The sequence below is a fragment of the Melopsittacus undulatus genome, chromosome 4 (genome assembly GCF_012275295.1).
Source record: "Melopsittacus undulatus isolate bMelUnd1 chromosome 4, bMelUnd1.mat.Z, whole genome shotgun sequence".
NCBI classification, from domain to species: domain Eukaryota; kingdom Metazoa; phylum Chordata; class Aves; order Psittaciformes; family Psittaculidae; genus Melopsittacus; species Melopsittacus undulatus.
The window spans coordinates 15,383,683-15,489,172 of NC_047530.1; the positions used below are offsets into that span (position 1 = coordinate 15,383,683).

A 105,490-nucleotide genomic window follows, 5' to 3' on the forward strand; every position below is an offset into this window, starting at 1 on the left:
CAGGTAGAATGGGATGAGGCAAGTGTCTGCCCTGCTGGCAGGAACAAGAGCAGTGTCAGAAAACAGGATTTCATTATGAGCCCCACACAGCTGGTCTGCTGCCAGTCAGTGCCCAAGGGCAGCCTTCTCCTCACTTAGGTCAAGTGGAGACAGCTCTGCCTCACTACCTATCTGTGGGGCTGCATCCAGGAGCTGTGTTACAGCCTCAATCCTGCAGCAAGGGCTGGGATCCATCTACCTTTCTGCTCTTCCAGGTCTGTTACAGCACATTTGGCCTCTTTCTGGCTCTGCTCCTCTGGTGCTAGTAGCTGGGCAGGGCTAAAAAGGGAAAGGACATCCCACAAGGGGCTCTGCTCCTCAAAGGTAGTACAGAGCTGCTCCATGGCTGAGATGGAGTTTTGCCACTCCAAGGACAAGCAGCTGGGGCAGTAGGACAGAGCTGCAGGATGGGACAGCCTGGCCTTGCTGCCAGCAGGTCCCGCAGGGAGAGCACAGCCCTGATTACACCATTCATCTGCACAAAAGGGGCAAAGGCTGGGTTCACACAACCAGAGACCAGACACCCCCAGCCTGGCCCCATCCAGCAAGGGGGGGGCAGCAGCCTCACTGCTGCTTTGCACCCCAAAACACACTGTGAGAGCATGCAGGGAGAGGCAGCATGTTTTCCAGCTGAGCCACTGCTATTTGTGGTGAGCTAAAGGCCACACACATAAACCTGTGCAAGGAAATCAGGGATGCAGCAAGGTATGGAGCTGGGGGTTACAGCTCAGGGCAGCCAGGACCAGCCCAGAGAACCATCATAAGATGAAGCACCCTATAAGGGTAGGGGGAAAGGAGAGCAGTTCTGCTCTTAGCAGCCTCAAAAAAACACAGCCACAAAGGGAAGCTGCAGTCCCCCCAGAAAACCACCTCTGGGTACTCTGCACCCAACCAGATTCATACCCAGAGGGCAGTTTGTGGAGATGCTGCAGTCACACCAGAGCAAAGTATGGGCTGGCCAGGACCAAGCTATGCTGCATCCCACTGAGCCCATCAAGCAGCAGCCTTACCAAGTCTTGCCCCTGTCCTTTTCCCCCATGTCTCAGCAGCACAAGCAGTGGGCTGGGGGCCCGTGCTGGCATGGCCAACAAGGCCCCATCCAGGCCAAGGGGGACAGCAGGGCCACAGGGAGCGCTAAATGTGTGCAGGGCTCTGGCAACCCAGTATAGAGTCTTTTGTTTTATTTCAACATAGTAGTGCTTGGTTACAGTTTAGTGAAGAACAAATAGGTACATTCATTGGCCACAGCTTCCTGTTGCAGCTAGTTGCTGCCTGACTGCAAAGCCAAAACACTGTTAAACCATACCAAAAAAAAAAGTTTAATGAAAGGCAACTATGCATTAAAAAAGTCATTGTACTTCTCAGCTATAAATTACTTCAGTAAAACATAGGACTGGCCCCAGGAGGAGCAGTCAGAGTTTTGAAATTAACGGCCATCCGTACAAATCAGTAAAACCAAACCACTTTGCCAGTCACTCATGAATACATTAGCAACGCGACTCACTGCCCTCCTAACACCAGAAGATCGTAGTGTTGTTGTGTGCTTCAGTGCAATATGAACAATGAGCCTGTAGCCCTTTAGTTTTTTAGTTTATTTTTTTTTTGCACTACACTCCTTTCCCTCCAAGGAAAAACTTAAAGTGCTCCTAGTGCTTTGGAATTTAAGCAAGAACTGGGGCCACTAGCGTCACTTACTGTCTTTGGTGACTTACGGGAGAAGAAAGAAGGGCAATGCGCCAAGTCCAGGTCCTTCATCACCTCTGCCATAAGTCAAGCAGTGATCAAGAGGAAGCAGCCTGGTTGGAGGCAAGGGGACAAGTCCCTCAAGCCACATACAGTGAAGCAGCCAGGGGAGCCGCAGATGGTTTAATTACTAGAGCAAGAGGGAGGTGGTGGAAGTTGTCACCTGAGAGCCTTCTTCAGAAAGCAGCAGGGGCTGCCCCTTTATGTGGGCCAGCAAGAGTGAAGCAGGTTAGCAGGGAGAGGCCCACCAGCCAGCACAAACCACACAGAGAGACAGGGTGTTCTCAGTGGGACAAGTGACATCTACCTGGGGACAAGCAAGGTGGGTGATCAGTAACCATGCCCTACTAGTGAGCACATGGCAGGTGAAATGTGAGGGGAGGCCAGGGCTGCCCTGGTGCTTGGGGTTTCTCTCACACACAGCTGAAGACACAGAGGCTGCCTTGGAGTTCCTCCAGCAGCAGACCCCAGCGCCTCAGAGCCAGCACCACTCCACATACAGCCAAGTCCTTCACCCAGCCAGCCCCTCAGCGTCAGACTAGGGTTTGAAGAGCTGGAGCAGCTCCAGCAGGTTAAAAGCAGTTCCAGTTTGAGTTGTCACCAGAGGGCAGCGCAACTGCCCTCCCTGGGCCAGTGCTTCCATTTGGGTGTGACCAAAGCTCTTTCGCTCATCCCTACACCAGGCTGAGGGACAGGCCAGGAACAACATCAATAACATCAAGGTGAGAAGTGAGGGGAGGCAGGGGCTGCCCTGGTGCCCTCATCTCCAAGAGTCTGATGGAGCTACAACCCAGGTCAAACTTTGGCTATTTTAGTTAGAAACAGAAAATCCTCCACACAGACTGACCCAGCACACTCCAACCCTGTGCACACCACTAAGTGTTGCTGACACAGCTACTCCAGCAGTGGGAGGATTCAAGACCTCATAGAAGAGAGAGCAAAGAGCCCTGGGATCAGAGCTCTGCAGCATCTGCCACCTCCCTCTGCAAGCCTGTAGATAGACACCTCCTGCACCTCATGGAGACCTCACCGGTTCACATTCACTTCTGGTTAAAACTCCTGGTTATCTGTGAAATGCAATTTAATACTGAGCAGGAGGAAAAGGGGAGCCCCACTGTGGGTGGGGAAGAGGGGGAGCAGAACTGCTCCCACTATCCAGGAGTCCAAGCAGCCCTGGTTTTCTATGTGCTTTGGGCCACATGTCTTTTAGGCCACACACTCTTGCTGAGCCAGCTCTAAGCTTTCCCTGTGAAGGCAGCAGCCTATAACGTTTTGCCCCCTCACTTGACAGCAGCTACCATCCAGGCCAGCCCTCTTCCTTTGCCATAAGCTAGTGGGTTGATTAGCAACATGGTGATCATAATGCCACTAGGAACACTAGACCTCATCCTCACAGGCCTCCACTAGGATGTGCTTTGAGCTCAGCTTTGAATCCACAGTCCTAGGTAGGACAGTTCAGCAATCAGGTGAAACTAGGACCAGCAGTGGGAGGCAAGACCCCACTGGGCCTGGTCACACCAGCCCTGGCCAGGTGTGAATATGGCACAGTATGCTTCAACACTCACCGCAGGAGGCTCTGCCCACAACACGCTCAGTAAACAGAGCTTCATGCTCCCAAGTGAGTCAGGATGCAGAGTACTTCACAGAACACGTCTTTGCAGGAAGACAGTGCCTCTCCCAGCTATGGATGTGCAATTAAAAGAGTAACTAGAACAGTCTCAGACCAAGCAGTCTGAGCAAGATTCGTTCCTTCCAAGTGTGCAGATAAAAGTGCAAATATGCATTTGATGTTTCTTTTCTAGTGAGGAAGCTCTGGTGCATTTAGCTGCCAACATCTTGAAGACCAGACCAAGAAAAAGCTTCCAGAAAGTTCAGCTTCACTTTGCTACATGGTACCTTAAAGTCACAGTTCTCTTGCTTACTGCGTGCAGCCATAGGCTCAGTCCTGCTCACAGCTGCAGCAGGTAGTGGAATGTTTGTGTCAATGAATTATATGCTTCAGGAAGAAGGAAAGAGAAAAACCAGGTTACAATCCTATACATGAATGCCACTTCTGGGAAGAGAGGGATCTCGCAGCCTCTTCACTTCCGTGGTGCAGAGTATGTGCTATGGTGATTATTCATCTCCGAGCCGCCTGCAGCAACGAGCAAGGGGGCACTGTCTGTAGCAGTCCCAGTGAGCTGTGGACCCACCATGTAGCTGTCATTCCCAGCCAGGGATCCATAGCAGCCTGAGCACTGAGGGGTGGCCAAGCTAGGAGGAAAGACAGAAAAACCAGACAGGGACTCTTAGAGGTGAATTATTTGGCTGTGGTAGTCTCCACTGCTAGGAAAAACTGCTGCACAGATCAGGGTATCCAAGCCTGCAGATTCAGGCTATGCTGTGTGGGTCAGGTATCTGTTGCATGAAAGCCAGTTCCAAAAGCAATACCAGCCCTACAACACTGGTCAAGAGGAGCCAGAACCTCTGAACCCCTCACTACATCCCTGCACAGGTAGAGTTCAGGGCCCTGAGCAGCAAGTGGAGGACAGGGCTGTCAGCTTTTCCACAAGAGTTTTACTGTGGATACCTGACCATTCTCCTCCACACCAGGAGTCTTGTCCCACGTGGCTTCCAGAGACCATGTCCCGCCCAGGACTTCACTATCTTTTACTTCCCAGTGGAGAAACTCCTCTGGAGGTCCTTCAAGAGCCCTCTGCCCCCACAGCTGAGGAAGGATCCAAGCAAGACCAGCTCTCCTGTCTGTTGCTACTGCATATTTCTACCTGTGAGCACCCACTGCAATATCCACCTCTCAGAGCTGGTCACTTCTATTACAGCTGGCTCCTTGTGAGCTGCAGAAGGGAACAAAAGCTCAGTTGAAAGACTTCTTGCTCTGTCCACCTCACCCAGGCTGCCTATTACACCAAGTCTTTTTTGCCATCAAAAGCAGAAGCCAATCCATCTGTTGCTTCCACACAGGGCAGCAAACAGCACAATGCTTACCCTCCTTCTCTGGCCCCAAGCCGCGACAAGTCGTCATCACTGTCATAGCGCCTTGGATTGTCAAAGAAGTAGGCTCTGGAGCTGTAACTATGACTATTGACCATCCCCGCTGAAGTCTGTTGAAGACAAAGGAATTACGCCAGAATAGAGATGTTTCTGACAGTCTACCTAAAGGTCAGCCCCACAACCCAGGCACACTAAGGCTCCTCAAACTGCAGCAGCTTGTTCAGGCTTACCAAGTTCTGACTGAGTCTCTGAGCCCGGAAGAACAGCACCACAAAAGTTGTTGGCATCAGCTCCCAGAGGAAGAGGACCACTCCAAAAACCACATACTCTTCACTGCTCACTTCTGCATGCACCTGTGAATGGAAGTTAGAGGTCTCTCTAACCACAGCCATTAGCAGAGCTACACAGTTCCCAAAGCTGGGCACAGCACACAGCTGAGAACTAGGGATACAAAGAAACTCTTATGAGAGCAGCAGTCCTTAAACCCTAATAGGGATTCTTACTTGACTGCTGCTACTGGTTTTAGTGAGAGAGTTCTCTAACAGCGTGTTACCATGGCATTGTTAGTTCTCTCCCCAGACCAGTGACTCCCATGCACAGAGCCATGCCTGATTAAGCATTACTCTTCTGCTCTAGTTGACTTGTTCCTCCTCTCCCCAGAAGAAGAGTTGGCAGGCTAAAACTGAAGATCTCAACAGAGAATCCATCCTGAAGTAGCAGGCAGATAGAGGAAGACTGAGGCTTGCTCTGGCAGAGAGAGCAAGCAGGGCTTCTGAAGTCAGAAAGCCAGCTCATCTGGGGATGCAGCTAAAGAGATACCCCCAGAGCTCCATTTTCACCTACACATGCCCTCACAGGATGGAGTAACTGCCTTTCACTTTACTCTGGATAGCTCTGGATAGGAGGTCACACTTACCTTGTCTGAAAGGTTGTCCCAGCCATAGTTAAAAGGACCAGGAACATTGTCTGGAGATATGGCCACAGCTACCAGGTTATAGCAAGCCCTTGAGGAATACAGAAGAGAGACTACAGATCCCACAAGAATAGCCTGGCAGACAGATGTTCCCTAGAACAGGAAGGAAAAAAAAAGCCAAACCAGTTTTAATACACACCTTCCTACAGAACTGCAATTTCCTCCCTTTTCCCCTTAAAAGCACAAGGGGCTGTGCAGGCAAGAATGACCTAGAATACTTGTATGTTACTGCTAAAATATTCAGAGCTGGTTAAGAGCTATCTTGTGCTATGAGTTCATGGCAGTAGCAAAACTCCATACCCAGTGTCACCTGGGAGCAGGGAAGACTTGAGGCACAGGAGTATCACCACCAGCTTCAAACTGGTGATCCAGAGAGATGCTATCCCACACACTGTGATAGTCTCCAGAAGGCCAACCAACAACCATTAAGAAAATCAAGCTGCTGCTTCTAAATCCCGGTCAGATTCTACAGCAGCAATGTCTACCTGGCTCATTCACTCCCCAGCAGTTTGGTACCCCTGACATTCCTAGACAAACACTGCACTCAAAGCTGCCCAAATATCTGGGGTAGGCAATTCTGAGAACAAGCAGAAGGACCCAGCACCTGAACTCCAGCACTGTTGTGGGACAAAACAGGCTTCGCTGCACACAGAACAATGTGTAAAGGGTAGCTAGCTGTCCTGTGCCAGTGAAAGTTTTCCTCCACAGCATTTGAGATGCAGTGTTCTCAGACGACACCTGAAGAGCAACCTGAATGTCACAGTACCTATCATTCCTCGACAGCTAGCTATAGGAGAGGAAGCCAACTGATCTGCAAGTAGCTCAAATTTCTTTGCTAAATACATCCCTGAAGTCTTTTAATAGCCCGCTGGCAGCCACCAAGTTACTAAGCAGGCAAACACATTGCAACAGCTGGCTCACCTTTGTATTTAAGCAGTTTGCTCAGGAAGCTCATCTCATTGACCTGATCCACATCCAAGCTCTGGGTATAAGAGCTCTATTTTCCTAGCTTTAGAGCACTCACTCAAGGTAGGATCTTTGAAGAGTCAGCATGAAAGTGCTGTTAACAGACGAGTCCTTGTGACACCACTGAAGCACAAGAACACAGCCTGCTCTGGCTGGCACTGTTAGCTGGGCCCTTGGTGTTCAGGCCAGCAGAATAAGAGTCAAAAGGCTAGGGATGCAGGTCTCCAGCTGACAGGGACCACAGTATAGAAGCCGGCTGCTCCTGCTTAAATGAGAAACAGCTTCAACCTTCTACCTTTAATGGTGGAAGAAGCAGCCTCATCTGGCCCCTCCAGCCTTGGTGTATTGCTTTGAGTCAGCAGGTTCACAGCTGGAGTTCAGGAGGAAGGACAACCTCTTCAGGCATTTGTGTAACCTTTCTGCTCATTCCTACCCTATTTTTGCAGCTCCACAACAAAAGTCAGGAGATGCCTCCAAGGCAGGGAAGGGATAGAGCATTTAAATGTAAGAGACCTTTACCAGTCAGGTTGGGTATTCAACAGGAGAGCAAGCTTCTCTGGAGTATGTTGTACAAGAGCACAGCCCGCAGGCAGCCTCAGGCACATAAATAGAGAAAGTTGCTGCATTCGTAAACTACTGCTGGGTGAACTTGGTAAGTGTCCAGAGCTGGATACCTGGCTCATACAAGCAGGGATATGTGCAGGTTCTCAGCTTAGTCATGGCTCCTGTCTTACTTCAGGTCACCTGGCTGCAATCTGAAGACTCTGCAGGCAGCTTCCAGAGAGCCATTTAAGAAGCCCATCTCAGCCACTTACTGTCTGGCTAACCACCAGTACTCTTTGCTGCTTAAGAGGCCCAGACTTCTACAGAAAGCCTCAGTTCAACCCTGAGAGCACAGCTCTGGCTGCCCTTTCATGAAGCCAGTGGACTGCAGCACTTTGAGCAGCCATGCTAAGGAGCAAGGAGATGTCTCCAGCCAATGCAAGGCAGGTGTCTGGATCCAGAATGTCTTCGCGGCAGTGTCTGCTGCAAGGCAGCTTGTACCCAGTTCTCCTGAAGCAGAACACAGCTAGCCAATAGGCATGACAGTATTTTAAGCCGTTATTCATTCCTGACTGAGGGCACACTGGAAAAAGTCTTTGCAGGAGGCCACAGCCCCACGGGAGAGAAGGGATTCAGAGCACAAAGACTGATGAGCTGTACTAGTGGGGAAAGACAATAGCTCAGAAGCAGTAGAGGCAGACAGCTGGCTTCCCTGAACCTGACTATGCTCAGCTGCTCAAATTCTTCCTACAGATGTTTCCAGGATCACCAGGAGACTCCTGTCTGCCCTTCTCAACAGGTCAGGTCCCTATGCCAGAATAACTGCCTTTGATAGGAGCAATATGGCTTCCCAGAGGAAGAGGAGGCAGCTCAACTTCACACTTAATTGCAGCCTACTGCCACGATAAGACTGCTGGTGGCTTACTCACTTTCCTATCTGCTTGAGAAGAGCTGTGCATGTTCAGACCCTCACCTGCCTTGGGGCAGGACCTACAGCAACTTCTCTTCCCCCTCTAAGATGTTCATCTGGCCAAGACAGGGTAGCACTGCCCCTGGCTCAAGTAATCAGGCAGCTAAAGCTGGACTGCTGGGGGATCCCCTTTTCAGAGAATTGTACATCTGCCAGATACAACCTGCTGCAGACCTTCCTGGCCTTGGTGCCAATATACTGCATCTGCCATTCTTAGAGAACCCTCTCTTCCAGTCAAACCCTAAATTAAGACCTCTAAACCTGAAAAGCATAAGCAGCTAGGTCTTCTGTCACACCAGCAAAGCTGTGGACAGTGTATCCCTCTAAGGCATGCAGGGTACTTCATTCCTACAGCAGGAGCATACACTTTCTGTGGGAGGGAGGAGTTTAAGAGCCACCACCTCCAAGCTGGAAGGAGAATTTGAGCAAGAGTAGCTCAAGTGTCATGAGGCCAGCATTGCTCTGAGTAAGCACACACAGATACAGTTGAGGTTCCAGTTGATGACTGTGCAGTTCAAGTGTAGTTTACAAGGTATTTACCTACCTTAGACTCGAGGTAGACATTTGCTGAAGACATCTTCCCTAGTTTGCACATGCAGCAAGCCAGCGAGATGGCACAGAAGATGAATAGGCTGTCGTTGACTAGGGCGCGGGCAAGGACTATCCACCTCAGCTGGTTCTCTGGGACCTCACCATGGATTAACATTGCACAAGTTAAGTTCACAACTAAGAAGAAGAGGCTGGTAAATATGGAGCCCAGATACAATAGGACCCTGGAGAGATGGTGGGGGCAGAAAAAAGAAATGGAGCTTGAGTCAGATAATTCTGGACTCATTCTGCACCACCCTCCTGTTTCATCAGGAAAGAGAGCCTCCCAGCATGCCCAGTGCTCTACTCGCTATGAAGATCAGACATTCCAGCAAGTTTCAGTGGTTGTACTGACAGGCAGTCTGCAGAGTACTTGAGCTGCTCTCATAATGCATGAGCACTGTAAGTAGTCATGAGTTACAAGACTCATCTTCTGACAGTCAGGTTCTTATCTTGCAGATTTTAAGTGTAGCTCTAGCTCTGCATTAACTCCAGTCAATAAGCTGTGAGTCATCACAACCACTGCAATTTCTTTATTGAAAGCCATTGGAGCTCACATTTTCCATTGTGGGTTTCCCTGGAAATGGCCAGTAAACACTTAGACTGCACAAGCACAGGTGTCACCTATTGCTCAGGCCTCATCCTGCTGATCTTTTCTGGGGTGGGACAGCTCAGAGTGACCTAAAGAGTCCACCTAGTTTACTAGCAGCAACAGTACTTGGAGACTGATGACATGTATGGAGGCATGCAGCATATGCTTTAGCTTCTGTAGTACCCTTGAAGCTCCCAGCCCTGTTCCAAGGCACACCACTACCACTAATCCTTTGACAGAGCAAAGCAAGGTGTGGCATTAGCTCTCTTCAGTCTTTGAGGTCTGAAGCTTCCATTCCTGGCACTGCAGCATGAGTTCACCTTAAGCCAGCTTTAAAGGTAACATTAGAAAAGTATCACTTACTTGTACTTGTTGAATTCAGCTGCACATTTCACTTTGAATATGACCTAGGGGAAAGATTTGCACAGCATTACCCCATGTGACCTATGGTTCTCCTTTAAACTTAGTAAAGACACGTACAATAGGGGAGCCAGTATCCACTTGGACATTTTGAAGGACTCTAGATTATCTGCTAGCACCAAGTCTTGCACTGGACCCATCTGCACAGAAGACTGGTAGCCTTTTTCTTGGAAGGGCTAAGCCCAGATATAGGCATCCAACAGGCATAAATGTTTAAATAACCCATACATGACAAGGACTTTTAACACCACTCCCAAGGACTTCAAGAAAAGCAGGGAGTTTAGGACTCAGTAGTCACCAAGATAATTCAAAAATACATCTACTTTGTCCAGTGTTCTGTGCTGCATATTTTAGGGCCTCAATCATGCTTGATTCCCATGTTTGAGATGGCCTCTTCAGCTGCTGCACTTTAACAAGACAAATAGCTCATCTAAAATAGCCCTTTGGTATTGGATTATGACTTGTAGGCTCTAACAAGCATTTGGAGCTCACAGCTCCTCCACCCTTAAGAGATCTGTAGCCCAAATACACCTGGAAAAGTAACTCTTAAATGGTGGAAAGTCCTCCAGAGGTGGAAGGTCCAGCCTGCAAAGTTGCACAGCACACTTGGCAGAAAAGTGTTTTAGATGATAGCTATTTGCATACTCTCTCACTTTCCAAAGCAACACTCACTCTGTCCAAGAGTGGATCTGGGTTCTGTGAATCTTCTCACCACACAAGGGATTAGGAGACTCAAGCTCAAAGTTGCACAAGAAGGACCAGTGCTTCAAAGCAAAGGTTCTCTGTCTTCTCTTCAGGCTGCAGGGGCCTGAACGCATGTCTGCACCCTCAGCTGTTTGTGTGTGGAAGGCTGGAAGAGATTGATCAGATCATATTCAGGCAGCCCTACAGCACTCTTCCCACTATGGCAAACTTCCATGCCCCTTTGAGCTGGAGTGGGCTTCCTGCTGAAGCACACAGGGGCAGACTTCTAGCCTAAGGAAGTATGGCCAGTTTAGGAAGGAGCAGACAGTACAAAGTCACAGCTGAGATGTGAGCACCATGGTCCTACTGCAAGGGAACAGCTAACCAGTGCTCACACATGGCCAGGAGGAACAGCAGGACAGCAGCATGCTGGCAGGGCTGCATAGAGCTTGCCTGTCACACACTGATAACAGCACAGCTATGGCAAAACTGGCCTTCATTCTGTGAAAAGTGCAGATCCTCATACAGACCCCACAGGGAAGAATCCTAGAGCTGAGGTCACATTCAGTATCAGACAAAGCCCATGTCCTGACCAGAGACTGCAGGAACTTGGGAAGAGGTAGACAGCCATCTAGCTAGATCCAGCAGCCACATGCTGTGGTCAGCAAGAGACCACTGTGGGACCACTGCATGCTGTAAGGGTTTAGTTACATTGTTTCTGCAATAAGTCCTTCCTGCCCCGGCTCCAGTGAGGGATCACTCATCTCATAAAGCACCCTTAGCCAGCCTGTTTTTCTGATGGGACTTCTTGGCTCCTGCCTTCCAGTCAGCACCAAGGTAGAAATGGCACTCTGAAGCTTTAGAAATCAGGCTCCTGCCAACAGGATTTCCAGTGACATTTAAGGATTCAAGGGTTGTCTGATCCATTGTGGTAGTTTCAAGCATTTGAAAGCCCTCCTACAGGATATCAGACAGCTTCAGCAAGCCTGTGGAGAGCCAGTTTCACTGTCTGCATCATCTTCCCCAGTCTGAGGGTGGACCACCTCAAGAAGTGCTTTGTGGGGAATAAGACGGCACCTCAGCAGAGGGAGGTATCCAGCCCCCGCAGCTGAGGGGCTCAGTACTATAGGCAATCACTTAAGTCCTCTTTGCTGTTGCCCCAGTTTACACCAGCCCAGAGAAGTACAGAAGTCTGCCGTAATTCACTGAGCCTCAAAGTTCATCTGAGTTTCAGAAACCTTGAAGGACCACATGGTGACTTCAAAACAGAAAAATCCCCAACTCCTCTGTCCTCAGTTTGGCTGTGGGCTATATTCAGGTACTTAGGGAGTGTCAAAACAGACATCAAGGACATCCAGCTGGAAAGCCTCATGGTTCAGCACCCATTCACACAGCACAGAAATCCATCCAAGATATCTGTACTTCTGCTCTGACTCCCAGAACAGCAACTTAACTGCAGCCTCTAAGCAGCGGTACAGACAGTCCATGCCTTGTATTCCTGCTGATCACCCTGGGTGAGAACAGCCCCTCAGCTGAGCAGGAAAATAGCACTAGCTAGCAGAAGGAAGATGCTGGCTTCTGCAGCAGCCCTGTCTCCCAAGACCCTCCCCTACAGCCCAGGGACTAAGGCACACAAAGCTGTCTTAGGGTTAAGAGTGCAATGGCAACCTGAGACTCACACTTGGACTGCTGCCATGAAAAGCAGAGGAAGACCACTGCACCAGCTTTATACTTTTATTAGCCCCCAGCTACTTAGTCCTGTAATTTAAGGAAGAGAACAGGCATCTCTGTTTACATTGGTTTTAGTTATTAAGACATGATACTCATCTGATGGTTGCTTTTTCTTTACAGGGACTGGGTCAGTAGGTGACACCAGTAACACTCAACACGTCTTTGGATTCTTACTCTTGAGACAATCTTGGAAACCTTTCAGCACTGGACTAGCTCTGCTGCGTTCAAAACCCAAAGACAGCTGATGTTGAGGGTTCTACTGTGAAGAAGCCAGTGCAGAGAGCTCAGGAGTAGTCCAATTCTTCATAAAAATAGGAAATACAGACCCTTGCCCTCAAACAGGTGCATTATACCAAGTTGCTAGTAGCAACCCTTGCAAAATGAACAGTTCCTGCAGTTTGTAGCTGAGACCAGCCCCAGAAGTCATGCAGTTGCCTGCTGAAAATAAGGAGCAGAGACGTCTCTGCTAGCAGAGAACAGCAGAGCTGAGAACATTTACTCCTAAGCCAGCCTTTTATAACACTTAGGCAATACTGTTGTCTTTCCAGAGCCACAAATACTTTGAGCACTTCACATCAGCCACAGGCTTGATAAGAAGGCAACGCTGGGAAGAGCTAGACCTCAAAGTCCCCCGTGATGCTGGTGGTTTTTGTGATGAGTGGATATATTTCACAAAACTGAATGCCTTGCTCACTTCACTGAGCCCAGAAAGTGAACTTGCTAAGGGTATGTTTTCAGAGCATTGTTTAAGAAACACTCATCCTTAGGTGTACTGGAGATGTCAGTTGCTAAGAGCAGTGAGACATATCCCACAGATGGCTCTAAGGGTCACTTTCAGTGCCTGTACAAGCCAGAACCTCAGGCCTAACACTGAGCCCTAGATAGCACTTCAGCTTGGTTTTGGTACAGCCATTCACAACAGATCCAAGAGGTCCATGAGAGTCAGAACTTTGGCATTCTCTGCCTGATGAAATCAAAATCTCCTTTGCTCCATAAAGAAATAATGAGTTTGGTGATACAACAAGTTGTATCACTTGATAAAAGTTCAGGTCCAAACGCACAACATAACCGTGCCCTGCCTTGACATGACCACAGCCCTCACTCAGTTGCAAGAACATCCACAGATTCCTTCTTGCCCCACACTCATTCAGCAGCAAGCATCAGAGCACAGCACAGACTATTTTGGGACTGCATCCCATAACAAGTGTTCAAGCCCCCACCCACCGCTCAGACACAAAGCTGGAACTATGTGTAAGGAGGATCTCTCACCATCCCCACCGAGTTCATCCTATTCCATCACGAACACAACAGTACAACTTGCATGTACCATGATTTCCTGGAATAGCTGGTTGCTGGCATGGCCACCTGTTCGTTCAGGAACCGCAGGGCCCATGGGAATCATCAGCTATGGGATAGAGCAGTTTTGAGTTTAAGTGACCCCTCTGAGGCAGAGTGCACATGCTAGGTGCACTTCTGTATGCTAGAAAAGGTGGAAGAACGGAAGAATGGGTGACTGCTTTTCCAGTGTTCCATCTGAGAAAGCAGGAAGATACAGGACAGCAAGGACAAACAGCTCCCAGGATGGATGCTCTTTCCATGCATGTCTGCTCCAGTGCAATTAGAGCAGCAAGGGATGAAAGAGGCTGATGTCATCTAATCAGATGGAGCACTTAAGGAAACCCAGACAGGTTAAGGGTTATGGCCACACCAGTCTGGCAGAGCCTCACCACTCCCGCTGAAGGCCTTACTCATTGTTGCACACAGTTGCTGACTCCCAAGTGAGACAAAGATGCCAAGTACTCATGAAGGTCTTTGGTAGGGTCAAGATGGAGGTTGTTTTGGCTACATTTCCATGTACTGTGCTCCTGACAATGACCTGGGGCAAAGCACAAATTAGCAGACTCTTAGGAAAGGTGGCATTACTCAAGCCGATGACCAGCTGACAGAAGAGGAGCTATTCCAGAAGCAAGGAAGACATCCTGGGTTGGATGTCTAAGCCATTGTTCTGCCAGTTTTAGGCAAGATGGGGAGCAGATCTGAGTAATTCTGACCTGATGTATCGTGAAACTCCAGATTTCCTGGAAATAGACTCTAACAGCTGAAGCAGAAAGGGAGACACTCACAAGCAAAAGGCATTCTACCTTTTCCAGGTGGAAATTCCAGGCAGTGACAAAAAAAAACCCCTGCAACTTCCAATTAAGCATCCTATACACGTTTTGTCAGGCCTCTGCATTTCCCCAGGCACCATGAGGGCTAAGAGGGGACAGGAAGAGCATAGCCTCTCCCTACAGAAAGGGGTACACCACACAGTTTCTTCAGTTTGAACTTCAGCCCTAGAACACAAAATAATGCTAACTCTCCATTGGCTCCACTTACGGAGCAAAGGAAGATCCTGGAGATCTTCCCTTATCCAGCACCATTTCATCCCCAGCTTGTACACAGCCTGAGGAGCTCTCTAAGTCAAGCAAGATTAGTTCAAATACCACAGCACAGGCCACATTTCTTCCACTGCTTATACAGATGCCATTTATCCAGCATCTCCACAAAGAAGGCACTGTGTACAAAGACAATCAACCAAGCCTTTAGCACAGAAGCAGCCTATGCTTTTATCTGAGGACATCTCAGAGCAGGACACCACCCACAGAACAGCAGAAGCCTAGTGCCCTTCTAGGGGTTGCTACCAACTAGCCCTTAAGCACTGGGAATGGTCAGGCCCTCCACAGCAGGTTTTGCTTGAGGTCACACTAGTAAACACACCAGTCATTTCTAGCTCTTGAGCCACTTCAGCTAAACTACTGTGGTTCCACTGTAGTTTCTCTCCGCCAGGTAGTGAGGAATTTTGTTTAACAATACCCTAAGCCCTCTCACCACAACTCCTCCTGTGCTCCAAGAGTAAGATGACAGAACGCAGCCAAGCCAGGCAAATCTCCACTACCAGCACCCTTCTGTCTAGAAAAGAATGGGCTAGTTTTATCAGCCTGTTGCCCAAACAGAGGCTAAATATCACCAATAAGCATAATTTCATTAAAATGGAAACCAGAAAGGCACCAAAGGCTTTCAGTCCATCTAGCTGCACTTCTTCTCCAAACCTCTGGAGCTGCAGTCTTCTCTACCTGCCACCACTGGGAGACCACCCAACCACATCACACAGTACTGGACACCCACTCTTGTGACAGCCAAGGGTCAGATCCTCTCTGTAATTAAGCATGCATACCCATCTTAAGTCATTTTATCCTTCCCCACTATAGATTCGGAGCTCTTATTTCCTCAGACAAGATTTCCCTTGGCTCTAGGTTTTCAAGGAGAAAGAAATGGGGTATATTTAACCAGAGACCACTGAAAAACAGATGCCAAGGAAAGAAGCGAAGACTGAGAACCTATTTGAATTTACTTTGCCATTCTTTAAAGAAGCCTTTTAACAAGCATGTAAAGTGGTAAATCTGTTGTCAAGTCCAGTGACTGAGGAAAACTGAAATCCAGCCACTTTATGGTTCCAGAACATGGGATCCCTCCCTCAGCTTCTTTCAAGGGACAAACAAACACCTGCTGGTTGGTAGGTCAGGCTGCCTTTAACAGCCAAGATGGATTATGCACACTATGCACCATTTGTTATTTTGCTGCCACTTGGTCAGCAGCATATCTAGCACCAAAGCTTTTGCAACAGGCAGTTTACCCCAGATTCCAGATGTTTGTGTCAGAGGAGAAAGAACAAAAACAGCCCAACAACACAACCACTTGAAGTCATACATTATCATGTGAATGTTGATGTCCTCAGGAAAATGAAATCATAACTCCCATCAGTGACACACTGGAGCGATGGAGTGATTTCAGTGAGTGCTAGCAATTCCTTTGTGAGGCTGGCAAACAGCTGAGAGCTGCAGAGCAAAGAATCTGAACAACAACAACAACAAAGCTGGAAGGAAAGTACAGCCTATTTATGAAACAAGCCACCAAACTGGAAGACAGGCAAGCAGAGGGCTGCTTACAAGAAACTGGAGCAGAAACAAAATATTCAGAGGAGGAAGGGGAGGGGAGAGCCAAGGCTTTAAAAAGATAGACAAGTGAAAGGAATAGAGAATATAGAATAAAAAAAAATATCAGAAAAGCAAGTGATGGGAAATCCAGAAACAGAGGAATACAGCCCAGCAACAATAACAAACAGCTCTGCACCGTCCCAGTAGCGATCACTGCACTAGGAAGGGGCCCACCTCTCCAGCCCCAGGCTGTTGTCTGGGGAAGCAGAGGGACCTCAGGGTTTTTGTCTGACAACAAGCTGCAGAGCAACAAGCTCAATTCACAGTGGAGTGGAGAGACGGGGAGAAGGAGGGAGCGCAGCAACAATAGCAGAAGAGGCTCTAGCTGGTGACGTAATGGTTGGCATCACTCCAGGCCAGAGCAGCCCCTGCTGCTGCCACTTTCTGGTCCTCTTTAGAGAAGGAGAATCAATTAAAAGAAGATGCAAAACAATCCCTCAAGAGACCCCCATGGCGCTGCCACCCCTTGTAGGGGTGCCAAGGGGAAAGCCGCACCCGGGAGCAGGGCATATCTCTGCACCCCCCAACCCCAGAGTCAGAGCACATACCTGCCCCCTCCATGCCACCCCACAGGGCCTGCATTCAAAGCACAACCCTGCACCCCACACCACCCTGACGCCAGGATTCAGGGCATACTTTTCGCTCACCCCCTCCATCCCACCCCCCCAAGCCTGAATTGAGGACATAACCTCTGTGCCTCCCTCCAAGCCTGGATCCAGGGCACAGCCCTGCATCTCCCCATGCTGCCCCAAAACTTACATTGAGGGCAGATCTCTCCCACTGAGCCTGGTCGAGGCACACCTCCACCCCCTCTGCACCCCCACCCCTTGGCTTCAGGGCACACTTCTGTGCACCTCCAAGTTTAGGGGGGTGGCTAAAGAGGGGGATTTAAGCCCCAGCGTCCTGCAGGGTGGGGGTGTTCGGTGTGTCCCTGCCCCCCACCACGGGAAAAACTTACCTCAGCGAAATAGAGGTTGAGGAGGCAAAGGCTGGAGAAGAGCAGGCAGCCGGGCAGGCAGTAAAGAAGCCAGTGGGCGAAAGGCTGCTGGAGGCGGAGGGCCTGCAGGGAGTTCTGCAGGTAGAATGAGAAGAGGGTGGTCCTGAGGGCTGCCCAGAGCAGGCAAAGAAAGAGGCAGAGCGTGTGGTAGCTCAGCCGCCGCTCCCGGTAGTAGAGGAGCAGCCAGAGCTGCAGGTAGGCGAAGAGGAAGAGGGCGGCGTAGAGCGCCGTGTGGAGCACTGTCAGCCCCAGCTCCACGGCGTGGGGCACGGCAGCCCCCTCAGCCGGGGCCGCCCCCTCGGCGAGGGCCGCCGCCGCCGTCGTCGCGCTCATGGGGTAGCGGGAGGCAGCGGAGAGGCAACGGCCCGCCAACGGTCGCCGCGCGCGCCCGCCCCGCCCCTCAGCCCCGGCTGGACACCCCCATGCAACAAAGGGGAGAGCGCCCCCCCCCCCCCCCCCTCCCCACTACCCCAACTCCTCCTCCACTCTCGCCCGCCCTCCCGGCTGCGCCGCGCGCCCGCCCGCCGCCAAACAACTCTCAGCCGGGGACAATCAGCTGAGCCCGATTATTTGAGGCGCTCGCTCCTGACAGCGCGCGCTCCCCATTGGCTGCCCGCAGGCCCGCCCCCGCCGCGCCCATCCGCAGCGCTGACTGGTGGCCGCTGCCTGTCCGTCATCCGCGGCCTCCCCCGCGCCTCGCCTCTTCTTTCTTTGGGTTGCCGCCGCCGCCCGCCTCCCCCTTACCCGCTCTCCCGCCCCGCCTCCCCCGGAGCGGCGGGCGGGCGGAGCCACCACCTCATAGGGCCTCCTGCCCGCCCGGGGGAGGGGGTGTGTTGCTGCAGCACCGTGGGGGGAAGCTCCAGGGTGCCCGGAGGAAGAGGAGCTGTTTCCCAAAGGGAGTCCGTGGAGCTGTCGGGGGAGTCAGGGTATCCCCGCCGCGGTGAATGCAGGCTGGGCCTCTGGGGGTGCGAGGGATGTGCGAGTGTAGGTCAGAGACCGCCTTTTCCTGGGGGAAGCCATCCCTGTGGCTCTAGGAGGTCGGAGGTCGTAGCAGCAAGGCGGGCAAGTTGGAGACTCCTGCTATAACACATCTGGGCCGAGGTCTCGGACATCTCACCACCGGACTCACACACACATCGGCTTTGTTTTTGGCATCGCAGATTCTCCAGCCAAACAACCAGGACAACACCGAGAGGGCTCCGAGACCTCGGTGCGGGGTGCTTTGCTAGCAGCCGTGGTGGAGGGACGAGGACGTCAGCCCCAGTGCTCAGGACACCCAGGTAGGTGACATCCCTAAGCCATCTTGGACGGAGATCAGCAGTGTCTATCCAGTGCCAGCTGCTTTCCAGGGATGTTGTGGCTCTAGTCCCTTGTCCCCAGGGACATGCTAAACTAGGGCAGTGGCAGTAGGTGATGCTGTGGGCTGTCTGCTGCACATGGGCATCAGCGCACTTGTCTCCTGGTCCGGGCAGGGAAGGGCTGCAGCATGTCCCACCTGCAGCCTTGGCTAGGAGGTAAGGCACAGCAGGGCTTCCGGATGCTGGGAAGTGGGACCTGAAAGTGAAAATGAAAGTGAAACTCCCCGAGAAGTGGCAAGAGACAGGGCAGTGTGAGAGCATCACTGCCAAAAAACCCAGGCAGCAAGGTCTGGGCAAGAAGCTGGGACGCACTTTGACATCAGTGTATTTCCCATCTCTGCTGGTCCTTAAGAAGCATCTCTGCACTGCAAGATGCTCCTCCTGCAGCTCACCACAGCCATCCTTGTAGCCATCCCCGTCCCCTGGCTGCAGGCCTGTATCTTGGATTTGCACTGAAAAATCTGGCATGTCTGGTGCAGTGGGTCAGAGGCTGGGGTGAGGCCGTGGCGCAGAGAAGAGCTCCGTTATCATCTGGCATGCTGTGCCAGATGTGCCTCCGGTGTCAGAGCTGCCCTGGAGCGGATTTGCGCTGCAGGCTGATTATGCAGCAATCTGCAATGTACTTAAAATGCTGCTGGTTGGAAAGTGTGCCTGCCTGTGCACAAAAGGCCTAGCAGTGCTCCGGCTTGAAACAGTGTTTCTGGTTATATGAAGGATAGATGCCTTTGCCATACTGGTTTTTGGCTGGAAGCAGTGCATGTGCCTGCTGTGGGACCTGGCACCGCAGCCTGGTTGGGAAGAATGTTGAGGTGTCCCATGCGGGTGGAAACATCTTCCTGCAGCTGCAGGGTTATGGCCACCACAGGATGTGATGCAGGGGTATGGCTGTAGGGGCCTCACAGTTGCAGGTTGCAACCCCTGGCTTCTCTGCAGGCTACTGGGTAGAGGGGTAGGTGGGAAGGGCCAGCAGGTATTTAATATTTCAATCTCAGGATTGCAGGCCCATCCTGAAGCAGCAGAGAACCATCTTGGTGCTGTTCCAGCTCCAGACACTGGGTAACTGCAGCTTTTTTTGACCTTATTCAAGTCAGCTGGGTCAAAGAACCTGCCTTCGGAAAATTGGAAAGGAGCTGGGTTGAGTTCTGTTCCAGCAAAACTGGGTAGTGATAATGAGCCTGGCTTGTCTACTGGTTAAGAAAAGGCTGGTTCTGGCCACTTTTCCAAAGATCAGTAGGGAAGGGGAGTGTGTAGTGAAAAATGCACAAGCTAATGCAATATGTGGTAAGGAAGTGAGGCTATTCCTGGGCAGCCATAGTATTCCCTAAAACTAACACATACGCTCACACAGGAAAAAAAAGATTTAAATATTGCTTGACTTAATGCAATATTTCAACAGTTGTCAGCAGAATATGTCAACAGTTGTTAGGCATGGGACGTGGGGCTGGTCTTTTGATGAATTAAAAACCTGCAGGATAAACCTCAGGCAGTGAAATGGCTATAGGTGACAGTTTCATGTAGTGGGTTTACACTGGAGAGCTGCTGTCATCCACATATGCTTCAGTGGGATCCCAAGGATGGTTTCTGTGTCCCTGAAGAGCCAATTTATCACTTACTTCAGGAGAAAAGAGATCTGCAGATAATACAGCTGTTGGGACAGCTTCCATCTTCAGACAAGCTAGCTGCAAGCAAGTTGGGTGAGTTTGGGAAAGATTTGCTGGTCAGACCATGACAAGCAGTTGGTGAGATTCATGTGGATTTGAGAGTGGAGGGCTGGAACAGAGAGCTTTTCAGGGAGTTTGTCTGGATCCCCTAAAGGAAACCTGTGTGCAGGGTCCAACATGCAAGAAGTTCTGTCAGTGTTATGTTTTTTCTTGCATTTTTCATCAGCAACAGGAGGTATATTTGTGCTGGGGCATGCAGCCATGCTGAGGAGAGTGCATCAGCCTGCTGTAGCTAAGGGTGTGCATCAGCCCCAAGTTGATTTGGGGTCTGTTATGTTTCCTCTCTGCCAGCAAGTCTGGGAGAGCAGCACACTGGTTAACTGCTGCTGGAAGGGCATGAAAAACATATGAGCATGTTGCCAAAAAGCTGTCCTGCTGCAACAAAAGGCCTGATCTGTGTCAGTCATCACAGAACAGGTAGAAGTGACTCCATTTAGGAATATCCTTAATGCTCCTGCTTTAGGAGCATCTACCTAGGGAGTTTAAACTTGACAACTCAGGGCTCTGCAGGCTGGAAGATACTGATATAATGAGATTAAATGAAGGGGAAGCAGCTGGGTAACGTACTTGCTGATATGTTACCCAGTGCCATTTTTTTACAAGAAGGTAATTGATCACTGGGAGCAAAATACCCTGCTGAGTGGTGTTGGGGGGGAATTTCACATCACCGGCAAATGCCAAGTCGAGGTTGGCTTCCAGGTGTTCTCCTGAGTTCAGGGAGGCACATGGATGATGGAGATGGTACCCGGCTGGCTGTGCAGTCTGTGATTTCAGTAGGACAGTGTTTCTTACTTATCTTGAGAGCCTTAAAACCCACCCCACATCACCCTCCATTGAATGAAATGTGGCTGCAGCTTCCTTGGTGATAAATATTGGCATCTGGGGGCTTTTGAGACAAGGTGTCAGGGAAAGCAGCTGGGATCACAGTGATGATGGAAGGATCGAGCTCTTGGTTACTGCTACAGGATTCCCAAGTATAACTGATGTGGCATAAGCAATTTATACCACCACAAGATTTCATGGTGGCCATCTCCGGTGTATTTGGTTTCATTTTAGTTCATCTGCACTGGCTTCAACCATCTTGCCTGGCTCTGTCTTCGAGGTATGACAGTGAAAACATGAACCAAGTCTTACACACCATCTGTGCTATGCTGGGTTGCCCCATGATCCATGGATTTAAGGGTTTCCCAGCAGTGACACAGGGCTGGTTCACATTTCCTTGGTATTTTAACACATCTCTGGTAATCCTGCAAGTGGCTGCAGTAAAGGGTTCTTTCTGTTACCAGCCCAATGGTGTTAATTTTCCCTTTATGGAAATGAGGTGACAGAGGAAGTGACCTAAAAGCTGAATATTGGAGCGTGTATTGTTGGGGCACAGCGGGAAGCTGCTGGGCAGGATGGAGTAATGAGAGGTGAGAGAACATGAGCAGGGAAGGGATGAGTACACATTTTTGTGTGAAAGGTGAGCAAAGCATGGGGAGGAGCGGGGCTGAGTGTGGTGGAACAGAGTGAGGAGTCCTGGTGGGTAGACAATGCTGACTGTGGGAGAGGTGCAAAGAGAGGAGTGACAATGTCACAGCATTTGGATACAGGAGAAAGTGGGGCTTTGCTTCTCCAGCCTCTCCCCAGGCAGATCAGGTAAAATTCCCCATATAATTCCATGAAGTCTTTGAGGCATTGGGGGCTGCTTCTCTTGTTTCATTGACAGTAACCTTTCCCATTTGACTCGGGCTGGTTCCCGCATACCAGCATTGAATTTATTTTTCCATCCATGCTGTAGCCAAGTTTAATAAATTATTAGTCATTTATTAGCCATTTAATAAACAGCCCCCCCACGCCCTAGTCTTTGTCCCCGCTGTAAGCCAGAGGAAAAGATGGGAGGGCAAAGGACCAGAAATGCCCGGTACTTCCCAAAGCTGGAAAGGAGAGAATGAAGATGAGATGAAAAGAAAAAAATAAATCATGGCTTTCTCAGCTCTGTCTTTGCTCCTTTGTGCTGTTCAGATCTGATCCAAACATCTCACCTACATGAGGGGGAGCCTGTGAAGGCTGAGCATGCCTGGTTGTCATTGACACAAGCAGCAAGGCAAGAGGGATTTTGCCTGCTTGTTTTTTAGCATTTGAGTTTGGGCTCATCACAGAGCAGTGATAGTAAGCTGACAGCATCTGACAGGGTGTTGGATGAAATGACAATCCATGGACACAGGGGTGTTTGTTAACAGAAAGAGCTGCAGCTCATGATGCAAAGCAAACCACTTATACATGGCTTCAATTCCGCCTTTGTTGACCAGGGACCAGCCATGCTGCAGCACACCCAGCAGCAAAGACCAATAGCTGAAGAGCAGGCTGCAAAGGAGCAAGGGAAATGAAGTGAGAAGAAGATGCACTACTCATCCCATAGTGGTTGTCCACATGAAGCTTTCCTGAGTTCCTTAATCTGAGCAAAAAAGTTAAACAGTCATGGCAGGGAGGGCTGCTGGTGAACCCCAGCAGCAGACTTAGACACTTGGTCTTTCCTTGGCTCACAAATTTCCTTGGCTTTTTTCCTAACAAGCTCCAGGTGGAAAACCAGCATGGAAGGGACTGCCCTGCAGCCCTGTATGGGTTATGAGGTTCGCTCCCATGTCAGAATAACAAAAGGCTGGACGGAGCAAGGTATGACAAGCTGTCATGTTAAGGAGATCTTTACTCCAGTAAGGGGGAAAATTTCACCCCCTCATCTGTAAGTGACAGGTTTGTTACTGTTCCAGAAAAGATGAGACCCTGGAGCTGGCTTAACCTGTCAGAGTCCTCTGCAGGTGCTCCACTGGCCAGCACACTATATTGGAGGGTGATTCAACATTCCTAGTGGGGATTTACAGTAAGAGATTCACCCACTGAGTTAAGACTTTTAAGTCAATTTTAAAGACAATTTTTAAGTTTCTGGAAACACACAGAAAATACATGAGAATTTTTGTTATAATTTTATGAGGGCTTAAGGTTTGAAGATTGCATTGACATTATAACATACTAACTGTGAGAATAAGCATGAAAATGTATATAAACGTATATAAAGCCAATTAAAAAGCAGTCATTAAATGCGCAAGTATAGCTCTTACCCAGTAGGTAACCCTGTGGGGGGAGAAGACAGGTTCAGCCCGCTGACCAATCCCACCAGTTACAATGGAGTCTTGCCTAATTTTTCTCCTCTTAATTTTGTGTATTTGTATGATTTAATTCAAATTAGTAACTTCCTGCAATCCTTCCACCATTTACTAATTGATGAGGTAGTTTGCATAAGGCTCCATAACCAATTGCCTCACTATACACACTCAGGGAAGTGTTGGGGGTCTTTTGACCTGTGGGCGTGATTTTTAGTATTATAATGAGAGTATAATGAGGATAGTTCATCAAAAGGACACCTTAATCATGTTTTGCTGACTCCTGAAACCACATTTTGACAATTGTCCAGGTTGTAGCAGACTTCCAAGGACAGTCTTTCCTGATTAGAGGTTTGTTAGTCTTGTTTTTCTCAGTCCTGTTTTCTTCAGTTCTGTTTTTCTTAGTCCACCTACACAAGGCCAAAGCTTCTCTGGCTTCAGTTCTCATCATAAACCATTCTTATTTCTTGGGTCTCCTGACCCTTTAAGAGACCCTTATGTCTGTCCAAGCTTTTTCATAGTAATGCAAGTTTCAATTTCTCAACTGTATACCTATGGAGCTTTAACTAAATGTGGCTATGGCCTTTTAACCTTATATTGCTATGGAGTTTTGAGTATGTACCTATGGAGCTGGAGTGGGTCTAGTTATACATGCTTTGTTAATAATTGGTATGAAATTCTCTTGCTTTACAATAGAAGTATAGCTTCCTTGTTGGTCAGCTGCAAGGTGGTTTATCAGTACATGGTGTCTTTAATTCCCACACCTGCAAGGGAGTATAGCAGAGCCTGGCCACGGGGCCTTCCCTCCTCTCCACTCTCCATTAAGTTTTTTTCAGCATATGCCAAGGTCGCATGGTTGCCTGGGCAACTGTCACTGGGTAGATTCTGTGCATATCGACTGCATTCCATCCTGGAAATAGCAGCTGCATTTTACCCTAAAATTGCCTTAATATCATAACATAACTTTGAGGATCTGTGGGTGGAGGGATGGTCTTTAATTTCTCACATAATTTCACACAAGCCCAAGGAGTTTGCACAAATCCCTCTCCCATTTGATGTAGCTGAAACCTCAAGCAGCAGAGAGCTGGGGCAGGCACTGGGGAAGGCTCTTCCATCTCCCCACATCATTTGGCATCATTTGAAGTGAGCAGTGTGACCTGTCCTTTTGTGAACACCTCTTTCAGTTGCATTTAGAATGCCAGTGGCATCCTCAAAGCTTTTTAGCAAGAATTGAGACTGTTTGGGTGGGGTTTCTTTCATGTGATGCTGTCACTGTTTTCTGCCTGTACATGTAATTTCTGTTTGATTCAAAAGAAGAAAAAATGAGGGAAGAAAACCAGCCCTAAACTGAAATCACTGAGGGTCCGTGCACTTACAAATGCCATTCAGAGGAAAAAGAATGGCCTCTGCTGTCATCTTTACAGTTTGGATCACCTGCTGTTCTAGTCACTAATTCATTATATCCTTGAGATGATTGTGTCACATCTAGAAATTCCAGTCACGCTGCACTTAACTGAACAGACAGATGCTCATATATGTTTGTGTCCATATGTAGAATAGATATGGTTTTGTGTGTGTATATACATAATATTTGTTTGTTTGTTTATTTCTTTTTCTCAGTTATCACTCTCCCGTGCCTGTAGCTGATGACAGCCATGTCAGCTCAAAAGGACAGATTGGTTTCTTCCTTCTCTTTCCTGCTCTTTTGTGCTTCGTCTATCCCAATGCATGGAAGTGCGAGGGTGCTGCAGGAGCTGAGCCCCCAGCGGTATTTCAGTACCTTGCAAGCCGGCAGAGCATCCCTAGCTTATTTCAGCCATAATGGTATGTATTTAACAGTATACATTTATATCAGCCTGGGTTTCCAGCAAAGGCCTTTGTGAGGGTGTGTGAGTGGAACAGTGAAGAGACAATTCTTGAGATTTTTAAACCTGAAGTGATTTTGAAGAGCTCATCAAGCTCAGCTGGCAAACCTGTGTTTGCACAGCTCCAAGTGCTCCTGACAGGCAGAGACCTCTTGGGGTGGGATCTTTCCTGGATATGTCCCCAGGCACTCTCTTTCAAACCCCTTCATGACTTTTCTGGAGGTACCTTGGAAGAGAAACCCAGCCTTCTAAGGAGTTGTCCCCTGAAAGGGAACAGGTTTCTCTTCCATGGTACCTCCCAGGGAAAGGAGGATTCCATGCATGCAGGGAAACAAGTGCTGTCAAGAATTAGAAGATCCTTGGCCTTGCCTTTCTTTTCCTGCTCCTTTATGACCTCCGGATATGGTTTCCCAGAGACATCATTGTGGGCTGAAACACTGACACAGCTCCTATGCCAGCGCTGAGAGACTGCAGGTATTCATGTTGTTATCTGTAATTAGTTTTGTTTCAATAAATACCTAGAGCAGGACCATGTTGAGTCAAGCAGTGTCTCAGTGCACGGCAGGAGGATGTTATTGAGTCTGAGGACTTGAAGCCCAGCACAATACTCGTCTGACAGAACCATTCCCAGTCCCTCTGTCTCTCCCAGCCATACCCCTGCAGACATCTCTGCTGGAAGGGTGCCACAGCTCCCTGTTTGCTCTGCTCAGGTCTGCTCTGATGTCCCAGGGATTTTTGTATGGGGACCTTAGCATGCTGTTACCATGACAAAGCACAGACAGTGCTTGCCCTGAAGGTACTCTCATCTGTCCCACCTGTAAGGGGAGATTGAAAATGGAGTTTTTTTGTGTTTCAGTTTCACCTGGTGCTGGGCCCTTCTTGGAGCAGATTGAGAACTCAGCAGAGGCTCTCCAGGACTATGGCATTTCAGTGGTGAAGGTAAATGGAGATGAGGGGAAGGACAGGCAATTTCTGGAGATTATTTCTGCAGGGCTTCCTGTGGGGTGGACAGAGCCACCTTCAGGGCTGACTCCACAAGAAAGCAGACCAGGGCATCCCATTTTGTCACTCACCTTGGCCTAACCTCAGCTGCTTGTGAGCTGCATCGCACCTTCTGCCTGCTGGCCATAGGCAGGTTCCTGTGTCCCAGAGAGGCTTGATGTTGTGCCTGTGTCTCTAAAGCCCGCAAAGCAGGGGACTGTCAGTGCTGTAGGTCAGGCAGGGGCAGTCCTGTGCTGCTCCCAGCCTCCCAGTTCAGTCTCAGTAGATGAACCTGTGGACTTTGAATTGCATTCCTGGCTTTAGGGGCCATTTTTCCTGCAGATTGGTGTTTTTTTCATGGCCACCCCACATAACAGGCTTAGCTGGCTGGAATAATCTGGCCTCTCAGCAGCTGCATGGGGCATATGGAATTGCCTGGTCATTGCTGTGTACCCATGGGCATGGCACAAGGAAGAGTATGATCCCCAGTGTGCTGCATAGGAGAACATCAGCCTGCTTGTCTCACTCTGTTGGGACTTGCCCAATTCCTTCCAAAGCTCCCTCCTGCCAGCTCAAACTGCAGCGAATGATGGAATGCCCATGGTATGGGGGGGGTGGAACTAGATGATCTTAAGGTCTTTGCCAACCCTAACTATTCTATGATTCTATGGATGGGGCAGTTCACTTCTTTTCAATTCAGTGCAATATATGTTTCATATAAAGGGTTTTTTATCTGAAGCTTTGTGCAGATTTAGGTGAGGGAATTACAAATTCAGGCAAGTGTAATTAGATTATAAGAAGTGCATATATGTATATGTGAGCAATCTGTCATTTCGAGTATATTGGGCAGATCATAATATCTCCTGATCCTGTGTGACCCAAATCAAGGCAGGCTGAGCTGGAGAACTGAAATGCAAACTCCAATACCTGTCTCTGAACTCAATTTTATTGTATTTTCTCTCCTAGTAGGTTTGGAAAGGCTGTATTTACCCTCCTGAGTGGAAAAAAAAAAACTGTAGTGCTGTGTGTTTGTCGTCATTTGTGGAGCTGAGTGTCTAATTACATGCTTTCAATTTCTAGGTTAATTGTCCCAAAGAGGATGTCTCAAGATACTGTGGAAAGGAAAATACATTAAGGAATGCTTACCTGTTCAGGTGAGGGGGCTTCCCGGGCACCACAGTGTGACTGCTTTCCAGTGCAAGTGTTTGAAGGAAATACTCTTGATTATCAGAGATGTCTGTAGAGGAGGAGAGGAGCCATAAAGACAGCGGTGACATCAACTTTCTGGTGGCCTCCAACCACGAGGTCCTCCACAGTTACACTCAAGCCGCTAGGTTTTGAGTCTAGTCCTGGAAAGAAACACTCCTTGTTGCTCTTTCTGTCTGTATAGTTAGCTCGTCTGCCCTCAGTGTGAAGGGTTAGCTCTTGGTTTCCATGGGTTGTCAGCTGGACACTTCATAAATCAGCTCAGTTCTCACTGACCATTGTACATGACCCACAGGGACTTTTCCTCTGCTGGTGGGGGTCTGCGGGGTGGTGCTTGGTATACAGAGACCTTCTGTCAGTCTGTGCTTCTCATCAAGAGGCCCCAGAAGCTGAGTGAAACAGCAGTGACAGAGGTGACAGCTAAACCAGCCTAATCCTACTAAATCCTCAAATTCAACCCTGACGTTTTCTTTCCAGCCACCCCTGCCAGCAAACACCTGAAAGCATTCAGTAGAGTGAAAATCATATTAGTACATGTAGCTGATCTTTCATAGTTGCTTTGGTGATGCTCCTTTTTTCCCCTCCATAGAGGTAACATGCTGATCAGAGAGTTCCCCATGGATTCCTTGTTTGACGTGGACTCCATTGTTGCTAACGTTTTGTTGTAAGTACAGGCCAGATGCATCCCTATGAAGTCTTTTACTTTACATTTTCACTTGTTGATAAGAAGTTTTGCATAAATACAAGCCCCATGTATTTCAGAGGTGGCTCTCAGCCAAGCAGAAAGCTGCTTGTCCCTTTGGTATGGTTTGACCTTGTTAAAACTTTGCCCTTGAGATGACTCACCAGCACACATCTGGGCAACTATATTTGGCTGTGAATCTTCAGTCTGCCAGCAAGAAGCTGGAATTTTACCTTGTTTTCCCCATCACAGTTACTTGGCTGCAAATTTGCTCTTAAAATAGTTGCTAATGAGTTTTTTCTGATTCCTCAGTGCCCTGCTCTTTAATGAAGTTAAATACGTTGAAACACTGGCAGATCTTCAGAATTTTGAAAATGCCTTGAAAGGGAAGGCAAATATGGTCTTTGCCTATGTACCAGCTACTGGGACAGCAGGTATTAACACTGATTTTTTTGCCTTTACTCTCCTTACAGAGTATTTTTTACTAAGGTGTAAGGGAGCTGGGTTTCTGAACCAAAATCCTGAAAATAGAGCATCAAGGAAACCTGAAAGGGCCACCCAGACACAAGTTCTCCACCTCTGTATGTCTTGCTGTGTTTCCAAAGAGATCAGTTGCACCAGGAAGGTTTTGCTGGGAGCATAAGCTTTCAGATATGGGCTTGAGAGGAAAAGGCAGCCAGCAGTTGCTGTCTTGAAAAATAAATAAACCCATAGGCAGATTCACGTACACCATCTGTGTTTGCTGGGGATCAGCAACTGGGTCCAGCTCCAGTTACTCAGTTACCTGTATACTGTGTCTTCAGACAGCTATGGCTTTTTATGGAGTTTCTGAAAGCCTGGGCATTGGTACTTACAAGTGGGAAGGATGGAGATGGAGATCTGGAGGGAGCTGAGATGAGATCATCTTGCCTTTGTCTTTCCAGAGCACAGAGCCGTGATGGAGGCAGCTTTTGTCTATGGGACTGTCCACCAGTTTGTTCTGACAACTGAGGCAACACTGTTGAAAGACAGTAGGTATGTCCAGACACACCCTTCAGGTAGAGCTGCTCTACTCTTAGTTTCTCAGATTCCCAGGTCAAATCTGGTTACTGGGATGTTATTCTGGGGGTGTGCAGTCAGATCTGTTTTGCTTTTCCAAAACCAGCTGCTGCCTGTGTTCCTTTATTTGGACTAGCCATGCCATTTGTGACTGTCCATTGAATGGGATTTTATAGAAGAGCCAACTCTCTCCTTTCCATGGTCAAACCTCATGTTTTTCGGGAGGGCTGATACATATAGCCTTCTGCTTTGATGATCAAATCTGGCCAGCTGAGAAGGGTAAAAACTGATGCAGTGGGTTGGAGCAAAGCCCCCCCAGTTCTATACTTTGCCTCTGCGGTGGCCATGGGTGTTTTGCAAGGCATATAAGGAAATCACAGAATCAATAAATGGATTGTGTTGGAAGGGGTCTTAAAGCTCATCCAGTTCCAACCCCACTGCCACAGGCAGGGACACCTTCCACCAAACCAGGTTGCTCAAAGCCCTGTCCAACCTGGCCTTGAACACTGCCAGGGATGGAGCAGCCACAGCTTCTTTGCGCAACCTGTGCCAGAGCTTCACTACCCTCAAAGCAGAGTTTCTTGCTAATATCTAATCTAAGTCTGCCCTCTTTCATTGTGGATGAAATGGATGAGTATTGTCTACAGCCTCCCATGTTCTGTCACTGAGGTTTCAGGACTCTTAGAGATGGGAGCCGAACCTGTATTATGGTGTTAACAGCCACCAGAGTTTTTTAAACACATTTTTACTTTTTATCTCAGCAACTTTTGGCAGCAGAGAGTTCTGCAGCTGCATGAGACACTGCTCATGTATTCAGGAATTCCCACCTGATGTCTTCACTGGATCTAGCCAGCTTGGGCCATCCACTTCCCATGTGGGACCTGCATTGAAAGGGCAGATCCTTCAATGCAGTGTGCTTCTGATGTGACATACTGCAGTCAGGAAACTGAGAGGGAGGAAGGTGGAAATATCACATAGCGTGTGATATCTTCAGCAAAGCATTTATATAGCAATTTGCCTGCTCTCATAGGTGACACCAAGGCAGGCACCGAAGCGGTCCTCCCCTGCGCTGCTATCCTGTCCTTGCAGGATCATCAGGGACAGCATTTTGTAGCTGCCACTAGATGGCACGCTTGTCATTTGGACAGGAATTCATTTAATTCTTGAAGCAAAGAGGACACCAGCAGGCCATCTCTGCTGATGACATGGTGGTAGCTTCACCAGTCTGAATAGCTTTCAGACAACCGGGGCAGCAGGCTTTGAGATCTTAATACGGCAGTTTGCTCTTCCATAGGAAGACCAAAAATCCCTTTATGAAGAAGCTGATCCTAGTTTTAGAGGTGGGGAATGTGTGCCGTAGGAAAAGGAATGTGACTTCCTAAAGTTAACCCACAGACCAACACCAGAATATTCCCTATGTGTCATTAGTGAGGAAAAGGACATGAGAAAAATGTGTAGATTTCAGTTGTACTACTCCTGCCAGGGCCTCCCTTGCAGTGGCATGAGAAAAGCTTGATTTGTGTCTGTCTCAAGCTGAGCCAACTGTTCTGGGATTGGGATCATTTACACCTGATGAGCCAGGGTCTTCAGTAGATGTTCATCACAGTTATGAAAGGCATCTGGACACAGTTGTACCTGTCAGTAGTAGGGCTCTTGAAGAGGTCCCACAAGCCTGCCAAACCCTAACTTGAGGATCATCTGCCCTCTAAAACATGGCAGCAAACATGGTCATTCTGTCAGAGGATTTTAAAACCCTGTGGTTGGATGCCTAGCTCAGCATTGATTTTGCTTTTTCTCTCACAGCACGGATGAGCCTGATGTGTCATCAGCCTCGCTGGTGTTCTGCCACTGCCAGCAGGCAACAGACCTGGTGCAGCCCTGCAGGAGGACAGCCATGGAGCAAGCTCTGACAATGCTCAACATCCACAGGCACCTCAAGCTCATGGGGGCTCCTCTGGTGGTATGACTGGGAAAGAGGAGCCACTTGGGCTGTGGGCATGAGGGAAGACGTGAAGATGAGGGAGCTGTGAGCAGAGGGCAAGGCTGAGCATGAGAATCTGCCAATTTTCCATGAAGTTAGTTGCAAAGCTCCCATGTTGGGTTAAAGCAAGGAGCATGGGGCTGGCTAGGGCCAACACTCCATTACACTGCTCAGCTTGCTTGGATCTTTCCAGAGAGCCCTGGCACCAATGTGTGCTCCTCTAGTTGTCTGTAAGCACCATGAGTGGGAATGGGGTGGAGGTGCCTTGGGCTCTGCTGGAATGGCATGGAACAGAACAGAATAAAATAGAATATTTCAGTTGGAAGGGACCTAAAATGATGATCTAGTACCACTGCCTCACCACTTCAGCATGTTGTTTAGGGTATTGTGCAGATGTCTCTTAAATACTGACAGTCTTGGTGCATTGACCACTTCTCTAGGAAGTTTGTTCCAGTTTTTGACCACCCTCTTGGTAAAGAAATGCTTTTAATGTCCACTCTAAACCACCCTGGGTGCAGCTTTGAACTCTTCCCACATGTTCTGTCTCTGGATACAAGAAAGAAGAGATCAGCACCTCCCTCTTCACATCCCCTTCTCAGGAAGCTGTAGAGAGCAATGAGGTCACCCCTCAGCCTCCTTCTCTCCAAACTAGACAAGCCCAAAGTCCTTAGTCACTCTTCTAGGCTCCCCACAGGATGCTCAGCACCCTGGGGAGTTCTATATCAGTCACTCATGCTTTGCTCAGCACAAGAGCTGTCTCCTATTTCCGTTGGGCAGTGAACTTCAGCAGGCCTTCAGTTCCCACTGTGACATCTTTGCCAAAACATCCAAAAGGAAGGATAGGTGAGCTGGGAAGTGCCTTTTTTTAGGCAGCCTCCTGGCTAGGCCCAAGGAGAGAAGGTACTTCATGAAGCAGCATGTCCAAGGCAGGAAGGGAGAGGGTGCCAACTCTTGCATGTTGTGGCTGGGGTTTTCAGACTGCCTCAGGGAATGGATGCCAGGTAAATAAAAAATAATGGAGGTTTGACATCTGGAATTGCTAAGTCACAAAGAACATGCATAATAAAACCCAGGTTTTTAACAGGGAGGGTCATGACAAGTTGTAACAGTTTAACCAGGGTTGTGTGGGTTCTGCTGTGATGGATATTCTAGAATCAGGGTTGAAGGCATTTTCTCAAGAGTCTGATTTCTGTGGTTGGGGAACATATGGTGGCTTGGGCTTCGCAGAAGAAGAGCTAAGGTGCCTTCATTGGTGTGGAGATGTGCTGCAGTGTAACCATATCTATTCTCCAGACAGAGACTGCTGAGGACCCAGAGAAGGTTTCTACCGTTCACTTACAGCTTGGGCTACCACTTGTGTTCATTCTCAGCCAGAAAGAGACCTACGAGGCTGACAGGAGGACAGCAGAGTTTGTGGCCTGGCAGCTCCTGGGGAAAGCAGGAGTTGCCCTTTTGTCCAGGTATTTGCTCTCAGGTGTTTTGGGGATCTCCTTGCTTATTGTGGTGTTTCAGAGCTTGGTTACCCCACTACCAGGGTGATAGTCAGTTATTCACATTTGGATGAGAGGCAGTAAAACTAGATGTACTGAGTTTGCATGATTTGTGATAGAGTTGCTTGGTGGGCATCTGGTCCCCAGGCGTGGTCAGCCCACCACACTAGGCTATATGCTGCAAGAAAATGTCACGTTTAAGGAGTGGTCCAGAGTCAGATTAATTTGGTTTCAGACTGGCTTGAAGCGTAAAAACGTTTGAGTCTCTTGCTGATTTAGAAGTGGAGAACAATCAGACTAAGAGAGATTTTGGAAAAGAAACTTAGCAGTGATGGAAGGCTTCTATTTTGCCCTCAAATTAAGTGCAAAAGGAGATCCAGTAAAGAAGGTGGACTGTGAGTGCTGGGTGCTGGGATGCAATGAGTGTCTCCACTCAGCGATGCCTCCTCAGTCAATAAGGGCTGTCAGAGTTGAACCAGTACATGTATATTTCCTGTCCTTCTGGGGAGTAAGCTTGTGGCTAGCCTTGGGGCAGCAGTGCTGTGCGGGGCTGGGTTCCTCTGTGGTTGGTCACCAGTTACTTATTTCTGCTCCGTGGGCTCAGGAGCAGCCTGCACACACAAGATTAGCTTGTCTGCAAATGCTTCCATGGTGTCTTGCCAAAGGAAGCATGCAGTCCCTGAAGGCATGGTTGCACAGCCTTTGGATCTGTCTCCTGGCAGCTGTGCAAATGGGAAGAGATGGAGGAAGGATGGGTGTGGGCTCTCTTATTGCAGCTTTCTCCCACAGTGGTACCCTCCCTGTATGGAGGCATTTCTTGGCTGCATTTATGCATGAGCTGATGTCCACCAGCAGAGCATCTGCACCAGGATGTGGTCACCAGTTTGTGAGCAAAGACCCAAATCACAGAAAGGGAATCCAAGCTCCTTGTGAAATAGGCATGTTATGCAGCACAGTCCCACCAGAAGATCACTTGGAGTCTGTTTCTCCACCACTGACATTGATTCTGGGTTCCTGCAAGTTCTTGGGGCAGCCTGAAAGCATGACTCTGTGAGGATGTGATGCCGCTGAGGAAGGTGGGCTTGCCAGCAAGGCAGGCTGAGCGGAGGGGGTGACCTTGCATGTCACACCATCTAATATTCACTTTGTACTTTGGAAGGGACCTTTTAGGTTTGAATGTTCTGCGCCGGTCAAACATTGCGCTCAAGATGCCAGATAAGGTCAGATGCTGGATTTCTTTACTGTACAGCTCCTATTTCCCTGTTTGGGAATGGTGCTTTTGGGAGGTGCTGGGGTGTTGCTCAGCTCCGTTGTTACTCGACAGCCTTCCCAGAAGCTTAAGGGGAAGTGTCTTTCCCTAGATGCACACATGTACTTGGAATAGCCTGAGTCTGGTACTGCAGAGCAGTTGTGCCTGCTGGTAAGGATAAAATACTGAGTTTACTTTGGTCTCAAAACATAGGGTGACATCTCCATTACACCTTAAGGCAACACAAGTTTGTGAACTACCTAATATAGTAGTCCAAGTGCAAATTCCTTTAGACTTCTAAAGGGTCTTGCCCCTTTAGCAAAGGCATTCAAGAGATGGGAGAGGAAATGCATGAAACTGAGTGCAAACAACCAGACATCTGTGCTGAACTGATGTAACTGAATGCCCCTGGCAGTGATCTGGGAAAAGGGCAGGGTGTAAGCTAAATGAGGTTGATCAAGATGAGCTAAAGTCTGGAGGGACCTGACCCAGCTTGTGAGGCGAGATGGAATTTGGTGCTGACAAATGCCAGGGAGCACACATTGCCCCAGATTACCTGAACTGTCACACATGTGATTGCAAAGATACAGGATCAGACCTGAACCTGAGCATTCCCCGAGGGCTTCCCATGCCCTGGTGAGAGATGTGCATGTTGTGTTTCTTCTCTTAGAGCCAATGGGAGGTGCCAGCAGTTTGTCATTTCTCTCAGTTCAGTACAAAATTGATTTTCTCTGAAGTGCCTTTTGCTGAGACTGTGCCAGAACTGATTTTAAGCTGACAAGGTCTCATTTCTGAGAAATACATTTTGCTGTTTTCTTGCCATGGTTGTCAGCCCTTGTACACTTGGGAGCACTCTTCTTTGTTTTGCTCCATGAGATAAAGGATTTTTTGTGCCAGTTTTCCAGGCTGTGATGGGCTGCTCTGACCCAGCCTGACTCCTCTAGAGTGGGGACAGCTGAGTGGGCCCTGTATGTCCCTGCTCTCCTTCACTGTTTGGCCCCTGGGCTTTTTCTTGCAGAAGTAGACATAAGTTTGGAGGTGGAGTGAGTGTTCACTTTCACCTCTTCAGGCACAGGATCCCACATAGCCACGAGCACTTCCTTGCAAGGAAACATCAGTCTAGAGTGAGAAAAACTCATGCACAGGTGAAATTGGGCAAAAGAATCACACCCCAGGTCCATCCCTGCTTGGCAGCTTTAGGAATCTGTAAATACCCTCAAAAAAGGAGTTGGGTGATGGTGCCCACCAGCCTTGAGTTTGTTATGTGGACAGATTAGGCAGAGGGTGATGTTTTGCTCCCACTGATTTATTCTATTTTCCTTAGGGAGTGCCGATCAAATACTTGCTCTTGGAAGACACTGATGAAGTTATAACCCTGGTGAAAGATAAGAACAAGGTCAAACAAATCCAGGAGGATGAGGGGGAAGAGGAAGATGAGGATGAAAAAGAGAGTAACAATCAAGGTGTGCACCAAACAATGAAAAGCTGATTGTCATCAGATAGGACATGCATCAGCATCTGCTACAGATGTGCAAGAATATGTTAAAGCATTAGAGAACACTTTTGCAAATCTATGGCAAACCATCACAGTCACATCATGGTTGTACAAGTGGCTCTTTCATTCTCTGCAGATGACTGGACTTTTGTGGCAGACAGGCATAATTTTTAGAGGAAACACCAGGGAGGAAAATCAGCAGTTGTTAGAGGAACAGTTGCAGAAGTGCTGCATGAGGGGACAGGGGTGCTTCTGCTTGAATACATTCAGCTTTAGAGGCGTGAGGGGTTTAAAGTGCACCCAGCACTGTCTTCTTTCCAAGCATCAGAAGAGCCTCAGAATTATCAGTCCCTTTAGAAAGGTTTGAGACATGTTTTTTGTAAGCTGTTCCAGGCTTGCCTTCCCAGGGAGAAAACATTGGCCCCTGCAGCATGTCCTTGAAAATGCATTGTTTTCCATTGAAAAATAGTTTTGTTCTAGAAAAAAAAGTGGCACAGGATGCTAGAGGAGCCAACATGCTGGAAGAATAGTATTCAAATCACAAGGCATAACTGGTGTGAGATGGCATGAGTATCTTTTGATGAGTTTGTACTTGTGTTGTGCTTCCACTCCCCCATATGAGACAGTTACTTACCCCTGCCGACAGTCACCATGTCACTGCTGAAAAGGGCTGGCTTAGGAAAACACGGGGCTTGGGTGGCACCGGGGGCTGTAGTTACCTCTGCCTTGCACATGTACCTGTGTTCATGTACAGCTGTGGGTCCCTTGCAGACATTCAGGATGATGAGGTGGTGGAAGCAGTTTCCAGGGACAAGAAGCGAGAGCTGCCCCTGGAGCAGATTCGTGTCCTGACAGAGGAAACCTTCCGTTCTGCTCTCTTGGAGACTGCCCTGACAGTGGTGCTGTTTTATGCCAGCTGTGAGTATGAGGTGTGGTCTGGTGTCCTTTCTCTGAGCTTGCACTGCTCACTGTGCTTTCCATACTGGTAATTCTGTAGGCAAGTTTAAATGATAAGTGCTGCATCCAGCCCCATAGGCCTCCTGTTGAGCAATCAGATTAAATCAGTCTTCTCACTGACTGATAATGTGTGAAGACAGTATCTCTCAGTATAGAAGTTACCAATGTTCATAGGTTTTTAACCTTCATTTTACAGGGACCAAATGTAGGACAAGAGGGGATATTGTGGTATCATGGGATAGCCTAAATAACCTGCTTGCTGTGTGCTGTGCAGAAGCATAAAATCCAATTTTCCTTATTTCTCTGAAGTCTTTCAGAGCTTGAAGCACCTTGAGATGCAGAGAATTGTAATGTGACATTGTCAGAGAGCAAGGGGCTGGTCTGTCACCTGTATGTACTTCTGAGCTGTGTCTCCTGTGTTTCAGGGGAGTCAGTGTCCCTGGCAGTGCTGAGGTCTTACACAGAGGTGGCTGCTCACCTGGAAGGTAAGGTGCCACAGGTCTGAGTGCTTTACAGCCTACTACCCTAGTAGTAGGAACCAGAAGACTGAAAGGATATTGATGATATCTCTGTCCCTCACCCAGAATATACTAATTTTTTCCTCTCAGACTCTTAAAGAAGGCATATCCACATCAGGTTGCTTTAGAAGAGTCCTTTTCTTACTTAGAAATCTTTGTGGTTCATTGTGCCTCTAGAAAGTCATGGGACTGGGAATGCAGCCTTCTGCAGTCACCTTATATTGTTGGTGTGAACTGGTACACACTAGCTGCCCAGCTGCCTTGCAGCTGAGATGGTGATCTTGGTGGGCACAGTGACAGCGTGATGGCTGATGGTAGTGGTGGTGATGATAATGATGTTGCTGGGCACAGTGACAGTGTGATGAAGGATGGTGATGCTGATGTGTCACCTGTGTGATGAATGCCGGAGCATGGGGAGGAACAGGGCAGAGCACCTGTGGCCTGTACAAGGGAAGAGACTACATGGTGCACAGTAAATCAGTGTGCTGGGTGGCAGATCAGACCTTCTGTCCTTGGAAGTACTTGATCTGAAAAGGAGCAGTAACTGGCCCCAGTTTTGGTGGAAAGTGTGACAGACTGGTGTGTACAGGCCCAGATCCACTGAGGCAGGATGGTGTCAGAGGAAGAATTTATAATGATGGTGCCTTCAGGGCATGGAAACTGCCTTATTTACATGGCAATTCTCATAGGCAGCCACAGAACTCCATAAATAACACGTAATGGTGAGAATCAGCAACACTTAAAGACAGCACACATCAAGTAGCCTGGTAGTAAAGCCAGGAGGGAGTGATCCTTCAGGAGCCTCTGGGCAGTTTCTGAGCAGTGTAAGTCTCAGTTCAGCTTCATTCAAGTTTTCAGCCCCATCCCTCTCTATGGTTAATGGGGTGAGGTGGGTTCTTCTGCTCATTCATTGTCCTTACATGGGCTAAAATCTCTTCCAGAGGTGCCTCTTTTTTCCCCTGGCTCCAGGGGACATTGAGGTGGCTTCATCCCAGACTCATTGCAGCACAGTGGGGAAGTCATATGGATCTGGGTGAGAGCTGTTTAGGCACCCCTGTAGGTGGCTGGTGATTTCTATTTGTTTATCTTCATTAAACTCATTTCTCCTAGTGATGGCACTCCCTGGGAACCTGGCACCATGTCCTGCAGGGTTCAGGCAGGGCTGGGGCTGAGCTCTCAGCAGTGGGGACATGTATAGAGCCTGCAGAGGACCCAGACAGCTTTCTGGGAAGCAGATGCAATAGGAGTTGTTTGCAAGAATCCATCCTGGAAACACTGCAGCCAGTGCTGTGATTTGGATGAAAGTGGTTCTGCATTCATAGTTCTGCATGAAGGGAAGGTCACCAGGAGCTTTGATCTGGACTGAAATCCAAGGAATAAACAGGAAAGCTTGGGGAGGGTGATTGTTGTTAGAGATGTGACAATTGTTGATGGTTTGCGGTTTCTTTTAGACTCTTCAGCAATCAGACCAGCTAGAGGAGCAACCTGGGAGAGTCAGTAAATGAAACCCTGTTTCTTCCTGAGCAAGTGGTCAAACCTCAGCTGATTCTGCACAGCCAGTCTTTCACCATGTGTTTTTTTTAATAATTTGATAACAATCTCAGTGCATGGAAGCAGCCACAGGCAGATTCTCAACAGAGATTATGAACTGATTGGGGTCAGGGCTTTCCCTCTGTCGTCAGTACCCACAGAAGAATCCCAGGCCAGATGTGACCTGTAGAATGACTCCAGTCTGCTTTCTGGACTGTGGCCTTGGACAGGGTGGAGAACAACTGCATTGGTGGGTCTGGAGATCCTTAGTCTCTGCTGCTGAGGGAGCCTGAGTTGCAGGCTGGTTTCCAGGGAAACTAGAAGAACTAAAAGGCTGGGGGTCCCTGGGCTCTCAGTTAGGGCAAGGATGAAGGAAGTTAGGGCACTGCAAGGTCCAGAAGGAAGATCTTGAGCTATGCAGGACTGAGAATAAAACATGGGATCTGACTGGAATCTCAGCTCCCCTAGAAGTGCTTGTATTCCTCTCTGCTCTCTGGAGTGGAGTATTCTTCCTAAGGGGCTGAGAAGCCAAGACCAACTATCTGAGGCATGGATCACCCATTCTAGAGGCACATTTTGAGTTGCAGAACCAGGTGCCACTTTTGATGCCAATTCTGCATGCAAAGTGGCACTGAGGATAAGCCGTATGAGATCAAGCGCAATAGAACAGAGGAGGTTGAAGACTGGAATGACTCCATGACTCATCCAGGAACAGATGTTAAACAGATCATCACAAAATTAAGTTTATAGCCCAAGTTTTTCCTTTTGTTGAGAGATTCAGTGTAGCAAGAGAAAAAGCATCTCTGTCTTGCTGAACTGAGCCATTCTCTGCTCTTGCTGCAAGAGCATGCTGTCCTCAGTGCTGCTGGGGCTAACTGCTGCAGCTATTGTTTTCTCTTACAAGATGTGAATTTTTGGAAGCAGCAACCCTGTGACAAGAAAGCAGGATGTGAAGGTGAGACAGTGCTGAGCATTTCTTAGCATTCATTTTTGCAAAAGAGAGGAAACCAATATCTGAGAAAAAGCAGTAATGATGAAAGCCAGCTCTGCTTCCCTCTCCTGTGCTTGTGGAGTCTTTCTGACCAATGGCTTCCAAAGACTGGGGTCTGAAGCTGTAGTTCACAGGCATGAAAATGTGTGATTTAGCAATGCGTATTCATGGAAGCTAAATTTGAAGTAAGGATTTAGGAGTCCATTGTATGGTGCTCTCTGAGTAGTTGTTTCCCATTCCATATTGGATTCCTGCTCTTGAAGTGCAGCATTTCATACTTATTTCTCTTTCATGCTGTAGCCTTTGGACCAGCTCCTTAAGAGAGCTGTTTTTAAAGTCAGCCCTGCCCTCAAAAGGATTAGAAGTTTAAGGGTTTCTTGTCTTTTCTTGTTCCCTCTAGCACTGATGATTTGTCTTGTTCTGGGTTCATAAGCCCCTAGGACAGAGGTTTTCACCGTTGGTGGTTTTAGTAGCACCTGAATGTACAGAGCAGTAGGATTTTGTGTTCCTCTTTCACCTTTCTTCCCATCCAATAATGACCCCAGGGCTGAACAGTCTGTTGCTGAGTAACTCAACTGCTGAAACTGCTGCTCATTCAGTAATTAATAATATGGTGCAGACTGGGATGGAGAGCCATCGTCTTGTACAAAGTGTTCCTCAGGCCAGATGGGGCTCCTTTGGAACACTTTTGGTACATAATCCCCTGAGGTTGTATACAAATACTGACACTCATATTTGAGGGGCCTTAGAGCAGCCTTGCAACTCAATTTTAACTGGACATCAAAGCCATATTTCCATGTGTCGTGGTTTAAACCAAGTCCACACACAGCCATGTCATTATTTTTCAGAGTTGGGCAGCACACAAGATTATATGTTAAGAAATGAGGAGAACCAGCTATACTGGATCAGTGGTGTGAAATAAATCCAGGGGCTTTCAATTTGAGATGTTATTTCAGAGCCTGGAGAATGAAACAAACCATTTCTGCTCTCATGGAGTGTTTTGACAGCTCCTGACTGAGTGGAATTGCAGACCCTTAACTCCATGCTGCTGCTTGCTTTGTCTGTACATGAGTTTGACACAAGGCAGAACAGCAGCAAACTCCTCACGTGAACTGCAAAGCAGAGCTTAAAATGAGGGTTGCAGAAAATGGTCCAGTGGGATGACAAGGACATACAGATAGGGGATAGGAACACATGCCAAGCTCATCTCTGCCTTCATTCTTCTCTGTGGAGATGCGCTGCCCATCCCTGGCAGGCATGTTTCTTACCTGTGATTTAAACCCTTCCACAGCTTCTCTGCCAAAAAGCCTGAGCTGTGCTTAGTTCTCAGGAGCTTGTTTCAGTCTCAGGGCAAAACTCCCTGCCTGGGAATGGGTTGTTGCTTGTCCTTGCCCAGCTGGCAACAGTGAGTCAGTCATCTTAGTGTCACTTCCAGAGCAGACTTTACATATTGATAGATTTTATTGTTTCTTTCCAATCAAAAGAAGTGCAGTTCTTTGGGTTTTTCCTCAGGAGGTAGGTCTTCCAAATTTCTTCAGGGTCTCTCACATCTGCTTAAGCCTTTCTAAAAGCATGTTTCCCAGCCTGACTTGCTGGCCTCTACAGAGGTCTCACTGGCACAGAAGAGCATCATTTTCCTCCCATGTCTTGTAGATGTTGAGAGTTCATCCCAGAATGAGCTTTGCCCTCTTCTGCAACACTGATGATATCTGTGCATCCTGCTTCTCATTACAGAACACTGCTGTTGTTACATTTTGCTCTTGAAATTACTTTCTGCCCCTCTGGGCTTGGGATCATTTGCAGTGTGTGTGTTTTATTCCAGCAGCCAGGCCTGTAATGAAAATAGTGATCAGAATCAAACCTGAGACGGACAGAGAACAAAGCTTGGCTGTTTTGTTCTGCTGTACTCTTGAGAAATCCTCATCACCTGCCCTTACCCTTGTTTCTGAAGGACACTTCACGATGGTCTACCTCCATGTGTGTACTTGTTTGTCGAGGTTTCATCTCATCTTTCCCATGCAACTGTTGAATCCTGTTCAAACAAATATAGGGAAGGCTTGAAGATTTCTGAGATACAGCATTCCTGCAGTGGGTATGGATGTTATGGCCTGAGGACTGTACACAGCCCTGCTGTCCTTGGTCAAACCTACAGATAGGTAGGAGGCAGATTAGGTGAGGCCGGCCACCAAGGTAGCTGGTGAAGCTGGTGATGGTTCACCTGCCAGCTTAGCACAGGCTCAGCCATGGAGCAGCAGCAGCGTGTGCTGGTCTTTGCCCAGGCTGCAGATGAAAGAAGGGCTGATAAGGACATGCTGGTGTATCTTGGGCTCATAGAAAGCACACAGAGAACCCCCCTTCATTTGTTTCACTGCTCGCAAATCCCTTGAGATAATCACTTCGATGAGACCCATAAAAAGCTTATTTTGTACTTTTCTCAGGAACTAAAGTTGGACTGGCTGCTCTGTAATTCCCAAGTGCTCTTCCTCTCCCTTACTTGTGAGACCCCTTATGGTCTTAAAGGTACATGCTAGTGTTTTGGAGATGAGGACCTGGTACGGGTAGGATAGGGTGAATGCCATCAGACTGTCAGCCTGTACTACATCTAGCTTGCTTACATCATCTTTAATGGTTCCTTGTGTATTTGGCTTCATGCTTTAAATAGAACAGATACTTTTCAATACTGGGCACCTTAATAAGTGAAAAGCCTTGAATGCATCAGCCTCCTCCATGCCAGCTTTATCTTCCATTTTTCCTGTAAGTGAGTGCCTGCATGGTTTCTTTGTCTTGGCGTTATTCCTAAATATTTCCAGTACCTTTTCTTGCTGCCTTTTATGCTTCTGGACAATTGCCTTAGGATTCACGGTATCTGTTTGAATAACCAGCCAGATGTGAACGTCTCTGGAAATTTGTTTCTGAGAAGTGCAACCTACCACTTTCTTGAGTTTATTCTCTCCCTGATCTGTTGTTTGAATCAATCAAACTGGGGTATTTAATACATTCACAGGCTGGAAATAGCTACTTTTATGCTCAAAACTGTAAGGCATATCCATGAGTGGTTTCAAGAGGTAGAAAGCCTGTACTCAAAGGGATTGTATATTCTGAGCTGGATTTTGACATTCTGCCCACACAAAGCAGTGTGGTGTAGGAATGGTGCAGTAGTTTCTCAATGGTAGCCCACCTGCACTTGCTCTGTGTGCTAGGATCCAGCTCGATAGGATGCATATAGGAGTTCTGGCAGTATTAATACAAATATATATGATAATATTCAAAGAAACTAACAAAAAGCACTTTTTTCAACTATTTCTTTTTCTTTCCCTTTTTTAAATTATTATTTTTTAATATTATTTAAACTTATTTGTTTTCCACTCTAGGAACTCAGGGGGTTTTACTTTCTCGGGTAAACTGCTGGGACTGGCCTGGCATTTGCACAGAAGAGAATGTCACTCAATTTCCTACCATTAAGATTTACAAGAAGGGAGAGAGATCAGTGATATACGATGGCATGTGGGGAACCAGAGAACTGACCAGTTTCATCATGCTGTAAGTGTCTGTTAATGAGTCTCAACATAGTAAGACTGGCACATCTGCTAGATGATGTTCTGCATACTTCACCGCCTGTGTAATGGAAATCTTTTTTGGAAAAATAATGTCAGATCTAATTGTAGACCTGCTTTGGAAATGAGCTTAATAACTTTTTGTGCTTTTCAGTGTCAGGGAATAGCTGTTCTTGGATGGAATGGGAATCCCAGAGATCTGAGGGCAACCAGTTTGACGCAGGGCTCTTTCTCTTTTCCCTTAACAAGCTCCAGTGCCTTTCTGAGACTAGGCATTGATTTCCTTCCAAAGCGACTGATTTTTGTCTCCAATGAGGCATAACGATCATCATGTTGCGTTGGGGCATTGTTGGATTGAGGTTGCCCTTTTGTCTCTGCATTCTAAAAAGGAAGAAGGCTGCAGCCCATGTTGTTTCTCTGCCCTTCTGCAGGAGCCGAGTTTCCTGCCCTCTGAAGCTTGCGACAATTGATGAAGCAGAAGGATATTTAAGAGGCGAGTTTCCATCTGAGCTGTCATCCTATCACCACACTTCACTTCTAGGAGTTTTTAGGACAGCCACAAGTGAAGGTTAGTGTGGTATTTGTGGATTAAGCACTCAGCTTCATTCCTGATGGGAGAGGGGTAGTTCCAGGTGCTTGGAAGTTCCTCTGGGCTCATTTTCTGACCTTTATCTGAAAGAGTATTTACAGATGTCCCATCTGAACTTACCAAGCCACAGTTTGTATTTTTTGTTCCTGTTGTATCTCCTGTGCCTTGCTGTTAGGATTTTGGATCTGTCCTCCTTATGAGCCCCCTTCAAAGTAGTTGTAGGCTGCCATTAAACCCCCTTTCAGCCTCTGACTGAACAAGCCCATATCCATCAGCCTCTTCTTGCAGTCCGTGTGCAATATCTCACAGCATATTCCTTCTTAAAGAAAGCCTTTTTCAGTATGGGATTGATAGTTACCTTGCTGACTCCTCCTCCTGCAAATGTGGTTAGTCTCAGTCTTTGCAACCAATACACAATCCAAAACCTTTTTCTTAAAAGAACCCCAACCAAACAAAGGAGCAATAAGATAAAATACAAATTTCTTGCATCAGAAAGAATGTAATATGCATAACTTGATGCAATACACTTGTGGACTTTGAAGGAGGTGGGCACAGCCCCCAGAGTGGTGGACATCAGCTAGAAATGGTAAGCAGGTTTGCTGGAAGGAGTGTTTTGAATGTCTTTGAATTTGTCTCACTTCGTAGTCTTAGTCAGTATAGTCCTGCCTAGTGGCTGAAACTTGGAGCAGTCATGCTCTCCCAGCTGTGCCTGCTGCACAGGATGCTGCTAGTCACTCAGATGCTGCTCCAGTGTCATTTGTTGTATGCCATAGCTGTGGTCCAACATCTAGTCGATTTCCATAACCTTTCTGAAAGTCAAGGAAATAGACCCAAGGGCTACGGTGATTTTTCATGTGACAATTGTATATCTTAACAAGGGAGAGGAAATAAAGTCAATTTGGAAAGGGAACATCATGTCATGCTTCAGTGAAATCCACAGGGGAGAACTAGGACCTTCCAACCTCATGGTCTCTCAGTTACCAGCTACCCCTGGGAGTTGCTGCATTAAAAAAAGGAGAATTTCCCAATCTTTCTCAAGATCAAAATTTCAGACTATTTTTCATTTGAATTTCTACTGTGTCTGTAAACTTTGGTTAAATGCACAAAATAAAATATCTGGAACCAATCAGAAAATACTGGAGCTGTGTTCAAGGAGGCTGCTGACAACTGATATGCCTGCCTGCTTCTGGAGGGTCTAAATCTGTTAAATATAGCAGAAGATCTTACTGATCTCAGAAAAATCTTTAGTCCATTTCTGCCTGGGTTTCATCAGCTGAACTCCAAAATCTTCCCTCTATTCCACATATTCCACTCTGCAAGAATGGAGCCTGGATTAGCTCAATGGTAGAACCTTGGATGGTGAAATGGGTTCATGGAAGCAACCTGTCTGGATCTGGCTGGATGTGTGAGCTGAGGCTCTTTCTTCTATATATGTTGTTCATTTCCTTCCATGCAAACCAGGGTCTTGGAGGTTTCCAGACACCTCTGTGTGGAGCCCACAAGATTGCCTCTTCCCTCAGGGTGCACGCAGTCTGCAATCTGGAATGGCATCCGCAGTCTGAGATAACAGCCACAGATGCCAAGGGAGATGAAATCTCTAATGCTTTCCCTGCCCGTAACCTGTGGGGTGTTCAAGCATCATGCAGAATGACCTGAGGGAGCAGAAACCTGGAGCCAGCTGTTCTGGCACCAAATGCAGGCCAGAGTCTGGGAAACCACATTGCTGCTCTTACAGCCTGCAGACTTCTCTGGAATTTCCAATGATTTTCTCACAGCAAGAATTCCTGCTCTAACCTGAACCAGCAACAGGCCATGTCATTGCCATTTCTAGTTAACTGAAACAGAGCAATAAGATGTCCAGTTAAATAAAGCCCTGGGTTTTTTCCAACACTTAGTATCAGATAACTATGTTGGGAAGCTGCTTCTTCAGTAGGTCTGAGCTAAAAGAGGCTTGTTGGAAAAATCGTAATGAAAATTTATTACAAAGAGGTGGATGGTATTATCAGGGCAACAAATGCGCATTTTCCTGTAAACTTGAAGAATTTATAGGAGATCAAGTTATTTGCTATGCAAAAACTGGCAGTGTACTTTGAAGTAAGACTGTCCTGAACCATGCAGCAAATGCTTTAAAATACACCAGTGGTCTGCAAAGCTCTGGTACCATTGTAGGGCTTGCCAGCATCCGTGTAAACCAAGTGAAGAGGGCATGCAAAGATGCTACAGGTACTGCTGGAGAGCATGGGATCATGAGATGCATTCTGCTAGAGGGATAAGGGCTGATGCTCAGATCCTGTCTCCAGAAACTGTACAGAAGCTGTAGACCCTTCCACACCTGGCAGTTCTATTCATTCTTGTTCCCAAATCCTGCAGTGAAGCTGGGCTTACGCAATTCAGTGTCATGGAAGGCAGCTGGGATTCCAGCTCGAGGTGTGTGGTGCAGCATATGATCAAGCCCCGTGGGAAATTAAGAGTGGTCTCAGGGGACTGATTTTCTAAGAAATATTTAAATAGCTTCTTTAGAAGTGCTTTGTGTCTCTCAGTGGAGCTGTGTGGACTTCTGGGGGGGGTGTTTCCTGCGCTGCTGTGAGCTGTTGAGAAATAAAGGCCAGTATGTGGCACAGGTCTGGCACAGTACCCAAAATACAGAAAAATGTGGAAGTGTGATGGGGGGAAGATCTCATCAGGAATGACCCCAATGAAAGGAATATATCTGGGCTCTGCTGAAGGTTGTCCTGATGTAGGGGAGAATTCCTAGTGCCAGTGCTGTTCCAAGGCATAACTTCAACATGAGGTTGTGCCTCAAATGAGGGTTTAAGTTAAATACCTGGAGAAGGGCTCTTCTCTGGAAGTTTGGATGTGAGCCTGCTCTTTCTGGGTCCTTCAGTGCCTTATGACACAGGGTGGGCTGATGGTCTCCCATGGGCCTTTCACCGGTACTTGGGGGTTTATTGATGAAGGTCTTGGTGAACCTTATCAGCCAGTCCTTTGGGTTGCTTTTCTTTCAGCATTGAAAAGTCAAATATCCAAAACCCAGAGAGCTGGAAACCAGCATCAGACCTACTCAACAGTGGTTTCACCATATCAAAATGAACCAGCCAAGCTGTGTCATATGTGTATTGTTTTCTACAATGTTCTATGGGCCACTCCTTTAAGGATCTAAGCTTCCATCTGGAAAGGAAAACAGTGTAAATGAAAATTTGTGGTCCCTGTGGTTCCAGGGATACACAATGGAAAATACAGCTTTGAGTGTAGGTGTAAGCAGAAGGCAAAGAACCAAAAAGTGACCAGTTGTGAGCCAGCCTCAGTCTACTGAGGTCTGAGTCACCGGTCCCAAGAGCTTGGGCTGGACAATTGTGATATGACAGTCAACATTATGGGAAACAGAAAATAGTATCTGAATGACATCTTACTTAAGTTATAAAGCAACATACATCATGGCTGTATCTGAGAACCTAACCTTAATTCTTGGGTTACATCTGACTTCTTCAAAGAGTGTGGTTTCTTACTATCCTTAAGCCCAAAGAGCATTTTTTATTCTTTTCAGTTGCTCAGTATAAGGGGGAGGGGTGGTTATGCTAAAATCCACCTGTTTTCACTGCACCTTTGGCATCACCAGTTTTAATCTCCGATTTATAACTATATTTTACAAACTCATACACTATGGCTTTCATGTTCTCACAAAGCTTGTCTCTCCCTTAGTTCCAGCTGCTGAAAGCTGGGGCTGTTTTATAAGAGCATAAACCAGATCTGGAGTCATAGAATCATGGAATGGTTTGGGTTGGAAGGCACCTTAAGGATCATCTTGTTCCACCCCCTGCCACAGGCAGGGACACCTTCCACTAGACCAGATTGCTCAAAGCCCCATCCAACCTGGCCTTGAACACTGCCAGGGATGGGGCAGCCACAGCTTCTCTGGACACCCTGTGCCAGTGCCTCACCAGCCTTACAGCAAAGAATTTCCTAATATCTAATCTGTATCTCCCCTCTGTCAGTTTAAAGCCATTCCCCCTTGTTCTATCCCTACACACATTGTCAGAAGCCCCTCTACCAGGTTTCTTGTTGGCCACTTTAGGTACTAGAAGCTGCTCTAAGGTCTCCTCAGAACCTTCTCTGCTCCAGGCTGAACAAGCCCAGCTCTCTCAGCCTGTCTCCAAAGCAGAGATGCTCCAGCTCTCTGAGCATTTTTGTGGCCTCCTCTAGACTTGTTCCAACAGGTCCAGGTCCTGCTTATGTTGGGGGCCCCAAAAGCTAAACGTAGTATTCCAAGTGGGGTGACACCAGAGCAGAGTAGAGAGTGAAAATCACCTCCCTCAATGTGTTGGCCATGCTCCGTTCAATGCAGCCCAGGATACAGTTGCTTTCTGGGCTTTGGGCACACACTGCTGGCTCATGTTAAGCTTCTTATCAACCAACACTCAAGTCCTTCTCAGGGTTGCTCTCAGTCCAGTCTCTACGCAGCCTGTATTTGTGCTGGGGATTGTTCCAACCCAGGTGCAGGACCTTGTACTTGGCCTTGTGGAACTTCATGAGGTTGGCACTGTCCCACCTCTCCAGCACATCCAGGTCCCTCTGGATGCCATCTCTTCTGTCCAGCATGTCAACTGCACCACACAGCTTGGTATCATAGGCAAATTTGCTGAGGGTGCACTCAATCCAACTGTCCATGTTGCCAACAAGACGTTGAACAGTGCTGGTCCCAACACTGACCCCTGAGGAGCACCACTTGTCACCTATCTCTACTTGGACATTGAGCCATTGACCTCAACTCTGAGTGTGACCATCCAGCAAATTCCTTATCTGAGTGATCCATCTGTCAAATCCATGTCCGTCCAGTTTAGAGACTAGGATGTTGTGCAGGATGGCTTCAAATGCTTTGCTCAAGTCCAGGTTAATAACATCTGTCACTCTTCCTTTATCCACCAGTGCTGTAACCCCATTATTGAAGGCCACCAAATTTGTCAGGCATAATTTTCCCTCAGTGAAGGCATATTGGCTGTCATCAATAATGACATTTTCCATGTGCCTTAGCATAGTTTCCAGGAGGATCTGCTCCATGATGTTGTTGGGCACAGAGGTGAGACTGACTGGCCTGTAGTTCCCTAGGTCTTCTTTTTTTCTCTTTTTAAAAACGGGAGTTATGATTCCCCTTTTCCAGTCAGTAGGAACTTCACTGGACTGCCACAACCTCTCAAATATGATGGATAGTGGCTTAGCCGCTTCATTGGCCATTTCCCTCAGGACCCTCAAACTCAGCCCCAAGAGTCAGTCGAGTAGAGGATGGAGAGGAAAGGGCTTGGTTGGGGCTTTGAATTCACTCTCTCGGCACAGAGAGTCAGCTGTGATAGATCCTCTACTTGACCTTGCTGTCCCCATAATGTGCCTGGTGGATCCTTATACCTGCTGCAGCAGCGGCGCAAAGCAGTGGGGCAGACTATGTGTGCAAGGCATTTAGCTTTTTGATCCTTATGTCCTATGTGGATGCCTGTAACAGACACTGCCTGCTCTGAGGAACTAGATAAAACCAAAAGATACTTGTGGGGAAGCTGGTTTATCTGCTGGGCTTTTAGGACTACTCCAGATAGGTGGACCACTCGGTGGATAAAGAACTGGCTGGATGGCCGCAAGCAAAGAGTTGTGGTCAAAGGTTCAATGTCTGGCTGGAGACCAGTAATGAGTGGTGTCCCTCAGGGATTGGTGTTGGGACCGGTCTTGTTCAACATCTTTGTCGCTGACATGGACAGTGGGATTGAGTGCGCCCTCAGCAAGTTTGCCAATGACACCAAGCTGTGTGGTTTGGTTGATAGACTGGAGGGAAGGAATGCCATTCAGAGGGACCTTGACACACTTGTGAGGTGGGCTGATGCCAACCTCATGAAGTTGAACCATGCCAAGTGCAAGATCCTACACCTGGGTCGGAGCAATCCCAGGCACAGCTACAGGTTGGGCAAAAAGGAAATTCAGAGCAGCCCTGTGAAGAAGGACTTGGGGGTGTTGATCAATGAGAAAATGAACATGAGCCAGCTTCAGTGTGCGCTTACAACCCAGAAAGCCAACTGTATCCTGGGCTGCATCAAAAGGAGTGTGACCAGCAGGTCAAAGGAGGTGATCCTGCCCCTCTACTCTGCTCCTGTGAGACTTCACTTGGAGTAATGTGTGCAGTTCTGGTGTTCTCAACATAAAAAGGACATGGAACTGTTGGAACAAGTCCAGAGGAGGCCACGAGGATGATCAGAGGACTGGAGCACCTCCTGTATGAAGATAGGCTGAGAAAGTTGGGGCTGTTCAGCGTGGAGAAGAGAAGGCTGCATGGAGACCTCATAGCAGCCTTCCAGTATCTGAAGGGGGCCTACAGTGATGCTGGGGAGGGACTCTTCATTAGGGACTGTAGTGGTAGGACAAGGGGTAACGGGTTGAAACTTAAACAGGGGAGGTTTAGATTGGATCTAAGGAAGAAATTCTTTACTGTGAGGGTGGTGAGGTACTGGAATGGGTTGCCCAGGGAGGTTGTGAATGTTCCATCCCTGTCAGTGTTCAAGGCCAGGTTGGATGAAGCCTTGGGTGACATGGTTTAGTGTGAGGTCTCCCTGCCCATGGCAGGGGGTTGGAACTTGATGATCTTGAGGTCCTTTCCAACCCTAACTGTTCTATGATTTCTATCATCAGTCATTTCCAAAAGGTCACTGGGATTTATAAGTTTTGACATATAATTGGTCTCCTGTTCTTAAGAACACTTAGGGACTTCAAGTCCTTAAAAGCATTTCATTTTCCATCAGTGCCCATGTTGTGCAGATCCTGGAAGTTCATTGCTGGTGGCTAAAGAGCAGATACTGTTCTCATAATAGGAACTTTCTTTATGACCCTTTTGGCGTCTGCCAAATCCTCTTCCCATAGCCTGTGGCCATGATATGCATCCATTTCTCATGAGCCTCTTATCATAGTTGTGTTCCCAACTGACAGTTTGCTGTGAGAGGGTGTTATGTATGCAGACAGTAATTTGGTTTCCAGGAGGAAGCTGACACTTTTCTTTCTATTGTGTATTTTTATATCTTTGTCTGTTTTACAGCCAGGGAAGCTTTCGAAGAGGCAGGAAACATCTTAAGTGGCCATGTAACGATGGGGATGTATTTTGAAGATGATGCCTTTGCTTTGTAAGCTGTTTCTCTTTTTCTTTGGGGAGAATTCAAACCAAAACTATCTGCATTTAGTGAAAGCCACTGCCTAAGCAAGTGTCACTGGACATGCCAAGTTAACAGCAGCCCCAAACAGCCACGACTGACTTAGTCCTATAAGAGGATTGGTCAAGAGTCAGCCAAAGGAAGATGTCACCCCAGCACTGCTGCTGATTTGCAGTCTGTCCATGGTCAGTTCATTTAGCCCTGTTGAAATGAATGGTCATCTCCCTTCCTCATGTTCAGTTCACTCTGGGTATTTTTCAGTCCTCCAAACCTGCCAGCTCCCATGCATCTCAGCTTCCTCATAGAAACAGGACTGAATTTTTATGGAGTTAAAAACAGGCTGAGAAAATGATAGGACTACCTAGGATTAGTGTGTGACAAAGAAAAAACGGTTCTGCCTTTCTCTTTCCATCTGGAAGAAGTGATAAATTATTACCAGTTTTCCTCTTTCTCCAGTCCCGTCACCTTCTCGTCTCCTCTTCCTTGTGCTGATGCTGTAAAAGTGCCTGCTAAGGTGGGGATGGGGAAGGGGAGTGTAATGGGATTGCTGCCAAAGCCAGAGGTGTAAATGTGAGCCTTGCTCTGATGTCTGCCTTCAGTTGCTAGAAGCAGCCAAAAGAGAGGCTGCTGGTGACTACTTGCAGGCTTTCTTGGCTAGCAGTGGCGTGGGCATTGTGCCTGGTCGCTGGAAAATTGTTTGGAAGCCCTGTAATAGAAGCTGTCTTCCCATGGAGTTGCCTTGGTATGGAGCAGGCAGTCTTTCTGCAGCACTGTGAAAGGCATTAAACCCCTTCAGTCTTATCCAGCTTCCCAGTGGGCACTCAAATCTGGCTGTGAGATGTTTGCAACTGCCAAGGATGGGGCAGACCTCTATCATTTCGATAGTTAATTTTACCAGGGAACTTTCTTCCTTGAAACATATTCCCACCAATTTCCCTTCCCTTGACAAGAGCAAGACGTTACCATCATTTCCAGACAGAGCTTTGGAGAGGTGCGTCCCCTTTCTAGAGGAAGAGTGCTGGATAAATATAGTAGCCTTTCTCCTGCACGTATGGTAACAGCAAAGTCAAGACTTTCTTGGTCAGCTCCTGATTGAACAAGAGCATCAGTTGCGGCCCTGACTTTAAGCAAAATTTGAGCTAATGGGATCTAAACATGTATCAGTCTGTGCACTTAACTGTGTCATTAACACTCACACCAGAAGCGGCAAAATGCTTTGGAGTAGACTGTGAGAGATGCTTCAGTGCCTATTTATCAGTTAGATCCAGGGGGAATCTTCAGCTTGTTCTGGCATCTCATTTCCATCAGGTGTTACCTACCAAAGCAGAATTAAAAACCCCAGAAGGTTCTTGGCCTGTTTTCCAGGTGTGGGTTTAGCAGCCAGGAATGCAAGAGTGAATTGTTTTCATTAGTTTCTTACAGATGTGATGCATCTCTTGCATATCTGATGAGATATGGGCATTTTGTGGTATGCCGAGGGAACAGAAATGCAAATACCTTGGTAGTAGACTCTATCAACCAAACAGTGCTCAAAGCACCAGTGGCTGGATCTTAGAAACCTTGTTCAGTGTTGGGGTGGGAGACCACTGGGCAATGTCAGGTCAAGAAGTCACAACCAGCAGCATCAGGATGAAAAAACCTGACCCCCTTCAAGCTAAAAGACTTTTGTCCCTTAAGGATCTCAGCCCAGCAGATAGAAGTTAAACAAGCAAAGGAGGGCAGGGTGTTCTCTCAGCAATGACAGATGCAAGAATATACCTCCATCCTCATGCTCCAGTTGCAGTCTGCAGCATACTTCTGTTTAGTTGGAATATTTAATACAGTTTCTGTTGATACTCCTTCTGCCAAGTTTGGATTTTGGCTGTGATTTGTAGGTGAAGCTACTGTTGCTGGTCATCTTCTCAACTGTAAGTAGAAAGTAAACACTTACAGGAATTACTTATGCAAGAGCCAGGCTCACTTCCCTTCTTAAGCAAAGAAAAACTATTCTTCTGCGAAACGCTCAAGGAGGAAATATTTGTGGCTCCCTGGTCATGGAGAGCTGAGTCTTCTCTTCCAGAGAAAAAGGTATACAAAACATACAAAGCATGTTGTTAGCAAAACTGTTTGCTCAGCAAACACATTTGGTTGCTAACTAGTGAATAAAAGAAGTGTTAAGGAAGAAATGGTTTGAATGAAGTCATTATTTATTTCTCACATACTCAGATGACATAGATTCCTGCCAAGTATTTGTTTGCAGATGTTTTTGATTTAAATACGAGTTTCATATTACCCATCAAATGCCTCTGCTATATAAATAGAAAGCTGTCATAAGCAACAATACAAGCAACCAGTAGCAGTAAGGCAAGAAGTGATTTCAGGGTAGACTCTAGCTATGAGATAGAGAATTTGTTGTTTTTCTGGTGGTATATAAAAAACTTCCTTGTCCAAGGCTGCTGAACAAGCTGATGTATTAGACATAGGGAGAAAGAGTCCTTACCTCCTCTGGTTAAGCCGAACAGTCTCTTTAAAATGTGGAAGTTTGAGAAATTCAAAATCCCTGTGGTTTTTTGTGGTTTGTTGGGTTTTTTTCCAAGGGTTTTGCCATCCTTAATTAATGGCAAATACAGTTTAATTTGAAAAACAACAGAGAGGGAAGTTAAGGATCTTCCTAATAGTTCAGAGGACTCCCACACATGACCAGAGGTGTGAAACTCAACTTCTGTGAGCAGCAGAACATGGGAGTCCAAACAGAAAGGGGAAAGCTTAGCTCAGGGCTGGATTTACAAAGATAAACTCAAAAAGCTGAAATGGCTCAGATAAATCCAAGACCAGTTTAGCAATGGATTCACAACATTTGAAGCCCTCAGGAAAGTTCATGGTCATTCATTACTGCTCTTTTCCAAGGCATCAGTGCAGATCTGGGTTGCCCCTTAGAAATTTCTAGTAAGTGTTCTGTGATGGAGGAACTGAAAAGCCTGTGTATGAGCTGAACATCATGAAAATGGACCATATGCAGTTCCCTCCACTTGCTTTGGCATTGATGACCTAAACCACTTGACACTGAGGTTTTTAAAGCATATTTGAAGGAATCTCCATCCCATTCAGAACTGCTAAAATAAGTGTCTGAAATGAATTTGCCTGGGCAAACCATGGTGGGAAGAGCAATTGGTTGTAATGCGACTTTTCTAAGAGCTGCCTTTGCAGTAGGCTGAGTCTGTGTTGCATTTTTCATGTATGGAGAAAAAAGAAGAGAGATGAACTGGATTACTTTTGAACAGGAAATCAAAAGCTTTCCACCTCCCCACCTCCCCAGCCTAAAATCTCCTTTCCTCTCACTCACTTCCCCAGCAATTCTGGTATCACAGCTTTTGAAAAATTACCAGTGGCCTTTGACAAACTACAGATGCCCCTCAAAAAAACGTCGAGGCAGCTGGTTTCTTCCATTGTGCCCTTCCCTCTGGGCACTGACATCTGGAGCCTTCAGGACTGAAGTTCCTCAGACTTCCAGAAAATCGCTCTCCCATCTTGGTGCACCCCCTGCCCTTTCGTTGCTCAGACTTCTCCTTTTTTTGCTCTTTCCACCTTCTCAGCTTTTCTTTAAACACCCTTGAACCCTTGTACTAGAAGAACATTGGGGAACAAAGGATGAGCTGAGTTCTCCAAGAGTATATACGTGTTGCTCTAGTGCAGGGCTGGACTTCAGCAAAATTACCTGTGTTCACCAAGCCAGGAATTAGATCTTCTGGAGCTTATTTATGTAGGTTGGTGTCCCTTGGATGGGGTCAAAGACCTGCTGTTTGCTTTGGCTTGGGAGGTAAAGCACTGGATGGGTATTTGGACCACCTAACTTCAGGTGTGAAAACAAAAGAGAAGCACCAACAAATAGTTTTGTTTGCAGTGTTTTGGATTTTCCCCATTATTTAGCTTCTGATGTCCTTTTGCAGAAGAAAATCCTGGTTGTGTGTGTGTGCATTTAGTGTCTTAGGGCAAGTGCTTGTTTCAGAAGGGGACAAGGGAACACATTGGCCTTATCTCTCCCCATTCCTCTTTTTCAGATCCCGTAAATATGGAGTGTCTCCCCCAGCCCTCCTCCTTCACAGGGGCAGAGGTGAGAGCGTGGAAAGCATCACTTTGTCCAAACAGAGTGCACAGGACATGGTGCAGATGATCAGATATGAATTGCTGGACATTTTTGTAAGTAAAATAAAAAGGAAGTGTCCTTCTTCTGTTGTGGTCATTTGCAGTAGAACTGATCATAGCATGGAGCTGGGCAAAATAAATATGGTTGCTTATTATTTCTGTTGTGCTGAGTTACATTTGGTTTTAAGTTTTATGGCTAGGATCAAACAGTCTGGACAGTATCTGCTGTTTGCTGTGTGGTCTCATATGAGGAGACCCTGGGAGTCAGTTGACTGGCTTGCACATGTAGTCACATACTCCCTGCTGTGATGGGCTGGCCTCTCACAGGATCTGCTCCCTGCCTCTTGCACATGTCTTTCAGAGGCTGGTTATAGGCATAAGACATGGAGCTGAGCTGACCTTGCTGCTGCCTTCTCTGCTCACACCCCTTCATCTTGGAGTGCACAGCTTGCTCGTACAGACTTCGCTTGTTACGGGCATGGTTGGGGGTAGTCATCTCCAGCATGCACCAATATCCCAGCACTCACATTTGCTTTTAAGCTACTTAGGTTCAACATGGGCACTACATCCTTGCTTACCCCTGCACCCCTTGTGTAAGGACAGAAAGTCTAATTTTGACCTGTACTATCCTCCCCATAAACCCCAACTTCTTGTTTTGATGTCTTGCAGCCAGAAATCACCGTGCAAAATCTGCCTCACTACTTGCAACTCAGAAAGCCCTTCCTCATTTTGTTCAGTGATGGTGATATCGGTCAAGTGGAAAGCGAAGAAATGCTGAAGCTGGCAAAAGGAAGACCTCATCAAGCATTTGTGGCTTGCTGGTTGAACTTGTGAGTGTGTAAAACTCTCTTTTCCTGTTTCCATTAGCTCACTTTCAGCCTTTCAGGGCAAGAAAAAATGAGTCTGCAATTACTGAAAGCACTAGCTGGTAATGTGATTATTTGGTTTAAAATCATCACGAGTTGGGAGGTCAAATCATTTAGCAGTGATTCAATATGTGTTCTGGGCAGCTGCAAAATTGCATGAGAAAGTAAAATTAATAAATGTTTAATTGATTGCAGAAGTAATTTTCAATAGAGTAAAATGATCTCAAAGATATCACATAGTAGCTTGATCCTGGCTCTGGTCTTGTTTATATTCTTGTTGCATGTGGGAGAAAAAGTAAATTTGCCTTCCTGGAGTGTCTGATAGTGATTTTCCACTGGCAAATAGAAGGAAGCACAATAGGGCAAGTAGTGATTGTTTACTAGGGGAAAGGAAGTTTTCAGAAGGGACAACCAGAAGAAGCTCCGTAAAGCAAACTTTAAAATATTCAAGAAACAAAATGAATCCAGGAGCTAAGAAATAGAAAGTTGTAGGAGAGGCGATTTTTTTAAATCCTCCCCTCGCTAGTTGTGTTTTCAATTTTTAGCCTCTGTTTGTTTTGCCCAAGCCCAGAGACACCTCACTGTCTTAATCATACCATGCTTTGAAGTCTGGGAAGTGCCTCATAGCGTGGGCTGAAGTTTAGCTAACGGGGAATCCACATGTTTTCAAAGAGAAGACAATTTGTTTGCCAGTAATGCACAAGAAATGAGAGCCTCTGGAACTTCCCCACCTAAACATCTGCCTTTTATCTCCCTTCCTGAGAAAGAAAGAGCTGTTCTCTGTCAGAGCGAAGGGGCATTGCCACAAAAGAGGGCAGAATATGGCCATTGGCTTGGGAAGAATAGGATGGTCCTAGACAGGGGACCACATTCCCATGGTGAGAGCCAGCTCAGACCTCAAGCATCACTGTCAGCCTGAAAATAGCTCCAGAAGGACTCAGTGCCTTTGTGGGCTTGCTGTTCCTCCATCTCAATATCCTCTTTGGCTCTCTGTGTCACCTGGGGAAGCTGCTCTTTGTGTTTGGGGAAGCACGAATCAGCTGCCCAAGGGTTGACAACCTGAACACAGCCCTCTGCATCAGCTCCTGCTTTTCCATCTGCTGCAGTCTCAGTGCAGTGGCACAGCTGGGCTGGAGGAAGCTGGTAGCTCTGCCTGCAAACAGGGGCTAACCATGGTGGGCTGCAGGACCTGTCCCACTCCTGCCTCACCTGTTCTTTAAAACTGAAGGTGGAGAATATTTCACACCCTCTTACAGAGTTTGCCCCAGCTCCTCCTGCTTGAGGTTTTCTTTAAACTCACAATCTGCTGTCTGCTTCCTCTCCATTGGACCCTAATAGCTTGCTTAAGGATCTGTGATTATAAATAGTGTGGTGAGCTTCTGGAGCTATCCCACAGGCAAAATTGTGTGCTTTGCTGGATGTGGCCCCAGGGTGCTTGCTTGGCTCTCAGTCCTGTTGTGCTGCCAAACCACTGGTGAGCAAGTTGAATCTCCTCTTCCCAACAGGAAAAAGACTCCAGTGGGACGCGGCGTCCTAAAGGCATACTTTGCCACCATGCCTTCACTGCCTGTTCTCATCTGGGTGAACCTTCATGTTGGGGGTCAGGTATTCAAGTTCCCATCAGAGCAGTCCATTGCTGAAATGAACATCTTGTCTTGGCTGGAGAAGCTAAAAGCAGGACTGGAGATTCCCAGCAGTAAGTGGGCGCACATTTGTAATGTTCCTAAGCACGCACTGTTAGCTCCGGTCTGTTTATGAGAAGACGCTACGTGCAATAAGTTGTCTTCCCTGGAATTTAATGATGGAAAAACTAGCTGTGCTAGTTTGAGCTGGAGAAGCACAAATAGTCCAGCCAGAAGAGAATACTCACACTTACAAGTTTGCTTGGGGACTGTTTAATGTTCAGAGCCAAGCGTGAATAGCTCTGAATTGACATCTCTTCCCTGTGATAATCCCCAAACCTGGCTGTGCTCTCCAGTTGCTGTGAACAGACCCGAAATACAGCTTGCTAATAAAAAGTCTCTCAGCTCCCAGCTGTCAGCATAAGAGATAGCTGCTCTTTAGGCCCCTTTCAACATTTTTTTTAGATGGGAAAGGATAAGGAAGCTAGTGCTTTGCTATGTTCATTGGGACATGAAGGGTTGGCTTGTACAATGTAGCATTTTACTGCAACCCTCCTGCTTTGATCAGCCTGCTGAAGCTTTGGAGGAAGGCAGCACACATATACCTTCCTTGTGTAGTGTGTAGCCATGGGATGCTATAGGGATCTTGGGAATTGCCAGCTGCCAGGCTGCTCCAGGCTCTGGAAGGGCAATGAGGTGACTCCATTTGATTTTTGTGGATTTTAAAATGAGCCTTTCAAAGCAAGTGTTTCCAAAAGCTGGCATCAACCTGGTAGGGCTAGAATGTATATAAGCTCTTACTGGAGATGGAAGTACCATTTCTGACCCAGTAGTTGCTGGGAGAACCCCACGAGCCAGCCATCCTCTCCATTGCCACTGCTGAAAGCACCTGGCTGTCACGTAGGTCTCTAGGTAAGGACCTTAATTTTTGCGGGTGTCAGTGGGGTGAGCTAATGGCTGAGCAGCTTACTGCGTGGCCAAGGGCACTTCCAGCCATCACAGCCTCCTTCATCAGGCTTTTAAGTGTTATGAACTGTATGATCAATCTTAAAAGCACAAATTAAAAGAGTATCCTCACATAATGAGACCACTTCCTCCTCATTTAGACAGCAGTCCCCTCACTCCTGATGATGTCCCAGTAATGCACAGTCATTGAAACACTGTCTGGGGCCTGAATGAAACATCCACCACTGGTGGACAGACAGTGTGACCTTTGCAATTGGGATGTCTGAGGACATAGAGACCCCCACAGCCTTCGGGAACAGAGCCTTGACCAGCTCCAGTAAATATTAATGCACCTCAGGCTGGTTTAATTTGGGTGGTGATATGAGTTTTGGAGGAAAGAGGGTTATCTTTAAGAAACAATCTTTAATTTTACATTCACTTGAAGGGCAAAAAAAAAGCTGTAATTCCTTTAAAAGGGAAGTGTCTGTGGAGTGGAGCTGCTTAACTCTTAACTTACTAACATGGGACTGAATTTTCTTTCAGGTACCTTGTCTGAGGAAGACTGGAAACCACCTCTTCCTGCTTACGACTTCCTTCAGATGATGGAGAGTGCCATGCCTGAGCTCCCACTCCACACATCCCACCACCACAGGGACACACTGAAACAGCACCTGCCTGAAAGCCCAGGAGGGGACACAGTCACCCGGGACGAGCCATCCCAGGAGACCAAGGCAGAGAAAGTGGGGTCTGCTGGGAGGGACCTGCGTGGGACGGCCCCAAGGCTGGCAGCAAGGGAGAAGCAGGGCAAGAGACACAGCGAGCTCTGAGAGATGGACATAACCCTGCCCGGGGCAATGAAAGAAGTGGGATGGTGCCCAGAAAACTCACTTTCCCAGGTCTGTATGAGCCTTTACATCAAGGAGAGAAGTGCTTTTAGCTGTAAATTAATGGTGAAGGGATAAAACAGCCCCTAAGGCTCAGTGTGAGCTCCCAGCTGCATTGTGCTGGTCACTGTGCAATGGCTGTGATTAGATGATCTTGAGGTCCTTTCCAATCCTAACTACTCTATGATTTCTGATGTCAGAAATTTGTCCATACACCCCACATGCTGGCCCTCCTCGGCCTGCTGTTGGGATTGCGTTTCACAGCAAGCAGTGAGAGCAAGGAAGGTTGCTGTGAGGAAGCTTGGCCCTCCCAATAGGTGGGGGAGAGATGGGGTGAGCTGACCACATGCTAGAGGCTCTTCTGCATAGCAAACTACACTGGAACTACACTGAAACTGCTCTGCAGTTTCTGTCTCACACATAGGTGCTTTGGTTGCCCCCACGCAGGAAGGGTGAGTGATTCCAGGATAAAAAGCACATTTCTCTCTTTCCAGTTGCAGCAGCAGCTCTACTCCTGTGTTGGCAAGTCTTGCTCTCAAATAGCAGTGTGGAGCTGGGAGGAAAAGCATACCCCCCACTCTCCAGGTCTGCTTAAACTGGCACCCACTTGTGTTTACACCTGGCTTGTGAGCTGCATTTGTGAGCATGCTCATCCTCAGGGGTTAGAGAATTACCTGGTTAAAGCAGTGTTATTACGAAGGCTGGGGCTCAGATCATCACAAGAGCCAAGAATAGCTGGGACAAAAATCTGCCAGCAAATCCCAAGGGCAGGAAGGTTGGAAGATGGCTTTGCTCAATGCTGGCATTTTCTTGGTTACAAGCCCAGAGGGTTATTTGCAGCCTTGATTTTTCTTTGCTCTTGGTAACAGCAGCGAGGTTGGTGCCTGCTGAGCTGGGGATATGCAGGGAGTGAGGTCTGCAGAAAGCCCAATACTTTGGAAATAAGGAGGGAGATGAAAGGTCGGGCTGGCAGTGCTGGGGACAGACCCTGCTGAGGTGGGATGGAGCTGCTTCATGTCCATATCTAGGTGGAGAGAGGCTTTCCAGCCTCTGCCCATCTCCTGGGGACAGCAAAAATTCTGTCATTCCTTGCTGGAGTACCTGAGTGTGGAGGCCAGCATGGGATGTGGGCTGGGGTGACATGTTTTGGGGGAAGCTTTGTCTGATCCCACCCATGGCATGATAATCTTCCCATCCCCTTCAATAAACATCTGCTCCCTTCCACAGCACTACTGAGATGTGCCAGGAGGGTTGGATCCTCCTTCTCCTCCTTATGGTTCTGAAGTTACTGGGGAGGGGGAAAATTCATGGTAAGGAACTTCTGAGACCACTGTAACATCTGTATTTCTCCTGCAAGCAGCCCTCATTGCATGAGCATACAGTAGACAGGCTGGTCTTCCTGGGGACTCCAGGTGTCAAAGGCGCTGCTCACCCCGATGGCTGGTCCCAGCTCCGGGAAGAAACCCTTTGGCAAGGAATTGGGCTGTCAGCAACTGAGGAAGCTTTCCACAAGCGCTTCCACCCCCTTGCTCCCCTTCCACAGTTCGTTCACTGACCACTCGTTGCACATTGCAATGTACGTGGCCAAATCTTCCACACCAGAAGCATCATATTCTTCACTGTCTTCCTCCCTTTCACTGCTGCTGCTGCTGCTCACCTCAGGGCTTCTTTTGGTAAAGCAGCAGCAGAGCCTCACAGTCAGGAGGAGCAGCAAGCCAGCAGTCACCCAGAATTTCCAGTTCCACAAGGCAGCAGAGAGCAGGCAGCTCCAGGTCACACCATTTTGCTGTATTCCCTTCATCTCTTCAACCTGCTGCAGCTCCTGCCCCATCCGAGCCATCTCCTTGATAAGCATCACTGAACGCTGATGCATGTGCTCACATGTGGCTTCATCCAGCACACCACAGACCTTGAGCACGTTAGAGAATACGCTTTGCACAACCCAGAGTAAGAGCCTTGTGAGAGCCATGGCCTGCAGGAGAAAGAAGGAATTCAGTGGGGCTGGGATGCTCTGTGGCATACTGAACTGAGTTAAAAAATAATCTTTCCAAAGAATAAACCATAGAAATTAATAACAAAACAGTGCTCTCTGTTGATTTTTTATTTCTGCCAGTCTCATCAGTCTCCGATGCCTCCGTCTTTCAGTCCTTCAGGACCCGCGGATGGATTTCCATCAGGTCCCATGGACTTCTGTACATTCAGGTTCTTAAGATGGTCTCGAACCAGATCCTCTCCTACAGTGGGCCCAAAGTCTTCATTCTCACAGTCCCTGTGTCCACCTTCCAAGACTTGGGTGATGCAGTCAGAGCCTTTGCCAGTGAAGACTGAGGCAGAGAAGCCATTCAGAACTTCAGCCTTCTCCAAATCCAGGGTACCCAGTTCTCCTGAAAGCTTCCGGAGGGGGCCTATGTTGTCCCTAGTCCGTCTTTCAATTGCTATGTACCTATAGAATCCCTTCCTGTTGTCTTTAACATCCTTAGCCAAGTTTAATTCTAACTGGGCCTTAGTTTTCCTAACCTGGTCCCTGGCTTCCCGGACAACATCCCTGTGTTCATCCCAGGCCGCCTGTCCTTGCTCCCACCTTTTATAAGCCTCTTTCTTCCTTCGAAGTTTCCTCAGCAGCTCCTTATCCATCCAAGGAGGTCTCCTGGCCCTCCTGCTGCACTTCCTTCTTGTTGGGATGCAACACTCCTGAGCTTGTAGCAGCTGATTCTTGAATATGAACTAACAGCCTTGGGCCCCCCTGCCCTCTAGGGCTATATCCTGTGGAACCTTGCTAAGCAGGTTCCTGAAGAGTCCAAAGTCTGCTCTCTTGCAGTCCAGAGCAGTGAGCTTGCTGCGTGCTCTTCTCACTGTCCTGAGGATCTCAAACTCAACCATCTCATGATTGCTGCATCCAAGGCTGCCCTGGAGAGTCACATTTCCAACGAGCCCTTCCCTGTTGGTGAGCACGAGGTCAAGCAGGGCACCTCTCCTTGTTGGCTCCTCTATTACTTGCAGAAGGAAGTTGTCTTCCACACAATTGAGGAACCTTCTGGATTGCTTGTGCCGGGCTGTACCATTGCCTCAACAGATGTCAGGGTGGTTGAAGTCCCCCATGAGAACAAGGGCCTGTGAGTGTGAGGCTTTTCCTATCTGTCTGTAGAGTTCTCCATCCACAGGTTCCCCTTGATCAGGCGGTCTGTAACAGATCCCCACAGTAATGTTTCCCATATCTGTTCTCCCTTTAACCCTCACCTGTCCCCAGACAGAGTTCCATACTTTCCAGCCTATCCCTAACATAAAGAGCAACTCCCCCTCCCATCCTGCAGGGCCTGTCTTTTCTGAAGAGCCTGTAACCTTCCAATCCAACACTCCACTTATAGGAGCCATCCCACCATGTTTCTGTGATGCCTGTTATATCATAGCCCCATACATGTGCCCACATCTCTAATTCCTCTTGTTTGCTCCCCATGCTACGGGCATTTGTGTAGAGGCATCTGAGCTGAGCTCCAAGTGAAGCTGGCTCATTGGCTGGAGGGGCTAGAATATCTCTACATTGCTCCGAGCACTTATTATAGGTGCTGGCAACTGACTGGGTGTGTTGGGATGGACTGATGCTCCCCTCCCCCAACACATCTAATTTAAAGCATCCTTGATAATGCGCTCAAACTAAAACTGGGGAAGTTCGGGTTAGATATAAGGAAGAAGTTCTTTGCTCTTGGGGTGGTGAGGCACTGAAACAGGTTGCTCAAAGAAGTGGTAAATGCTCCATCCCTGGCAGTGTTCAAGGCCAGATTGGAGAGAGCCCTGGGCGACATGGTCTGGGGTGAGGCGTTCCTGCCCATGGCGGAGGGCTTGGAACTGAATTCTGTTAAGGTCTTTTCCAACTGTTACTGTTCTATGAATCTATGATTCTGTGGAGGTGACCTTCAAGCACAGCCCCCACCAGTCTGACCATCAAGCAGAGCCCTTTCTGTAGCCCACACCCTCACAGCAGCTGTGTTTGTTTGGGTGTAACATGAGAGATTTATTGGCATCTTTGCACAGGAGAAAGCTCCCAGAGGGAATGGACCCTCTCCAAGAGGAAGGGAGCTCACTGTTCAGGTAGTCACAGGACTCCTTGCCAGGCTCCTTTTCAGTCAGCTCTTCAGCTGCATCTGGGCCCCACTCCCCCGAGCGCGCTTTTGCTGTGGAGAGAAGGTGAGGCAGGGAGGCAGGATTCCCACTGCCGATAGAGCAGCGTGTTCTCCGTGCCCAGCATGCTCAGTTCTGGGCACCAGCTCCCCGGGGGGGGGGGGTGGTCCAGCATGTGTAGATTCTCCATCCAGAGCCCAGTGAACACACGGGGCACGTCAGCGGTGCCTCTTGCTTGGTCCCTGCACAGCCGGAGCTGCCACCAAGAGTCTGGCCCATATGAAATGCCATTCTGGCCGCAGCCAGTGAGAGGAGAAAGCAGGGGGAAAGTCATCTTTGTTGCTGCTGTGGTTGTCAACAGCTGCTATCTCAAAACCATCGAGAAGAGAATGCTGCCGCTCTTGGCAGAGGTCCACTGCACGAGGTTCTGCCTTTCCTTACTGCTTTCCTTGAAGGCCACGTGTCTGGGAGTATTTTGAAATGCCCAGAAATAGAGCATTAGTCCTGGGCCCTCCTTGAAGCCCTTAATTGAAACAGGCCATTTTTGGACCAAATGACAGGCTCAGAGCCTAGATGTATATATTTAAAATAATAAACTTTAGCACACAAGATTGGATCTTGCCATGCATCTAAGTATTCCCACGGGAAGGAGTAGGTCAGCATGTGAACAGATCCTCCGTGAGTTCCCATCACTACTGTGTTTCATGAGGTCGTTCTGCTGCTGAGCTGTAGGAGCTGTATTTCAGTCATTTCCCATCCTGTCCCAGTGCTGCTGTTACAGCATTGCTCTCCCACTTGGTGCAGGTGAAGTGTGATATTTTGGGCTTGTTACTGATGTCTTCAATAAATGCCATCTCAAGTGTAATCCACTTCCATCTGTTTCGGGCAGAGTGTGGTGAGTGGAGGGGCTGATGTGATGGGATGGGGTGGATGCATCCTTATGTGAACAGTCCCCCAGCCAGCTGATCCCTGCAGCAGAAGGATTCCTTTCTTCAGCAGGGTTTGTGCAACACAAAGAGCATTCTCATATCCCGACCCTTCTTGTCCCTACATCCTTTTTCCATCGCAGGCCTCCTGTGCAGCGTCGCTCAGGAGCTTGTCACTAGGGGTCAGTGCCACATCTCATTTACGGCTGCAACAATTACTGCCTCTCCCTCCCAGTGCTGTCTCCTGGTGCTGGAGCATCGCCACCAGAGCGATGAGGCGTCAGGAGTGGTTATCTAGTGAGGCCATATGGAGATGCTGGTGGCTGAGGGGCTGTTTGCTCCCAGAGACGGTGGCTGGAGCAAGGCTGGGGAGTTCCCGTTCTACAAGCTTCAGACCCCCCCACATCAACAGCAAGATCCCTCAGCTTGAGAGTCCTGGCTGGGCCTGGGGGTGCCAGGAGCCTGAGCTGCAGGCACCTGCAGTGACTTGGGAAGGTCACCATGCCCATGTCAGCCCGATGCTGGCATCAAGCTGTGTTTGCTGCAGCTGGGGAATATGAGCATTCATACAGGTCACATCCTGGTCCACATCAGGGTACATGAGTCTGGCTTTGATTTTGTTGGTTTTTCTTTTAATACAAAATGTCTTTTTCATTGCATAGTGCAAGCAGGCACTTAGGGAAATCTATCAAGGCACATATGTGCCAAGATATGCACAGACAGGGAGGAAATGCTAGGGATATTTGGGACAGTTTGCCTGTGGTCTGCATCGCATAGCACACTCATTCACTGCAGGAAAAACTCCAGCACTAGGTCACCTTTTAATAGCTGTGGCTCTAGGGACAGACTGGAGCAGAAAGGAATACTCAGTGGGTGCTTATGGCCTTGAATGTGAAGTGAGTTGGAGGAAGGAGAGCTCTGGACCTGGGGGCAGCTGTGAGGGATGGGTTTGTGGTGCAGGATTCTGTCCTGCATGCACCACTTGGCATACAAGTGATCGCCAGGGGACTGTGTGTATATCTGCCGCTCCTCTCTGCCTCAGCACATGCTGATGCTGAAGTGAGGCAAGATCACAATGAATGCTGATGCTATAAGCTCCTTTTTCAACCATTTAATACCAAAAGACATTTGTTGTGGTGCTCGCTGAGCTGAAAAACTGATCAATTTCCTGACAGACATAGTATTGACTATTTACAGCTTCGGCCCAAACTCTTCTTTTGATGGTACTTTACTTCAGCACTATGCTAAAGGTGGACATTTGTATGTACCTCCTGCACTTTGAGAACCTTTCAGGTTGATCAGAAAATAAAATGATAGTACACCAAAAAAGAAAGGGATTATGTGCTTGTCCTGGAGAGCAAACCAGTTTACATTACTGTCTGAAACAATAGGAAATCTTCCATGTGCTGTGGTCTGGCTGCTCATCTGCCATCCGTGATGAGTTCTGCAGAGCCATTGCCATTGGTTAGGAGGAAGGAAGGCTTGCATCAGCAGTGCTCACTGCAGGGTAGAGGGAATATTAAGGGTTCACTTTGTGTTTTCCACGTTTAGAGAGCTCTCAGAGGAAGGATTACAGAGGTGCCTGCTGTGCGGTTGTGCCAAGGGGTGGTGAATTGAACAGCACAGAAGCCCAGGGGACATGGCTGCAGGACAGAAGTTCCCATGCTGCCTGCTGCCCTCGGGTGTTCGGAGCCAGCTGGCTTAGGAGCTGGCATGCTCCCCCCAATGGGCACTCTCCAGACAATGGGACATCGGGAAGCGACCACAGTGTTTCTCCCAGCTTTTCCACCCTTTGAGCAAAACGAGAGTGGGGAAAGACTTCTTGCGGTGGAAGGTGGATTTTCCAAATTGGCTGTTCTCAGCCTGTCCTGCACCACTGATAGCCATAGTCCCTCCTGATAAAGCCTTGCTCTGCGGTCAGGCTCTCCTCTGACTCTGCCACATACAGCTGCAGGATGGTGGAAGAGAAGGCTGTAGCAGGGAGGAAACGGAGGAAACAGGAGAGGCTATTGCCCCCAGGAGGGAGATGCTGCAAGGCAGGAGTGGGGCCACAGGAAGGGCACTTCTGCCTGTGAGCAGGCAGCTGCTCTGCCAGCAATTCCTGGCAGTGCTGCCAGGATGTGCAGCAGGACAAGAGCTGGTGGGCTGGCTGGTATCTCTTGGGCTCATCAGTGCCTGGTGCTGCAAGGGGACAACGGTCTGGCAGGGCTGGGGGAAGGTTGGGACCAGTCACTCCAACCCATCTGGTGCTTCAGCCTGGCAGAGATGCTTTTCTTGCTGCCACCAAGCAGGGCAGGTTCCTCTCCAGAATAGCTTGGCCATGATCCCTGCCACTGGGCACCCTCCTTTGCCACAGAGACCTGCCAGCAGTGACCAGAGGCTGTTTGCCCTGTGTTGCTGGGTGAGGCTGATCTCTGGCCAAGGCTTTCTCAAATCACATTGAGCAGGCAGATGGCCAGACCTCAACCCACCCTTGAGAGCATCCAATTTTACCAGGGTGATGCAAACCATCCTGATACCCTGGGACTGTGATCCCTGTGCCTTTGGCATTGCCCAAGGGGATGGGAGAAGGGTCCCATAGCTCAACAATGCTTGGGGTGGTCTGTCATTGCCAGCAGGTCCCCCTGTCCTGACCCAAACCTGCTTCCCAAGCCGATGCAATGCCAGCTGATTTGGGGCAGCAGAGGCTGCAGTGTTGAGGAGCAACCTGGGGGGAATCTGGAGACAGGCAGACAGATGTTGGCATGCATATGCGAGGGGATGCAGTCAGTGCTATCTTGGCACAGCTGGAGGTGGCAGAGGAGCTGTGCTGGGGAAGGGAGGGCACAGGGGCAGGATGGAGCTGGGCTATGAGATAAGGGGTGGCGGCTGAGCGGGCTGGGTTTCCTCATTGCTTAGGGTGGCTTTTCCGCCGGACGATTCCATTGCCAAAAATACAGCATGCTCCTGGAGCAGGCCCAGGACAGGTACCTGCAGCTTGCAGGGCAGCCGTGATGGGGTCTTCATTCCTTCTGCCCCGTGCTCAGCATGGGCAGGGGTTGAATCTCAAGGTCACCAATGGCTCCATCCTCCCCTGGATTAGGATAAAGCCAGGACGAACAGCCCAAACCAGCTCCTCATAGAATGCCTTCTCTCTATATTTTCCACTTCCAAGAGAGTTGCTCCGCCTCTAGCATCGCCTTTTGGGACTACACCCATGGCTACAGCATCGTGCTCTGTTCCAAAACTGGGTGATGTAGGTGTCCATGCAGGGACCTCACTGCTCATGCCACTGGCCCATGAGTGTGACTCTCACACCCAGTGGGCCAAGTCAAAGACCAGCAACAATGGCCCATCCCATGGCAATCCCTTTGCAGTGTCTTTCCCTCTGTGGGGCTGGGAAGAGAGTGAAGGTGGCATGTCCCCTGATGCCACATTAATGGGTCCATTGTTCATTGTTCCCTTTTGGCTCAGCAGAACTGGCACGGGGACAAGAATCGATAAGGTGGGAGAGGGCACTGCTTCACTTCCTGCTTTCCAGGTTATTTCCCGCCTCGCCTGACCTCTCCTTAGGTAAACTCAGTGCTTCACCTCCCTAAGAGTTTGCTTTGCTCTCCCACACTCATCCAACACAGCATGGGGCCCAGGGAAAACAGCTCAGCCCTATTAATAGCCCACAGGGTTGCCAAATCCCTTCTGTATGTTGAAAGAGTGGCTGCAATACCATGATTCAGCCCTCAGTGGTAACACATGGGCCAGTTCCCCCATGGGGAAAGCACCCAACTTTGCTTCAGCCCTCGAGGGTGATGCTTGGCTCCCCAGCAGGGTAGGGAGTTGGGGAAGGGCCTTTGCTCCTTCGGCCAGGGATATTTTGGCTTGCTTGCAACGCAAATAGTAATATCACTAAACTTGGTGTTGTTCCTCTCCATTGGCAGCTGCCCAAGCTCATGGATTGGACTCATTCTGCACATGGACCCTTAAAGAGTCAAAACCAGGACTCCCAGTGAGGATAAAACTATGGACCCTTGCTGTGGCTCCTTGTACCCAGGGCTGAAGAGAACTCTTAGAGGTGAAAGCCCTGGTGTCCCTCTCCCAGCTGTGTCCAGGTGAATCCTGTGTTCACTTCTGCACCCCTCCCTACAAAAGAGACATTGAGGTGCTGGAGTGGCTCCAGAGAAGGGCAATGGAGCTGGTGCAGGGCCTGGAGCACAAGTGTCATAAGGAACAGCTGAGGGAACTGGAGGGGTTTGGTCTGAAATAGAGAAGGCTCAGGGGGAATGTTATTGCATTCTAGAACTACCTGAAAGGAGGATGGAGAGAGGAGGTGGCTGGTCTTTGTCACAAGTAACAAGGGACAGGATGAGGTAATGGCCTCAAGCTGCACCAGGGGAGGTTTAGACTGGGTATTAGGAAAAATGTCTTCACACAGAGGGTTGTCAAGTGTTGGAACAGTCTGCCCAGGGCAGTGGTGGAATCACCATCCCTGGAAGTGTTCACACATCATGTAGACAAAACCCTCAGTGACAGGGTTTAGTGGGGCTTGGCAGTGCTGGTGTAATGGTTGAACTTGATGGTCTTAAAGGTCTTTTCCAACCTAGCTGATTCCATGATTCTATGTGCAGTCCTGCCTTCAGGAGAGCATATAGCAGAGCCTCTCAGTGCAGTGCATGGAGCATCTCCTCAGGCTCCTTTTGAGTTTTAAGTCGTGAAGTATTCTCTCCAGCAGCTGGACTGGTGAGTGACCCATGTTGAGGAGTGGGAGCTTTGGAGGGCTGGATTACCCTGGAGAGATGCTCTGGGTGTCTCCCTGTGGACCCTGAACCTGCTGTGGCGTGGTGGGTGGGAGAAGTGGTCCAAAGGGAGAGGTGGGATCCTGGACATGGAGGTAGCACCCAGCTACATGAAGGATGCTGTGGCTGGGAGAATTCAGGTTTGCATGGCAGTGGTCAGGGGAGGGAGTCCCAGCTGTGAGCAGGGCCAGGCACCAACACCAAGGCAAATATTTGGGAAGGCAGTTACTGTTCAAAAATAACTGCAAATGCTTTCAGGAGCAAAGCTGGAATAGTGTCCATGGGCAGCAGCCAGAGTCCCCCCTTCTGGGACAGCTCCCAGCACAGGGGACAGAGGTAGGGCAGGTACATGTGTGCTCGGCTGGCTCAGAGGGACACAGAGATCCTGACAGAGTCACTCCAATGGAGTATTTCCACTGAAGAGCCAGTGCAACAACCACAGGCTTCTACTGAGCTTCAGCACCATCCTTGCCAAGCACCCAGCTGACCCCAAATCTTGTCCCCAGGTCCCCACTCCACCTGCCATCTGCAGCAGCCCAGCCACCAGTTCCATGGCCACCAGTTCCACTGGCAGAGACTTCTCCAGGGTGGGACCCCCCCCCCAGCAAGGTGCCAGGACCCCCAGGCTGGTGGTCAGAGCACAGCCTGATCTGGGGCATCCCACCAAGAAGCATCCTTCAGTGCCCACAAGTGGGTCCAAGATCCTCCGGGCCCATGTGCTTTTGGGAGGCGTAAGGCAGTAGAGGGATAGCACAGATCCCCACTCCAGACACTAAACTCAGAGCTACAGCCAGCTTGGGAACCTGAGCCAGAGCTGCTGCCTGAGCTGGAGCCAGCATAAACCCCAGCAGGCAGCGACAACAGGCACCCAGGACATGTGGGTGTAATTCCTTACCAGGGTGATGTTCCCACAGCCAAAATCCTGCCTTTTCCTGAGCCATCCGTCGGCTCCTGTGCTGCCCTCTTGCTGACCCTGCTCCTCAGGAATAGCGCAGCACCCAGAAGAACACACAGTGCTGAAAGCCATCTCCCCGTTGGGTGAATAAGCTAAGCTGACAACTAAGGAGTGAATGGCTGTGGTTTGACCCACTGGCCACTGTCCCTTCCTGTGGTCCCATGCTGGTGGTATTCATCCTCACTCCTCATGCATCAGGCACCACTGCCAACCCTCTGCATAGAGCTGGGTTTCTCCAGGGTTTAATCAGCCAGGTCCATCCCCATGTGCAGACACCAGGGTTCAGACTCTTGACTCCCTTTGACATGGTGCCGCCTCCCCCTTAATGAAAATCATGGAAAGTATGAGCTTGCAACCCTCTAACACACCACCTTCACAGGCTCCTGGGCACATGGAGGCCAAATGGGAAGCCCAGAGGGACCTCCAGGTCTTTCTACTCCTCCTTCTGCTCTTGCTCTTTGCCTCAGGTCAGGGAGGAGGCAGCAGTGAGGTACTGCAGGCTCCAGATGCAGGCTGGAACCTGCTTCATTTCTTCTTCTCCACATAGGACAGACTGAATTCCTCACCAGAGCCCCTCTCACCAGGGAGGCACCCAAAGTACTTCTGAAGCATTAAGTATGTGCTGGCAATAGCTGTGACTCCACATCGGGGCTGGAGGTGTCATTCGTGTGTATCCCTGGGTCCCACCTGGCTCTCAGGCAGTGTTGCTCCATGTTCCCACTGATGCCTGTCCCCAGGGAATCAGCATGAAGAAGAAGCCATCAGAAACTCAACCTGTTCCTTTATTCTCACTCTGCCATTTGCAGCAGGGTCTGACTCGAGAGCTGGGGATGTTTGTGGTTGCCAGCTTAGCCATGATGCTGCAGCCTTGGGTAGCTGGACATTGAAGTAGGGCTCAGAGCCTGGTCTCAAGGGGCTAGGAGAACCCAGCACACATTCTGGGGATGTGTCACCTCCTGTGTGGTACCCTCACCATCCACTCCCCAGGGACACCAGAACAGCTGTATCTGCAGCAGAGACTGACAGCAGCAGGACGGGGTTGACATCCAGCCTTGCCTCTTCCCGTCCTCTTCCCTTCTGGATGGACACCCAGTCCTTTCTCCCAGTTTGCTACTGATGGGGACAGGCTTTCTGCATTGGAGGCAGGTGGGTCCCTCACTCCTGATGCCTGGTTGTGGTGGGGCCGGGATGCCTGGCATGGACTGTCCCCAGTGCTTAGACTGGGCAAACAGGGATTTCCTTGGGAGCAAAGCAGGTCAGGACAAAGCCAGGCCAAGCTATGGAGAGTGAAATGGGAGAGCATGAGTGTGATTCAGGCTGTATCACTCTAAGGCAGCACTGCACCAGCAGAGGGAAATCCCTCTTGATTCATGGCTTAGGAAGTTCTGTGGCTTATTGGGACCACAGTGACCCAGAGATGCTGCCCCACAGTGGAGAGGGCTCTTGGTGATGGGCACAGCCAGATGCCAGAATCTTTTTCGAGCTCAGCTGCAGCTTGGCTGGGAGGGTCATGGCCATGATGCATGGGCTGAGCAAGAGAGATGCGATTTTTTTACCAGGAAGGATTTCTCTTTGTCTTTATGGCAGCCAGAAGCACAGCATGGTCCATTATAAGGTCACAGCTCCAGCTGGAATGAGGTCTTAGATATTTTACTTTATCTCTGCAGTCCAATTCCCAGGGAATGGGAAGGGCTTCACAACACAGCCCATCCATCCCTAGCTTCCCATGGCAAAACTTCAATTATTCCCCTGGCAAGCCGTGTCCTGCTGTACCAGAAAGCGGGGCCAGCTGGCTGCTGTTCCCATCCCTTCCCCTGTGCTGACAGCCCCAGCAACCTGGGAACACTGGGGTGTCTGTGGGAGGACACCCCATTACAGCCCTGTCCCCACAAGGTGGGCTTTCTGCCCACAGGTACCTCCAAGCTCCTTTCTGAGGGGTGTTGATCCCTCCAGAAAGGGAGGGATTCAGAGGGATGGGGGTGGCTCTTGGTGACTGCTGACCATGGCCAGCCAAGGTTGCTCTGACTTGTTCTGTGCTTGGACTGGTTCCCTAAATCCCAGCTAGTGTGTACTGCTGGAAACAAGCTACAAAGAGACCTGACATGAGCCAGCAGGGCCAGCCTTACATTCCTCTTCCCAAACAGCTCCCAGAGTAGATCTATATTTTTAAGGATATGAGTTAAAGCTATTTAATCACAAACCTCCTGCTGTCCATTTCCTTTGGATTTCCTTGTCTTTCCACGATTTTTTTGTCAAGCAACATCCCTCCAAGATCCTGAGGCTGGTTGAAAGTTGAGCCATTATCAGTGAGGAGTACTTACCCCTGCTGTCCTCTCCTGTGTCACGGGTCTTCCCTGATGCACCACGGTGCAATGAGGGCAAACTCCGCTGTGCATTCACTCTCCCATGGTGTGTCAGGGGTGATTTCCAGGAGTGCTCCAGCAATACATCCTCTGGGAAGCATCCTGTAATCTCCCAGGAAAGTAGGGCTCGGCTTTTAGACCAGAGGGGTTTGCTTTCCCTTTGCCAAACTCAGCGACAGTTCGGCTCCACCAGAAACACGATCCCTGCCACCAAGCCTCAGACAGTCTTCATACAGGGAATTGTCTTATTTTGCCCATCCCAGTCCTCCAGTCTGGGCTGACTGGAAGTATCCCAATGACATGGGCACATTAATGCCCCTGGTCCCTGCAACAACATGGGGTTACTGATACCCATTTGCCCTGATCTGCACCCAGGTCCTTCCATCTACTGCTTGATATCAAGGACAGGAGGTATTTTCTATGGACTTTACATACAGGTCCCCTCCATTTTCTTGCCCAAATAGAAAAAGTTGGTTTTTTTTCTGTTCCTTTCATCCTGCAAAATCCATCTGGCAGCAGCTGATGAAGCTGCTGAGACTGCTCCGTACTCTGCAAACCTCAGATCTTCCTAATTGCTCTTTGCTCTCCTGGCCATTGGCTTCTTGGGTGACCTCTGCCTGCCCTGTGTTGCTCCAATGCCCTTTAGCATCAGGCTGCATTGTTTTTTCCCAACCACAGCAGCTGTTGGTCTGTGCTGGGCCCAGCTGGGAGTCCCACGAACCAGGATGGGACACACTGTAGGGCTGTGGGACCTCCTTGGAGGACAGGGTCTGCTCTGCAAGGATGAGGACCCCAAAGGTGTCCCCTCTGAGGTCTGCTGCTCCAACAGCTGTATGGCCCCAAAGGCTGCCAGTAACCTTCCACTGCCTGGGGGCACTAGCAAGTCCAAGCAGGGGGAAAAGGGCAATTAAATGTGATTTTACAAATGCACTGGGTGCTCCTCTGCAAAGGCAAGTCTCAAAGCAAACACGCCTGCAAGAAGAAATCCTTCTTGGCTTAGCACGTCCTTCTGAAAACACAGAATGACTTCAGAAAAATGTGAGAAAACATGAGCTGCTCCCCTCCAAGAGAGGAAAAACAGAGCAAAGCAACGTGATGGTGTGTGCTGACTGCAGACAAGGCTGATCACCCTTCAAAGGTTGTCAAATGCTCAAATGCTTTCAAACACCCCGCAGAAGGGATGTGCCACACCAGGGCCTTTCAGCTCCCTCTCAAAGAGAGATTATAGATTATAAACTTTGCAGATCCTCATGTTTTATTCTAATAATTACAGCACATTAATCATAACAATAAATAATTAAGAGAATCAGGAGCCTTTTGCATAGCTGTTCAAGAAGTTTTTGGCCATTGCAGGAATGCTGTTTGAAGCTGAGCCCAGCTGCTCTGCAGTGCAGCTCTGGCTGGAGCCGATGGGATGCACCAGCAGGAAAATGCCATACCCAGGAAGGAAGAGCTGGCCACAGTGTCTCTGGTTGCACAAACAGCTCCATCAAAAAGGAAAGTGCTGGGAAAACTGCCCCAGGAAGGATGCTCAGAAAGAAGGATGCTCTGAGGGGGTAATCACTGCTAGAACCAGCGGATGTCCTGCCCTGGGTTTCCTGGTGTTTGTTTTTGACCCCTGAACCCCTCTCAGGCAGATCAGGAGTTCCACGTTTCACTGTCCTGGGGTTCCCCCATGCACCCTGGCAGCAGCAAGCCTCCAGATCCCAGAGCATTGTGCAGGGAACACTCAGGTTTCTCGGCTGATTCAGCTGCCAAAGCTTGGGACAACAAAAGGTGACGAATGCAGGGCTGGTAGCAAAGTACTACCAGCACAGAAACCAGCTGGGCACAGCAATTTCCAATGGCCAAGCACACCAGACCCTGTTCCCTTTCTCCTTTCACCTTTCCCTTTCCTCTTGCCCCCTTTCCCCTTCCTCTTGTCCCCTTTCCCCAGTCCCCATCTTTGTTTGCAGAGCTGCAGGAGGTTTGCAGAGGCTTCATGCTCATTCTTATCCATGTCCTGGATGTGGTCCTGCAGTAGGTGATGGCCCTGCTGGAAACAGCCCCATGGGACCAGGGGATGCTGGGGACAGCAATGACCATGGGACACCAGTAAAAACTGGAGAAAGAGGTTTCCTAAACTGATGCCTGAGGTGACCACTCCAAGTCCCCAAGCAGCTTCTTCCAGCAGCCCCACAGACCACCCAGCAGAGCCCTTCAGCCAGAACAGTGGCTGCTCTTGCCTTCCCCAGGCACTGGGCATGCACCCATTTGCTGAGAGCAAATGCTGAGGACTCATCCTCATGGACCTAAGGGTCAATCCAGACACTGTGAGGCCCTCGGAGAGTCCTCACAGCTGTGAATGAGCATGCCCAGCTCCAACTGGATGAAAAAGGTCTTTCTTTAGCAGAGGAAATAACAGCTGCTCATGACAAATAAATGTTCTCTCATGTATACATCCACTCATCATGACAAACTCCATGACGCTCAATTAGCTGCATGGACAAAACTGTAGTAGCATGAATGTCCGGGGATAAACAAGGCACAACAAACAGCCCTGGAATGGCTTCTTGTAAACACAGTTACTTCTTTTCTTAAGTCTGTTCAAAATGCTGTCTGCTTTGACATTTCACATCTGTCCTGGCCAACACCACCTCTTCCTGCACTCCCACATACAGAGACAAAAAGTCTTGTCCCCAGCATGCTGTGACAGCAGTACTGGGGGATACTGGGCTTGCAGTAAATTGCATCCTTAGTGGGTTTTATCCATCGCAGTTCTGCCAACCATTGCTATGCTGCTTATGCAGCATCTTCTAGGGTTGAAATTACAGTGCAGGTGATTGATAGAAAAGGAAGATCAATGAGGACACCAGTGCAGGAGAAGGTTTGGGGTTGGTGATGAGCTCAATGAGCTCTGGGGGTTCTCCCAGCACCATTTTAGTGCTCCAGCATCCCAGCTAAGCAAAAAGCCATATAAAACAATAAGAATTCATCATCCTGCTGTCAAAAGCCCCTCTGGAGATGTTTGTATCTGGTGGGTGCTATTTAGCACACCCACTGGGAGGGATAAGTCTGTGGATGGCATGAGGAACCTGCCAGCCCTGTCAGAACCCTGCTCAGCCAGGGCCAGGGCCAGCATGGCAGCTCAGCAGAGCTCCTCTCAGCACAGCACGGAGCCAGAGCAGGGGAAGGGAAAGCTGAGCCAGAGCAGGGACCATTCATTGCTGCAAAAGCTGCCAGCACTAACAGGAGCAAAGCTGGTCACAGCTGGAAGCCACGGGAAGGCAACAGCTTCAGGGTGGGAGAGCCCTGTGCCCTGGAGAAAAGTCCATCCTCAGCCCTGGCACCCAGGACGTTTCCCTGTTATTTCCCCTTTTAATTCCCTTTATTAATCTTCTGGAGTTGTTTTCCCTATCGCTTCAGGGTGCTGGGAGAAATGGCCATGGGAGGGATGTAGCTCCTATACCTGGAAGGGATGCTCCCAGAGCACAGAGGGGAAACTGAGGCAGAGCAATGCAGAGTGCCAGACTTGTAGGACTCAGGGCTCAGCCACAACAAGACCTCTCTCATACACGGGCTGCTCAGAGGAACAAGATTTTTCAGGTGGGTTTGGTGTGGGGATTTTCAGAGGGTTTTTACTTCAGCCACAAGCTGGCACCTTCCGCATGTAGGGTGGCTCAGCGGGAACCACAGCAAAAACAGAGCCGGCTGCTTCCAGCCGTGGTGTTGAGACCCAAAACCCTACACAGCTTAATGGTCTGACTTGCTCAGAAACCCTGGGACCTTTGCTCTCCTCCTCCACGAGCTCAGCTCATGAGGCTGCTAACAGGGTCTCATTTTTACCTAATAAACAAGGTCTGCAGGCGAGGTGACAGCCTTTAGCTCGAGGGGCAGGGCAGCAAGTGATCCATCATGTCCAGTAATGCCTCATAACTTTTATGGCCTCTTTAAAAGCCAGATGCTTGACATCAGTTTGACACTGTTTAGTCTCTTGTTTTTGAAGACTGAGATTGTTTTAGGAACTGCACCAGCTCTGGCAGATAGCAGGCATTTCCCTGCGGATTTGATGGACGTGAATGTTTCCATGTTTCAGGGAAATCCAGTCAAAAAAAGCAGCTCAGCATGGGAAACCCTTGTGATTTCCAGGAGCCTCCCCAGACAAGTTGCCTACCTCAGGCTTTTCAGTAGGGATCTAATGTGCCCTTTACAAATCTCTCATGCTGCCTCTGCCCCCACGGCAAAGCCCATAAACATCAGGGAAGCACGGTCCAGCCCCCAACACTGGCTTCTCCAACTCGGAGAAAGGCGACATGCCTCCCTTCAGCATGCATCAACCTCATAAAAAGCAGCAAGCAGGAATATATATCATTGCATGCCTCACCTAGATGCTCTAAAACAAGAGGTGTTACCCAGGGGTAAATGCTAGCCCTGCTGTGCATGCACATCACTGCAGCAAACAAGCAAGTGGTGGCCTAGGGTTGTGTTTCCAGTCAGTTGTAGATCATCTCAGAGCTCCGGATGGATTTTCCCCAGCCCTTCGGTTGTCCCCTTGGTTGGTTTTGCTGCAGCAGCACATCTCACAGCCAGAGGGGGAGGATCCTGGGGGACCCGGTGGGGATGCAGGGCTGCCCTCATCCCAGGGCACAGCGCTATCCCTGGCATCCCTCAGCTCAACCCCCAGCACACCCGGGTGCTGTTGGCAGCAGGAGGGCTGCACCTCCATCCCACAGTCCTCCCTTATGCATCAGATCCTGCAGCCATGGCCAGGTACTAAGGAGGGACAGAGACCTGGGAGCAGGCCAGGAACCAGAAAGATCTGCCAAGCAGCCAAAGTGCCAACAATTCAGGCAGTTTTGGGGAAAAATCAGACAAGACCTTCACCTCCCTGCAATGCTGAACCAAAAAGCCAGAATGAAAACATTTGTTATTATTTACATTGCAAAAAAGCTTTACATTGTGGCTGCAGAGGTAATTCTGCCACAACACTGCTGCTTCCAAGGCTTCAGAACCCCTTATACAGGGAACAGGCTTGGGAATATTTCTTGTTCTGAGTCTCAGTGTTGGGCAACAGGCTCTAATTTCAAGTCTATGATCTTTGGGATGCCCCCATAGCCTTCCTGGAAAGGGCTGATACCCTTCCTTACAGGGCTGTAAGGTAAAATGCAGCCTGATTCACACTGCAAGCTCTCCCCTCTGGGGATGCTGTAGGACAGTGCTCGGTGTTAGTCCCTGGTGACCAAAAAGGGAGCCAGTGAATCCAGGAAAATGGGAGATGTGGGGTGACCCTAGGGAACTAGAGAAATTAGAGATGTTCCATGTTAATATATGGGGAGGCAGAGATCCCAAACCAGCTGCAAAAGCAGAACTACAGTTAACAGCTATGATAAAGCCAAATGTTTCTCTTTTCCCTGCACTTGAGCCATGGGGAATTGCCATCAGCTCTGACATTCGAAGTAAGCACTGGCACTGCTGCAAAGCTGGCTTGGGAGCCCAGCAAAGCCATCTTCCCTTAAGTCACTTCCTTGCCTAATTCATTTAATCCAGTTTAATAGCTACCACACCGTACGTCCTCCTGGAGCCAGTGTGATGAGCTCACTGCCCATTCCCTGCCTGGAAATGCAGTTGCCTCCCACCTGGCTCTCTCCTTCATCCCAGGCTCCTTCCAGCCCCCAAAGGACTGGATCACCAGCCACAAAGGTGCTCTGCAGGGATGATAGGCTCAGACACGCAGCACATCACATCACCCACCTCTGTGGCTGTCACCCATGTTTGCTGGCCCTCATGAATGTGTGGCTTCTCCCTCGACCCTCTTCAGCTTGATTTCCAGACAGAAATGCAGCCCTAAAGACCTGCCTGGCGCTTTCTTGCACCAGCAGGTTTCCGGTATGGAAACGAAAGATGATTAAGGATCAGCACAGACAATAAAATGACATTTGGGCATCTTGCATTTAAGCCAAGCAGATGTTGATTGAGCTAAAGAGAGTCAAATTAATTTGGCTTTCATAATGGTTCCTGTCTGATGTTAATAAAAGCAGTCTTTTGTGCAGGCTCACTGCTCACGATACAGAGAGATTCATGTCCCTCTGCACCCTCACAGAGCTCTAATGAAGGCTCTCATCTGAAAGATGGAGCAGGAGGGCTGATTGCTTTGTTCAGTTTCTGGGATGGGGGGCAGCAGTGGACAGGGCAACCCAGGGCCAGCAGCTCAGATTGGGCCTGGCCAGCACAGCCCAGCAGGGGGTCTGAGACCCCCATTCCTGGACAGAGAGTGGTGTGGAGTGGTCCCCAAGCAGAGCAGTCACCACAGCATCTAGAGGTGAGGGATCCATCTCTGCATCTCGGATGGCAGAGACTTCGGGGGGTTCCTCTCTTTGTGTGCACCAATCTCCTCCCCAGCTCACAGCCAATTTCTCCTCTTTATTTTTGCATTACATGTCAGCCAAGTCATTTCCCTGACCTCACTTGCCAGGCTTGCTGTCCCTCACTGGGGACAGTTCACATGAGAGTGACTCTGCTGTAGCATTAACCTGCACAAAGCAGATTCCAGCTGGATGGATGTGAGGAGGCTGTCTCCCAGTCCCACATTTCCTGATGAGGAGCCATAAACCTCCCAGAGAAACAAGGAGCTGGTAATTAGTGGTCAGCAGCCGAGCTGGCAGGAGCAGATAGATGTAGTGAGAGCTGCCGGGAGCACTCCACCTTCAGCTTGTCCCCATGGATGGACCTGGGTCCTCTTCCCACTGCTGTCACATTCCTCAGCAGGCTGGTCTCTGCAGGATGTGATCCCTCTGCCATTTCCAACGTGATAGCTTTCTTTTCCTTTTCTCTCCATCTTTTGCATGCTAGGCAGCCTTTCCTCCTGGTTTATAAAAGGATTAGGCAACGGGTCCTGAAATTCCAGTGTGAGCAAGCAGGTCACGACCATCCAGACAAATAAAGCACACAGATCCACAGCTCTTTTCAAGCCAAGCACCCACTGAGACAGGATGGGGTACGCTGAGCCCTAAACCCAGAAAGTGCATTTGCTGCTGCTGCGTGCATGGATGGGGAAATAACTGGGGAGGGGGTAACCATGACCCCAGAGCGGCAGGTGGGAGCCTGCCCAATCTGTGCACCCAGGGCTCAGCAACGGGGTTAATGACTTCATTGCATGTCTTACATGACAGTGGGGAGCACCCCAGCTGCAGCCCTGTGTACAGGGCATGTCTTGCAACCTGCCCCCAAACCCTGCCTGAAATTCCACACCGCTGCTGAACCCCCAGCCACAGGGCGCTGCCAGAATCCCGCCGGCAAGGCTTGAGCAATAGCAGCCCATGCCTGACATCTGCCCACACACAGCTTGGAGGCCAGTAAACTTCCTGTGGATATTGGCTGCCTGACAGGAGTAACATAAATTCTGCCTTTTTTTAGGGTGGGTATTTTTTGGTTCTGTATTTTGATAACAGGTAGGAACTTTGCCTGCCTCTCCCTGGCTTCGGGATAGACAAGCCTTAGGGAAGAGCTCAGAGTGGGGGCATTTCCGAAGCTCGGGGGTCATGTTGCAGAGGTAAGGCAAAAATGCCATCACTCATTCATCAAACAGAGTTTATTTTTGTCTTTTAGGAAATTGGAGGCACACGTTTCCCCTCTTTGCATCCCCTCCTGCCCCTCCCACCATCCCTGAGGCTTCATCCCACCAGTGCTCCATGTTTCCTTCAGGAGCCAGATCTACCCAGAGGTGCAGCTTACGCACAAACCCACACATGATTCAGCAGGCTCCTTTGAAAGACATTTATTATTTAAATAATAATATTTTAGTTTTACATCACCTCAACAAACAAATCTCAGAGAAGCTCTGAATCACGGCACCTTTGGGCTCTTTGAGCAGAGCGGCAGCCCTCAGATGGACTTGGAGATGCCCCATTTGCAATAGCATCATGATACTGCGTATGCTCGATGCAGCACAAATGGGAGTCCCCCAGGAACTCCCTAATGGCAGCAGTGATGGTCTTGGGACTGCAGGGTCAGATACTCCTGATGCTGGTAAGGACCAGCCTGCAGCCCTGAAGAGCAACAGGCATTCCACAAAACAAACAGCAGTACTGAAGGACACCATCTGTAGGGCAGGATTGATGACCTGGATGTTTTGCACTTGGGGTGTCTGGTTTTGTTGGGGCTTTGTTGTTTTCTTTTCCAAATAAAACTTATAGAGAAGTGAAGCCCCTGAGCAGGTTTGTCCCAAGCCAGCGGGAGGGCAATGGAAGGTGCTTTGTGGGCAGCCCAAGAGGATGAGCCCTCCTCTGTGCCAACCCAAAACCCACCAGCAGCATCACCCTGGACGTGGGTAAAGTGCCTGGCTGTGACTGAAACCTCCTGTTACCTGGTCAGACTCTTTATTCCCCTTTTCAGCTCCTACACATATACAGGGCAAAGAAAATAACAAACTGGGGCTCAGGAATGTCCACACAGCTCTGCTGCCATCACAGTGCTAGGGAAGTGCCAAAAATTTGACTTTTTTTGTGGCCCTCAGACATGCTGGACTTGCGTCCACTGGAATCTAAAATCTCTGGGGTGGGAATGGACAGACAGACAGACACACACAGACCTATACCTGATAAAGTGTATTTCTTTAGGCAACCAGCCTACCAAATAAAGAATAGTATTTGGAGGTACAGTACTCCCTTCTTCTACCCATCACTAGGGACCTGGGCACAGAAACTGGTGCTTGCAGCAATGGTGATCACACAACCCCACCTCCAGGACCTGTACCCTGCCTATATGCTGCCTTTAGCCCAAAATCACTGCAAGGACCTTTCTGGGAAGCACACCAGCAGGAAGCTCTGCTCCCTGACAGTCCCCACTGCAGTAGTGTTATAGAACGTCACCTCATGCTTCACCCCCTGACCCTCCCACAGTGTGGCTGAACACAGTCTGCACCCTTTGCCAGGCAGGAACAATCCCATCATCAATATCCAGGTACTCACCAGCCCTTACAATCTTGTCCCACTCTATTTTTTGCCCCATGAAAGACCACACTGCATTACTTCCAAGACACATGGTGACACCTGGATGGGCCACCAGTACCTGGCCCACTGGCAGCACTTATGTCTCTTTATGGGCCATAAGGCAGAGCTTCATTAACATCTGTCAGGGCTGTGCTTCACCTGGCAGATGTCTCCCAGAGTGGCCAATGGATCTACTGCCCACAGGGGTTCATCCGTGCTGCCAGGTTAGTCTTTGCAGGGGATAGAGTCTGTCTGTCCCGGCTCGTGCGGGTCACTTGGCAGCACAGCACGGAACGCATGAACCGCAGGACCGGCGGCCTCAGGATAGCGAAGACCCATGGGTCAACGATGGAATTGATAGAGAGGAATCTCAGGGCCAGGAGGTCCCACTCGTGGTTGTCCTTTTTCTCACTGAACTTGTTCACATAAGCACGGATCTGCAAAACACAACAGGGAGAAATAATGAAGGGAATGGGCTTCCAGGATCCAGTGTCCTGGGGAGATTTGATTGGGTTGTCACAGCACATTCGCTGCCTCCATCAGGTTAAACGTACTTTTTGCTAATGAATACCAGGCGTGTGCTCTGCTCTCAGCTCTCAGCATGCAGGGAGGCTTCAATTAGCCCTAATGCAATTAATCCAGCTGCTGCTTAAGGAAGTGGTGGGTCTCACCTTGAAAACCACAATGGATGAATAAAAAGTGGAAGACGGAAGGGACACAGGGTGCTGGACTGCTCCAGTCCTTCCTGCACTGTGCCGACTCATAGAAACTTAAGAGGCTTCCTGGAAGGGTGACTCAGCACTCCTTACTCATATGGGTCAAATTGCCACCCCCTCACTTTGGGGGACAGGGAATGCTTGGATGCGGATGAGAGCTGGGGGGCAGTACAGGATGCATGAGCATCCCTCCTCTGGCCAGGATCCATTTGGTACCACCCAGGGATGGTGCATCCAGGAGGTGGCCGTGGTTCAGCCCGTGCTGGGGACTGCCAACAGTGGAGCACTTCCAAAAGCCCCAAGCTTAGGGCTTTTTTGGAAGGATTTTGTGGTGCTGTAGCCCAATGCTCACTGGGTTCACGTGCCCAGGCTGGTCCTGTGGGCATTCCCAGCCAGAGGAGAAAGTGTCACACCAAGGAGGCACCAGCAGTGCTCAACAGCTTGGTTTGAGATGCTGCCAAAACACAGCCCAAACACAACCCCACATGGGAACCAGGCGATGGGAAAAGAAAACCCAGCTGTACTTCTGGATAAGCCTGTATCTGCTACCAGAGGGCCCATGGGATCCCCACCAACAGCACATTCCCATCCCACCTGCCCCAAGCAGACCCATAGAGCCTTGCTCACGTGTCCCACTTTATAATGACCACAGCAACCAAACCCAAGCTTTTTCAGGACATGGGGAGAGTCATCCATTGCATGTGGGCCCATTAATGGAAATTGAAACATCTCTCAGGATGTTGAGTCTGGCTTCTGGGATGCTCATGAGCATCTGGACATGACTGCTCTGTCTTTTCTCTGTCTTAAAACCCAGGCACCCTGGCTCAGCTACAGCCTGCGGTTATTTTATTTTCCCCTGTGACAAGAAAGGGAGCACAAAGGGAAGGTAGTGTCTATTTAACTCCATGAGCACAAAATTAGCACTGGCTGTGCTCCCAACCTTGGTGGGGCTTGCTTCTAATGGGAACAAAATGACCTTCTGCAGTAGCAGACTCAAGCACGCAGGCAGGGAACATGAATGTCTTGAGATGCTCTGGAGTCCACCATGCTGCTGGTGTAATATGGTTTGGTTGGATGAAAAGCTGCCCTTTGGAGGAGGAGAGCCCGGGGCAGCGTCAGGAGACTCGCTCTCTCCCCTCCCTCACTTGGCTGCAGTGTTTCAATCCTGTATTTCTGCTGGAAGCCTCATGCACGGATACAGCACATGATGTGGGCACAGCCCCTGGGACAAGGCATGCTGTGGCCCATGTGCCAGATCTCTGCTCCCAGCAGTCACCCACCTCTGTGCCCACAGCCCAGTGTTATTACAGAGGAGTAGAGACCTCCGCCTGCCCACATCTTCAGCTCCATCCTTCCCTCTTGTTATAGAAACCTGGGATAACTCTGCCTGCCCAGCACAGATATCCGCTCTCTCCAGCCCAGTGGCATCTCATTTATCCCCATTTTTGGACATCTAGTTTATTGCTCTGCCACCACTCACACCTCCACCATGAGTGCCCGATTGTCAGGAACTACAGGGAAATCGTGTGGTTCAGAGGATGCCACCCTGCCTGAGCCACACTGACCCGGAGCCTCTGCGGGCACCTCTCCTCCTGCCACCCCATCCTCCTGCCACCCTGTCATCTCCCCACCCAGTCCTCCTGCCACCCCATCCCATCCTCCTCCTGGCCCTGGGAATGCAGGAAGTGGCTCCCCCAGTACCCTGAGGGATGTGCAAACTGCCTGGAGCCTGTGGCAGAGCTGGGGTTTCCCAAGCTTCAGGAGCTAAACTTTGACCTCAGCCCTTGAGGTGTGGGCAGTGAAGTTGGGGAGAGGCTTATAAAGGGACGGAGGGAGAGAAACGGGAATGCCAGGGAGAGGGACCCCACCCCAGGGGAGAGGTGGTCACACTCACCGTGAAGGGCAGGGAGCAGATGACAAAGGTGATGGTCATGATGGAGAGGAGGAGGAGATGGTCGATCTCCTCGGCCATGGAGAACATGCGCCGGCCACAGCTGCTGGCCTCCCGGGGCTGCTCGAGTGTGGCCAGCCGGCGGGTCTTCTGCCCACGGCGGTGCATGCGGGCCAGGTTGGCAATGACACTGAGGTTGCAGAGCAGCACAGAGAGGATGAGGAAGAGGAGCAGGGTGGCGTAGAGGAGCGAGAAGGTGACATCCAACCCAGATACCTCCCTGCCGCTGTTGTGCTTGGGGTAGTCCCGGTGCATCTGGATGAAGCACCAAGTGCCAGGGCAATACTGCACATACTGTCCAAAGCCCACCAGCGGCAAGGAGCAGAAGGCCGCCGAGAAGGTGTAGATGGCAGGCAGGACAACCAAGCCTGTACGGGGGCTTAGAAAGCGCTCGTAGAAGTAAGGCTGCCCCAGGGCCAGGCATCGCTCCAGCGCCATGGTGAAGAGGATGAGCATGGTGGCGAGGCCGAAGAAGCTCATAGCAAAACCAAAGTAGAGGCAGATGTGTCTTCCTTGGGGCAGGGTGGTCAGGGTGCGGTTGTGGTGGTAGGAGGCCAGGACGAAGGGGCTGACGGAGCAGGTGCCCAGCAGGTCGGTGACCACCAGCGCCAGCACCAGGACGTGGAAGAGTGCGGGCGGGCGGGCGCGGGGCCCGCGGCGGCAGCGCAGCAGAAGCCCCAGGGCCAGGAGGTTGCCCAGGAGCCCGGCGGAGAACATGAGAGCGCTGACCAGCGGGCGGGCCCCGGCCGGCAGCGCTCCGCCGCGCTCGCACAGCCCCCGTCCCGTCCCGTTCATCCTGCCGCTGCCGCACAACTGCGCCGCCGCCCGCCCGCAGCTCCAGCACCGCCCCCCCGCCCCGGGCCGCCCCGCCCGCCGCCCCTGAGCCCGCCCCGGGCCAACCCCTGGCACCGGGACGCGGGTGGTTGGGACACCCGACGGCGAGTTCGCACCGGGCCGGAGCGGGAGCCTCTCGCACGGCCAGTGCCGAGGGGGAACGGGAGTCCCGGTGAGGCACCGAGAGCATCGCGGCACGGCCAGCTCCCGTCTGGTCCCAGAGCGGGCCGGGAGCCCCGAGGCGCAGCAGCCCCGGTACGGCTCCGGGAGCTCCGGTACCTGGCAGGGAGCCCTGTGTACAACCGGCCGCTGCGGTGGTTCTGCCGACCCGCTGCTGCTCTGGGGATGGTGAGCTAGACCCGGTGCCGGTCCGCGAGTCCCGGGTTCAGAGCAAGACCCGGTGCCAGGCCGGGAGTGCCGTGATGCTGCGGGAGCCCCGACGCCGGGATAGCCCTGCTGCTGATCTAGGAACCCAGCGGCATGGCCTGCCCTGGTGCCTGTTCGGGAGCCCCAAGGGGCATAGGAACACTCGGTGCCGGTCTGGGATCCCCCGATTCACAGCGATATCCGGTGCTGGTCTGAGAGCACTGAGTTCACTTCAAGCCTCGTTGCCGGTGCCGCGCCAGGAACCCCCCGGGAGGGCAGTGAGCCCCGATGCTCGTCTGAGGACCCAAAGGCACCAATAAGCCCTGGTGCCATCTCCATCGGACTGGTGCAGGACAGGCTACCAGGGATCCACAGCTGATCCCAAGGCCCCAGAGGCACCCAGAGCCCACAGAGAACACCCTACCCCATGGCCAGCTTTACACCATGCCCCCATTGCCCCCCTGTCCTATATGTCATCCCCACAGCGGTGCAGCCTGCAGCCAGTGTCTGGTTATAGTGTGTGTGGGGGAAGCATCGATAGGAGCTCCTCTTCCTGCTGCAAGTCTGGCTGAGCACAGCTCATCTGCCTCAAATACCAGCTCAAGGAAAGCACCTTCCACTGGTGCTTTGAGTTCAGCAGGAGGCACAGGAAGCTCTCACTGTGTGAGAGTGTGTGAGTATTTCCCCAGTCATGATCCTGATCCTCTCCCCACCTTGCTGAGAGCAAAGCCTTTGTCCTTGGCCTTCAACCTGGGATCTGGCTCAGGTGCACCCCTTGCCTAATGGGAACTGTCCTCTCAAAGTGCTCTGGTTCCCCCAAGCCCCAGGGAAACGCTGCAGCATTGATCAGCTCCAGCATAGACACAGCAGGTTGCTGCCCCAAGTACATTTTGGCTGTTATTTTCAAAAACTTGCTTTTGTAACAGGAACTTCGCAAAGGAAACGTGGTATACGGTGAACCCTGGGGCTGGGCGAGCTGCGGTTTGTGACAGCACCTCTGTTTCCAACAGACCACTCCTATTCCTTTCTTGAAGCTCAAAGTCCTCTTCCGCACTTCACAGAGGACATGCAGTTGTGTAGGGCTGTACAGGACTCTCGCGTGTTCAGCCCTCTGTGATACCCGCAAAAAAGCCTAATCCTGGGCTGCTCCATCTGAGCAGCGTATGGAGGCTGCATTCTGCTCCTCTGGAGACTTTTTCTGAGCAGAAGGCACCCTGTGGAGTGGTTGCTTCAAGACTTTTCCCAGCCTCCCACTCCTGTCTGGTGTTCTGTGTCACAGCTCAGGAAGGGGTTTTGGCATCTTCTGGAGCTCTTTTTCCTGGCAGCTAATGGAGTTTTAAATACCCATTTGGGGCTTCAGGCTTCTCAACTGGCAGTTGCCTCTAAAGGGATATTTTTGCAATAATAGGGAATTGATGGGCTTTTTCTTGGTTTATTTTTTTATCCCTTCTGAGCTCAACACCAGGAACAGGCCACTTGGCACCATCTGTCCATCTCTTGGGAAGAGTTTGTTTTCTTCCTTTTGCTTCCATGTTATCTCGGGTGTCTTGCTTCTAACAAAGACCATATAGAATCATAAAATTATTTAAGTTAGAAAAGACCTTTAAGATCATCAAATCTGACTATTGCCCAGCACTGCCAAGCCCACCACTAAATCATGCGCCAAAGTGTCACATCTACACATCTTTTAAATACCTCCAAGGATTACGACTCTCCCACTTCCCTGGGCAGCCTGTTCCAATGCTTGACAACCCTTTGGGTGAAGACATTTTTCCTAATATCTAATCTAAACCTTTCCTGGAGCAACTTGAGACGATTTCTTCTTATCTTGTCACTTGTTACATGGGAGAAGAGACCGACCCCCGCCTCACTACAGCCTCCTTTCAGGCAGTTGTAGAGAGTGATAAGGTCCTCCCAGAGCCTCCTTTATTCCAGACTAAACAACCCCAGGTCCCTCAGCCATTCCTCATAAGACTTGTGTTCCAGACCCTTCACCAGCTCCTTTGCCAGCCTTTGGACATACTCCAGAATCTCCCATGTCCTCCCAAGGGTCACTGGCCTTTTTTTCTCTAAGAGAAGATTTACAGGGTTGGCCATTTAGAGAAAAAACTTTGGCCTTGTAAGAAAGCTGCATGAATTTCACATAAACCCTTCAGCCAAGAGGACTCAACCTCTGGAGTTTGCTGCCTATGGCTGGGGAGAGCACTGGGATCCTGCTTCATCCCTGGTGGGTTTTAAAGGATGGCTTTGGCATTACAGGCAGGGAAGAAATCCTAAATTGACAGATGATAGATTTAGATTAGACATAAGGAAATTCTTCACTGTGAAGGGGGTGAGACTTTGGCACAGATTGTCCAGAGAAGCTGTGGCTTCCCCATCCCTGGCAGTGTTCAAGGCCAGGTTGGACGGGGCTTGGATGCAACCTGGTCTAATGGAAGGTGACCCTGCCCATGGCAGGAGGGTTGGAACTGGATGAGCTTGAAAGTCTCTTCCAGTCAAAACCATTCTGCGATACTATGACTACATGGGTGGATTTCAATCCTTTTAAACCAAAAACTCCATCTGAGTTGTATTTAGCAAAGCCAGACATCATTTTTCTTCCAAATCCTTCCTAGCCTGTCCCTTATCTCGTGCACCAGTGCTGCCAGCAGCCCCACTCTCCACCCTGGAAGAGTGTCCAGACACCAGCGTGGCAGGTCCAGGTTTTGGCACCTTGATTTGCTGTCCTATGCAAGCACCTGGGTGTATGGGTTAAAAAATCCAACCCCTCACCAGCTGGCTGTGCCTTACAGTGGCCTGGCTGTGCTGCCTGGCAGCCCCAGTGCTGCTGCCTGCCCAGACATGTGCCTTCCGGCTTCCAGAATGGCTGAAAAATGCAGGCAGACAATGAAATAAAAGAGCTCTTTGCAAGAACTAAACAGTTTGCTGGGAAATGAGCTTGTGTAAAGTTGTGCCTTGATTTCATGAGCCAGAACAACACAGAGTAACCCTGACTATGCTCAGTTAACATCCAAGAAAGGAGCAGGATGCAAGGTTAGGTGATGCCAGTGACACTGTGACTGCTGGACACAGCAGCCAGCAGTGCTGGCACAGCACAACAGCTCCAAAAAGAGCATCGTTGGTGTGAGCCACAGGCGTGAGCCAAGCAGTGTCTCTTTATTGCTTCCATTAAGCATTAGGTCTGTTCCTTTGACGATCATTGGCACAGGAGCGATCTGGCACAGAGGGGGCCCATGGGGCATGACTGAGCGGTGTGAGGAGCTTGGGGAGAGGATGTGATCAGGGAGGGCTCACACAGCAGCTTTCAGCTCTTCAGTGTTGGGCTGGGGAGCCCTGAGCCTCTGGATTTTTTTGGTTCCTGTCTAGCAAGATTTACAACTAAACCACAGTTGCAGGGAGGTTTTTAAACCATGGTTTTTATTCTATTTTCATTTTTTCCAAGCTCAGTAATAGGAAGGGGCTCTGAGCTTCGATATAACTCCTGAAACCCCAAACCAGGTGAGTTTGGGCATTAAAAAGTGGATTGCCCAAGGGATCAAGTGGGGTGGAGAGGAGCAGCCCCATCCTTGCAGCCGCTGTGCCCAGTGCGCTCAGGCTGGCTCGGCAGCAGTCCTGGCTGGAGACGTGCTGCCATCTCTGGAGAAGACCGCGATACGGCAGTCCCTGGCCCCACGAGCAGCCGAGCAGTGATTTATCTGCTCGGAGGGCAGCCTGGCGCTCTGCCCCAAGAGCAAACCTTGCCGGCTGCTGCCGGAGGCACCGGTGGCTGGCTGGAGACTCCAAGTCTGCTCCCAGAGCAGGTAGGACACCACTAAAGGCAGAATGGTGATTAAATAGCTAGCGGAGCAAGATAAGAGTGTCAAGGTCACCAGGAGGTGTGCGGGCTCGGGAGTGGAAACAGGGATGATGCAGAGACATGGGGGTCCCCCCTCAGCCTGCAAGCCCCCACTGTGCTCAGTGGTTCCACAGTTTCTTTCCTCTCAGGATAAACTCCTGGATGGGTCAGACACTGGGGTGTGTGCATCATCTCAGGGCTTGGATGGGGGCTGTATTCATGCACCTTAATAAATAACCTGGGGGGTCTGTTGGTTTGGGGCTTTCTAAATTTAGTTGCATGGTTGCCCTGGGCTCTAAATACACATACCAAGGGCAGGGACCTCTCCCAGGAGGCTCTCCAGGAGTGAATACTTGTTGAGATCAAAGGCAGACAAGGGCCTTTCCCAGCCTGTGGGCACACTGAGCACCCATGGCTCACATTGCTGCCACCTGCTAGCCTGTCTGTGCCTGGTCCATCTGTCTTGAGCAGTGCATGGATCCATATGACGGAGGGGATCCCAGACCAGGAGGATTTTGCAGACCTGTTATCCTAGTTGGCCTTCATCCTTCTGTGGTGGAACAAGCCCAGTGAAAGCCACAACACAGGCTCGGTGCTGTTGACTCCGTGGTTCCACATGAGCCATCTCTAAGTCAGTAACACACTGGTAATACAAAACCAATAGGCAAACCAACCCTCACTGCATTTCTTTCTCTTTAGCAAACCCTGAAGGCGAGCTTGCGTGCCCCATAATATACCCCTAAATACAGGTCTGCCCTTTGCTCTAGCCTGGGAGAGCCTGGCTGGTCAAGTAGCCAGAGTCAACCCAACCAGGTCACCTCCAAAAAGTCCCAAGGTAGATTTGCATGAGTTTCTTCCTTCAAAAACCAGAATCCATTTGACACCAAGAGTAAATATCACATGAGAAATGGCAGGAACATAACTACACCTTGCAAGGATTGGCTACATAGGCGGAGAGAATTATTTGCCCTGTCTCCTCCAAGGACAATAAGCAGATGGGGACTTGGGTGATCATAATTTTTTTGGCCTAAATGCTCACTTGTGGCAGATATTAAATCCAGTTAACGTATGTGGCTCAGCGGAAATGGATCTTTCATTAAAACGATCTCTTGTTGGCATGCTTGCAGGGTGAGGTTATCAATCCCAGGCTCTGTCTTATCTCAATTACTCCTCTTATTAGGGCTCAGGATCATCATAAATACCAAATTAAAACAATTACAGCAGGACAAGTAGCATCTGAGCAACACAAATGTAACATTAGCACTTGGAGAAAATCAATTTTTGAGAGAAGAGCAAGACACAGTGGAGAAACCACAGCCCTGCTTGGTGGGCATGGGGTTACAGGGCAGATGATGGACATCCCTGGGAGGGACAATGGGCATCCCAAGGAGGGATGATGGGCATCCCAGGAAAGCACCTCCCCTGTCCTCCAGCTTCTTGGCACAGCCACGAGCTTCTGGTCAAGTTTCTGAGTCTCCATACTAAAAAAGTCTCCCTCATAACCCCACCCTGCTCAGGTCTGTGATACCTGAACCAGCCCTGGATAACCTCCTCTTGTCATGGAAGGGGATCATGCACAGGACAAGGCAATGGAGCAGGGCTCGGAACCACTTTTATTTGATGGGGACACACACCCCTCTCCTCCCTGTGTGTCCCCAGTGCCCTGAAGTCACACACCCTGCTCTCCTGGAGCCGGGTGCTCCCCAAACCCTTCACAAAGTGCTGCTGCTTGGAAATATCCACAGGTACCTGGGAGCCCCCCAGTTCCTCTCTGGGGTGAAATGCAGCCCAGGGAGGGGCAGAAACACTTCACACCCACCCCTTGCTGCAAGCTAGATGCTGTCCCCACCTGCAACAGCCCTATGCTGCCTCAGGATGCTTCGGAGTGGGGTGCAGGACTGAAGGCTCGCTCCTCATCCTCACCAGCAGCCAATGGCTTCTACAAGACCCACATGCTCAGGGGAAGCTGAGCTGTGGGATGTCTGTCCTGCGCCAGCCCAGGGGACAGAACTGGCCATCCTCCCCTGGTCCAGGCCCTTTCAGGGAGGCTTTTCGGGAATTCAGCCTTCTGCAAACCCTGCGGATGAACATGCGGAAGACGGAGGTGCGGAAGATGATGAAGACCCAGGGGTCCACGATGGAGTTCACAGACAGAAACCGTAGGGCGCTGAGGTCTGCGTTCTCATTGAAATCAGCAGCAAAGGCCCCCATGTATGCCCGGATCTGTCAAACAAGCAAAGAAACAGGGAAAGATTAAGATCTCACTGCAGGGGTAAAGCTGAGAGCACAAATATTGCCCTGGGAGCAGCAAAGGAAGTTTTAACCCCTCTATATACATCAAATCAGCACATGCTGTGGGTTACAGACCCTGAAACTGGAGTTGAGGCTGGGTCATGGATGGTCATGGCACTGGGGCACCATGTCCTCATCAGGGCCAGGAGGTTAGAGCTGAAGAAGTAGCCCTAGTGACCAGGGTTGTTTCACAGGTAAAAGAAGCATCTGATCTCTGGAGGCTGCAGCAGTGGGTGCTGCTCTGCCCCCAAGAGCACCCCTCATGCATTGCCCTCCCTGCACTGGGTATCACACCAGGCATCTGTTGGATAACCCTGCTGGACCATAGCTGGATGGTGATCCCTGGTGGGTCAAGGTCCTTCCTCCACCTCTGGGTCCAGCCAGCAGCTCTGGCTGTTTGAGGACCACAGGGCTTTTGTCAGTGTTATTATAAAACCACTATAAGCCTAGGCATGCAGGGGCTGTTGGTGGCTGGTGCATCATGATGTGGCCCCAGAGCATGATAGAGGGGACAGGAAGCAGAAGTTCTCTTCTAAGGCAGTGGCAGCACCCACAGCCCCCATCCGGATTCCAGGAGAGCCCCCCCTGCAGCACCAGTTCTGGCTACAGAGGGTGATGGCAAGGCAGTGGTACTGCAGGATCCAGCCCTGGGACATGGGGCACTTGGCAGGGGGGCAGCAAGGGCTCTGTCATGCTGGGGATCTCCAACTCTACCAGAAAGACCCCCATTTATGGGGAAGAAGTGAGAGGATTTCAGGGCGTATTTCCCCCAGGTCAGGAAATCCAGTGTGGTTCAAAAGGAGATGGATCTACCCAGAAACTCCAGGACCAGGGGTCTGGAACAGAAGGGGTGGAGTGGGGGATTGGAGGGTCTAACACAATGAATTAACCTCTCTAGGAATAAGAACGGGGTAGGGGGGAACTATTTCAAGGAGCTAAGGCAATGAACCAACCCCCCAACATTTTCAACACCTCTGGGGCAATCCCAGAGGAGCAGGGTGGTGGTGATGTCAGAGGGAGAGGGTTAAAGCAATGACCAGATCCCTGGGGTGGCATGGGGGACACTCAGATGGGGCCAAAGTGATTACCTGAGGCCTCCAACACCTCTGGGACAGAGTGGTATTGATGGGGGGTATGTGTGTGTGTGTGGGGGGGTGTTCTTTAGTGGGGGTTGAAGTAATGAGCTAACCCCTGGGGACATGGTGCTGGGTATTCGGGGGAGAAGGAGGGGTGGGTAAACACAATGACCCCATGATGGGGGAGGTGGAGAGCAACAGGTATTCCAAGGAGGTTTAATCAGTGTCCCCAGGACAGGGACATCTTTGTGGTGGTGTAGTGATAACAGTGGGATTAAAGCAATGAATTAACCCCTCCCAGCCTGGGATGGGATTGTGATGCTGTGGGGCATTCCATGGACATTATGGCAACAGCCAGACCCCTGGAACAGGGCGGGGGACACTCAGAGGAGGCCAAAGTAATCATCCAACACACCTTCCCCCCCCTCATCAACCCCCCCTCCCCCCGACAGCTCTGGCACAGAGTGGTGGTGATAGGGCATTATTCCATGGGGGTTAAAGCAATACATTAACCACGGAGGATGTTGTGCTGGTGGTGGGCATTGAGGAGAGCATCCTCCCAGAAAGGAATGCTGGTGCTGGGGTGGGGTGGTGCCAGGAGTGTTAAAGCCTGACTGTAGGGAACAGGGGGGCAGTGATGGGTTATTTGTGGGGGACTAAAGCAATTATTTCTCCTCAGCACCTCTGGGACTGGGTGATGGTGCCAGGGTTTATCCCAAGAGGCCGAAATAATGACCTGATTCCCCCAGGACTGAGTGGTGCTTATGGGAAGATTATTCCAAAGGGGTTTAGGCAATAACTTGACCCCCATAACATGGTGAGAGAGTATTTAGAAAGGGGTAGAGTTTTGCCCTGAATTCACAGGAGTAGATGATGGTGCCAGGGTTTATTCCAAAGGGCAAAATCAAGAACCTGATCCCTCAAGACTGAGTGGTAGTGAAGGGGGAAAGGGTTAGAGAGAGGGTTATTCTAAGGTGCTTCAGACAGTGACCTGACCCCTACCGTCGGGGGGGGGGGGGGGGGGGAGGGGGGGAAAGTGGGAGAGGGGGAGATGGGGGAGTATTCCAAGGTGGCCAAAGCAACAACCCAACCTCCTTGGGAGGTGGTAAAGAGGGATTATTTTCCAAGGGCTTAATGCAATGACCAACCCCTGGGGATGGGGAGGTGGGTATGCAGGGGGCCCAAAACAACAACCCAGGGCATGGGGTGGTTCAGGGGGCTGTTCCAGGGGAGGGAGCTGGTGGGATAACTTACAATGAGTGGCAAGGAGCAGATGGTGAAGAGGATGGTCATGAGCCCCAGCAGTATGAGGTGGTCGAGCTCCTCCATGTGCGGGGCAGTGGTGGTGGTAGGGGTCCCACGGCGGGGCTGCCGCCGTGCCATGCTGTAGAGGTGCCACATGCTGCTCATATTGCAGGTGCCGATGGCCAGCACCAACAGGCCCATTAGGCTGGCATAGAGGACAGGGAAGACGAGCTGGCGTGGTCCACTGCCAGCCATGCGGATGAAGCACCATGTGCCAGGGCAATACTGCATGGGCACCCCAAAGCCCAGCAGTGGCAGGGCGCAGAAAAGGGCACAGAGCCCTGCCGCTGCCAGTCCCAGTGTGGCACCCAGCCGCCGGGTGAGGTGCCGTCGGTAGAAGTAGGGATGCCCCAGGGAGAGCCAACACTCCAGCGCCATAGCCAGCAGAAGCAGGGTGGGGGCCAGCCCGAAGAAGGCCATGAGGAAGGCAAAGAGCTGGCAGAGGACGCCCGGCTCGCCCTCGGTGCGCCCGCCGGGTCCCAGCTCGCTGAGGCTGCGGTTGTACGCATAGGCTGCCAGCACGATGGGGCTGATCAGGCACTTGCCCAGCAGGTCCGTGACCGCCAGCCCGCTCACCAGCACGTAGAACGCGGAGACCCGCGGCGGGCGGCCGCCGGGGGACCGGGACCGCCGCCGGTGCTGGCCCAGCAGAAGGAGGGCCAGCACGTTACCCAACAGCCCGGCAGCGAACAGCAGCGAGCTGGGCACAGCCGACTGCCCGCTCTCGATGTACCGGCTGCTACGGCACCGGTAACCCTCCGTCTCCATCGGGATATCCCGCACCGGGCTGCGCCGCGGCTGCCGGCGGCGACTGGCCCGGCAGGGCGGGCGGCCCCCTCCGCCGGAGAGAGGGAGGGAAGGAGGCAAAGAGGGAGGGGAGAGGCGGTGCGGAGCTTCACGGCAGGGCCCGGCCCCCGGGGCGGCCCCTTCCCGCCGCCCGGCCCTCCCCAGGCCGTCGGAGGGCAGTTGCGAGGGGGACACGATCTGCTACAGCGGGAGAACCGCACTGCGGGAGGGGAGGAACCCCGTGAGGGGGCTGAGCCCTGCGAGGGGGTGGGTACGGGTAAGGGGGTGGCAGCTGGGTCCCTGGGCGGGGGGACGGGGTAGAGCTCCTGGGGGGTGGGTGCGCTGAACACGGCTGAGTCCCCGGGATCTGAGACCCCGGGGGCAAAACACAGGTTTGGGACCTGGAGAGGAACTTCTCCGGTGAGGGGCAGGGCTGAGCTTCGAGTACAGCTACAGGTAAGGGGATCTGGGCTGAGCCCTTAGCGGGGTGACAGAGAGAGGGCCTGGGACTGAGCCCCTGGGAGTGTTATGGGGTGCAGGACCGGGGCTGAGATCACCTCCTGCATAGGGGTAGGGAGGGCAGGAAAGGACAGAGTTATCCCAGGGGTGTTTCACTGCTGCCCAGCACCCCATGCTCTCTCAAGAGAGCACCCTCACTCCTTGGGGTGCCCATGCCTCTGTACATCTCTCAAGATGTACAGAGCCTGAGCCTTCAGCCTAACTAGGCACCACTTCTACCTGCAGCCTATCCAGCATGCTGGCCATGCAGTGGTACCCTGCTGAGAATCCCATTACAAGGTTCCCAGCCCCTCCGTGCCCTGTCAGCACTTCCCTATCCCGGAAGCAAATTCCAGATGAAGCCCCTTGTCCTGGGTTCAGCAGTAGCAGTCATGTTTTCTCCTTCTTGGTAGCTGGTGCAGTGCTGTGTTTTGACTTTTGGCCTGGGAACGGTTGCTGATAGCACCTATGTTTGTAGTTACTGCTTAAATGTTTACTCTGGCCAAGGACTTTCTGAGCCTCATGCTCTGCCAGGGAGGAGGGGAGGCCGGGAGGAAGGAGAGACAGGACACCTGACCCAGGCTAGCCAAAGAGCACGTCATGCCCAGGATGTAACCGAGAGTTGCCTGGAAGGGCTACGGCTCTGGGGGGTTGGAGGAGGTATCGGTCAGTGCTCAGTCGGGCAGGGTGGGGTGAGTTATGGGTCAGTGGCTGGTGAGGTGTTGTATTCTCTTCACTTGTTATTTCCTTTATCATTATTATTATTATTATTATTATTATTATTATTATTATTATTGGTGGTAGCAGCAGTGATTTGTGTTATGCCTTAGTTATTAAACTGTTCTTATCTCAACCTGTGGGAGCTACATTCTTTTGATTCTTCTTCCCAACTCTCCGGGAGCTGGGGGAGCAAGGGGTGTAGTGAGTGCATGAGCTGTGTGGCTGGGTTTAAACCACGACACCCCTGAAGTTTCTTCCAGGAAAAGAAGTGGCCTTTCTAGCCACAGAAACACAACAGCACAACGCATATCTCAGCTATCAGTACACATGTGATGATGAATAATCATGAAACCATAGTTGCCTGCTTTCAGGACCCTTTTTACTACTCTGGAGGAGTACAAGAAGCACAGGAAAGTATCAAGATGACAGAGGGGTGTGAAAGGAGCTCTAAGAGGCCAGGCATCAGCCCTAGCATGTTTTAGTGATGGGCTCCATTCCTCATGCTGTCTGAATAGAGCTGGTGAGTTCTTCAGCAGAGAGGGCAGGGAGTGTTTGGCTGGTGCTCTGTGCCAATGAGAACCCCAGTTCTGAAAGAAATTGAGATAAAACTCGTGGTGCAGTGGTTACACACATGCAGCATGGAAGTGCTGCCCTCACTAGGGCTGAACAAGAACCCAGTGACTGGTCCCTACCTGGGGCCCTGGGAGGAAGAAATTCAGCCTGCCCAGAGAAACAATATCCTCCCAGTCAGTGCCTCAAAAACACACCCGCTGCCGCCTTTAGCAGGCCCAGCACCCTGGACGTGTGGTTGTTGTCAGCTCCTTGCAGATGATGAGCGAGGGAGACTGCTGGGGACAGCAAGCAGGCAGTCTGACAGTGCCCTGGTGGATGTACTCCTTTTCTCAGCCCTGGGATCCTCTTTATGGGCTGATCCCAGCAGCTGAGCAGAGGGAGGATGTGGTGGGGTCTCTCTGGTTTTCCCCAGGGTGAAGATTAGGAAGGAGAGCCCAGCAGTACCAGAGAGCTCATTTACCAACTACCAGTAGCTGGGAGGACAGTCCTCAACCCAGGCTGGGGCTTACACATGGGCAGAGCATCTCCACTCCTTCTTATTGAGAGCAGAAACCTGCCATTTGAACCAAAAACCCATCCCAGGCAAGCTGCTTCTGTCCACAGGAGCTGTCTCCAAATTAAATGCCTGGGCTTTGCTTTCCTTCCTGCACTGAGGGCGTTGGGGGATTTTGCTCCCCATCACCCATGCACGGTGGGTCCCAGGGACCTGCTGTTGTGAAGTGATGATACTGCAGGTTCCCACACATGGAACGTCACCACCAGTCTGCTCTGATAGAGAAGAGACCAAAGTGCTGGGCTCCCTCTCCACTGTGGGGAAGTCCTTCAACAGCCACCAGCCTGCCAGACAAACAAAGCTAGAAGGCCAAATTCAACAGAAATGGCTTGCTTGGGGAGAGGAGGAGGAGGAATTGTGACAAAATCCAGCCCTTTTGGAGGTGGGTACTGCCCCAGCTGCACCAGCTGGATGGAAACCCCAAAAGACCAGGGGATACTGCTGTTCCTGTCCTCACACCCCTCTGTACCAGGGCAATGAGGAAAGCCTGGGAGGGAGAAGGCTTTTTGGGACCATCTCCTGGTCCAGCCATGCCTCCAGGTGTGTGCATGGGAGATGCCACTCAGCACGGCTGTGGCTGAGGGATGGTTTTCACCTAGTTCCAGCTCTTTCCCTATTGCTGGAAGCTCTGACGCTGAGTATGGCAGGCCATGGTGACCATTCTTCTATGCGGAGGGGGTTCCCAGCAGAGACAGGCTTGGGGCTGGGGTAGGTGTTCAGCCTGGAGCATAATCTCAGACTCATCTCCCTCCTTCATCTCCCCTGAGAGAAACCAGTGTGGGCAGTGGGATGCACTGAGTCCCTGTTTAGCTCATCTTTTAGTTCATTTACATAAATTGCAGCTATTTGAGCAGGGGAAAAAGACTTTAAGAAAGTCTCATTGCTACACATGACGAATCCCTCCTGTTCGTCATGCTTCCGACGTGACCCTCTTCTTGCCGGTCACATTCCTGGTGGAGAGAGGGGAAAAAAAACCAGCAGAAAAACAACCCAAAGAGGAAGAAAAAGCAGCACGCCACAAAAGCCAGAACACAAATGAGGAGCTGGAAAAAACTGAAGCATCCACAAGGAATTTCAAGGGTTGGTTTTTTTTTTTTCCAACACTCTTACTGACCCCATGCAGCTTCTCCTTGCCAGCCGGGTGGTGGCGAGCGGGTGCCTCCTTCACCACCAAGGTCTAGCCCGGCTTTCCCCGAAGCCCCGCAGCTGCCTGAAGAAGCCGCGTCCATCTGCTCTTCATCAGCAGCACAGCTCGGGGTGGCTGTGCTGCAATTTTCTCACCTTCCTCCAGCTCAGTGCTCGCTTTGGAGGTGTTTGTGTCGGTGTCTCAATAACCTGATTTAGAGCTCGTTAGACGGGGAGGGTTTTGGCAGGCAGCGCCGTGCTGGGGAGCCGGATGGAGGGATGCTGCCCTCCGGGAACGGTGGCTTTGGCAGCTCTTGCTGGATATTTGCATGTCGAGCAAACAAGGCTGGGAGGGTCATGTGGAGAAGAGCCGACCTCCCTCGGCGGGAGCGCTCAATCACCCAGCCCAGCCCTGCTCCACTTCCCCGGAACCCCTGTACCTCGCCGGTGTCCTTTCCCAATTGTCTTTCCCAGCTCCGGTTTCCCCACCAGGTTTTCCGTCTTTCACTCTTTCCAGACAGCAGGATTTTGGGATTCACAGCTTCCCCCACATGGTCAGGGGGTGCTCCCGTGGCCCAGATGATGTGATAACATGTCAGGGAGGCAACCCAGCGTCCTGCACCCAGGGGATCTCAGGGTGCAGGGGTGGGGAGCACCCAAGTTGGTGATACCCTCCTGCTTTTCCTCCTGGGATGATGGGGTTTCTTTGCTGGGAAGAGGCACCAGGCATCTTAAACGTGCCCAAACACCCTCATTTAATTTGGTAGGTAGAAGCAGAAGTGGCAGCTGGCACAACCCAGCACCTGGCAGGGCTGGTCTCCATGTCCCCTCATCCTGACTGTGATGGTGTCCCTGGGAGAGGGGGTTTTTGGAGGGCTGCTTGGGCACACAGTCCCTCCAAGTTGGGAATACGGACTTGCTCTGAGTCATCAGGTGACCCAGACAGGAGAAACCCTGTGGGCTGCTTTCAGCTGTGTTATTGCAGCTCACCTGGAGGAGAAAATAACCCTGGCTAACCGGGAAATCTGCGGAATGCTGAGAGAGTGGCCAGCTCATGGGGTCAGCGGGTCCAGGTGCTGCAGCCACGTCCTCCTGCTGCACTTCAGGAGCTGCCGGCATCCCGTTGAGACCACATCCTGCCAGGTCTGCCAAAGGGGGGAAAACAAGGATGAGGAAAGAAAGCAGCCCCTTGGTGGGAAGATGTTGGGCAAGGAAGGGACAGTGGAGCAATATTTCTTTCCCCCATTGCACAAGCCCTGAAAGCCCAGGGCAGGGTTGGGCCTAGGCGTGGGATGACTGGAACGAGAAAAGAAAGTGTTTGGGAAAGGGCGAGTCACGGGTCGTCTGCTCAAAACACTTCCACCTGCAGATCCTGCCGGGGGCGATGGGAGGGGGGCTTGGAGCCTCGGGAGTGAGACGGGTGGGAATGCGCCCTGGCAGGGAGTGAGGGGGAGAAGGGACGGGAAGATGGTTTCGGGTGCTGGGATGCGCCTATAGCGAATGCCAGCCGGGGGGGGGCGGTCCAGGCGCGCTTGTCGCGCCTGTCCCTTGAGCCCGCGTGCGGCGGGAGGCGTCGCTGTCCCGGGGGTGGCACCGGCCGCCCTGTCCCGTCCCGTCCGATCCCGCCGTACCCGGCAGCTGCGCCGGGCGCTGCGCCCGGGGACAGATCCGGGCGCAAATCGCTCTGATTTTTATTCGCTTTCCTCCCCGTGACTTGCGGTGTTTCCCTGGCTCCGCTCCCCGGTCCGGGGCCAGCGAAGGGGTTTACTTGGCTCGGAGGCTGCCGCAGCTGCTGCAGAGGGGTGAGCGCCATCCCCCTGGGAGCTGCACCCCGGGCCAGATGTGCTGCAGCTGCAGCTCCTCTGATGCAGCGTCCTGTGTGGTGTTGTCTGAGATCCCCTCAGCTCCTGCCCGATCCCCTTTTCCTGCCCTCCACAGAGCCCCCAGGACAGAGGAGAGATCTCCTTCTGGGCTCACGCACTGAAGCACCGCAGCTGCTGAGGGGATGGGACACACCTCCTGGGTGAATATAAACCCACATCAGTGTGAAAACAGCCGAGAAGCCCAAGCCAAAGGAGACAGCCCTTGGCAGGGTTAGAGCTGCTGCAGAGCAGCCCATACCTCACTTGGGAAATATTCTGGGAGGTTTTGAAGCTCACTCTAAGGGGAGATGGATCCTTAAAGGGGGGCTGGGGGGGGAGAAAATAGCAGGAAAGGGGGAAAAAAAGGAAAAAAATAATTCAACTAAAGCATCCTGATTTGCTCTATTTAGCATGGGACCCTGGTGAAGCCTACACATGTGAGTGCTTACATCCCTCCAAAATTCAGCGGGTCCACTGAGCTCCCCTGTGGATGCACAGCCTGTCCCAAAGAGCGGGCCGGGTGGAGAAGGCAGCTCCCAGATATGCTACCCATGTGTTCCACTATTTCCCATTGAATTTTCAACTAACCCAAGCACTCTGTGCCCATTTAGCCAGATTGCTCAGCCCTAAAATCCCTTTTAGCATGAAATGCTCCTGGGTCTGCATCAGTCTTCAATTTAAAGAACAAATCCTATTGCCTCCATCTGCTGCTGGGGCTGGGATGACCTCAGCACTACTGGGTGCTTATTTTGGTCACCGTTTGTATCACAGCAGGCGGAAGGGATACATGTCGGGTGAGAATAACCTCCTCACGCCGCTTGGAGAGGCTCCGCGGGACAAAGGCTGCTGGGAGAGCCAGAGACAGGAAAATGTGGCTTATTTGCTCAGAGAGGCTGTCGGGGGAGACAAAGGCAGGAAGCAGATAAATGCAGGGAATGGGGCTAATTGCTGGGATTAGTCACTCTGAAGCTTGGATGCTGCAGGGGTCAGGGCTGGAGGCCCGAGGGGGTCAGGCAAAGAGGGATGAGCTGGAGAGAGGTTTTGGAAGAGCCTTGGATTTGTTAGAGCCATGGGAAGGGCTGTTTGAGGGAAGAGCAAGGGCTGACCAGGGCCTGGACCCCATCTCTGACAATGCTTGCAGTGCAAGCCACAGGAGCCCAGAGTCCCCAAGACTACCTGCCCACCCCCCACCTAACCCATGCAGCAAACAAAGCCTCATTCTGTAGAGGACTCTTGCTTCAGGGTATAAGCACACAGGGAGTGTCTCAAAGCAGCATCCGCTCAGTCAGTGTGTGTCAGGGGCCAGAGACACATCCCTGGGATGGGGCAGGGCTGGACCTCCTGCAGGGGGTGATGAGGAGAGGCAACCTGTGACTGCTGCGCTTTGTGCTGCAGCAAAACCACAGGACCCCTTCAGAAGCACCAGAGTATGGGCTGATTTTAGCTCTGCTGTGAACATGCTCCCTCCCTTCCGTCCTGGTGGATGCTCCCAGCACCAGCAGAAACCCATCCAAGCTATTCTCCCAGCAGATGAGATCCCTTCTGCCAGGGAGTCTGCTGGAGCCCGGACCAAATAAGGAACTTGTGGCTAATCCTGGGGGAACAGTGCACAGGAATCAGTCAGCGTCAGGAGTGCTTGCAAGCTCCCTGTGAGCTCTGTGCCAAGCCCCCAGCACAGGGAGCTCGTAGGGCTCGGTGTGCTCATCTGGCAGCTGCGGTACCAAAAACAGCTCTGCAGCGGTGTTTAGAGAGAGGAAGGAAGGAAGGAGAGCCCCAGAGATTAAAAAAAACCACAACTTTTCTTTACCTTTATGTCTTAAAATAGGCTCTAAAATCTAGATCAGTCCTTTGGGCTGTGGCTGAGATGCCTCAGGAAGCTTTTCCACATGGAAGTGGTGTTTCCATCTCAGGAGTCTCCAGCTCCCTGGGGTGCTGGGAGATCCAAGCTCCAAGACCTTTTCAGCCAAGAAAGCCCTTGCTGTCTTGCCTTTTAGAGTAGCAGCTTGATTATTTCTCCTCTCCATGCACCGAGCCACTTTCCAACACTTCGGCCAAGAAACAGTTCTCAGACTATAAAAACCTTGGGTTTCCATATTATGGACCTACCTGTGATGTAGCACCCCATCTTCCCAGCTCTCTGTAAGGACAACATCTCTCCCAGGACACGTTTGATGCTCTGAGCAGAAATATCTGTGTTGGGTTACAGCTGGAGCATGTGTGAGGGACCTGTGTATGAAAATCATCTGCAGCATGAGTGGACACCCTCCAGGAGCTGCAGGCTGCTGCACCCATGACAGAAACCCTGGGAGCAGGAGAGTAGCCTGGGCTGGCTGGGCATCTGATGGGTGCTCTTGCACCTCAGTGACCTCCGGACCCATCCTTGATGATGCACCTGAGCAACTGATGCACCTCCTGGGCCAGACTGGAGAAGGGTGTCCCCGCATGCAGGAGTGGTGGGCCAGGGTGGGCAGGTGGTGAGTCACGAGTGAAGCTGGTGCAAAGAAGTGAGCCCAAAGTTAATGAGAACTGTTCCCAAAAATGGAAATGTCAAGAGCTGGGTGCTGCACTGGTGGGAATCTGCCCAGCTGCCATCGCTTCCCTGCTGTCAGCACCCAGTGGGATGCTCCGAGGAAAGGAAACAGCCACAGGGAAGGCAGCAAGGCCAGCCAGGAGCTATGGACTCATGGATGGAGCCACTGGGAGGGATACCTCGACATGGCCCAAGGGGAAGCAGACACCCCATGGGAGGACCATGGCCATCCAGTGATTCCCCCTTTGTCCCTGACACAATGCAGAGGTTGTTCCTGCTGCCAGCAAGCTGGGCTCACCCCAGCCATGCATCTATTGTGGATTCTCAGATGGCTCATAAGAGTTGAGCTCAAACCTGAGGCTGTGCCCAGCTTCTCAGGAAAGAGGGCAGCTCATAGAGTCTCTTTTTCTGCTGTCTGGTCTTATGGGCCCTCAGAGACACTACTGTCAGATTTGGCTGAAATTATCCAGCAGATTCCAGCTATTAAGTTAGGGGGGATGACCCCCATTAGATGTCTTTTTCTTAGGACATAAGGCCAAAAACCTTGTGCATGCTGATCCAGGGAGATCAGCAATCTGCCTTTCCCTGCAAGAGAACCAAACCAGCTAGTTGCCCTCCCAGCCAGATAGCCCAACCTCTATCAGGACTAGTTTCCAATGACGAAGGACAAACACTCCAAGGACATTATTACAGTGACCCACTAACCCAGCTGGCAATGGGATACTGCCCATGTTGGAGCTGTCTGAAGCATTGCTCTTACCCCAGCCCACACCACCCCTGCTCCTGCCTGACATCCCAAAGCACTGAAGCATCCCAGTGCATCCTGCACACGTCTGCTTTCTGCTGCAGTCCCCAACCCCACATTGGTCACCAGGAATCACGTTTCCTTTCCCGACTGCCCCAGGAGAGATGCATGTTTCCTGCTGCTTCCCTTATCTCTGCAGATCCTGGGGCTGACAGGCCTTCGGGAAGAGGCTGCCGGGATTTCCTGCCTAGAACAGCCTCTGAGCCAGGGGCTCGCCTGCCCTTCCTCCTCCTCATTGAAGCCTAGGGTGAATGCGAGCCTTCAGCAGGATGGGGGTTCCATGAGTCACATCTGGCAGGAATCCAGCCACGGGGTGGCTGGGGGGATGAGTGGTTTGTCCTGGTTTGCCCATTTTAGCTAAGGGAGTGGTGAGTGTCCATGGTGGTGGGGCTTCTACGTCCATCTGGATCCCCCTCACACCCATCTCCAGAGCATCCTCCAACTCCAGCACATCTGTTTCTGACCAAAATGACACCAAGTAAATGCCTATTGATTTTTTTTTTAATGCCCAAGCTATGAGAAGGGCTAATCCCGCCCCAGGCAAAGGCTCTGCTGAAGCACATGGAAGTGATTACAGGGATCAGTCACTGCAAGCACCTCCTTTTCCAGCACATGGTGTGGGCTAGCATAGCCTGTCCCCATCCATATCCCTGTCCCCGTCCCTATCCATGTCTTCGTCCCCATTCACATTCCCATCCTTGTCCCTGTCCCCATCCTCATCTTCATACCCATCCCTGTTCCCATCTCTATACCCATTCCCATCCCTATCTTCATCAGCATCCCCATCCTCATCTGCGTCCACATCCCTATAACCGTTTCCATCCCCATCCTTGTCCCCATCCTCATCCCTGATCCCATCCCCATCCTCATCCCCATCCCTATCCTCATCTCCATCTGCATCCTCATACCTGTCCTCATACCCATCCTCACTCTTTGTGAGGGTCCCAGCCGTTCTTCCCAAGGATTCTGCTTCCAAGGTCAGTGCATGACTCCAGCTCTTCCCAGCTGCCTCTTTTTTAACTGACTGATGCCAGTTTTGCTGGGGGGTGTGGGGGGGGGGGGTGGTGAAAAGCATTTTTTAGAATCTTAAAGCCTGTGGTGAATTCCTGGCAGTTGCCCCTTCCACATGGCAAAGGGTCCTCGGGGCCCATGGCACCCTTTTCTCCTAGGCATGGGGCAGAACTGGCTGATCGGGTGTGGGGAACTTGTGGAGGCAGCAGTAAAGACCCAAGGTAATTTACTCCTTTAAAAATGCACTTAAAGTTAAGTGTCATAGAGAAACCTCTCAGGACAGCAGCTGCAGCAGCTTGCAGATCAAACCCCCCCGAGTCCTTCCCTTGCAGCATCCAGATGTTTGTAACTACAACATTTCCATCCCTGCAGGGCTGCCTCAGTTTGTATTTTCGGTAGCCCTCGAGCATCCCAACAGGGCAGCAAGGCTGTGTCAGTTGGTCCTCGCCCACCCATCACCACCTCCAAGGCGCAACGAAATGCCTCTCTTCCCCATGGGAGGGACATTCCAGCTGGAGTCTCACCGGGCAGAGGGGCTGCCGACTCCTTCCAGTGCCTGATTTCCCTGGAGAGCCCTGGAGGTGTTTGAACTTCAAATGAAAGCCATTTTCTTGGCACAGGGAGCTCCTCGAAGGCAGCAGACTGCATCCAGCTGGCCTGAGCCCTGCTCCAAGCCCTAATGGTTTTCCATGGCCAGGCGTGGAGTCTCCCTCCAAGGGCCGGAGCCGGCCAGCTAACTGTAGCCAAGGGGGTGCAGCCTGTCCGGATGTTGCCCCCATGGCCACACTCACCAGAACAGACAGGATTGCAAACAAGCTTGGCCCCAGCATGGGTGGGAGCTGCTTTCCAGGATGCCTGGAATGTGGTGGCTTGCATGGAGGGAACAGGGGCCGCAGTGACAAATCCCTGTCACTGCAATAGGGATGGGGCAGTGGGCATCCAGTTGCTTCCCCTGTGAAGATTCCTACCAGGAATACCATGAATGTGTCCCTGATTTATTTCTCTCATCAGCCTAGAGGGTTTGACACTTCTCTCCTTATTATCTGGCATTCCTTGGGCATGTATACATTTTGGGACAGATGTGATATGAACACTGGCCTGGAGCCAGGGAAGTGGGAAGTGCTCCAGGAAGATAGAGCAGAGCTTTTGGCTGCTCCCAGACTGGATTTCCAGGAGCACTCAGTGACTCCAGCTGCCTGGATCTGCGCTTGCCCTTTTCTCCACCACTGTGGGTGCTCCCACCCCAACATCCCAACCCAAAGGTTTGTCTTGTCCTCGACTTCTCTGGGTGGGGATGATGGTCTGAGAATGGATAAACTCCATCAAC

General features: G+C 50.3%; 4 protein-coding genes across 6 annotated transcripts; 1 reads left to right on the top strand and 3 right to left on the bottom strand.

Moving 5' to 3' along the window:
• Window positions 1–1,199: 1,199 nt before the first annotated feature.
• Window positions 1,200–17,613, bottom strand: GPR137C (G protein-coupled receptor 137C). The gene is made up of 7 exons (XM_031051962.2): window positions 17,233–17,613; window positions 9,769–9,812; window positions 8,770–8,998; window positions 5,690–5,839; window positions 5,004–5,126; window positions 4,768–4,883; window positions 1,200–4,035 (listed from the first exon to the last, which is right to left on the bottom strand). Exons 1-7 carry the CDS (start codon window positions 17,602–17,604, stop codon window positions 3,864–3,866), a joined length of 1,206 nt encoding a protein of 401 aa, XP_030907822.2. The 5' UTR covers window positions 17,605–17,613; the 3' UTR covers window positions 1,200–3,863.
• A 516-nt stretch (window positions 17,614–18,129) lies between these two features.
• Window positions 18,130–80,091, top strand: TXNDC16 (thioredoxin domain containing 16). Of its 3 annotated transcripts, XR_004080978.2 has the most exons (21): window positions 18,130–18,551; window positions 25,111–25,314; window positions 26,212–26,294; window positions 27,417–27,490; window positions 28,132–28,206; window positions 28,537–28,658; window positions 29,148–29,238; window positions 31,066–31,222; window positions 32,537–32,703; window positions 33,893–33,953; window positions 35,307–35,445; window positions 36,249–36,395; window positions 36,860–36,919; window positions 42,845–43,013; window positions 43,459–43,595; window positions 50,680–50,764; window positions 54,829–54,967; window positions 55,583–55,743; window positions 57,285–57,475; window positions 58,890–59,242; window positions 79,944–80,091. XR_004080978.2 is itself a non-coding variant. In XM_031051790.2 (20 exons), the coding sequence occupies exons 2-20, from the start codon at window positions 25,137–25,139 to the stop codon at window positions 59,171–59,173; spliced, it is 2,520 nt and encodes an 839-aa protein (XP_030907650.2). In that variant the 5' UTR covers window positions 18,130–18,551; window positions 25,111–25,136; the 3' UTR covers window positions 59,174–61,291. The 3 variants fall into 3 exon arrangements, 2 of the variants coding, with proteins under 2 accessions (XP_030907650.2, XP_030907651.2); XM_031051790.2 differs by lacking the exon at window positions 79,944–80,091 and having other exon boundaries at window positions 58,890–61,291; XM_031051791.2 differs by lacking the exons at window positions 57,285–57,475; window positions 79,944–80,091 and having other exon boundaries at window positions 58,890–59,043.
• On the bottom strand, window positions 79,981–84,787 carry LOC101879259 (prostaglandin E2 receptor EP2 subtype). The gene is made up of 2 exons (XM_034061831.1): window positions 83,936–84,787; window positions 79,981–81,762 (listed from the first exon to the last, which is right to left on the bottom strand). Exons 1-2 carry the CDS (start codon window positions 84,785–84,787, stop codon window positions 81,517–81,519), a joined length of 1,098 nt encoding a protein of 365 aa, XP_033917722.1. The 3' UTR covers window positions 79,981–81,516.
• Window positions 84,788–90,619: 5,832 nt separating this feature from the next.
• Window positions 90,620–94,529, bottom strand: LOC101879085 (prostaglandin D2 receptor). Its single transcript, XM_005152459.2, has 2 exons — window positions 93,650–94,529; window positions 90,620–91,250 (listed from the first exon to the last, which is right to left on the bottom strand). The coding sequence occupies exons 1-2, from the start codon at window positions 94,466–94,468 to the stop codon at window positions 90,984–90,986; spliced, it is 1,086 nt and encodes a 361-aa protein (XP_005152516.1). The 5' UTR covers window positions 94,469–94,529; the 3' UTR covers window positions 90,620–90,983.
• Between the last annotated feature and the right edge of the window lie 10,961 nt (window positions 94,530–105,490).

Excerpts from the sequence above, each read along its gene's own strand:
- LOC101879085 (XM_005152459.2), bottom strand. The coding sequence starts at position 94,468 with ATGGAGACGGAGGGTTACCGGTGCCGTAGCAGCCGGTACATCGAGAGC. Across the intron at positions 91,251-93,649 it reads TCTGCTCCTTGCCACTCATT|ATCCGGGCATACATGGGGGC; the intron begins GTAAGTTATCCC and ends CTTGTTTGACAG.
- TXNDC16 (XM_031051790.2), top strand. The coding sequence starts at position 25,137 with ATGACAGCCATGTCAGCTCAAAAGGACAGATTGGTTTCTTCCTTCTCT. Across the intron at positions 29,239-31,065 it reads ACACTGTTGAAAGACAGTAG|CACGGATGAGCCTGATGTGT; the intron begins GTATGTCCAGAC and ends TTTCTCTCACAG. Across the intron at positions 50,765-54,828 it reads GAAGATGATGCCTTTGCTTT|ATCCCGTAAATATGGAGTGT; the intron begins GTAAGCTGTTTC and ends CCTCTTTTTCAG.
- GPR137C (XM_031051962.2), bottom strand. The coding sequence starts at position 17,604 with ATGAGCGCGACGACGGCGGCGGCGGCCCTCGCCGAGGGGGCGGCCCCG. Across the intron at positions 9,813-17,232 it reads TCAACCTCTATTTCGCTGAG|GTCATATTCAAAGTGAAATG; the intron begins GTAAGTTTTTCC and ends TCTTTCCCCTAG. Across the intron at positions 4,884-5,003 it reads AGAGACTCAGTCAGAACTTG|ACTTCAGCGGGGATGGTCAA; the intron begins GTAAGCCTGAAC and ends TGTCTTCAACAG.
- LOC101879259 (XM_034061831.1), bottom strand. The coding sequence starts at position 84,787 with ATGAACGGGACGGGACGGGGGCTGTGCGAGCGCGGCGGAGCGCTGCCG. Across the intron at positions 81,763-83,935 it reads TCTGCTCCCTGCCCTTCACG|ATCCGTGCTTATGTGAACAA; the intron begins GTGAGTGTGACC and ends TGTGTTTTGCAG.